Source organism: Caretta caretta, chromosome 3, assembly GCF_965140235.1.
Source record: "Caretta caretta isolate rCarCar2 chromosome 3, rCarCar1.hap1, whole genome shotgun sequence".
Classification (NCBI taxonomy): domain Eukaryota; kingdom Metazoa; phylum Chordata; order Testudines; family Cheloniidae; genus Caretta; species Caretta caretta.
The window spans coordinates 204,849,915-204,992,299 of record NC_134208.1 but is presented as its reverse complement, the minus strand read 5'-3'; the positions used below and the strand labels follow the sequence as shown (position 1 = coordinate 204,992,299).

Genomic DNA, 142,385 nt, shown 5'->3' with positions numbered 1-142,385 from the left:
CTTTTTAATCGCTCCTCATACAGAAGTTGTACCACACCCCTAATAATTTTTGTTGCCCTTCCCTGTACCTTTTCCAATTCTAATATCTTTTTTTGAGATGGGACGACCAGAACTGCACGCAGTATTCAAGATGTTGGCGTACCATGGATTTATATAGAGGCAATATGATATTTTCTGTCTTATTATCTATCCCTTTCTTAATGATTCCCAACATTCTGTTCGCTTTTTTGACTATTCTGTTGTATGAGACTGGACATGAAGGCTACTTAGATTTATTTGGCAATCACTAATTTTTTTATATGTTTGAGAACTGTATACAAACTCAACTAATTTTATTTTATTTTGCGGTAGTATCTAGAGACCTCAACCAGATCCTACCCAATTGTGCTGGGCTCTGTACGAACACGTAGCAAATCACAGGCTGTGCTCCAAATAGCTTACAATCGAAAAGATAACCAATCATCTTGGAATTCCACTTAGAACATTATTTCTTCCCTCCATTTTATTAATATAATATCTATCCTGGGCTCACAGGAAATTTACTTACCTAGCTGTAGAAAAAATTGCGATATCAGTGAAGAGAGTAAGACTAGATGCTCATTATAGAGTGTGTCGGTAATATGACTGAAGAGTCACAGTTTATCGTTGAACTTGGCACATGAGTAACTCATGCTAACACTCACGCTAATGCTTAGACCACCGAGACAGGTTTATTAATTTGTTTTTGCCTCACCTGTACCAATGTTCACCCTTTAACTCAGACAGTAATAGCTCCTGCTATTAGAACTAGTGGTCCTGGGTTCACCCCCCCCCCCCCCAAAAAAGGGATGTTCATGGGAGAAATGGTTGGGGAAGGGTTTCTGATGAAAATTTTGATTAAAAATCATTTTTGTCCAAATTTTCAGTTTTTTTGGCTAAAATTCAAATACCAAAAAAATTAAATCAAAAACCTGAAAAACTTTGCTCTACAACCAAAATATTTCAGGTTGGAAATGTTGCCTCCTGGGAGTTGTAGTTCATGTGTTTCATGCTCTCATTCTTCTGCCTAGGCCTGGTTGGACTACATCTCCCTTGATGCACGATGATCTCCCTTCCTGGAGAGGAAGGCAGCATCAGAGTCCCTAGCCATAGTGCATAATGGGAGATGTAGTCTGCCTGGAGAGACTGGCCCATACAGAGTAGCAGGGACATGAGATAATTGAACTACAAATCCCATCAGGTACCGCAGCAGCATCTCAGAATGGAAATGGTCTGTGTTTGGGGTAAAATATTTTGATTTTGGGGCATTCGTTTTTTTTGACAAAAAAATTTCCAGGCATTTTTTATGAAACATTTAATTTTGTCAAAAGCCCAATTTATTGTCAAAACAGTTTTGATGACAAATGTTTGATCAGGCCTTGTTCTTACACATGGCCTATGTCCTGGAGTTAGGGTCCGAATGATCATTTTGCAATCTTTCCAATAATGTCATTGGGTTTTTGGGGGCGTTTCACCTTCATAACACGGTAGATGCAGCTTCACCCAAGTGCTGGCTTGTAAATGTGACTTCTCCCAAATGAAAATGGGTTGGTTGATTTCCAGGTAGCTCCTGTATCCCAGTGATAAAACCTTGAGCTGTACCATTGCAGTGTTAACTCAGGAGATGCTTGGGGCTGGAATAGCAGGGATTGCTTTTGGTTTTATGGGATGCCTACACAGCAGCTGGGAGGCATGACTCCCAACTCAGCTAGATAGACGTGCTAGCTTGGCTCAAACTGGCATCCTAAATTGGTGTGGATGTGACAGCTCAGGCTTGCTGCCTGAATACCGTCCTGTCCAACCCCCTCGGGATGGCTAGCCTGTGTCACCACGGCACGTGTTAGTGCATCTATGTCTGTCTACATCTCCCATGTTGTGCAGACATACCCTTAGCCTGAGGTGCCCTGGCAGGCCAGTGTGGGGAAAATTTGGCTGTCTCTAGCCACTGCTCTTGGTCCCTCCCTTTCACTGATGATCGTTTGCAAGAAAAGTAAAAGACAATAAATTGGGGACAGGGTGGGGAGAGATCCTGTCTTGGGGGGAGGGGGGGAAAAGCGACTGGATAAATCTCTCCCTATAGGGCGGACCCTAACAGAAGAACAGGTGTTCAGCAGATATAATTCCAAGAGATCAACGCACAATCACTGTGAAGAGTGCAAGCAGCACAGATTTCGGGAAATACTCTGAGCAGGAGCTCTGCTTCCTGCCAGCGGCTGTTGAAATAACATCTGTTGTGTGTTTTTTTGCTTCTGGGCCACTGCAGTCCACCACAGGGGACAGTTTGTTGGCATGAATCAGGCAGGCTAAATAGAAACCTCCCTGACTGAGTGTTTCTTGGTGTTTTGCTGAAGAGCGGCCCAGAGCTCAATGTATTTATTTTCCTAGAAGTGCAGGGCAGTAACAGCAAACCCAGAAAGGAATTTTGTCTGATACTGCTGCCGAGATTCCTTCTGAGCGCTCAGTGAATGCACACACCAGAGCTACTTGCAGCATTAGGAACTGTGGAAAGAACTGAATCCATTAACCACACAGGATGCACAAGTGCTGCGAGGAAAAGTACCCTAGCTCATGGGTCAGACCTCCAGATCCTGCCAGGATCCCAGCATTAGTAGAAGCTTAGGTTCTGGCCCTCCGTTTGAGGAGGTCTTTGAGTCTCAAGTGACAGCCGGTGCCTTTTGGATTAGAACTGTGCATGGATCTATATAACTATATATCTATATATGCATGAATCATGGATCTATATAACTGCTGGGGAGGGCAGAAGACATCTCATTACAGCCAGTGAGGGGGAGGGATAGTTCAGTGGTTTGAGCATTGGCCTGCTAAACCCAGGGTTGTGAGTTCAATCCTTGAGGGGGCCATTTGGGGGGGGGGAGGAATAGCTCAGTGGTTTGAGCATTGGCCTGCTAAACCCAGGGTTGTAAGCTCAATCCTTGAGGGGGCCATTTGGGATCTGGGGCAAAAATTGGGGATTGGTCCTGCTTTGAGCAGGGGGTTGGACTAGATGACCTCCTGAGGTCCCTTCCAACCCTGATATTCTATGATTCTATATTTCTTCCAGTGGTGGACACAAAGCCAAACAGGTGCATTTAACAGTACAGCCCAGAGGAAGGCCAGGAACTATTCCTGGCTCTTTGCGCCACATGTTGCAATCACCCATGGAATACACTTGAGTGTTTCTGCCAGCAAAAGTAACGTGTCTTCAGACAAAGAACCAAAGTCATGAAAGTTAACACAGCCTATGAGTGCAATGGTCAGGAGGACCAGAAATGAGGCATACAAGGATACCACTGGGTCCTTTTTAGATCACAGGCCTCCACCACACACTAACCCCAACAACCAAAATGAGACCAAAGGATTTAGGAGTTAGGCTCTTAAATACCTTTGAGGATCTGGGCCTAAGCGCTTCACTGTCTCTCTTACTACACGTCTGTGCAGCTCTCAGCACAACTGGGCCCTGATCTTCATTGCGTCCTCTAGGTGCTAATGCAAATTGCTGTTTTCCAAATGTGTACAAGTTCCTGGGAACAGACAATATATCCTCACAGCCAATACTCTAAGTGGCATCTCCACCTAATTCACCTGGAAACAGAGCAGCAGAGTTTCTAGTAGCAGGTTAGAATATATTTTTTTAACTCAATCAGTCCTTGATGTTTTTATCTCTGACACTCTGAAGATTTTTTGGGTGGTGTTTGATTAATAAAAGTTAACCAGTTTGTTAAAACATGTTCAAATGGGGGTGTGTGGGGTGGACAACCTCCACACAAGGCCGGGGTAAAGGCCAATTAATCTATAGGCTGCACCTGAAGGAAACCTAGGGAGGGCTAGGGCCTGATTGCAGATGAAGTCTCTAGCTGGGGAGAGGAGCTGGGCAGGACCTGAAAAGAGAGGAAGTTGGCAGGCTAGAGGAGGAAACCTGCAGTTTCACTGCTTGATACAAGGGGAAGAGGGGAAGCTACAAGGACAGTGCAGGAAGCAGTCCAGGGAAGGAGCAGTGAGGACTGGGAGAGTAATAGCTCAGAGCTGCTGGGTTGAGGGTCCCTGGACTGGAGCCTGGTGTAGAGGACGGGCCTGGGTTCCCTACCAGCCACCAGGGAAGCAGCACAGACCAGGCAGTGGGAAAGGAGCACCTGGGAGAGTTTGTCTCAAAGGACTTGTGATACCTCGGAAGAGGGGAAAACTTTAATGTGACTTAGCTGGAGGACTAAGCCATGAAGAGGAAAATGCTGCAGCTCCTGGCGCATGAGAGGCCATGGAGAAAGTGAGTGGAACGATGGGCCGGGTAACCGCGGGAAGGGGTGTCAGATGAGGTGGCAGAGCCTCACCCCGGGGTGAGGGGGTGACTGGGGCAGGATGGGGGAAAGCACCCCAGGAGCAGCGCACAAAGGAGGGTGAGAAGGGGGTCCAGGCAGTGAGCCCAGCCACTGGCCCTGCTCCTCAAATGCCATGCACTTCCGGATCCCTCCCCCTGGCCACTGGCACCTTTCTCTGCCGAAGCTGGGCCGTTCCTGAGTGCTCTCTCAGCAGCAGCTGCTCTTCCCACCCTCCTGGTGGCGGAATGGAAGCCGATTGTCAACGGTTACTCAGGTAACCGGACATTTGGTGTCCGGTCAGTAGTACTGACTGGACACTGTCAGGTCTCTTTTTCGACTGGACTTTCTAGTCAAAAACCAGAAAACCTGGCAACGCAGCTGGGTGGATTCCCTTGCACTGCAGCACCCCGCTGTTTCCAACTGTTTCAATGCAACGCCGGTGTCCGAGCCTTCAGAGCAAAACTGAAAGGCCCCAACTGTTCACCAGGAGACCTAATCAAACTCTGTAGGCTCATTTACAGAGAACAAGGAAGGGAACAAGTACAGTCATCTTGGCTGATTGCTTCTAGGGTACAATGTGCTTGGAGCTTTGGGGATGTGCAATAAGACAGGCCCTGGACCCAAAGAGTTTCCAGTCAGAGGGTCTGGCTATGCTGCAAGTGATCCTGCAGCTATTCTGCTGTAGCAAAGACACATTCTGTACCAACGGAAGGGGTTTTTTAGTCACTGAGGTAAATCTACCTCTCCTAGAGGCAGCAGCTGGGCTGATAGAAGAATTCTTCCATTGACGTAGCTGCATCTACAGTGGTGGGTAGGTCGATCTAATTACATTGCACGGGGTATGAAATTTTTCACAGTCCTGAGTGACCTAGTTAGGTCGAGGTAAGTTTTTTGGTGTAGACCAGGCCTTAGACAACATAAAAACAATTATGGGGAGGAGGACAAAGCTCAGTTCTTCACCTACCTGTACCAGCAAAGTGTCCCCCTCTGGGGGTGGCCCACAGTGACTAGCTGCTGGCTGTGGTGTTCAGTGATGACTCTGGACCAGGTTCTCTAAGGCAGTGGTTCTCAACCAGGGGTACACACAGGGCTGGATTATAACATTGTGAGGCCCTAAGCTATGTCAAGTGTAAGAGATCGCATACCATAAAAAAAAATTATTAATTTCACAGAAAGGACATTGAATATATAAACATGAAAGTTTTATATTTGCATATATACAATGGTGAAGTTGTAAAAAAAAGAATAATAATCTAACTAAAACACGTCTTACAATATGCTTGTTTGCATTATAAAATAGTTTCAAATTAACATATTTTCATCTATGATTTCTTAATTAGTAGATATGAAAACTTTATATCTACAGCAACACAAAAGTAGTTACAGTTACACAGACTGGCTTACTTAATGGAAGCAGTACAACCTGCAATATGTCTGGTTGCACATCACATTAATTTTAACACTGAAATGTAAAACATTTTCTTTCATGATTTTTGGATAGCAAAGTCTTTGATGTCCTCAAATGATAAGCTATGGAGTTTGTCACTTTTGATGCACAGAATGCTTAGGATAGATAGCTGTTCTTGCAGCATTTTCTAGGCAGATATCTCTCATCATGTTTGCTTCTTTATCCTCTGTCTCCCTGTGGTGGAGAGGTGTCCCACCCCCATGCCAGACTGGGCTACAACAGGCCAGAGCGGCTGTGCAAGGCGGCAGCCAATCAGGGATGACCTGTTAGAGAGCCAATCAGGGCCAGTATTACAGCCAGCCAATCAGGGCTAGGCTAGCCCCTATATAAAGGCTGCCCAGGAAGGGAGTAGGCAGTCTCTCCCAAGCTTTCACAGGGTGAAGGTCTATCTCCTGTGTGAGGAGACTAGCATCAGGGACAGTGCTGGGCAGGTGGGGGGAGCAGAAATGAACTCCTGCCCAGTACCTGCCGGGCTGTGGACCCTGAGAAAAAGGGCCTAGCCAGTGGAAGGGGGCCAAAGGGGAAATGGCCCAGGGAGAGAAGGAGGGCAGGCAGGAAGGCTGCCGCCAAAGGGTCCCTGGGTCGGGACCCAGAATAGAGGGTGGGCCTGGGTCCCCCCACTTCCCCCTTGCACTTCCACCTGGCCATTAGGAATGGCCATCACGAACTGCACCAGACCCCTGCCAAAAGGGGTTAGACTTTGGGGTGTGATTTGGCCATTGTGGCTGGGGTGAAGAGAAGGACTGCTGATAACACCAAACCACCCAGAAGGGGGTGAGACCGGAGCAGTGGGCACTGCCGGAGGGCTGTGTCCTGAAGAGGACGCTGCAAGCTGGGAGCAATGTGGGTTGAGACACCAATCTAGGGCAAGAGATGGACGGGACATCACTGGCAGAGGGCGCTCTGCATGAACTGAGCTAATTCTCAGAGTGAACAGCAGGAGGTGCTGTGGTGGTGAGTCCCAACCCTGTCATACTCCCCCAGGACCATTAATTAATCTCAAGTAAACGCCGTGGACACACAGAGTGACGACAAGCTATATGCCTAAAAGAGAGAATGGTCATCTCTAGACAGGCATTGAGAAAGTGAGAAAATCTAGCCTATATTCAATCAAATATAATGAATATTATAGGCTTTAATAGCCAATAAATCATATATGCACATAATTTGAAATAACTTGCTCACCAAGAACTCAGAATATTTTTATATATAGGTATATCTTCCTTCATGTCTCTCAAAACCCTTTCGTCAGCACTTTCTGAGATCTACTGTGAAGGTTCCTGAAACTGATGGAGAGGAGCCAGCACAAATTTATCCTCCTCGAGATCCACTTGACCCAAGTCCATAAGGCCTGCAAACTCAATCATGTGAAGCATGGATAGCGTGTGAAGCAGAAAGCGGCATGCACACTAAAATACACAACTGTAGATACGTACAGATCAAATGAAGAAAGGCCACATGAACATTTAAGAAAAGGAAGAAAAACTGGAACGACGGCACTATACGACTGAGCATGCTGGACTGTAAACAAAATATGGCAGCCTTCTGGCTATTATCAGCCAAGGGGGACGCCACACATGACGTCACTCCTAGGACGAATCCCAGACGAGAATGAGCTTGGCCAGATTGCTTCATGACCCTGCCATCTCCCACCTAACATTTCCCCAATTTTATTGGCTGTGAGATTATTTATTTAAATGTTCTGAAGGCACAGTCAGAATTTTACCAGTAGCAGCTGGCCAGCAAAACGCTGCCTTAAGAGACTGATAGCAGACTTACTGGTACAAATACTAATTTTATAAGAGCAATTTTATAGTGTTCCCCCCCTCCCCCCCGCCCTCAGTCCTGGCCTCCCATCTGTCAATAATGAACAATTTGTGAAGGGTTAGGGTAGGGTAAAGGTATTTGTGTATATTTTTGTCATATCTGCACAAAAATGTCTATATTTAGAGAGGAGAATCTTTTCCCATATTGCCTTTATCAACTGATTTTGATAAAATTTGAAATGGAGTCAGCTTTTTCTTTGTTAGAGGCCCCTCGCATTACGAGGCCCTAAACTGTATTTTAGTTAGTTTATGCCTTAATCCGGCCTGGGTACACATACCCCTGGGGATATGCAGAGGTATGCCAGGTGGTGCATCAACTCCTCTAGATATTTGCCTAGTTTTACAACCGGCTACATAAAAAGCACTAGTGAAGTCAGTACAAACAGAAATTTCATACAGACAATGATTTGTTTATACTGCTGTATATTCTACTGAACTGTAAGTTCAATATTAATATTCCAGTTGATTTATTTTATATGGTATAAATGAGAAAGTCAGCAATTTTTCAGTAATAGTGGCCGTGACACTTTTGTATTTTTATGTCTGGTTTTGTAAGCAAGTAGTTTTTAGGTGAGGTGCAACTTGAGGGTGCGCCAGAGAAATCAGACTCCTGGAAGGGGTATCGTAGTCTGGAAAGGTTAAGAGCCACTGCTCTAAGGTATTTAGGCTCCTGAGTTTAGTGGAAGTTAGGAGTTGAAATAGCTTTGAGGATCTGGGGCTTCTAAGTGCTTGCAACAGCTCTGCTTTATTCTGTGACCCGACTGTGCATAACAACATGAGCTTCTGCACCATCCAGGCTCTCTGTCTGGGAAGCTCAGCCCTTAAAGGCACAGTCCCAATGCGGCATCAGCTACGAGAGCCTGTCGTTTGTACTTTGAAGCCACAGGTCTGCTTGTTTGTGCTTTGAACCTGGCTGATAACTCAACCAGTGAATCATTGTGTGTGTGTGTGTGTGTGTGTGTGTAATAGAGAGGTGTGAGTTTTAATCTGTGTTATCAATATAGTGAGTCTGGCCATTCTATATTATTGCTTCCTGTCCCATATGGAAACTCTCTAATTTAATTCATTTTTTTTTTCTGAGTAAATTTCTTATATTCTCATTCTTATCACTTACCCCTTCCTTACCCCCCCTTTAACTTTCCACTGGCTCATTCCCTGCCTCTCCCTCTCCTTACCCACTGAGCCCTCTTCCCACCACTTGCATTACTTCCCCCATTAACAGTACTACAGGCTGGGCAGCTGACAGCCTGGGACTATGGGCAGCCTCTGAGGCTGTGAGCTAAGCCCCACCTTGCCTTCCCGGGGTTGCTGTTATAGGCTCCCCCCGCTGGAGGGTGCTACAAGGGCCTTCTGCCCTCTGTTGGGGGTCAGAGGTACACTGGGCTGGCCCGCTGAGGAGGCTGGCATTCGGTTCTGCAGTGGATCAGAGAGCTGGGGAATAGCTAGTTGCTCTCAATCCCTGCTGTTCCAGCTACTTCTTCTCCCTCTCTCTGTCTGTCTATGGTATTTCCAAGGCTCCCAATGCTGTGGTTTCTAACTGCCCGCAACATTTTTGTGTGCAAAACCCCATATTTCCACAGGCACCCATGCCCAATGAATTCATACCTCCCTAGCCTATTATTTAGAGATGGCTTCAAGCCACAAAATTTGGATCAAGTTTTTGAGCACCCCGAAAAGTCTGGGCAAGGCCCAGGCTTGAAATCTGTCTTGGTCCCATTAAAAATAAGGGGGACATATTAATATCAGCAGACCCCATTCTGAGGTCATGATGCCATTGTCTTCAGAATCTGCTTTTGTGGTTTATGACGCCATCACAATTCCCTGATGCATAAAATGGCAGCCTGTGTTATGTGTTTGCAAGGACCTTTGTGATTCTGGTGCGTCCCACCCTGTGTATGTGTGCTGCCAGAGAGCCTGACTTAGCAAAACAGGGAGAGGGAGCCCAGGCTAGGGGAGCAGGCCGGCTCAGTGAAACCCCAGTACATCAGGTGGCATCCTGGATGAGGGGGGTCCAACCCATCACAGGTTGATAAAAATATTTCCTTCTAAATGCTGACTGACAGCAGAATACAAGGCAACGCTAGGTCCACAAGAAAATGTGAGAAGAGAAAAAACTAATCTAGTCCAGTGTTTTCTCAACAGCTACCTGGGGGTGTCGCAAAGCAGTGGCCGCTCTCCCAGGGCTACCAGATGTGGTTGGGCCTTGCCCCCCCCCACTCTGGAGACACAAACTCTGGAGGTGCAGGCAGCTGGTGAATTCCCCACTTTCCCAGGGGTAGGGGAGACAGGCTTCGGACACGGGGCTTCGGGCTTCATCCATGTGGTGGTAGGCTCTGGTTCCAGGCTCCGGCCTCAAGCTCACCACCTCCACCATCATCCCTGGGCCCTGCTGCCTCCCTGCCCACCTCCCCATTCGGGGCTTAATTTGTCCCAGGGCTTACTGGGGCTGAGTAAGTCTGCTGTGAAAAGTGATATTAACAAACATACAAATATCACTTTTCACAGCAGAAGACTTACCAGCTAGCAAGTTTTTTTGGGGGGAGGAAATGCAACCAAAAAAGCAAAAGAAACAAGAACAACAAAAAGACAAGAACATGCAAAGTGCCTTATTTGTGTTTCTATTCTGTTTAGGTCCAGTAAAGAACAGAGACAGCTGTAAATTATTTTTGTTACTGAGTCTGAAAAAAAACCCCTACATAAATAAATTTACAATGATTTAGACATGGATATGTGCATGTCTGTTTGTTTGTTTTTCCTAGACTTAATTAAGTATTTTAGGAAAAATGGTCAGCGCAGCTGGCAGCAAGATTCTAGTCATGTCCCATTAGCCGTGGGTGGAGAGGGGCCAGCAGGCCACAAGTACAGGAAACTCTTCGAGATTCTCTTTTACAAACGCAACTCTCTGGACTGGCTCAGAGCAAGGCTTTTCAAGAGCAGCTGTAATCTCCTGCTGACTGTGCATAAGGATCCAAACACCTTTTCCATGTGTTCGAAATGCAAATAAAACAGAGCACCAGGCTGCAGCCAGCAGTGGTCTTTTACTTCTAGCTCTCTTTGGCGCCTCACAAGGGAGCGGAAGATGTTTCCTGAGTCCTACTTTAGATCTTTTTATTATTATTATTTTTAATCGGAAATTGTGAGAGCATGAGGTCAACAGCCCCTTGGAGAGAGGGAATGTCTGGAGTGGAGTGTGGCTCTTGGGTGGAATGTTAATAGTTACACATGTGAAGAGGGTAGATGTTTTACTTTGCCTAAGCAGTTGCTAGGAAGAATCCTAGAACAACTTAGCAGATTCATCATAAAGTTTCATAGAGTTTAAGGACAGAAGAGACTTTGAGATCATCTAGTCTGACCTCCATTGCATCCACTTATTGAGCCCAGTACCTTGGGTTAGACTAAAGCATATCTGTCCTGAGGAGCATAGGTGTCGACTCTGTGGGTGCCCCGGGGCTGGAGCACTCACCAAAAAAAAAAAGTGGGTATTCAGCACCCATCAGCTGCTCGGAGCTGGGCGGGAGGTGCTAGAGGGAGGGGGTAGAGTGGGGGCGGGAAGAGGCGAAGCTAGTGTGGGGCTTTGGGGGAAGGAGCGGAGTGGGGGCAGAGCTTTGGGACAGACGGGGGGTGGAGCACGCATCTGGAAAGAAGAAAGTCATCAGCACCTGTGCTCAGGTGTGTTCCAAAGGCAGAGAACAGGAGGGACCAAGGAACACCAATGCCTAGAGCCCCTGCAATGGCAGGAAATTGATTAGGTGAGCTATACCCATGTGATCCCAACAGGTGATTCCACCTTTCTCTGCAGCATGGAATCTGGGGGAAAAAACCTCCAGGGTCCCTGCCCAGGGCAAAATTCCTTCTCGATCCCAAATCTGGTAATCGGTTTGATCTGAGCAAGACCCACCCGCCAGACATCTAGAAAGATGAGTCTCGGTACCATCTCAGAGCTCCAGTCCTCCCGCTCTGGTCTCCTGTGGCCAATCTCTGATTCTTCAGAGGAAGGTGGTGGTGATGGAACCCCACAACAGAACACATTTGGCCAGTTGCGCATTGGGGGTGGGGGGGAATACTACGCTATCTAATCTCAGGAATAATGAATTTCACCTCAATCCTAGCATGGGAATTCTATTAGTGAATCCTCTGATGACACAGGGCAGTGAGACTATTGAGTGAGGTCTCTGAGCTCGCTAGAACGGCGCAGGGAGTGGAAAGTCTGAGCGTGAGAAGAGGCTGCTGCTGGGGCCTGCTCCCACTGAAGTGAGTGAGCATTTTACCACTGACCTCACTGGGAGCAGGAGCAGGCCTTTAGGAGGTCAGAGAAGTAAATCTCCATTGAACCGAGCCCCGATCTTGCAATGCGCTCTGCAGGGAGAGATGCCAATGGGACACTCTGCAAGCTCAGGGATCCACTCATGGGGAGCTTATTGCAGGAGTGGGGCTGTGCTGAGAGGCTCGAAATGTACGTACCTCTAAGGTCTACCTCCATGCGCAGTGCTGGAGAAGGGTCCTAACACAGGCCACCACACACAGCAGGACGGGGGCCTCCCCTCCCCTTACTACTTGATTCCTCCCCCTGTGACTTTGTTTATTTTGTTTACTTGGCAAGTTTTTTTTTTCAGCAGCTTCCTGTATTTTCTGTTGGTAATAATACTTTAAATTGAAAAAGATCATCTGTAAAACAGATAACTATATGTCTGTGACGTTCCCCTCTGGTGTTGTCTGGACCGGTGGTCTGCTAGATCACTCCAGTCTTTGACTCTGGGAGCCAGCCTTACCCTGCTCTGCTGTGAGAACCCCCACTCCGGTGCTGTTCACGCACAGCCTCTGGCATGTAAGCTGCTCCCAGCTACTTGCAACCGAATGACACTAGCCACTATCTCCGGTCCTAGACACAACCGTAGCAACCGCCGTCTCGCAGTGTCCAGTTATGCCCGCTGGATGCTGCAAGCTTGTGTAAGTTTGTCAATTTAACAAAGAAATTGATATGTACCAGACATGTTATCCCAAGGGGAGACTCTGACACACTTCAAACCAAACACACTGCTTCTGATAGAATAAATAAACAGATTTATTAACTATAAAGATAGATTTTAAGTGATTATAAGTCAAAGCATAACAAGTCAGAGTGGTTACCAAAATAAAGTATAAGCACGCAGTCTAAACTCTCAATGCTATTAGATTGCGCAGCAACTAGATGAAGCAGGTTTCAGAGTAGCAGCCGTGTTAGTCTGTATTCACAAAAAGAAAAGGAGTACTTAGTTTCTAAGGTGCCACAAGTACTCCTTTTCTTTTTAGAAGAAGCAGTTTTTTCTCACCCCACTGGCTGTCATAGTCCTTAATATACAGGTTTGTTCCTTAAACCTGGGCCAATTTCCTGCTTTGGAGTCTTGTCTTCTTCCCAGTGTCCTGGTTGCTTGCAGCATAGGTGGGGAGAGGAGAAGGGCCCAGTATGTGTACACTCTGTTTTATTCCCCCAGTCCATGTGCTTGGGGAGCACAAGTCCAGGCATGTCTGAGGGCATTGCTGAGTCTCTCCAAGCAAGGTTGAACAATTCCCCTGGTGTGGCCTCATGCAGGTGAGTCATTGCATTGTAGCTCCCTTGCCGGACAATGGCTGTTAGTGGGTTGTTTGACACCCCACCCTGGTGTTGGTTACTTTCCTTGCTGTTGCCTCTGGGGAGCTAATATCTGCCTGATTCCCCAACTTATAGCATACTTTGGTGACCACCATACAACACAATTCTCATAACTTCATATGCATTCAAGATACACATATATGGATAGAGAAATGACTTTCAGCAGATCGTAACCTTTCCCCTGACACCTTACAAGGCATGCTTTATATGTAAGTTCACAATTATATGAAAATGAGGAATATGGGGGTTACAGTAGGCTCCCCCAAGGTATAGAATGTCACAATGTCCTCTAATTACCTCAGGCCAGACTGCGATACCCTTACTCTCACTGAGTGGTGGGTTACTCCCCAAGTACTACTCGAGGAGTAAGCTACTGCCGAGCCTGAGAAAGGGAATCAGAAGTTGGGCCCATATGAAAATAAGGATCAGCCAGATCCTCAGCTGGCGTAAATCAGCATCGCTCCATTGACTTCAAGGCTGGTCTACGTTAGCTGGGGATTTGGCTCTATATATTTTAAATGAAAGTAGAGAAGTGTAGGCCTGGAAGTGTGGCTGGAGGGAAAATGGGCCATGACTTTTAAAATGCCCTCTACCCCCACTGATTCTAAATCGTTCCCAGCAAAACCCATGTGTTCCCAGCATGCAACCATTGAACCTCCCCTTTGACGGCATCCCATCCAGATGGTGCCACTTTGGGCAATGCCGTGGAAAATGCCAGTTGTCTGCTGATCTTGAGTCATTCCCAGAAGCCCTGTTGCTACACGTGGCCTTTGTTCACTAGGGGCCAGGTCCGATGCCCATTGAAATCAATGGGAATCTTTCCATTGTCTTCAGTGGGCACTGTGATCAGAACCTAGGTTCATAAATTTTAAGGCCAAAAGGGGCCATTAGATCATCTAGTCTCACCTCCTGCATAACACAGTGCAGAGAATTTCACGCAGTTGCCCCTGTATTGAGCCCGGTAGCTTGTATTTGACTAGAAAAGCATCCAGTCTTGATCTGAGGATGGCAAGAGATGGAGAATCCATCACTTCCCTTGGTGGTATAATCCAATGGCTAATCCCCCTCACTGTTAAAAATATGTGCCTTCTTTCTAATGCAAATTTGTCTGGCTTTAATGTCCAACCGCTGAAGTTAACACTTGCATAAAATGTCCTGGTTTAAAAGTGTATACTAAGAAAGGTGAAGGAGGCTGTTGCAAATGTCATGACTCCTGCAACTAGACAGAAATAGTGTGATGAGAGAGACTCTAAAACCCCCGGGAGATCTTTGTGCTGGAAAAATAAATAAGAGAGCTTTCCTGTGACAATTCAGCCTCCCGCTCACTCCTACACACCGCTTCTCACCCATAGATTCTGCCCATGCCTTTCAAGTTCAAAGATATCCTGTGCTATTTATTCAACTGGCTCCTGACATGACAGGGGTGAAAGACATTTGTGTTCTGTCTGCGAAACCGACATTGATCCAGACATCAGAACTCAGGTCTGAGAAAGAGAGAACCTGCCCACTGGCGCTGAAAGGGGAAGCACTCACAGCTTCGTTGGAGTTACTGTTCGTCACAGCTTCAAGCGGCCATTGGAGAATTCTTTGGTTTTGAGCAACAGCCCAAAGAATGCAGATGGCTAGTTCTTCAGGGCAGGGACTGTCTCTCGTTATAGGTATGTACTGCACCTAGCGCAGCTGGGCTCTGGTCCTGAATCGACACTTCCGGTGCGACGGCAGTACAAAATAAGAGCCGTAGAGGAGTTGTTGTTCTCTCAAAATATGGTTCAGAAATGGTTTCATTTCCTTCCGCTTGAGTCTGAGGGCAGCTCTATGAGCCTGAGTCAACGCCCACTGAAGTCCAGGGAAAGAGTCCCAGTGACTCAAGGGCCTATAGATCAGGCCCTAAGTGTCTGGATCATTCTGCCTCCCCTAAGGAATCCTGCAAGCGAAAAGCAGCAAGGAACCTCTTGCCCAAAGATACCTACCTAAATCTCATTAGTTTCTAGCTTTGGCTGAGACTGTAGAAACTCAGATAGGTCAACAATACTTCAAGGCCTAGGGGACTCATCCAACATCCACAGAAGGCAATGGAAGGACTGATATTGGATTAGGCCGCACCTGAATAGAGAATGGTGTTCAAACTGGGTAATGCTAGCCATTATGTATCACATTAATATTAGCCACCCAATAGGTCATGCATTGGGTGCACTGGGGAAGCGGTGCACTCAAAAGGCTTTACAGTAATGCAATTTACGTGCAGAATCTATTCACACTGGGACAGAGCCTGACACCAGTGTACATCCAAAGCAAGATCACTGAGGTTATTCAGGATTTGCACTAGTGTAAATGAACACAGAATCTATTTCTGTCTCTCCATTTTGGCCTTGGAATGAGGTTTGGTGCCGCAAGGCAGAATGGACGGGAGTGAGCTGGAGGGCCAGAACACAGTCGAAAACAGGGTGGTGAAGGTGTGACCGTTGACTGGGCTAAGGAGCTCAGCTGGTGTAAACTGGCACAGCTCCACTGATTACAGCAAAACTGCACCAGTTTTCACCCGCTGAGGCTCTGTCCCATTGGCTTCTCTGTTGTAAAAAGTGAATTAGTCACTTATTGTGCTGGAAAAGGCTTGTGGATCTGCTGAGGGAGGAAGGAAGCAAGGCACTGATGGTATCAGATAATACCTAGCTCTTCACAGCACTTTTCATCAGTAAAACTCATTAGCCCCATTTAACAGATGGGAAACCTGAGGTGTAAAGAGGTGAAGTCACTTGTCCAAGGTCACCCACCAGGCCAGTGGCAGAGCCAGGTGTAGAACCCAGGTCTTCTGAAGCCACGGCTGTATCCACTAAGCCCATTGCCTCTTAACTCTATATTTTAACTGGGATGCCTCCCTGAGACGCAGTAGCCCAGCCGCAAGCTTCACAAAGCTAGGGCTAACAGTGGGGAGGTGTGCCGCTCTCCTGGTTGAAATGGTTAATCCCTCAATCTCCATCCCAAACCACACCTGCCATTGAGAAACCCTTCAGAATGGAATGACGGACACCGTTGGCTTTTGGCTCCCATCTGATGTGTGGTGGTTTCCGTGTTGAGTAACACGTGTATATTCAGAAGATGACTTGCATGCCTATGACATAGACCTTGGTGAAAGCGTGGGCATTGGCCTAACCTCCGCTGTTGTTTTCCTGTGTAAGACATCATGACTGAGTCCATGGGCAAGTACAGCAAGGGGATGTTCCTGTAGCAGTTTGTAATAGCTCCCAGGGCTGGTTCGCTGCATCACTGTGCGCTAAGGAGCGACAGACCTTTCCCACAGTGGGCAAGAAGTCTCGGAGTGGGTTGGCCTCGAAAGTGTGATTCTTCACTGCCATGCACCATCCCCAGAAGGGAGAATTCTGTAAGTGTTAAGAATTTATTTATCATCTTCAAGGCAAATCCCAAGGGGACACAGCCCAGCCGATGGATCTCCAGCTAGGTCCTTAAGATGGTCTGACTCACTGGTTAATTTTGTCCATCACAGGTGGTCTTACTGCGCCACCTGAGCTTCTGGCAACCGCATGATTGCCAGCTATGTAGGGGCATTCCTTGGTGAACACACTTTCTACCTTGCTGGTATTTTGCCATTTATTTATGTTCCTTCCACCCTCACCTTTACAGACCTGTGCAGCAAGGCTGTTTACAGCATCCCCTGTGCTTTTGGCCCTTTCCCGTTGCCTGAGAGGAGCAGAGGTTTCTCTTCGTGAGAGCTCTGTGTGACATGAGCTCAGCTACTCCCAGTCCTGTCTCCTTCGCTTCCTTCCTGTGCCTTTCTTATTAGTTACTCCTAGGGGAATTCTGCGCCAAAAAAATTAAAAATTCTGCACACCATATGTTAAAATTCTGCACAAAATTTTATTTGTCAAAATAACACTACATAATCACACCAGTTTCAATTATTTTGGTAATTTATTTCAAAATACCTGTTAGCAAGTATGTCTGTGACAATGCAGGCATACACAAAATTTCCCCCAGGAGTAGAGAGTTAAAGAAACCCCTATGACAATCCAGTTCCTGTTTCTTTGCCCCTTCCCCCTTAGAGCCCAGCCAGGGGGCCAGACACCCACAACCCCTCGCCCCCCCCCCAGACCCCACCTGCAGGACCACCCCCAGCCAATACACCTGAACCCCCTCCTCCCCAGAGCCCAACTGCGGGGCTTCCCTAGCCCAGATACCTGTCCCCCTCACCCCTAGAACCCAGTCATAACACCCACCCCATCCTGAGCTTCTAGGACTGGCTCTCCCACAGAGCTAATAATAATAATTAATTAATAAAAATTCAGAAGTAGTTCTGAGAACAATGTCAAGAGTTTGAACTTGATTTCATTTTGAAGGGTTCCAAATGGAACTGTTTTTCAATTTCTTGATTTTTTTGTGATCTTAAAAAAACAAACAAACAAAACCACTACTCTCCCCCCCGCCCAATTTTTATCAAAAAACATTATCAAAACCTTTTGTTTACCAACAACCAAGTTTTGACCAAATCTCTGTTTTGCTGGTAAATAGAAAATTACATTTGGACAATGTTCTGATAAAAATTGTGTGTGGGGGGGAATAAAAAAGGTATGGAATTTTTTACCAAAAACATATAAAATTGTCAGCAATTTTTCATTAAAAATCATTTTTGGAAAATGACTTTTTAAAAATGAAAAATCTGAAGCAGATGCACGACAGACCAGTCACAGGAAGGGCTGGTCGACAGTTACTTGGCTATAACTATGCCAGTCAATTTCCCACTGTAGACAAGCCCCATAGCTTTAACATAGCTGCTGAGCCCACATGCAAAAATCTGGAATGCGTTTTTCTAGGTAAAAAGAAAAGGGGTACTTGTGGCACCTTAGAGACTAACCAATTTATTTGAGCATGAGCTTTCGTGAGCTACAGCTCACTTCATCGGATGCATACCGTGGAAATGCACGATATGCATCCGATGAAGTGAGCTGTAGCTCACAAAAGCTCATGCTCAAATAAATTGGTTAGTCTCTAAGGTGCCACAAGTACTCCTTTTCTTTTTGCGAATACTGACTAACACAGCTGTTACTCTGAAACCTGTCGTTTTTCTAGGTGTCGCCCCTGGCTTCTTGACTACCTTCCTTGGATTTCTAGGATATTTTACTGTAGAATTGCTTATGGGAATAACATAGGGATGGGCTCTCTTGCATTTCTAGGGCCTGATTCAGAGCCCATTGAATCAGTGAGCAACTAGCCATTGATTTAAATGGTCTTTGGATCAAGCCTCCTATGACTGGCTTGGTTTCTTTTATGTAAACTATATATATGTATATTGTGACAAAGTTCCTGTTCTACCTTGTGGGTCTTGCACTTGTTGGCGGATTTGCTCGCCTTGGAACTTCACAGCAGCCCTCAGCTTGGCTGTTTTTCTGAACCCACAGTCCAGGTCAACTCCTCTTGTGTCTGATCAGGAGTTGGGAGGATTTGGGGGGAACCTGGGCCCGCCCTCTACTCCGGGTTCCAGCCCAGGGCCCTGTGGAATGCAGCTGTCTGGAGTGCCTCCTGGAATAGCTGTGCGACACCTACAACTTCCTGGGCTACTTCCCCATGGCCTCCTCCCAACACCTTCTTTATCCTCACCATAGGACCTTCCTCCTGGTGTCGGATAATATGTGTACTCCTCAGTCCTCCAGTAGTCTGCGTTCTCACTCTCAGCTCCTAGTGCCTCTTGCTCCCAGCTCCTCACACACACACCACAAACTGAAGTGAGCTCCTTTTTAAACCCAGGTGCCCTGATTAGCCTGCCTTAATTGATTTTAGCAGCTTCTTGATTGGCTGCAGATGTTCTAATCAGCCTGTCTTAATTGTCTCCAGAAGGTTCCCTTATTGTTCTGGAACCTTCCCTGTTACCTTACCCAGGGAAAAGGGACCTACTTAGCCTGGGGCTAATATATCTGCCTTCTATTACTCTCCTACAGCCATCTGGCCTGACCCTGTCACTATATATATATATGCCAGTTCCATATAAATCATATATGTAATCCTTATACGGGGAAAAGTAAATAATTTGTGGCTTTTTAAAAAAAAGGTGGTGTTTCTTGCCAGTTGTCCCTGATTCACATGTATCCAGACACCAACTGAGATCATTCCTCCAGGCTACCTAAAAGTCCTCTTAGTTTTTGGACAGTTAAAGACAGGCTTGCATTCTCAAGTGGCTGCATTCTGATTTCTAGTTCTGTAGGGTAAATGGCTTTTTCCTCATTCCGCCTGCAATTTGAAACCAGCCCATTTCATCCCAGGGCTGTTGTAGTGCATGGACCTTTTTGCCTTTAGGATAAAGATTGCGGTGTCTTCCTGAACTTCCGGCGCTCTGTGTACGTACGTCTGACCCACAGCAAGACCTTTAGCTGGCACGCTCTGCCTAGGTAGATGCCATGATCAGTGCGTTAGTACTGGGTCACCTTGACAGCTTGATAGGAAGTACAACTAGCTGTGTTTTGAAAACTGAATGTTGTCGTTCGGCCTTTGAGTTGGAAGATGACCACGACATCACCGATTGGTTTAGTTTCTGTGAACATGTGAGGCCGATTTAAGCTTTGAACAATCTCTGTGGCGCACTGAACAAGAGCTGCCGCTATGGGGGGCTTGTTTAACAGCAGATATGCTGCTGCTGAGAGTTTATGCTGCTGGTGCTTCTGCTCTGCCTCAGTTCTCCTCCCCTCACAGACTGTAACTCTAGTAGGGATGAGACTTCGCCAGGAAGAGCGATCATGAGCGAGATCTTCCCAAAACTCTGGGTCGATGTTGAAACGCCCCAAGGATAACTTGAGGGAAACGTTTCTTCTGGTTTCCCTGAGAGCGCTTTCTCTCTTAGGTCACCATAAAAGATCTTCTTCAGCAGTTGCTCATCCAACATTCTGGTGGCATGGCCTGCCCATTTCACCTGTGATTTCATCAACAGAGTATGGAAGCTTCGAATACCCGCCTATAGGAGAACCTCAGTATCTGGAATCTTGCCTTGCCATCTTATCCTCATCAGTTTCCTCAGACAGCCTGTGGAAAGGTGATTTAGCTTCATAGCATGGTGTCTGTACACCGTCCTGGTGTCACATGCATACGTGATGGCTTTGTAGACCTTCAGTTTTTTCTGTTGACTAGTGCCTCCGCGCTCCCACACATTTGCACGTAGCCTGCCAAAGGCCACACTTGCTCTGGCAATTCTGGCATTGGTTTCATCGTCATTGTGAACTGCATGTGACCGTGTACAGCCGAGGCAGGTAAACTTCTCCACAGGCTGGAGGATTTGGCCATCCACTGTCAGAGCAGGCTCTACGTGAGTCTTTCCTGGTGCAGGCTGGTGCATCGCTTCGGTCTTCTAGATGTTGATTGTGAGACCAAAATTGTCACAAGCTGAAGAGAAATGGTCCGTACTCAGCTGCATGTCAGACTCAGGTGTGGCATTCTGGGAACAGTCATCAGCAAACAGAAGATCACAAACAGTCACTTCCTGTACCTTTATCTTTGCCTGTAGTCTCCTCAGATTGAAGTTTGCCATCAGTCCGGTGTCTGATGCCAGTCCCGGTGTCACGGTCACAAAAGGCGTCTGTAAGCATGGCAGAAAACATCATAGTGAAGAGGGTTGGGGCCAATACACAGCCCTGCTCGACTCCATCGGTGACTGGGAATGGTTCAGATGACTCACCCTCGTCCATAACGCGAGCGAGTGGGCCACTGTGGAGTTGCTGACCTATTGCGATGAATTACTGAATGCTGACCGTGCTGTTGGCAGTCTAGTGATGCTGGAGCAGTCAGGAAGGAGACAGTGACACCTTGATACAAGCCTGGAGTCCTGCTCCGGAAATCAAGCCCCAGAGAGATCTCGCCAGGCACCTCATCTGTCCTGATGGTTCTTCTTGGACCACCTGTAATGAAAGGGATAACGCCATTAATTAGATTTGGCATTCTGAGCACCTCTAGCTTGGAATCTGGCCCAGTGATTGGAAATCGTTATCGCCCATAGCAATGCAGTGGCCTGTGTGAAATGAATGAAGGACACTTGTCCGCTTCGAACCGGGCTGAGGCCACCATGGCTGGCAGATGCACCGGAGAAGGCAAAGGGCAGTGAATCTAAACTAACCCATTGGTCCTAGAGATGGGCGCTCCTAGTCAGGGTTGAGGCACATTTGGTGAGGTGGGCTGGTTGCCCTGCACCAGTTCGGTGGCTGTGAATGGGATCTACTAGGGCTTACGTTTTCAAAAGTGAGTAGTGATTTTGGGTGTCTCCCTTTCTGAGTGCACAACCTAAAAGATCTTAAAGGGACCTGTTGGTGAGAAATGCTGAGCACTGACATTCCTGATAATCAGGCCCCTTTAAGGTTCTTCAAACTAGACAACCCAAAATGGAGACACCCCAAATCACTAGTTGCTCTGGGAAATGTAGGCCATCTTTTTTTTTTTTTTTTTAAAAAGAAGAGTTATGGCGGATTTTTTCCCCTATTTGGTTCTTCCAATGATCTTCATTTTAAACAAGTGAAGTAATTGTCAAGAGAGGGGAAAATATGACATTATAATGGGCAGTCCAGGAAGCGGCTATATATCCAGCAGATAAAGGGACATCTCTGATTGAATGTTTGTCTTTGGGAAACATTTTGAGTAGCTGCCCATGCCAGCTCTTCCTTTGCCTGCAAAAGGACAGTGTGACAAAATCCACAAGGTTGTCTTCAGCATCACTGAGTCAGCAATTACTGAAAAGATAATCCCTGAAAGAATGGACATGGAAAACAATGCCTTCATCGGCTAGCTTGGTTGCAGAATGAGGATGCATCACAGGGGCACACAGTTTTCCACCACAGTGCTCAAAGTATAAATGCAGCCCCTATTTTCAACCTGCTCACAAATGTACTAGCTTTTTAAAAAAGGACACTGCCCCCCCCCCCTCCCCTTGTTTAATGCAGAAGAATATGTTTTAGGCTTTCTCTTCATAGGGGAAATCGATCAGCCTGGCTATTCCAGAATAACTATTCCACTCTAGCTATTCTGGAATAACTCCCCTGTGTGGCCTCTCTGTTCTGGAATAGAAGTGATTTTATTCCAGAATAATTACTCTGCTTCCAAAGAGAGGAAGGATGGTGCAGTGTGAGGATCAGTGTATTAAAGATCATAAGGTGTTCAGATAGATACTATGGTGATGGGGCCATATAAGTACTTAAAATAAGATATTACAGAATAGCTATGCTAGTCAATTTGTCCAATGGTCAATGTAGACAAGGCCTTATTCTACAGAGAGGAGATTCAAACCTCTCTTTCCTAAACTATTAGATGCTTGTCTGCTGGATATATTGCAATTTCCTGCTCTTTCATTTCTTCTCGCACGCACGTCTGTCTCTAGCCTTGGGGCAGTCAGTGTATTTATGCTGCTTTATACCAGGTGAGGATCTGGCCCAGTGTACGCTCAAGGGGTTTCGTCTATTTATTTCCTTGGTAATTTTGAAGCAAAAGACAAAAATAACCAAGGGCAATCAGTACTCCGAGCTCGGCTGTCTTGTGTGCAATCTGCCTTTGCAAACAGGATGCAGAAAGGCACTGGCCTAGCAGAGAGATGTTTGCACATTGAGCTTTTCCAAAACAAACACACACAATTACTGTACTTTGTGTGCCGAGGAGAAAGTGAAGCACAAAAAGAATCCAAGTCCAAGGGGGAAAACTTCACGCAGCTCGCTTCCAAGCCGGAGAAAATCTCCTGCATATGCTTCGAATGTTGGGCGCAGATTCAGGCCTGAATCGTTCATTCAGAATGCTAAGGAACCTTAAGGAATTACAACTTGACCAAGAAGTGTTAAAGGAACATCCACCCAGTGATTCTGGAAAATGAGTTAATGGGGGCAGCTTTATTAAAATGGTCATTCACCCGGAAAAAAGAATGAGGTCAGAAGGAATTTAGCCCTGAGAACTTAACCCTTTAGGTGCTACAGACATGTGACTCAGTTACAGCTGCTCTGAAAACGACCGCCTGAGAATACGGCCAGCCCAGAGGCCTCCCTTGCTGACCTATATCTGGCATTAGGGTTCTAAATGAGTAGGGTTGCTAGGTGTCCGGTTTTCATCCGTAATGCCTGGTGGAAAAGGGATCCTGGCGGCTTGATCAGCACTGCTGTCTGGGCTGTTAAGTCCGGTCGGCAGCGCAGCGGGGCTAAGGCAGGCTCCCTGCCTGCCATGGCTCTGCGCAGCTCCCGGAAGCAGTGGCATGTCCCCCCTCCAGCTCCTAGGCATAGGGGCAGCCAGGCTGGGGCTCCAGCGCCTGTGGACGGAGCAGCGTGCAGAGCTGCCTGGCTGCACCTCTACAAAGGAGCTGGAGGCGGGACATGCTGCTGCTTCTAGGAGCCGCCTGAGGTAAGTGCGGCCCAGAGCCTGCACCCCTCACCACCGCCTGCGCCCCAGCCCTGATCCTCCTCCCGCACTCCAAACCTCTCAGCCCTAGCCTGGAGCCCCCTCCTGCATCCCAAATCCCTCAGCCCCAGCCCCACCCCGGAGTCTGCATCCCCAGCCAGAGCCCTCTCCTGCACCCCAAATCCCTCAGCCCCACCCCGGAGCCCTCACCCCCACCCCTACTACAACCCCCTGCCCCAGCCCAGAACCCCCTCCTGCATCCTGCACCAGGGCCGTCCCTAGCTATTCTGGGGCCCTACGCAGCCCCCCCACGGCGGTGTGTGTGGGGCCCCAGGCCTCTGCATGGGAGAGCGGCGGGGCTGGCTTGGAGGGCAGGGGGGACCCACCCCCCAGCACTAACCGGCGGCATGGGTGGGGCCGGGTCGCTGCACTTCCCGCTGCTGGTGAGTGCAGGCCCGGCCCTGCTGCAGAGCTCAGGGGCGTGGGGGCGGGGTGGGGCGGGGGCGGAGCAGGGCAGGGACCCTGGGGAAGAGCCGGAGCAGGGGCTGGAGCAGAACGCAGCTGCTCAGGGCACCAGGAAATTTGGTGCCCCAAATTTCCTGGTGCCCTACACAGCTGCGTACTTTGCGAATGGCCCTGCCCTGAACACCTCCATCCCAGAGCTCTCACCCCCTCCCGTACCCTAATTTCCAATTTCGCAAGCATTCATGGCCTGCCATACAATTTCCATAGCCAGATGTGGACCTCAGGCCAAAAAGTTTGCCCATCTCTGGCTTAGTTGCTCCAAGTTTTGCAGGAAGTGAAAATAAATCTCAGCAAATACTGACAATCTTTTTGCAGTATTCATCCAGCTGTAAAAAGCACCATATAAGTTGTCTTTCTGGAAAATAAATTTTGTACTGTTTGTTTAAGCACCAGTTTAATCATCTGGGCCTAAATTTACAAAAGTGACTGGAGAAGACACATTAGCTAATGAGGATGGTTGGTTAAGCCAGTGACCTAGGACTCGGAAGATCTCGGGTCAGTTCTCAGCTCTGTCCCTGTGTGAGCTTGGATGCAGCTTGGTGCCTCAGTTTCCAATCTATGACATGGGGATGGCAATCCGTCCTTCATGTATTTAGACTGTAAACTCTTTGGCACAGGCACTGTCCCTTACTCTGTTTGCACATTGCATAGCACAGCATGATCCCATTCCTTTTTAGGTGCTAATATAATACAAATAATTAATAATACTTAAGAATAATTAGGATTTTTTTTGCTGCCAGTTTGTGACACCTTAAAGGGAGGTGGCTTTCTTAAGGTGGGTGCTCAGCACTTTCTGAAAATCAGGCCCTGTGAAGGTGACCTGAGTTGGGAACCTAAAATTTGAGGCGTCCAAAAATCACAAGCCACTTTTGAAAATACAGGCCCTGACCTAGAGACAACCAGCTTCCAAAATTTCTCCTTGAGAAACCCACTCCCCTTCTCTTGAGAGCGAGTGAGCAGAGTGATGCTGGGGCTGGAGCAAAGCAGCTGGCGGATGGAGGAGTGGGTGCAGATAGCTCGCTGACATAGAAATGCCCTTTTGGCAAGTTCAGCAAGTCTAGTAAGTGCAATTTGGGAAAGTCGTCTGTTTATTTGGGATCTGGGATCCACACTCTGTTTTACTGAAAGGCTGCAACTTTGATTGTCAGGTTGCAAACAGCCTGACAACATACGATACAGCTCTCTCCATGTGTCTGGATATTTTGACTTCTAGGCTTCCTGAAAGCACGGGTCAGATCTTCTGCCTGGGTATTGTGAGCTATAAAATGTAAGCGTGCTGTAAAAAGCCATATTTAACGGAATAAATCATTAGAAATGACACTTAATATCCAGGACAATTGCTCTCCTGAAATGGCAGCTTTTTATAGCACACTGTCTTTCAGATTTTGCCTGAATAAGGCTTTATTGTTGGGCTTCTAAAGATTCTGGCCAAAATTTTTCAAAAGTGATTTTGGGGCTCCAGTTTTTGGGTGGTGGCTGAATCTGAGACGCTTCAAAAGGGCTGGATTCTCCGAGGGCCAGTGCTAAGCACTTTCTGAAAACCAGACGCTTTTTTAAAGCGTCTCAAGTTGGGCGTCCAAAAAACACGTCCAACATCATGAGTCTCTTTTGAAAATGTACGACCTGGAGCCTGTTAAGTACCACGAGTCCCAGGAAATAGCCATGTTTCTCTGTCCCTTCTTGGTCAACTCTAAGTGACTGCCAGCTGTAGCGAGATGTATTGTACAATCCTTAATTGTCCTTCCCCGGAGCCAGCCTGTTGTATCACGTCCTTTGATTGTCTCAGTCTGGAATGCAGGTGTTGATTAATTAATACAGCTTTATGAATCCTGCCTGAATCATCTGCAAACTAGCTTTAAGACCACGAAGGACTCCCAAAGTCCTTAGTCTATTATTTACAATGAATCTCCTAATTGATATCTATAGATTTGTTAAACAGTTTGCTTTTCCAGTCGGGTTTGGGTCACATTATCCTATTGGTGGCGGTTCTTTATTCCCATATTGGAAGGCTAATACCATCTAGGGAAGACATAAACTCACTGCCATGTGGGAATAGACTAAAGTTTAGTTTCTAGTCTCACATTCTAGCTTCTCAGACAAGCTGGAGAGATTGTCCTGTTATGTTTAGGACAGTTAACTTAACCGTGACATCCAGCCCTTTGCTTCCCCATGGAAAATCCCACATACTGCATAAGAAGATAGATTTTTCAATCACAGTTAAGTAGCTCCTGCAAAATATGTACACGCTTGTGGGCAAAAAGATGATTGCACATAGACCTGTGCAAAAAAGCTGGTTTCCCGTTCAATGGGCAAACCACAAAAATCTGAAAAATACATTGGTTCTCGTTAACCCAAAATGAAAAATTTCCAACATTTTCAGGAAACTGGAAAAGTTTATAAAAAATAGTTTTGAGTCAAACAAAACATTTCATTCAACCTGAAATGAAATGTTTCCTTTCACTTTTGAGGGGTTTTTTTTTTTTTACCTTTTAAAAAAATAATAAAATTGAAGTAAAACTCAAAACAAAAAATCATTTTGAGTCGCAAGGTTGAAAGGAAACATTTTGCCCTTTTCAAACCGTTTTGAGACGAATCTTTGAAATATTTTCCTCGACCTGATGCTGCTTTTTTGTTTGTTTGTTTGTTTCATCCTTAAAAAAAATGTTTTATCCTAAAACTTCCCCAGCTCTTATTGCACAGACATCGCTTCCCTTGGTGCATACGTAAGGGGCATAGGTCCCTGGGTGAAGCTGTATAGCCACTGTGGATACAAAATGAATTACCCAGTGTGTGTGTGTGTAAATGTATGATTTGTGCACACAATTTTTTCTGCACGTACAAGTGCATGTTTAGTGGATAATGTGGGATAGCGCGTGAGGCTCTTGAGGGTGTTATCTCTTTAAGATCCTTTCCTGGACTGGGAGTTAAGGCAGAGACAGGTGTTTGCTGTGCCCAACAGGAACGTTCAGAGCCAGTGCTAAGCAGACATCTGAGATGGTTGGTGTTTGTGTGGCAGTGTCTTTCCATTGAGTGCCTTTACATCCTGCACTGGAGTCTAATTTTGGGCTTATTTATTTTTAAACCAATTTATTTGTATATCAAAGGGCTCCATGGGCAGTCTACAGTTAGGCATACAGGTAGCTATGCAAGCAGGTATATATGGCCCTATCCAGGTAAATATTTCACTCAGGTCCAGAGAGTCAAAGTACATTTGTTACTCACCAATTGGTACAAGTAGCAGGGGGTTTTGGTTTTTGGTTTTACTTGGTTAGAGTGTGGGGTGCAGTTTCCATATGTAGATGGTCCCTGGAAGGCTGGGGTCAAGTTGTGTTAGTGTTTTACTTAAGGGTCTCAGTTGTCTGTTGCTCTCATGAGTAGAGAATAATAAGATTGCTAGGGTCTTTCTGTCCTCCAGGCATCCCTAATACCTAGCTCTTGTAGAGCGTTTTTCATCAGCAGATCTGAAAGAACTTTACAAAGGAGGGCAGCATCCACCCCCATTTTACAGATGGGGAAACTGAGGCACAGAACCGCTGCATGACAAGGTTACTCAGCAAGTCAGTGGCAAAACTGGGAATATAATTCAGTTCTCCTGAGTCTCAGCCCAGCAGTCCATCCTTTAGGCCGCACTACGTCCCCAAAGGTTGCTTGATTCCATTCTTTGATTTATTCCATGTCCTGAATTCTCTGTAACTTAATTACTGAGGGGAATAAGGGTGGGTGAAGAGCTATTTAAGCTAAAGGACAGTGTTGGCACAAGAACAAATAGGTAGAAACAGGCAACGAACAAATTCAGGCTGGAAATGAGAAGAAGGTTTTTACCCATCGGGGTGAGGTTCCAGAACAGCCTCGCAACAGGAGTTGTGGGACAAATGACTTAAATTTGTCCAGCTCTCTCTCAAACAAATTGTGTGTGTGAGTGTATGACAGGATTGCTTGTGATAGTTGGAGGCAGGGCACAACAGCCCTGGGGGTCACTTTTGGTTTATGTCTTATGTTCATGCTGGGCTTCAGCTGGCCACATGTAGGGGTCAGGAAGGGATTTCGCCTGCCCCCCATGTATTCTGGGAGGGTTTTTTTAATCTCCTACTCCGATGCATCAGGGATAGCCGTGCCTGGAGACGGAACATTGACCAGGGAGGGCCAGGCCATAGGTGCTGACTCTGTGGGTGCTCGGGGGCTGGAGCACCCATGGGGGAAAACAGTGGGTGCTCAGCACCCACCAGCCACAGCTATTTGGCAGCACCGCTGATCAGCTGGCTCGGGGAGGGGCTTTGGGGAGGGCGGAGAGCAGCAAGCAGCGGGTGGGTGGGGTCCTTGGGGAGGAGGCAGAGTGGGGGCAGGAAGAGGTGGAGCAAGGGCAGGGCCAAGTGGGAGCGGGGCCTCAGGGTGGAGCACTCTTGGGGGAAAAATAAGTCAGCGCCCCTGGGCCAGGGCTCCAAGGTGGAACCGAGCATTCTCTCTCTCAGGTGATTGGTTGGCTGGTTCTTTTTCACATGCTCCCTATCTAACTGATCAACAAATGTGGGGTCGGGAAGGAATTTCCCCCCAGGTCAGACTGGCTGTGACTTTAGAGGGTTTTCACCTTTTTCTGCAGCCTGGGGTGTAGGTCACTTGCCAGGATTATCTGGGTATATCTCACTTAGTAATTTTCCTGCCATTGCAGGGCCTCGGGCACTGGTGCCCCTTGGTCCCACTTATTCTCTGCCTGTGACCCATGGTAGTCTAGTCTCCTGTGGGCTGTAATACTTTGATTTCATTTCTCTCTCTCTCATTGGACTTTATTTCACAAAGCAATGGCTCAAATGCTCTATGGAGTAAAACGGTGTAGTTCTGTTGACCGTAACAGAGCTATGCTAACTTACACCCAGCTAAGGATCTGACCCATAGTTTTGTGATGCATTTCCTGAAAGCCATTGTTAATATTCTAAATTAGTCCTCTTTGTTCTGAAAGTTTATAAACACCTAATTCTTTTCCAAAGCATACTAATCTATCTAGGTATGTACACAACCCCAACAGTGTATTATTTGAACACCTCACGGTCTTTAATGTATTTACCTTTACAACACGCCCTATGAGCTAGGAAGTGCTCTTTTCCACTTGAGGCACAGAATTCACAGGACTTGAATCTGGCTGTTCTGAGTACTGGGGTAGTCCCTTAACCAAAGATCACCTCTCCTCTTTATTGCCAGCTTGTTGCAATTTTATCATGAGACTTATATGTGCTATTTTACTTCAGGCCCTAGCTCCTGGAGTCATGTGAATATGTGACAATTTCTGCTTTTCATTAAAAAACTTACTTTCTAGCCTCCTGGCTATGGAGGAAATGTGGGAGGCTGTGGCTCAGACACCAGAAGGCAAATACAAATAAGCCAACATTTATTATTTTCAGGATTTTTAAGCCTGTCTTGTGATTCTGGGGGCCTGACTTGTTGGGTGAATGTTTGGGGCTGGCAATAGGGCTGGCTGGAAAACAACATTTCTGGTTTGTGAAAAAAATTGAGATTTCTACATTTGTTACAACTTTCAGGGGGGGGAAATAGCCACTATTCCAGTGTTTAGGACACTCGGTTGGGACGTGGGAGATGCAGGTTCAAGTCACTGCTCTGAGTGAGAGACTTGAACCTGGGTCCTACAAGTGCTTTTACCAGCAGGGTATCGAATCAGTCTCTCTCTTTTTCTCTGGCTTAGGGGATACTTAATGATTTATACACAATAGGAGGGCTTCACTTTATAGCCCAGTGGTTAGGGTACTCACCTGGGATGTATAAGGCCTAGTTTCAAGTTTCTGCTGCAGAGTAGGGGCTTGAACCTATGTCCTCTACTAGTCAGGCGAGTGCTCTGTTTTCTTTGGTTTTGGCCAGACATTTTAGCCTGGACCTGAGAAAACTTCTTTGTTGAAAAATTCCCAGCTGACTCTAGTTGACAGTTCTGCTTCCTATACTATCCTTCATGAGTTTCACAGGTTAATTATTTGCAGTATAAATAGGCTTGGCAGATTTCCATTTTCATTTTTAAAATCATTTTGATGCATAATATTGATTATTTGTAAGCATTTTTTCAATTTTTATCTATTTAAATTTTTGCAGTTGCAGGAAATTGTGCGGGCAGAGAATGGTGGGGGCAGACATTGATTATTTAATGGAAATAGACGCAGATTCAAAAAGTTAAAGCTTTATAACCATCAAAATACAAACTGTCAACATCACATCTCAAAATATATAAAGTAAATTGCTTCAATTCAAACTCTAATAAGTTCTCAAGCAACATTTTCTTTGCCTATCTGTTAATTTCAATTATGATCAATGGAAATATTTTTCTATCCCTTTATGTGTGTGGGGGTGAAATTGACACTGACTGACACTGATTGATAAAAATCTAATCCTTTCAAGCCTATGTATAAAAAAATTAATTCACTTCATGGTTTAATACTGACGTTCTAATGCTCAGGTGGTGTAACCAGTAGAGGCCCCACTGACTTTAACGGAACTGTACCCGTTTACGCTAACATAGAATTTGGCCCTATACGTTCATGCAGCTTTCTGTCGTTGGAATACACACATTTGTGTGCTATTGTGATCATGTTATTGTCAGATCAGAGCTTAAAATGAGGTGCTGTACACACAGGTGGGTGATAACTTACAAAATACGTTGCAGGGCTGTCTACCTGTCACTCTCAAATATTGTTTCTGCAGGTCATTGTGTGGGAAACAATAACAGACAGCAACCTGCGTTTCACTGAGAAATGGTTTTCCTTTTGCATTTGGATTTATTAGCCCTCCCACCAGGCCCTCAGCCCTGCCTGCGCACAACCAGATCTACTAGCTTTGTCAGTCAGCATTGTTTGCCTTTATTAGATTGTTGGCTCTTTGTTTCCAGTGAGTATGCAAGTATAAAAGGCCACTGCCCACGAACTAGTCAGGCTCAGTCACAGCGTGTCATGGAATTTCTTGAGAAATGTCAAGATGACCTTGTTCCTCTCCCCCGCAGCCCTTCCCTTATTCAATCTGCTGTTATTTTTAAAGAATTTGTCATATGCCAAAAAATCATAGAATCATAGAATCATAGACTTTAAGGTCAGAAGGGACCATTATGATCATCTAGTCTGACCTCCTGCACAATGCAGGCCACAGAATCTCACCCACCCACTCCTGTAACAAATCTCTAACCTATGTCTGAGCTATTGAAGTCCTCAAATTGTGGTTATGTAATCTTTGACTATTGGCTACTGTGCTTATCTTGTCTTGCTGCTAGACCTAGTTACTTTCCTCCGCCCACGGAAAATCCATATAATCCACTGTAATCAATTGATTGGCAGTGTCTCTGAGCCCAATAAGCAAGGTGACACTCCACCAGTGCTGTGTGTAATAAACCCACGTGCTTGATTCTACACGGTGTCCATTTTGTTCCATCAACTGTCTTAAACTTAGTTTCTCTTTAAAAGAAAAGGAGCACTTGTGGCACCCCAGAGACCAACCAATCCATTTGAGCATGAGCTTTCGTGAGCTCACGAAAGCTCATGCTCAAATAAACTGGCCAGTCTCCAAGGTGCCACAAGCACTCCCCTTCTTTTTGCGAATACAGACTAACACGGCTGTTCCTCTGAAACCTTAGTTTCTCTCTGTCACTCAGGCAGGAGCATTATACTTGCTCTTTGAGATGGTACATTTATTGACTGAAGTACAAGCAATCTGGAAAAATATGGAAAGAAAATCTGGAGAGATAAAATGTTCCCTTTTGCCAGGGCGATCACACACCAGAAGTCATCTTGGATCGGAATTACCGAGACTTACTTTCAAAACCTTTCAGCTCTTCGTCCCTAAAGCCAGTGTTCTCAGAAGGTGAGTGATTGTGCTGAGATCCCAGGCAGGGCACTTATTAAAGGTGCTGCTTGTGAGCATATTGCATTGCATTTAGCAGTGCAAATAAAACCCATGTTATCTGTCTTAGTTCAGAAGGACATCCAATCTTAGCTATTATGGTGTTTATTAAGGCAGCATCTAGGAGCCAGCCGAGATCAGGGCCCCATTGCTCTAGGTGCTGTACAAATACATACTAAGAGACAGCCCCGGACCGAAGAGTCTACAATCAAACTAGTTTTATTGCTACCCCATCCCACACAAGCAAAGTAATGGTTGGCAGGTGTCATGTTAGTGCCATGAGTTTTTGTGTTTGCTGTTTAAAATCCGTTTAGTCCCTAGGGCTGAGAAGTGAGTGTGGCGAAGTTTGCCTTGGAGTAATTTCACTAGTGCCTGGTTTTCACCTGTGCCTGCTTTATTGTGTTCCTGTTTTCTGCTGCCTCTAAAAAGACTGGGCCAGATCCTCAACTGGTGTAAATTGGCCTGCCTCCATTCTCCTTAATGGAGCTATACCAATATACATCATCAGCTGAGAATCTGGCCCATGGAATATAAAGTGAAGCACAACAGATTAATGGGGAAGTGGGGCTACCAGTTCAAATAAAGTGAGACCACTTTCCTCTCCTCTGTTAAAAAAACAACCCCCCCCCCAGTTCACCCAATAAAAACCTAAATGTTCTGAGGTTCAAAAAACCATTATTTTTCATTTCTGGCCACTTCTGCATTGGCATGTTTTGGCCAGGATCAAAGGCTGAAGTATGAAAATATTGTCAGAAACCCTAGGCTTGTAAGGACTGGTCTGCACCCCAGAGTTGTAAAGCTGTAGCACTGTAACTGGCCTGGAACAGTTAAAGCAGGACCATCCCCCTCCCCAAGGCAGGGTGGCCTAGTGGATAGAGGACTGGGACTCAAGAGATCTGAGTTCTATTCCTGGATCTGGCATGGCTCACCTGGGGCAAGTCACCATCCCTCCCTGTGCCTCAGTTTCCCCAGTGGTAAAATGGGGATAACAACAAATCACTATGTCATATTCTGATAAACAGCAATACATATAAGCCAGGTGTTATTATTATTAAGACCATATCTATAAAGAACTGCTCCGAAGTCAATAGAAAGACTTGTGTTTATTTCAATGGACTTTTGATCAGGCTCTCACTGAGCAGGCCTAGAATGATTTCTTTAGAAGCATGTTGTTTGCTCCTCCAACTTCTCCTCGCTAGGGATAGCCTGCGGCAGGAGAGACTCTCAGATGATAATTGCAATGTGCTGGGTTTGACTAATGGTTATAACTAACTATATCTAAAAACACATTAGACTTCCTGATTCCTCGTGTCTCGCAGTAAGACATTATCTCTGTTTGCAGCTACTGCGTCTGGCTTTCCCACTTTGCTTTCATTGTACAAACAAGAAAATTCTCCTTCAAATCTTTCTCTTCCCTTTCTGGATCTTCTCCCAGAAATTTAGGAGCAGTCTCTCCAGATCTTCACAGCCTGTCCACGGGGAGATCGTCCGCCCCTTGCCCCCAGCCACACACACTGTTCTGATGAAACATTTGACTATTTGCATCTTTAAAATCTGCAGCTCAGTTCCTATGGAATAATAAAAATGAATCAGAATGCCTAACGCTTATCTAGTGACACTCTCTTAACTACCCTGTCTGCCCCTCGTAGGCGTGGCAATCACTAGCGGTAGGTTTGGATAATTTTTGGTGGTGCCCAGAACGGGTCCAAGTCGTGTGTCGTGTTGTCCTCCAAGTCGTGTTGTGTCTCTCTCCCCCTTTCCCCCCCCCAGCCCCGCCTAAGGCTCTGGGAGGGAGTTTGGGTGCAGGCGGGGGTTCGGGCTCTAGGAGGAAGTTTGGGTGCGGGCTGGGGCAGGAGGTTGGGGGGCAGGGGGTCAGCGCTTACCTCGGGTGGCACCAGCTCCCGAAAGCGACCTGCACGCCCAGCAGGAGGGGCCGGGAGGTGCCTGGGCATGGCAGGCGGGACTGGGGGAGATACCCAGCCCCAAACATTGGTGGAGCTGGGCCCCTGGGCCCTGAATATTCATGGAGCATACACCATGGGCCCATACAACTTGCCGCCCCTGGTGGTAATAACAACCAGCAGCAACAGGTGGTGTAAGTTACAAAGAACAATGATTTTGCTGAGGGCAGGGGTGCCGGAATGGTGGGGGGGCCAGAGGGCCATGGCCCCATCACTTTTAAACATGGGGATGGGGTCTTGGGGAATAAGTAGTGTAGGGACAGGGTCTTGGGGAGAAGGGGCAGTGTGAGAACGGGAGCTCAGGGAGAAGGGGTGGTATGGGGCGGGGCCTTGGGGAGGGGGTGGTATGGGGGCGGGCCCATGGTTCAGGCACTGGTGGCCCCCCCACAGTGATTCCTGGCTATTTTCTTTCTCCCAGACCCTGCCGGAGTATAAAGTTTCTTGGGACAGAGTGAGAATCGTGCTTTTTATTCCTGTAGGGGGCACAGCCCATGTCAGTGCCTGAGACAGCTGACAAGGAAATCTTCTTTTTAGTACAGGATGTTCAGAGCTACATCCATATTAGACCCATAGAAATGTAGGGCTGGAAGGGACCTTGAGAGGTCATCTAGTCCACCCCCACCATGCTGAGGCAGGATTTAGTATACCTTAGAGCCCATCCCTGATGGGTGTTTGTCTAACCTGTCCTTAAAAACCTCTAAGAATGGGGATTCCATAACCTATTCTAGACCTTCTCTCTCCATATGGTTAGAAAGTTTCTCCTAATATCTAACCTAAGGGTATGTCTACACTACGGAATAAGGCCGAATTTATAGAAGTCGTTTTTTTAGAAATCGGTTTTATATATTCGAGTGTGTGTGTCCCCACAGAAAATGCTCTAAGTGCATTAAGTGCATTAACTCGGCGGAGCGCTTCCACAGTACCGAGGCTAGAGTCGACTTCTGGAGCGTTGCACTGTGGGTAGCTATCCCACAGTTCCCGCAGTCTCCGCTGCCCACTGGAATTCTGGGTTGAGATCCCAATGCCTGATGGGGCTAAAACATTGTCGCAGGTGGTTCTGGGTACATATCGTCAGGCCCCCGTTCCCTCCCTCCCTCCGTGAAAGCAAGGGCAGACAATCGTTTCGCGCCTTTTTTCCTGAGTTACCTGTGCAGACGCCATACCACGGCAAGCATGGAGCCCGCTCAGGTAACCGTCACCCTATGACTCCTGGGTGCTGGCAGACGCGGTATGGCATTGCTACACAGTAGCAGCAACCCCTTGCCTTCTGGCAGCAGACGGTACAGTACGACTGGTAGCCATCATCGTCATGTCCGAGGTGCTCCTGGCCGCGTCGGCTGGGAGCGCCTGGGCAGACATGGGTGCAGGGACTAAATTTGGAGTGACTTGACCAGGTCATTCTCTTTAGTCCTGCAGTCAGTCCTATTGAACCATCTTATGGTGAGCAGGCAGGTGATACGGATTGCTAGCAGTCCTATTGCATCATCTTCTGCCAGGCAGGCAAGAGATGAGGATGGCTAGCAGTCGTACTGTACCATCTTCTGCCGAGCAGCCATGAGATGTGGATGGCATGCAGTCCTTCTGCACCGTCTGCTGCCAGCCAAAGATGTAAAAGATAGATGGAGTGGATCAAAACAAGAAATAGACCAGATTTGTTCTGTATTCATTTGCTTCCCCCTCTCCCCCGTCTAGGGGACTCATTCTTCTAGGTCACACTGCAGTCACTCACAGAGAAGGTGCAGTGAGATAAATCTAGCCATGTATCAATCAGAGGCCAGGCTAACCTTCCTGTTCCAATAAGAACGATAACTTAGGTGCACCATTTCTTATTGGAACCCTCCGTGAAGTCCTGCCTGAAATACTCCTTGATGTAAAGACACCCCCTTTGTTGATCTTAGCTCCCTGAAGCCAACCCTGTAAGCCGTGTCCTCAGTCGCCCCTCCCTGCATCAGAGCAACGGCAAACAATCGGGCATCTGAGAGTGCTGTCCAGAGCAGTCATAATGGAGCACTCTGATGGGGCTAAAACATTGTCGCGGGTGGTTCTGGGTACGTATCATCAGGCCCCCGTTCCCTCCCTCCCTCCGTGAAAGCAAGGGCAGACAATTCTTTCGCGCCTTTTTTCCTGAGTTACCTGTGCAGACGCCATACCACGGCAAGCATGGAGCCTGCTCAGGTAACCGTCACCCTATGTCTCCTGGGTGCTGGCAGACGCGGTACGGCTTTGCTACACAGAAGCAGCAACCCATTGCCTTCTGGCAGCAGACGGTGCAATACGACTGGTAGCCGTCATCATCATGTCCGAGGTGCTCCTGGCCACGTCGGCTGGGAGCGCCTGGGCAGACATGGGCGCAGGGACTAAATTTGGAGTGACTTGACCAGGTCATTCTCTTTAGTCCTGCAGTCAGTCCTATTGAACCGTCTTATGGTGAGCGGGCAGGCGATACGGACTGCTAGCAGTCGTACTGTACCATCTTCTGCCAGGCAGGCAGGAGATGAGGATTGCTAGTAGTCGTATTGTACCATCTTCTGCCGAGCAGCCATGAGATGTGGATGGCATGCAGTCCTTCTGCACCGTCTGCTGCCAGCCAAAGATGTAAAAGATAGATGGAGTGGGTCAAAACAAGAAATAGACCAGATTTGTTTTGTACTCATTTGCCTCCTCCCCTGTCTAGGGGATTCATTCCTCTAGGTCACACTGCAGTCACTCACAGAGAAGGTGCAGCGAGGTAAATCTAGCCATGTATCAATCAGAGGCCAGGCTAACCTCCTTGTTCCAATAAGAACGATAACTTAGGTGCACCATTTCTTATTGGAACCCTCCGTGAAGTCCTGCCTGAAATACTCCTTGATGTAAAGACACCCCCTTTGTTGATTTTAGTTCCCTGAAGCCAACCCTGTAAGCCGTGTCGTCAGTCGCCCCTCCCTCCGTCAGAGCAACGGCAGACAATCGTTCCGCGCCTTTTTTCTGTGCGGACGCCATACCAAGGCAGGCATGGAGATCGCTCAGCTCACTTTGGCAATTAGGAGCACATTAAACACCACACGCATTATCCAGCAGTATATGTAGCACCGGAACCTGGCAAAGCGATACCGGGTGAGGAGGCGACGTCAGCGCGGTCACGTGAGTGATCAGGACATGGACACAGATTTCTCTGAAAGCACGGGCCCTGCCAATGCATGCATCATGGTGCTAATGGGGCAGGTTCATGCGGTGGAACGCCAATTCTGGGCTCGGGAAACAAGCACAGACTGGTGGGACCGCATAGTGTTGCAGGTCTGGGACGATTCCCAGTGGCTGCGAAACTTTCGCATGCGTAAGGGCACTTTCATGGAACTTTGTGACTTGCTTTCCCCTGCCCTGAGGCGCATGAATACCAAGATGAGAGCAGCCCTCACAGTTGAGAAGCGAGTGGCGATAGCCCTGTGGAAGCTTGCAACGCCAGACAGCTACCGGTCAGTTGGGAATCAATTTGGAGTGGGCAAATCTACTGTGGGGGCTGCTGTGATGCAAGTAGCCCACGCAATCAAAGATCTGCTGATATCAAGGGTAGTGACCCTGGGAAATGTGCAGGTCATAGTGGATGGCTTTGCTGCAATGGGATTCCCTAACTGTGGTGGGGCCATAGACGGAACCCATATCCCTATCTTGGCACCGGAGCACCAAGCCGCCGAGTACATAAACCGCAAGGGGGACTTTTCAATAGTGCTGCAAGCTCTGGTGGATCACAAGGGACGTTTCACCAACATCAACGTGGGATGGCCAGGAAAGGTGCATGATGCTCGCATCTTCAGGAACTCTGGTCTGTTTCAAAAGCTGCAGGAAGGGACTTTATTCCCAGACCAGAAAATAACTGTTGGGGATGTTGAAATGCCTATATGTATCCTTGGGGACCCAGCCTACCCCTTAATGCCGTGGCTCATGAAGCCGTACACAGGCAGCCTGGACAGTAGTCAGGAGCTGTTCAACTACAGGCTGAGCAAGTGCAGAATGGTGGTAGAATGTGCATTTGGACGTTTAAAGGCGCGCTGGCGCAGTTTACTGACTCGCTTAGACCTCAGCGAAACCAATATTCCCACTGTTATTACTGCTTGCTGTGTGCTCCACAATATCTGTGAGAGTAAGGGGGAGACGTTTATGGCGGGGTGGGAGGTTGAGGCAAATCGCCTGGCTGCTGGTTACGTGCAGCCAGACACCAGGGCGGTTAGAAGAGCACAGGAGGGCGCGGTACGCATCAGAGAAGCTTTGAAAACCAGTTTCATGACTGGCCAGGCTACGGTGTGAAAGTTCTGTTTGTTTCTCCTTGATGAAACCCCCCGCCCCTTGGTTCACTCTACTTCCCTGTAAGCTAACCACCCGCCCCTCCTCCCTTCAATCACCGCTTGCAGAGGCAATAAAGTCATTGTTGCTTCACATTCATGCATTCTTTATTCATTCATCACACAAATAGGGGGATGACTACCAAGGTAGCCCAGGAGGGGTGGTGGAGGAGGGAAGGAAAATGCCACACAGCTCTTTAAGCACAGCACTTTAAAAGTTTACAACTTTAAAATTTATTGAATGACAGCCTTCTTTTTTTTGGGCAATCCTCTGTGGTGGAGTGGCTGGTTGGCCGGAGGCCCCCCCACCACGTTCTTGGGCGTCTGGGTGTGGAGGCTATGGAACTTGGGGAGGAGGGCGGTTGGTTACAGAGGGGCTGCAGTGGCAGTCTGTGCTCCAGCTGCCTTTGCTGCAGCTCAACCATACACTGGAGCATACTGGTTTGGTCCTGCAGCAGCCTCAGCATTAAATCCTGCCTCCTCTCATCACGCTGCCGCCACATTTGAGCTTCAGCCCTGTCTTCAGCCCGCCACTTACTCTCTTCAGCCCGCCACCTCTCCTCCCGGTCATTTTGTGCTTTCCTGCACTCTGACATTATTTGCCTCCACGCATTCGTCTGTGCTCTGTCAGTGTGGGAGGACAGCATGAGCTCGGAGAACATTTCATCGCGAGTGCGTTTTTTTTTCTTTCTAAGCTTCACTAGCCTCTGGGAAGGAGAAGATCCTGTGATCATTGAAACACATGCAGCTGGTGGAGAAAAAAAAAGGGACAGCGGTATTTAAAAAGACACATTTTATAAAACAGTGGCTACACTCTTTCAGGGTAAACCTTGCTGTTAACATTACATACATAGCACATGTGCTTTCGTTACAAGGGCGCATTTTGCCTCCCCCCACCACGTGACTACCCCCTCAACCTTCCCCCCTCCCTGTGGCTAACAGCGGGGAACATTTCTGTTTAGCCACAGGCAAACAGCCCAGCAGGAATGGGCTCCTCTGAGTGTCCCCTGAAGAAAAGCACTCTATTTCAACCAGGTGACCATGAATTATATCTCACTCTCCTGAGGATAACGCAGAGAGATAAAGAACGGATGTTGTTTGAATGCCAGCAAACATACACTGCAATGCTTTGTTCTACAATGATTCCCGAGTACGTGTTACTGGCCTGGAGTGGTAAAGTGTCCTACCATGAAGGACGCAATAAGGCTGCCCTCCCCAGAAACCTTTTGCAAAGGCTTTAGGACTACATCTAGGAGAACCGCGAATGCCAGGGCAAAGTAATCCTTTCACATGCTTGCTTTTAAACCATGTATAGTATTTTAAAAGGTACACTCACCAGAGGTCCCTTCTCCACCTGCTGGGTCCAGGAGGCAGCCTTGGGTGGGTTCGGAGGGTACTGCCTCCAGGTCCAGGGTGAGAAAGAGTTCCTGGCTGTCGGGAAAACCGGTTTCTCCGCTTGCTTGCTGTGAGCTATCTACAACCTCATCATCATCATCATCTTCTTCGTCCCCAAAACCTGCTTCCGTATTGCCTCCATCTCCATTGAAGGAGTCAAACAACACGGCTGGGGTAGTGGTGGCTGAACCCCCTAAAATGGCATGCAGCTCATCATAGAAGCGGCATGTTTGGGGCTCTGACCCGGAGCGGCCGTTCGCCTCTCTGGTTTTCTGGTAGGCTTGCCTCAGCTCCTTCAGTTTCACGCGGCACTGCTTCGGGTCCCTGTTATGGCCTCTGTCCTTCATGCCCTGGGAGATTTTGACAAAGGTTTTGGCATTTCGAAAACTGGAACGGAGTTCTGATAGCACGGATTCCTCTCCCCAAACAGCGATCAGATCCCGTACCTCCCATTCAGTCCATGCTGGAGCTCTTTTGCAATTCTGGGACTCCATCATGGTCACCTGTGCTGATGAGCTCTGCATGGTCACCTGCAGCTTGCCACGCTGGCCAAACAGGAAATGAGATTCAAAAGTTCGCGGTTCTTTTCCTGTCTACCTGGCCAGTGCATCTGAGTTGAGAGTGCTGTCCAGAGCGGTCACAATGGAGCACTCTGGGATAGCTCCCGGAGGCCAATACCATCGAATTGTGTCCACAGTACCCCAAATTCGAGCCGGCAACGTCGATTTAAGCGCTAATCCACTTGTCAGGGGTGGAGTAAGGAAATCTATTTTAAGAGCCCTTTAAGTCGAAATAAAGGGCTTCATTGTGTGGACGGGTGCAGGTTTACATCGATTTAACGCTGCTAAATTCGACCTAAAGTCCTAGTGTAGACCAGGGCTAAATCTCCCCTGCTGCAGATAAAGCCCATTTCTTCTGGTCTAACCTTCAGGGACGTGGAGAACACTTGATCTTCAGTATCTCTTTAACAGCCCTTGATATATTTGAAGACTGTAATCAGGTCCCGCCGCCCCAGCCTTCTCTTCCTGCACTAAACATGCCCAATTCTTTCTGCATTTCCTCTCAGGTCAGGTTTTCTAAACCGTTTACCATTGTTGTTGCTCTTCTCTGGACTGTCTCCATTTTGTTCACATCTTTCTTAAAGCGCAGTGCCCAAAACTGGACACAATACTCCAGGTGAGGCCTCACCGGTGCTGAATAGAGCAGGACAATTACCTCCTGTGTCTTTCTTACAACACTCCTGTTCAGACATCCCAGGATGACCTTTGCCTGACTTGTCCTAACATAGCTGACTCCTTTTCAGCTTGCGATCCACTATAACCCCCAATCCTTTTCTGCCATAGACCTGCCCAGCCAGTTATTCCCCATTTTGTAGTTGTGCGTGTGACATTGCATTCCATAGTCTTTATGAAAATATGCTTATGATGTGAATATGACATAACCAAGATGTACTTTATGCAAGATGGCTCATGTGAGATATCATTGGAAAGGTTATGACTTGCTGAATGTGATTATCCAAATTGTATGCCTGTATCATATTTGTATCTGAAGTTAGGAATATTGACTATGTGGATGAGAAGCTGGATATGAGTCAACAGTGTGCCCGTGTTGCCAAGAAGGCTAACAGCATTTTGGGCTGTATAAGTAGGAGCATTGCCAGTAGATCGAGGGACGTGATCATTACCCTCTGTTCGGCATTGGTGAGGTCTCTTCTGGAGTACCGTGTGCAGTTTTGGGCCCCACACTACAAGAAGGATGTGAAGAAATTGGAAAGAGTCCAGTGGAGGGTAACAAAAATTATTAGGGGGCTGGAGCACATGAGGAGATGCTGGAGCACTTATGAGGAGAGGCTGAGGGAACTGGGATTGTTTAGTCTGCAGAAGAGAAGAGTGAGGGTGGATTTGATAGTTGCTTTCAACTACCTGAAAGGGGGTTCCAAAGAGGATGCATCTAGACTGTTCTCAGTGGTAGCAGGTGACAGAACAAGGACTAACGGTTCAAATTGCAATGGGGGAGGTTTAGGTTGGATATAAGGAAAAACTTTTTCACTAGGAGGGTGGTGAAGCATTGGAATGGGTTACCTAGGGAAGTGGTGGAATCTCCTTCCTTAGAGGTTTTTAAGGTCAGGCTTGACAAAGCCCTGGCTGGGATGATTTAACTGGGAATTGGTCCTGCTTCGAGCAGGGGGTTGGACTAGATGACCTCCTGGGGTCCCTTCCAACCCTGATATTCTATGATCTGTATTTCAACTCTGCTACTTTGGATGATGCCCCCCCCGCTAACACTTCAGGTACAACAATTAAAAAGCCGGACAGTGCTGATGGCCCATCAGCAAGAGACAATGGAGTGTAAAAGAGTTTAGTCTTCCTGTGACCGTGTGGGTCAGCCTGTGAAGAATGGCTACAGGGGCCCTACAGAGGCAGGTGACCATGTCACCTGATACTGGAACCCATCTTGAATTCTGTACTTTTCCACAAGAAGCTTGGGGGGAGGGGGAGGGTCAAACTAGGAAACAAAGGACTCCCGCCTTATGCAAATCCTATTTAAGGGTGGGGAGTGAGGTAATCCTGGTTGTCAGTTCTCCCCTGCTACCCCACCCAAGATGACTGCTGGAAACAACTAAGACTGAACGGGGGGAAAAAACTGGACCCAGGCTGGAAGGGCATTTGGCTTATGAAAAAGATTATTAGAACCACATTTTGGGTGAGAATTTACATGTAACCAGTTTCTTTAGTGTATTAAGCTTAGTTTGCATGCTTTGTTTTATTTTCTTAGTAATCTGCCTTGTTCTGTCTGCTACCTCCTTAACTACTTAAAATACACCTATTATAGTTAATACATTTATTTCTGGTTTATAATATAACCCAGTTGATGTGATTTCTACCTGGGGGAGTGAGGAGTTGTGCATACCCTCCTCCACAGTGAGGGAAGAGATGAATTTCATACAATTTTGGGTTTGTTCTCCAAGGGAGGATGGACATCTGGGTGCTGTGGCAAGCCCCGTAAGCTGAGCCTTCCCGGAGCGGATCTCTGTCTCTCTGTGCAGCTGGGTGTAGCCGTGCCTGTGTACCTGGTTGGAAAAGGCTAGGGAGCCTAGCCCAGCAAGACCAGGTAAAAGGGGGCCCAGGCTGGCAGAAAAGTCTGAGTCAGTGGAGTCCCAGCACACCAGGTGACATCCCAGGGCGTCCATCCCATTCCAGCGCATTTGATTTTTTTCCCTTCCCAAGTGTAGTACTTTGCAGTTGTCTGTGCAGAATTTCATCTTGTTGATTTCAGACCAATTCTCCAATTTTTCAGAATTTTGAATTCTGATCCTGTCCTCTGAAGGGCTTGAAACCCCTCCCAGCTGGTGTCAGCTGCAGATTTTATAAGCATCTTCTCCATTCTGTTATCTAAGTCATTAATGAAATACTAGACCCAAAACAGGCCACTGCAGGACCCCACCAGATACAGCCTCCCAGCAAACCATTTGGACAGCAAACACTCGATAAGTATTCTTTGAGAATGGTCTTATGACCAGTTGTGCATCCACCCTACAGTAATTTCATCAAGACCACATTTTTTTGTTTGTGTATGAAAATGTCACTTGGGACTATGTCAAAAGCCTTATTAACGCATTGTGCATTAAACAGCAGCAAGGGCGGTTTAGGTTGGTCATTAGGAAAAACTTCCTAATGGTCAGGGTGGTTAAGCACTGGAATAGATTGCCTAGGAAGGTGGTGGAATCTCCCTCACCGGGGATTTTTAAGAGCAGGTTCGGACAAACACCTGTCAGGGATGGTCTAGATAATACTAGTCCTGCCATGAGTGCAGGGCACTGGACTAGATGACCTCTCGAGATTCCTTCCAGTTCTAGATTCTATGTGCAGATGCATCACATCTACTGCTCCTCCTGCATCCACTAGGCTGGTTTCCGTGGCAAAGAAGAAAATAAGGTTGATTTGCCCTGATTTGTTCTTGACAAATCCACTTTGGCTGTTACGTATCAGATTCTTATCTTCTAGGTTTGAGCAAACTGATGTCTGCTATTAAGCCAAGAGCTCTCTGTCTTCAGCGAGGGAGATACACAGCAGTAAGAGCGTGGCCTCTGTGCGGGGCAGAGGGTTTTCTGAGGAAGGGAAGATGGACTCTGTTCTCAGCCCCACACGTGGGGTCCCAGCCTTGGCTCCCTTATCCCTGTCTGCGTTCCCCCACCCCAAGCCACAGCCCGGCTCCTGGCCCTAACTCCCTTACGGACTGGAGTAAGGGAGGGTGAGGTAAAAGTTGGGGCGGGGGGGAGGGGGACCACTGGCTTTCAGTGCCCACACTGTAAAAAATGTTCCACTGCAGTGGGAGAATGCATATGAAAGGCCAAAAGGGGGAAGAGAACCCGAGTCTCAGGGGGGAACTTTTCTTCCCTCCCCTTTACTCCAAGGTGGCACAGCCTAGCAGACAAAGGAGGCTTTAAGACACCTCTGTGCCTCCCAAATTCTGGGTGCATCTGGTGTCCGTCAGAGCTGCTCTGGACTATAGCAGCTTCCCCAGCCCCAGCTCTGCCAGCCGGGGCTAGCTGGGACAGCAGGCTCAGGATAGTAGACCCACGCCCCTGCCAGGCCTAGAGTTGTGCCAAGGAAATCCAGCGGCTTTCCACCTTCTTTATGCCACGCCAGCAGCAGCACGGTCGCAGAATCAGGGCCAGGGTGCTCCGTGCATACTTCCACTGTATTTATGTGAAGATCACACATCGCTTTGCAAATATCAGTATGAACACAGCCGCCCTCAGAGGTCGGGAGTTGGCTAACCTGCTTTTACAAAACAGGAGGAAGTTAGGGCCCCATCTCTAGAGCGCTCACAGACATCCTGGGCCTTATTTGCTGAGCAGCTGCTGCTCCCATAGAAGCCAGTGGGAACAGCAAATTCTCAGCATTGTTCGGGGGGTGGGGGGGAAGAATCATGCTTCGTGTCATGTAGAGTCAATGGCTGATTTTGAAAGTGTTGGCCTGAGTGAGTGGCCCAAGGTCACACAGGGGAAGCTGGAAATAGAACCCAGATCTCCTGGGTGCCTGGTGCCTTAACCGCAAGACCAGCTTTCCCCTCTCAGGTTCTAATTTGGCAAGGCACTTAAACCCCTGGCTAACCTTCAAGTCTACGGGTAACCCATTGACGTCTGCTGGGCCACTCCTGGGGTTAGCGTTGGAGCACGTGCTTCTCTGTCTTGCTGAACCTGGGTCCGAGAGACCAGCTGGGCTAAGAGGGAGAAGTTCCAGGTTTCTCCATGGGCAGGGGGCTGTTGGGCTAGACCCTCAGTGACTCCAGAGGGGTAGCACAGGGATAACGAAGGACAGAATTTGACCCACTTAATCACCCTGCACAAGAACATACAACAGTTTGTTTGGGGGGCAATAGAGACTCTGTTCATCTAATAAGAAGACATTGAGGCTGGACAGTTCAAGGCAGGAAAGACTTTATTGCAGTCCACAGAACACACCACGAGGGCTATGCAGCCAGCTCCCTAGAGGAAAGCGTAGCACCAGTCTGTCAGACAGGAGGCGCACCGCTGAGCCTGGCTCGGACTGGCTCCATATGCCCCTTTCAGCCACCTTTGGAAAACCGCATGGTCCTTTTTTAAGAGGAGGAATTGGCCCAGAAGGATGTATGCCTAGGAGGAGGAACAGAATGAGTTAGTACAGCTAACGAGTTTCCCCCCATCCTCCCATTTGACTCCATATCCTGGAGTAGCTGGTTAATTTGAAACTCTGGGCCACTTTATGGTCTAAGCTTTGCCAGACAAGTAACTGCTTCTCTTCCTGTGGTGACTTCATTAGGGGTGTTCTGCCAGGATAAGGAACTTGCCCATTTTTAGCCTGGTGCTTAGCTCTCCAGAACGAGAGGGGGGCCAGGTTTACTCCGACACAAGTGTGGGACAGGCTCCTAGCATCATTAAAAGAGGAGCCTATCTGTTGCGTGTAGTGCAACCTTGGGCCTTGTCTGTCCAGCTCCCTCGAAAGGGGCTGTTTTCATGACGCGAGGCTGTTGCTGGTTAACTCCACCCCATAACCACTGGAACAGGGTCTGTCCTAACTTTGTGCTGGGCGTGAATCAGCCAGGAAGTGGTCCCCACTTCAATCCGCTCTTACAATTGCTAACATTTCAAGTTGCAATCAAAATGGGTAAGAGACAAGGACAGGCTCAGGGTTGTGGGGCCTAAACATTGACCTGCCTTGACAGTCACTGTCTGCTAAAGGAGTTAGCTCACAGATTCTGCAGTTGTCCCATTAGTACCGCAGCAGGAAATGGACCAGGCAGTAGGAGGTGTCCATTACCTTCCATCAACAGCACAACTCAAGAGTCACCTGGTTACTACAGTTTAACAAAATAAGGTGGCATCAGCTATCTGTTGCTGTGTGACTTGCTTCCCGTGCATCCCATGGCAACCAAGGCAATGCACGTGCACTAGGAGGAGAGAAGGCCACGCACGCAGTGACCATAGCGGGCTGTTCTGCACGAACTACTTGACTTTGCAGCAATGCTACGGGTGCAGACGGGATCCAGTCGTTACACAAAACTGATCCCCAACACGGGCAGGTGGAGCAGGGTTTGCTTTTCTTGAAATCTACACAGAGATCTTCCCACACCCCTTCTGTTCACTTTCTTTCAACCAGCATGCACAAAAGGTTAACTGGACTAGAAGTGTAAATTTTTTTCCCCCTAGGGGGAGACGGCTAACCGGCATTCAAGGAAGGTAGTAAAAAAGCAGAGGTATTCGTTTCTCCAGTGACGGAATTTTCCAAGCCCTCACTAGAAATGAAATAGCTCGACCTTCTTGAGCTTAGCTGCTGCCAGACTTACCATAACGAACGCATGACATATATATTTTTAATTCCATACTCCCACCCTCCCATGGGAAGTCCTTGTGGCTTTCTTACAAACAAATTCTGCAACGGGGGTGGGGTGGGGGGGAATGCATTTCAAAAAACCAAAGGCATAGTTTGAATATTTCTGGTTGGACTGTAAGGAACTGTCACGATGCATTCACTTTAAGATGGAAGAAATTTGACCTTGCCCCTTTGAATAACATTCAGTCTTGCGCCTTTGAATAATTCAGCATAACTACCCTCCAGAGTTTGGATCAAGCTATGGTAATGAAGTGCCTTTAAGACCATAATAGCAGGAGAAACTATCACAAGAACACAGTCTTCTTAAAATCAAGTCCTCTCACAGTACCTGCTCCATAAATAGAACAGAGCTTGGGAAGGAGTGGGAGGAAAAGATGGTTACCTTGTCAAAACCCTTTGTAGCTAATTTTAGTCCAAGCTCGTCATTAATGCCATCCACTGCTGTAACGTCCTTATCGCCCATCGGCTCAGACACAAACGCTTTGAACTTCTGGGTTCCGGTCGCCATGATCTGTCACAGCAGCGGTGTGAGGGTGGGGAGGAGGCAAAGAACAATTAAAGGCCAATGCTGATATCACACCTATTGGAGTCATCCTGGAAGACCAGCCCTCCCACAGAGCAAGCATTCCCCTAAGCATCCCTCCCTTGTTTTAATCCCAAAGTTATCCCCGTTCCATACAAATCCGACTTCCCCCTACCTCCCTGCTTTGATTGCTGAAGTTTATTAACATCAGAAGTAAATAATCGGGAACCTGAGGTTAGAGAGTTGGATACTAAAGGTGGGTCGTTTCAAGATTCCTGCATGAATAGTTTGCATGTCCCTCATTTGGTTCTTCAGTGGTGCACAAGGAATGCCTCACACAGCTCCCACATAAGGCCCTTGCTCCCTGTTGCCTGAGCAATTTTTGTCTGGTATAAACTTCATTTTCTATCCCATTAAAAAAAAAACAACTAGTTTACACCTAGGGTGATATCTAACCTGTAATCACCTACTGCTGACTATTCTGACTCAGCAGCACGTCTGAAATATCAGGCGGCCACCGGAACATCAAGGCATCCAAAGTCAGGGGCCACTTTGAGACTTTTTGCTTCAATCAAGACGCATCCTTATGTAGCTACATGGGGGAAACGAGCACACGGTTTCCAGCCACGGGGCAGTTGCATTGTTGCCACCAACAGCGTAGACCGGGCGTAGGCAATTATACCGCCTGCTTGTGACAAGCTGCTCAGAGGCTGGTAGCATCAGGGGAGCTGCACCGCTGCTGATAAACCGGTATGGATTTCCCCCATGTGCAGGCGAGCTCAGTGTCTAATGAGCTGCAGGCCCCCACAGAGAAGAGCAGCAGAGTCCTGGCTCGCCCCGAACCACAGGGCGGCACCCGTGGCTCAGCTGGCTAGCTAGTTGCTGCCTGCCAATTCCAGCACAGCACCAGTGTCCCTGCCCGTCGGTCCCCTTCCCCTGCCCGGCTGGGCTGGTGGAGAGAAGCCAGCAGCAGAAAGGGGAGGGTGGCGAGAGCAAGCCAAACAGACTGGGGCCACTTCTCTACCTTCTCACAGACCTTGGGCTTTAGCGGCCTTGATGGAGAAGCGGCAGCAGTGGGTGCTTCCCAGGCCTGCCCCGCAGGACCACGCCCAAAGGTCAGGTTTGTGACGACACCTCCCTCCCCACCATGGCCCGGGCTGGAGACGCCTTGGCGGACTTCAACTGCCGCAGGCTTCTGGAACCCCTTTCCCTATGACATCACTGCCCCTTGCCACGGGAAGAGGCCCGTTGGGTGGCCCGTGTTTTAGCTGCCTGCAGTTTCTCCATTGAGAGTGTCCTGATCGCAGCCGATGGGAGCGTGGCAGGGAAAGTGGCTGCCCGCTCCAGGGCGAGCGCTCATCAGCTAGGAACACTCCTGATGTTATAAATATTGCACGGTGCGGTGCAATAGAAACCTAACTCATAAATACAGCGAATGCAGGTTATACCAAGTCCCTACCCACAGAAGGGGGACATTTTCAAGTAACAAGTAGAGGGTTTTAGCTCATCCCCCTGTTCATTCGTGCATCAGGGCCTGACTTGCAGAGTCACTGAGCACTGACTCCAGTGGGCATGGGGTGGAGAGGATCTGGAGGGACTTGTGGACAGGTGGGGATGATGGGAGGTGGCATCTCCTGCCTCTTAAGGCAGCCTGTGTGGGAAGGGGGACCCCAGAACAATCTGTTCACAGCCCCCAGCAGGAAATCTGCTGCAAAGACAGTATAGTCCCCAGCTGTATTAGCCTTCTACTCACTGAAACCCTTTCCCCACTTCATGGAGGGGTGTGTCTTCATGGCTACGCTACAGTTGCACTGGCAGGGAGTTGGAGGAGAAGAGACATCTCCAGAGCCACAGGATTTGGGGGCTGGACCCCCAATTGGTTCCACGCAGAGCAAGGCAGCCCCCTCCAGACACAGAGTCAGAGGAAGATTTACAAGAGGGAATTCACGGGGTTTCCTCTCCCCGGCCCCACACCAGATTGTGCCATAGGAAGACATGATCTCCCCCACGATTGTCGCCTGGCACAGTTTCAGCACAACAGACATGGTGCATTTTCTAAAGATGGGAGCCACATAGACATTCAAGGTTATAATTAAACCAATAGTCCTATAAACTCTAGATTCACCACCCACCAGCATGAGTAGACACAAGGAGCCAGTTATCTGATACAAAAGTTGTTTATCTATCCCTCCTAATCCTCCATCACAACACCCTATGCCACACTTAATTGCAACTGGTAGCAGGAGTTTCCACTGCCCTTATAAACCTGCCACTTCTTAAACCAAAAAACATAAACCACTTGCAAAACACACCAGGAGCCAGAGAGCAGAAGGAACAGCCAGCAAGCAAGGAAATAGCAAAAAGCCCAGGCTCCTGCTTTTATACGGGGTAGGGGAGGTGGCTGGCTACAGGAGCTCAAAAGGGACAAACTAGGGAAGTTAAGTGCAATAGATTGTACCTCTCAACTCCTTGTGCATTGTGCCTATAGGATTATATAGCCTCCTAGGTAATGTATCTGTCCCTCTCTGACTAAAATAGTGCATTCAAATCCTACAAGAGTTGCTTGTATTAAAATTTCTGCTAAGTTTTAGTAATGATTATTTATTTTATTTGTGTATTTCTATAGCAGCCAAATCATGGTCAGTGCTATGCAATCCTATCAAAAGAGCCCATGCCCCAAAGAGGTCACATTCTAAAACCTTTATTCCATGAATGCCCCTAGAGATTTTTGCCATTGCAAAACACAAGGCTTGTAAGACATGCTCCAATGTTAGAAAAGAAATGCTGAATGGCTAGATTGGACGGGAATGCTGCTTTCTGTGTGACTAATGTGGGGCGCGACGTGGGGATCATGGCCCTTATCCCACAATGAAATCTACATGAGCAAAAACCCTGCATCCCCATGGAGTCTCGCTCATTACAAGTGCAGGCCTCAATGTTCCTCTCTGAGAAGTGCATGATTTTAAGTAAACTAATAAATCAAGTGGAGAGATCTGGAAATGCATCAGCACTAAGCAACGGGGCTTGCCAAAGCTTTCCTAGCTAGCAGCCAGAGACTTGAGGCTATAAAATAACTTATCCTGTTTTAACCTCGTCATTGTACAAAGCTTTATTTATTTACTCACCTTATCCTTGTCCTTCTTCCTTCCCTCCCCAGCTGGGTGGCTTGGTTGGAAACACAGAGTAACAGCCGCCTACAATGCAGCTGTTGATCAGTCAACAGGGGCCGCTTTGAGCATAGAGGTGTAATTGTGTGGTTGATGACTATGCTGTGCTGATGGAATAATCTCTGGTGTATGTTGGAGGTGGGGGGGGGGGAGTTCATTCCCTGGTGTGTCTTCCTGAATGACATCTGGATCAAAGTTATAGGGCGAACTTTTTGCTGCTCGCTTGCTCGTTAATTAAGGGGACTCTAGAAGTTCCCCTATGTAGTGCAGCATTCAAGGGAGCATAGCCACCCTTCCTCCCTGCTGCAGTATCCGACAGTTGGGGGAGCAGTGGGAGTTGCAGCCCCTTCCTGTACGGATCCTTCATCTGCAAGATGGATCCGCTTGTCTGTTCAAAAGGACAACTACAGGCGGCCCATAGGGCTGAGATGGAAAGAAAGCTGGGCTCAGCAGGTCAGTGTCCCTGGAGCCCTATGGGCAGAGCCACCACTGATAGAGGCATAGCAGGATTGCTGGTCACTCACTCACTGAGGACACGATCCTGCCGTGATCCAGTGCCTAGCCCACAGGGGTCCACAGAAGTGCAGGGGTCTGCTTGCACTAATGGGACCTAACCTTTCATTGCCTTCTCACACAGCGTCTGATGCCGCTGGTTCAGGTGCCCTGGTTCTAATGATTGGATCTGACATCCCTGCAAGAGCATTTATTTCTACCCTCCGCGTTTCCTAATTAACAAGGTGCGCCCAGCTCTGACTCCTTTCATTTCACCCTCAGATGCAGCAAACCTTCCTTTTGTGCCATCACTTCAGGCAGCTGTCGCCGGGTCGCTGCGGCATAGCATCGAACGGTTGCTTGGTTATGTACCAGGGTTGGTACGTGTGCCCACTCTTTCAGGGGTCTGGCTGTGAACTTTCAGCACCGCTTTTACCACGGAGAACTATTTCCAATACACTTCCCTTTCTCTCTTCTTCTCGTTTGATTAAGCTTCTGAGCTGCAGGACTTCACAAATCAGGGCCGTTCTCCAGTCGGCTAGGTCTGTTTTCACAGGCACAGTGCTGAATTCTCTTGGCTTGACATTGCTTTCTTGGCTACACGAGGACAGGAACAAACATTGCAGGTTGGCAGCAGAGCCAGCCTTAAACAACCGTGGCCCCTCAGGCCCAGATCCTCACAGGGATTTAGACACCTTGGTTTTAATGGGAGGATCTGGGCCTGACTCCTTGGGGCCAGCACAGAGTCACAATTGATGGGAGCTCACCATCGGTTTACCCCATCAGCAGGAAGACTGATGGGGCACAGATACCCCCTCCACCTCTCTAGCTTGGAGCAACAAAGTTTGTAATGTGCACCCTGATCCAAATGTCCCAGTTAAATCTACTCTAGGAATAACTCTGGGGGTAGCTTAACATGAGTTTCACTGGAGGAATAGAGCCATATAAAGAGAATCTTACCCCTCTCCCTCAAAAGGTTTTATACTTAAGCTGCTTGGGATAGGGACCATCTTTTTGTTCTGTGTTTGTGCAGTGCCTACCACCATGGGGTCTTGGTCCATGACTGGGGCTCCCAGGTGCTACCACAATACAAATGAATAATGATAATAATAATCATTAATAACCACTGCCCAGTATCAGACCAGAGGGCCTTCTACTATAAATTGCTTCAAGGAAGGTACAAGAAATCCTGCAGGGGATAGTAATGGGATAATCTGCCCGCAAAGGAAGTTTCCCCCTGACTCCCACTAGTTAGAGGTTAGTTTAAGCCCTGAAGCATGAGGGTTTATAGTCCTTCCTAAACTCTTGAGGTTTTTTGGTTTTGTATTATTATAACCCTAGATATTCTTTTTAATCATATAATTATAATTAATATAGCTTATCAAGCGCTTTTTATCTACAGATCTCAAAGTGCTTCACGGAAGAGCTCAGTAACAATATCACCATTTTACAGATGGGGAAACTGAGGCACAGGGAGGGGAAGTGACTTGCCTAGCAGGTCACCTAGCAGGCCAGTGTTAGAGCTAGAAACAGAACCCAGCTCTTCTGAGTCCCAGTCTAGTGCTCTATCCACTAGTCAACACTGTCTCTCCAATTCCTTTTCTGCCTCCTACTCTGCTCTTTGCTTCAATGATATCTTACGGCAATGAGTTCCGCATGCTAGCTGTGCACCGTGTGAAAAAGTATTTCCTTCTGGGCACCAGTCCACGTTTGGTGCGACTGCCCACTGGTGGGAAAATCTTATCACGGTTATGGGTGACTTGCCTGATAACAGAGAGTGACAAGAAACACTTGGTAGGATTTATTTGTCCAAACCAATAAAGAAAGTAAAAAATCAAATGAAAATTCAGTTCGTACAAGTTACCATCCTGGGGTGGCTGATGGGATGTATAGGTCACATGTGCCAAGAAAGCAGGGGAAAAGTTCCTGCAGGCCTAGGAGAGGCAGCAGGTGGGCTCAGTTAAACTTGTGGCCAGGGGCATGGGCATTAAGTTAAATCTGGGAATTCCTGAGGTTGAGAGGATGTTATGTGGGGTGAACCACAAAGGGAGAAAAATCAATCTCACCTTGTGACCCTCCAGTAAAAGCATTTCTTAAAGGGACAGCATCCAGTGGTGGGAGTCTTCCCACTGCTTTCACTGCAGTCTCCTCAAGGCAATGGGCTTGATCCTCCCTGCTGGTATAAATCAGCAAGCTCCCTTTACGCTCCACCGAAGTGACCCTGATTTACTCCAGCTGAGGACTTGACAGGTATCCATGAGGCCAGCTTTGGAACAGCCCTGATTGCAAGAGCTCTGTGGCTGTTGCAATCAGTGGCAGCCATGGTTTCAGGGCAGATCATTTGGGGTCTGGCTTCTGTATAAAGAACGTGCAAGCTAATAGGAACTAATGTGCTAAAGATAATTAGCACAATCAAGCAAGAGTGCTGTGCTTTGAGAGCAGGGAAATATAATTGACAAGGGGCAGCCAGAGGCTCAGGATGTGATTGCCTAGAATACCTCAGGAGATAAAGACCCTGAAGAAGAAAGGAAACAGAAATGAGAAGCAACATGGGGCTAGACAAAACCAGGGGAATGTTAATATAACAATGGAAAAATAATCCTACTGTGGGAGCTTTCTGTAGTGGAACTGGGGTATGGACTATCTCTGGCCTGCTAGAGATCAAAAGCCATGTGACAATGAGAAACCTTCTGCCAAGCCTCCGCAAGAAGTGGATTGAGGGGTGGCTCAGTGGAGCGCTCCAGCCCAGCCATGCTGCGAGTGTTGTTTTATAGATGAGGTGTAAATCAGAGGCCTTGACAACTTGTTGCTAATACAGATCCTGGGGCATTTTTGTTATGCAAAATCAGGAGGTGTCCTGGCAGAAAGCTAGGGGAGTGTATGTTCCCTACATACAGCCCTGGGGTCAACTGACCAAGGTACTCTGTACTTTTTACTGTGCACAGTGTTGCTGCTCGGTACTTAAGGGGAAGTTGCTTTGCAGTGTTGAGTGAAGAGATGCTTATGTATAGAGGTCCACTTACATCTGTGATATCAATGGGCTGCACAGGTGTAGCTGGGCTTAGAATGTGCCCCACAGTTTGGAAACCAATTTGTAGAACAATTTCTGTAGATTAAAAGCGCTAGATAAATTCTAGGGTTGCCATGCATCCAGTTTTCACCCAGACAGTCTGGGTTTCGGCTTGTATGTCCAGGTACCATTTAACAAGTTCTGATGTCCAGTTTTTTTTTTATCTGGGGGGGGAAGAGATGGAGAAGGGGGCGGGGCTTGGGAGAAGAGACCGAGAAGGGGGTGGGGCCTCAAGGGAAGATGCAAAGCAGAAGGAAGAGGCGGAGTGGGGTGGGGGGGAGTAGGGCTTTGGGGATCTAGTTACTAGCAATTAAAAAGGTGGCAACTCTAATAAATTCACCCATTATTTTTACTTTGCAAAACTGGGGAAATATTCAGGGCAGAAGGATTTAACTATTTACAAACCACTAACATTAATGGGAGACCTGCAGCTAAATCACTTGACACTGTACTGGATGTGTGTCGTGGTGAGTTTTATTCATATCTGCATTATTGTAGCACCTAGGGGGTACTACGCACCATACAAAATAAGAGACGGTCCAGCTCCCAAGAGCTTACAGTCTGAACCGAAGTACTGTGCCCGTCTCATGGGGGGGAAGTGAGGTACATGCAAATTAAGTGACTTCCCCAAAATCACACAGGAATCTTAAGAAGCAGAAATTGAACCCAGCCCACTTTCATTCCAATCCAAAGCGCTAAATGTAAGACCTGCCTTTCTCTCCTCCTCCTTTCTTTATGATGACAGCCTGTTCACGTGATGCTCTTCGAGTGCCTTTTAGTTGATTGATTTAATCAGTGTGTTTAGACCAGTGCCCTTTTTGTGTGTTGGTGGGGGTTGGGGAGAGCGGCCCCAGTCCTGTAAGGTCTTGGCACCACCCCTGGCTGCAGTATCCGGGGAAAAATATGAAAGCCCTGGAGTCTCTCGCAGGGGCTGAGAATAGAGCGACTATTTTGGGATGCCTTGCAGAAGTAGCATTACCATAATTAGCAGAAAGTGCTCCTGATTAGCATATTTTTTCACTTCTTTCATCACATCTGTTTGCGCAGAACAGTCACTCATTCTCATCTCCACTGTGGCGAGATGTACCAGGCAATCAACGAGACCCTTTGACCTTTGACAGCCCCTCTTCAATAGCAGGGCTTGTTTTCTGTGCACCAGGGGAAAGATGTCTGGCCAGATCCTCAGCTGGTGTAAATCAGCACAACACCACTGCAGAGTTACATCAGCTGAGGATTTAGCCCAAAAATTCAACAACATTTTAAAATGATTTTGCTTCCCTGACATTTTGTCATTGATTCCACTAAAATATTGAATTTTAATCTAACTGGGGCAGGGACGGTCTTTCACGATGTGTCTGAACTGCTGTTCAACCGCACCGGAGTCTCACCTCTAATTGATCCTATAAAACAAATGATAGGAATATAATATATGTGGATGTAGCCTTCAGCTACCTTTTTTCCTCTTCTTCCTTCTGTTATCAAAATTCCTTTTTCTCTCTTTGATCTCAGACAGTAAATGCCTTCGGGAGTGAATCCAGTTACAAGACTGTCTGCTGAGAGTGCTGTCTCAGACTTGACACTAGTAAGATGCGACAGCACTGACTGGAGATGTGTGTCACGGTCCTTAGACCATTCTGGTTCCTGCCTGAGGGTTGAACAGAACATTCAGTCACAAGTGTAGTTTTTCAATCCCGTCAGTCTCTAAGTACTTGATCCAATGCACTGATGTGACTGCTGCTGGAGTACTGTGTCCAGTTCTGGTGCCCACAATTCAAGAGGGTGTTGATAAATTGAAGAGGGTTCAGAGAAGAGCCATGAGAATGATTAAAGGATTAGGCAACCTGCCTTATAGTGATAGACTCCCTGAGCACGATTTAGCTTAACAAAGAGAAGGTTCAGGGGTGACTTGATCACAGCGTGTAAGTATCTACATGGGGAACAGATATTTGATGATGGGCTCTTCAGTCTAGCAGAGAAAGGTCTAACATGATCCAATGGCTGGAAGCTGAGGCTAAACAAATTCAGACTGGAAATAACGCACGAAGTTTTAACAGTCAGGGTAATTAACCATTGGAACAATTTACCAAGGGTCATGGTGGATTCTCCGTCACTGATCATTTTAAAATCAGGATTGGATTGTCTTCTACACGATCTGTTCTAGGAATTATTTTGGGGTAATTCTCTGGCCTGTGCTATACAGGAGGTCAGACTATAATGACGATGATCCCTTCTGGCCTTGGAATCTATGAGTGCCTATTGGAGCACTTACTGGCTTCAGTGGGCTGTGGATCAGGCCCTAATTCAGTAGTTGCTAGTCGTTCCTGTCCTGCAGTTGGGGTGGCACAGGAGCCAGCTATGCCAAGACAGCAGCCATGCCAACTGGGGACTCCCACGCATCAGGGGAATCCTCAGCTGGCTGGATCTGCCTGCCTTCCACTGCCTTTCATGGCAGCACAAAGGGGCTGGAGTCGGGCTCAGGAAATCACAGCAAATCACATTTGTATAAATGTATTTAGTAGGAAGTAGGGCAGTGAAATCCTAGATACTCTCACACCCAAATGTGCCCCCTCTGGCCCTCCACACCTTGAAACCAGCCTCACTAGTGGTGGCTTTATCCCTAGCTGATAAAGATACTTCTGAAGGGACCATGTTCTTTACCAATTGGAAGGCACCAGAGGGAGGGTGTTTCTCAAGGGAAGATGTTCCCAGACCCCTCCAGCAGGGTGCCATGCTTACAAACTCCCTTCTGCAAGTGGCTCACTGCACATTACTGGCTTTGAACACTGGGGCAGAGTCAGAGAGAGAGGATTACGAAGGGATGGGGCAGCATCACATACGGAACTAGTGATGCGGGGTCATGTGACTCTCAGCAGTGCTAGACTGGAACCCACTCCTGGGGCAAAGGTTAGGGGCTACCCTCGGTATGGGAAAAGACTTAGGGATAGCAGGGACTCGTAGTCCTTCCAGAGGTGACCTAGAGAAAAGCAGAGAAGAATCCCACTGGTTTGATGGTCTGTGCCCAGTGCTCCTGATGCTCAGATATTTGGGTGTTCCTCCCACTTTGGCAGCACCTTTGGGAGCTCCTCATCACCTTGGTCGTGTTGCAATCTGTCGCTGCTTCAGGGAATCGTGCCCGTCCATGAATGGAGCTGGGCTGGCAGGAGACTTTGACTTGCTGACTTTGTGATGGCACCGTGTCTTTGGAAGGCAGGACCTAGGAGGGCATCTGACTGATGCCAGGTCTATAGAAGACAGTTAGGCCGACCCAGCTTCATAGCTCAGGGGTGTGTGTGGAAACCCCCCCCCCTTCCCCGAGCGATGTAGTTAAGCCAACCCAACCCCCTCGTGGAGACAGTGCTCGGTCGACAGATGAATTCTACCTTTGCCCTAGTTCTGTCTCTCCTGGGGTGGATTATCTCCAGCGATGGGGGAAGTGAAGACATAGCCTGAGAATCAGGAGATGGACGGAGGTTCTGTCCCCAGCTCTACCACTGACCTGGGGTGTGACACTGGGCCAGCCGCTTCCCTCTCACTATTCGTGTGCCTCATCTCTTTAGATCGTGAGCTGTCTGGGGCAGGGGTTCTCTTCCTCTGTGTCTGGAGGGGTTCTGATCTTAGATGAGCGCTATAGGTGCTTCTCGCATACAAATAGTCCAAATGGGTGTGTGGTCCTTATAGGAATGATATACGGTGTTAGCAATAGTGCATATAATTACTACAGGTAACATCAATCACACTTTTCATTGGTACTCATAAGTGTTATATATTTGCACAAAGGCTCATCAGAATGTGCAGTAATTGTAAATAATAGGGCTATGTCACCCTACTGAGGACTGTCTATGAAATGTAAAAACCATAAGAGTGACCCTAGTTGTTTCTGACTATCACCAGCACCAACACAAAGAATGAAAACTGCATATGCAAAGTTGGATTTATTATTTAAAAGTGTATTTTTCATGGCCAAATTCTGCAGCTTTGCACCACCAGTTTTCAGACAATAATTTCTGGCCAGAACTGAAATAGTTTTGATGGTCTCATCCCACTTTCTAGTTGTCTACATATAAAAACCGCATCAGAATATGATGTGATTGACAGCATCTGTTCGGGACCAGAAGAGAAAAAGTGGTTTAGATCTGGGAGGAGAGTAGGAGTGAATTTCTCATGAAAAGGCAGGCGGAGGAAAGGAAGGGAGAAGAGTTGGACCCTTTCAAAGCTGTAGCCTAGTTGCAAGGTGCGATTTCAACCAGAAAACCTGTACAGCAGTTGGAAATGTCTAAATAAAAGAGCCTAGTAAGCTATTTAATAGGACAAAATGCAAGAGGAAAAAGGACACTTGAAGAAATGGAAATAATGCAAATTTGAAACTGATCAAAGGCAATACTTTTCACACAATGCACAATTAGTCTGGGGAACTCATTGCCCCAAGATATCATGGAGTCCAAGAGTTTAGCAGGATTCAGAAAGGGATAGGACATGGGTAACAAAGAATATCCAGAGTTATCACAGGAAATAGGAAAAAAATAAGGATGATGATTTGGAAGGGATATAAATAGATTTGGAAAGATTAGATTTTTATCTGTAAATGTCGATAAATGGCAGTTTCACAGTACACGCACAAGCCAATGAAACAATATTTTCTAACTTTACCTGTCTGTACATTTTGATTATTATAGAAGGAAAGTGTTGCTTGGGAACTTATTGGAATTTGATTTAAGGACATTTACTTTGTCAACATCACATGCCAAAATAATCGTCTGTGTTTGAACGGTTATAAAGTTTTAACTTTTGGAATCTCAGCGTCTATCGTCATTAAATAATTATTGCCCGACACCCGCCCCCCCCCCGGCCCCATTGTCTAACCCAGCATAAATTTGCGCAACTGTGAAAATTTAAATTGACAAAAACTGGGGGGAAAAGCTTAAAAATAAACATTGATATTATCCATCAAAATGATCAAAGAAAGGAATCAGTCAGATTCTGGCCACGTGTAGATAGAAATGCCCTCCTCCCCAGAAACTGGGATTAGAGAGGATTAGCAGACAATGGAAGGAGAAAGGGTAATGGATGAAATGGGATATTTGGGGTGGGGTGGGGTGGGAAAGTGTGGAACATTGTGGGGGCAAAGGAGGGTACAATGGTGAAAACAATCATTTCGGGGCTTGTCATCATTCATTGTCCCACACTGGGAGACTGAATGTTATGAAGGACCCCTAAGGGCTTCAGCCCAGAAACCAGCATGTAAGCTGGGTCCCCTAGCCTAGTGTTCCTCTTGGGCACTGCCTGGGATTGTTTCCTAATGTTGCTTAGGGGGAAAATGCCTTTTCTAGCCTTACAGTACAGCACGGGGCACACCTAACGCCAAGTCAGTCGCATTACCAGAATTGTCTAGGGGAGTGCTTGTCCGTTGTCTGCCAATTTCATCTAGTAGATGCTTTGCCTTCTGCCTTGAGCTTGGTTCTTTTACATCACTTTCAGTGCTTCTGGGAATCAAAAAACGGCAGTGCTTCCTCGATAAGCCCGTAGACCACCAGTGGGCCCCAACGCCATTGGCACCGTGATTTGTGGGCAGGAAAGGAGGTGGGGCCTTTTATGCCATGCTCCCCACAGCATGGCCAAACTGGAGAATGGCTGTTGCAAAGGAATTTGCTGAGGTATCCCACCGCATCCACGCAGCTGTTGCAGGAGGGGTGCTAACTTTCCGCATGTGCACGGCGGGATGCAAGCCACAGACGCAGCACAGCTGCGGGCAGCACCTGCTGTCCCTCAGGGAGTGGAAGAGCAGTGCTGAGTTGAGACCAGGAGACCTCTCTCATTGCAGGAGGTTTTGTGTCTAGCTGAGCATGTCCGCTGGAGAGCAGAGGGAGAGCGGGGGTGGAGCTGCAGGAGAAGAGCAATCTCCCGGGCCAGGTGGGGGATTCAAAACCTTCAGCAAATTCATTTTTTCCACTTGGTGTCTCCGCTTCCCCTGTCTTGGCCCCCAGTGTGAACAGGCTGCCGTGACAGTGATGCAATTCAGCTACAGTAACCCCATGCCCTTCCCTTACTGCAAAGTACTGCTCTGTTTGTTTTGTACCCATGCTCTTAAAATGCCAGCCCTCTAGGGCAGGGAACCTGTTATTTGTCCGGCACAGTTCTCCTATTGTACAGGGCCTTTGGCCCCAGAAAGATAACTAATCAGTGTCACCGCTAGCCAGCTCCTCCCCACCATGGCTTTGCCACTAGGCCCCATTGGGGATATAAGCGGTCTTTGACACTCCTGATTAAGCACCCACCGAAATCAATGGATGGACATCTTCCCATTGACCTCAATGGACCCTTACTAAGGCTACATTTTGTTCCTCCTAGATATTAAAGTTTATGGGCCAGTTTGTCCACTCTGCTTCTGTCCGAGGAAGGGACTCTAGATATCGTGGATATGCTGGTGGGGTGTGATGCCTGGGGAACTCTGGCTTTTGGGCATCACCCATCTTCATCTCAGCCAACAGAAGCATGTCTGTGGATCTTCTTAAGCTTTTTGATACCAGGGACTGGCTTGCTGCCTTCCCAAAGTGTGTCAGTGAGATCTCAGGGACCGGTCGTTGAGAAACACTACTCTAGAGGAACTGAGATGTACACATGCGTGTGCATGAGGGATGGGGCAGGAGCACCAGCAGCCACTTTCCATGGCAACATGACACCAAACCCATGAAGACGCCCTAAATCAGATAACGCTGCTTCGGTCAGCATTACCATCCACACTGTCCCCCTGAGTTGTGTGAACTTCCCTGGCTCTGAATAAAGGGTGTTGGACTCCAAGGAGCTCTTGGGATACATGCAGATCCCAGGGTATCTGAGAGGGCTCAGCCTTATGGTGGGAGAGAGGAGGGGGAAACTCCCACCACCTGATGGATTCATGCAATGGAAACTCGCTGAGTTTCCTGTCTATTTGTAGTCCCTCCCATCTCCCGCCTGGCAGAGGACAGTCCAGTCTTACAGCAGAGCTGGTTGGGAATTTTTTAACAAAACATTTTTTCCCTGAAAAAATCTGATTCGTCAACACTGAAACTGTTCGTGGCAAAGAGCCCGTTTCCACGCCTTTCCTGACTCAAAAAAGTGTTGGAAAAAGTTTCCAAATTGCCAAGACGTCCTCCTTCGAAATTGTCAAACTGAAAAGTCACGGGGGTTTCTGTTCAAAACAACTTTTTGTTTAGAATGTGCACTGAATTCATGCCAAGAAATTGGTTTAAAAAAGAAAAAAAAGTAAAAAAGAGTCAGATTTGTATTGAAAGGTTTCAAAATGATCGAAACCAGACACGTCACAAGACCGGAACTGAAATTTGGTTTGGTTTGTCGGCTTTGTGAACATTTTTGAGATTTCAACTTTTCGTCCTGTTGTGTGATGGGAAATTTTTTCAAAATCTCAGAATTCTCCTGGGACAGAAAAACAGTTTCCCCACCCACTCCCAGTTTATAGGCTTACACTAATTAGAGATGATGTATATGAAAAGTAAATACATCCCGCCTCTTGGATGCACCACAGAAACCCTCACAACTCGGATTGCATAGTGCTGAAGCTAGATTTATCCATTGTGCTAAATCAGCCCCCGGCCCTAATTCTAAGAAGCTAATGCTGTGCTATCTTTCACCGTATTCCACTTGAAATTAAGTGCAGTAAAGGAGTCTTTCTTCCCAGGGAATGTGACAAGGGGCAGGGCTGCAGCATTTCCCCAGCACTGAGAATGCTAAATGTATTAAATAATGACTTAGGATCTTTTATTTCTTGTTCAGAATTAGGCTTCCAGACTTGTTTGTGCAGGCTCTAATTTAAGCCTTGAAAGGTCCCCTTCCAAACTAGTGCTAAAGCTTTGACGGTAACTCGAACGGGGAAGACTTTGAAAAATAACGAATGGCTTTTTTATGTCCCATTGAAGCGCACACCGAAAAATCCTACACCAGCCTTAGAGTTTTAGGTGGTGCCTGCCAAAGAAGTTTTCACTCTCCTACCCCCCAAAAGAGATCACATAGGACTGAGCTGAGGACCGCATGGAGGGCCAGCGAGGTTATTCCATAGGGCACCTCCAAACTTAATTGGCTCATTTTATATAAGAAGGGGAGGGGATGGCCAGAGGTCTGAATGTCACCACCAGCTTCCTGCCCTACGAGGCAGCCCCAAGCTACATGTGTGCTGGTGTTCTTGCACAGCTGCCTACATTTCAAAAAGTTTTGTGAGGGACAGCTGTCCGAACAAGCCACTAGTGTGATGGTTGGTTCTTAGGCCCAGATCCTCAAAAGGTATCTAGGCACCTCCCCTGCCTTTGGCCCTGATTCAGCAAGGTTCTTAATCATATGCATGACTTTAAACATGTGGGGAGTCCCCCTGGCTTCTGTAGAAAAACTCATGTGCTTAAAGTTACACAAATGCTCAAGTGCATTGCTAAATCAGGCCCATGCGCCCAGATCCCTAAGCCCATGGAGAGTTCCTGGCAGGCTCAAGGGCTTTACAGGGTTAATATTGGAAGGTCTCACTATATTCGAAAACACAATGGCTGGAGGGCTATGGGTTACGCTGTGTTTTGCAAACATTAATTGTGACAACTCCTGGGAGGGAGGGAGTTGGGAAGAGTTATTATCCCCATTTTTATAGATAGGAAAATTAAAGCAGAAAGGCCAATGCCAAATTTTAAAGTGTCCAATAATTTTGGGTGACTGACTCGAGACACCATGGCCTGATCTTTCAGAACAGCTGGGTCTACCCAGAAAGCCCTTAAAATTGATCCTTAGTGAAGCAGTCTCCTTGTGAATAGACACGACTTGTGGGCAGGTCTGATAAGTCTACTTATTAAGCTAATCAGGAATGTTTCACTGTTTGCCTTGCTCTCCCTCCATGTGTTTGTTTTATCCATCTGCTGTCTTGGTATATACAAGACTGTAAACACTTAGAGGCAGGGCCTATCTTTTTATTACATGTGGTGTGCTCAGTGCTAGTACAAAAGTGATCCGCAAACAGGACCTAAAGGCGCTTCTGAAATAATGTTCCAGTATTTGACCAAATTGAACATGCCACAAAGTAAGACCTGCGATCCCAAACCTTCAGTCCTTTCTTAGATCCCAGTTCTGCCACCATTTAAGCATGTGCCTATCTTGCATAAGCACTTGGACGCAGCATGGTCTACTGGACAGAGCACTAGACTAGGACTAAGGAAACCTGGCTTCTATTGCCAGCTCTGGGCAAGTCATGGTTCCACTGTGCCTCAGTTTTCTCATCTGTAAAATGGTGATAATGGTACTGACCTTCTTTGTAAAGCACTTTGATATCTACTGATGAAATATAGTAAATAAGAGCTAGGAATTATTAATTATTATTAGTAATTTAACCCAGGGTTAGGTCCATTTATGTCAATGGGATTATTTGTAGGAGTAAAGAAAAGCATGTATTTCCATATTTGCAGGATCAAGGCCTGAGGTAACAGCCCCCTCCCCTCACTTTGTAGTTAAGGAGAGTTTTGTCCCAGTTAGGATGGCTGAATTTTGGGCTCCTGCAGTCATTCCAGATTATGAATTATATACTCATTTCCTTTCTTTCCAGTGGAATAGCTATTAACAACCCCAGTAGACAAAGCCCTTAAATGCCCTAACAAGTAACTGATTTTGCAATCATCAGTCATAATCGGATAATATTTGTAGTGCCTAGGACACTCCAGCCAGGACTGAGGCCCCTGTTGTGCCAGGTGCTGTACAAATGCATAGTGAGAGACAATCTCTGTCCCAAAGTGCTGACAATCCTTTATTTAATTAATCGTTTTCACTCCTGCCACCCACACGGTTGCCAGAGAAGGTCAGAGCCTGGAGAGGCCGGGTGCAGAGCAGAGGAGACTCCAGGACGCCCTAGTAAAGCGTGTGTAACTAGTATGTGTAAAAGGGAATGCTCTTCCTTGCTCGTATTCTCCAGGTCAAAGCCTGCAGCTGGCAAACTACAACTCCCATCATTCCACTCGCCTTCAGCGGCCCCCATTGGTCTCCCGGCTCATCCACTCGCAAGAGCCCTCCCTCCCCGCTGTCTCCTCTCTCACTGGGCCGCCGCAGGCTTGACTGGCGGGGCTGGCACCAACCGCCGCAGGCCCATGCGGAGCGGCGGGGGCGGGCTGGAGGGAAGCCTTGGGAAAGGCGCCGTGCCAGCGTAGAAGGAAAAAGTGCCACGACTCCACAGAGGCGGCGAGCGGCGGAGGGGCGTTGGGGGGCTCTGGGCATCGGACGGGGCAAGGGCAGCCGGGCGCATCGCCCAGCCAGCGGCGCTGTCTCCTCCAGCCTGGGCGGTGCGTTGGCAGCTGCAGAGCTTGGAAGGGGGGCGTCTCGTTGCCGGGGCGAGAGAGCGAAGTCGGAGGCGCCAGTCAGGTAGGAAACTCGAACCCCCCAAAGCCGGTTCCCCCCTTTCCTCCCCCGCTTGCAGCTGCTGGCAGGGAAGCTGAGCCCGGGATCTCAGCCTGCCAGGGCCAGCCTTCCGAACTCGGGGGCGCTCCGCGTTCCATGGAACCCGGGTCAGCGTTCCATGGAACCCGGGTCAGCGTTCCATGGAACCCGGGTCAGCGTTCCATGGAACCCGGGTCAGCGTTCCATGGGGTGCCCCCAGCGTTCCAAAGAGTTCCTCATCGGCGTTCCAAAGAACGCCGGGCTGGGAACACCCCACAGCCGCGGCTAAGGCGATGCGGGACAGAATCCAACCCTGTGGTGGTGGGGAGGGTCGCGATACCTCTCCCCCACCCTAGATCTAATGGGGGAGCCCCCCCAGTCGGCTAACACTACGCGCCGAGCCGACCCAGCAGCATCCCTCTCCCTCCGGTAGCTAGTGCTCCGCTTCCCCTTGGAGGCGCCGGGTGAAGTTGTGTGGCTCCTCCGGCCACGTTCACAGCTGGAGCAGGAACGGGTTCCATGGCCGGAGCGCGCACAGCTGACGTTGCTTGACTGGAAGACTCCAGGGGATTTAAATGCCTCCTGGAAGCCTTAAGCCAGGGCTGGATAATTGCGTGGAGGGAGCCAGGGGCCGGTTTGGCGTGAGATCCGCGGCGAGGCGGCCCCTGGACTGCGATCCTCTTGGAGGAGGGGGCTGGTAAGGTGGGCACCGGGGCGGCTTCTGGCTGTCAGGCTTTGCAGGGACGTCGCGAGCTGCGGCTTGGTGCCCCAAATCCCTGCGCACGCCTCTCTCTGGCCTGGGGCGCCGCGGGGCAGGCGGCGGGGGGGGGGGGGGGGGAGAGAAGAGGATTAAAACGTGGCGGGGGAGTTTGCAGAACAATTCGAGGCGGAGTTTCCGCCTCCCCCGGGGCCACCCGTGCCCTGTCTGCCGAGCCGCCGCTCACTCCGCTTTCATAAGCGGATCGGTTTGCAGCGAGCTCGCGGGGGGGGGGGCTGGTCCCTTCCGGATGAATGGGACCGCGCTCTGCCAGAGGCGGTGCGGAGCGACGACGTGTTCAGTCGGGGAGGGGGGGCGCTTACCCCTGCCCAGGGCACCGCGGACGGAGCCTGCTCCAGCGGCGGTTTCCTCCTCTGCTGTTCGGATCCCGCGTCCCCAGTCCCTTCGCTTCAGCGCTTGCAAAGCAGGGGGGCCGCTAGCCGTGAGCTCTGCCCGCTCCCTGAAAGTGCTCGGGGAGTCCCCGCTCGCCTGTCCCTCGCCTGCAGCCGCTGGCAACCCCGCTGCAGGCTCCTTCCCCCCGGCTGCTTCCGGATGGATTAGCGGCCGAGCCCTGGCCGCTGCTCTCCCCTGGTGCAATCACAAGGCTGCACCAAATAAAGACCTAAGTGTCCCCTTCGGGGAAACTGAGGAATGTCTGCATTTCCCTGCGCCATTTCCTTAACGGGGGGGGGGGGAGAGCTTGAGGGGGGATACCAGGGTAAGGGTTTCACAACCCAGGGAGAAGGATTCACATCAAAGGCAATATTTGCTTAACAAATGGGCTAGCTACAGATGTGCATTGGGCTTCTGTGTAGCCTCTGTTGTAGCTGGTCTTGTGAAATCTTGGAGGGATGGGAGCGAAAGTTTTCTCTTTATCTGGCATACCCAACAAGGAGTTAGTTACCCCGGACAGGGAGCTGTAGTAGCTTAGAGGCTGTCTCTGAAATAGATTGTCCTCAGAGCTAACCTTCTCTCCCCACTGAAACTTTTAACAACCCCATCTGCTGCAAATATTTGAAACAAATTCCTTTGACCATAGTTGGAGGTGATCTGGTGAAATTCTGTAATCTGATTAAATACAGTTACAAGAGGTCACAACCATGACAGGATTTTTTTTTTAAGGGAGCAAAGGTTTTCAGCTGTGTTAACCCATAAAATGAGCCATTGACTGGTGCAGAATTAAATGATCATAACAATAGAGAGATGGCACTAGAAATATGAAAACCAGTAAGAACAGAGAAATTACTTGCTCTTTCACTCTCTATAGGGCTCTGATTCTGTAACTGACTACGTGACCATGACCAACTGCATGTTGTCAGTTGCATGATTGGGACCTAGAGGACCCAGCACTAGACTGAGACTCAGATCTGTGTTCTGTTCCTGCTCTACTACTGGCCTGCTGGGTGACCTTGGGTAAACGGTGTCACTTTTCTGCCTCAGATGCATCCGATGAAGTGAGCTGTAGCTCACGAAAGCTTCTGCTCAAATAAATTTGTGAGTCTCTAAGGTGCCACAAGTCCTCCTTTTCTTTGTCTGCCTCAGTTTCCCCATTTGTAAAATGGGGATAATGATCCTGACTTCCTTTGTAAAGTGCTTTGAGAAAAGTGCAATAGAAAAGCTAGGTATTATATGCAACCAGTGTATCTGGGGTTGTGTAGAAGAAGAAGAAGAACCAGATATCTACAGGAAGGAACAAAGTTCTAATGATAGCCTTAAGAAGGAGAGAGAGTTGAGGAAAGCACCCATGAGTGAGAGGTCTCGTCGGGCTGGGTATACATAATGTAGAAGCAGAATAATAGTCTTGTACCAAGCAGCTCTGATGTGACTGCCTCTGGAGTATGGCATTCTTGAATAAGGTGGCCAGAACTGATCTCCGATCACATCGGATTAGAACAAAATAAATAAAAGACAGGTGGACGAGACACAAATGTAGCATAAATCTTTCATGACACCTTCTTACTTGAAGTACTCTGTAGTCACCTGAAGCTACAAATGCTCGAAAGGCCTAGCCATGAAGGAGGGAGATGAATAATTTAAGTTAGTACCAGGGTGTATATTGGAAGACTTCAGTAGACTATCGCAAACTTGTTAACAATAGCTACTGGAGGATTCCTCCCAAGGGAAGATGTGAAAGTTCCACTGTTTGGTATCCTTAACACTAGACCAGTGGTTTTCAACCTGTGGATCCCTAGGAATCTGCAGACTATGCCTAAGATTTCCAAAGGGCTCCGCACCTCCATTCGAAATATTTTAGGGACCTGCAAATGAAAAAAGGTTGAAAACCACTGCAGTAGACCAAGCACAGCACTGCCAAATGTGTAGTAGGGGAAGTATCCTGCATTGGCAGAGAGGAGTCTAGAGATCTAATTCTTTTTGTAAACCTCAACTTCCATAGTTATCCTAGGTCTAAACTTACCGAGTAACATGATTTGTATTGATACTAGTTTTACAAAGACCATAGCTCTTTTAAAGAGAATGATCAGGAAAACCTTCTGTCATTGTGACATCTAGAAAATAACACGAGTTCATCTTGCTGAAGCAAACGCAGTGAAGAGAATGAAGGGAACTGTCATCTCTTTTATAAAAATAACCCTTTGGAAACTGAATTCCAGACTGTTTCCTTGCCAAAAATAATTTACTTATGAGAGGGGCTGCTTCTGAGGCCTAACATTGAAATGCTGCCTTTTCTGGGGCGTGGGATAAAATTTCAAGGACTCTAAAAATGTGATTAAAAATAGGCAACGTTTTAAGACCCTAACGGTGGCCTGCTAGACTCCTTTTAGTAAAAGCTGCAAAAATATACCAGGGGAAAATAAAGTGTAAAGCTACCACTGCACAGCTGCAGTTGGCTAGCTTTTGCCGTGGCTCATGAAAAGTGCCTACGCAAGCTTAAGTAACCGATCACCGTAATACGGGGGTGGGGGTCTCTTGCCCGAAAGGTCACTGCACCTCGTTGTCAATACTGAACAATATCAAATACCTCTTTGGAATGTTAATATTTAAAAATGGAGTGGATCCGAGAGAGGTGCATACTTCTCTCCTCCTTAAACCATGGCAGCATCTTCCTTCCAGAACCGCATGCAGTGGGGGTAAGGCTGTCAGAGGTATCATCTGTGCATTAACAAACCACTCCAGCATCCCTTTCTGGCTTATGATGTTGCCAGAATCCCTTGAATGTATCTGCAGGATGAGGATCACACCCCCTTCTGCTCTTCTTGGCAGAAGCCTAGTGATGTTAATGGGGCAATGGGAGTAAAGACTAGTGCGACCGTAACTGCCCTTTTGAATGCTCCAGGCTTGGGTTGTTTAAACCATATTGGTGCCTCCTGTGTTTGGAAGAATGAGACAGTCTCCTAGGATGCCAAAGAAGCAGAACACTCAGCGTAAGGTTTGGATGGTCAGTCAGGATCCACCTCCATGCATTTGTGTGAAATCTGCTTTTCAACCTGTTTTGAGGGGGCTCCGTCAGCCAAAGGCGTCTCTGTTGCCTGCAGTCATGCATGGCTGTGGAGCTGGACAGAGAGTGACTCCAGTTCACTTGGTAGCTCAAGTGTAACTTCTTTTTTCCCCTTGTGTACTTTAACTTCAAAAGCCTTTGGGGTGGGGGGCTGCTCTCGCAACTGATGGTGAGAATAAAACAAAGGGTGGAGGGTGTGATCATTGAGACATGACTTTCTCTGCAATAAATAATCTCCCTCCACCCGTTGTGCAACTTTTTAAATGTGTTTTTTTTCCTAATTGACAAGGTTAGGGGCTTCCATTTTAAAAACTAATGGGGAGCCCCCCTCCATCCACTAGAGTGGGGTTGGAGTTCCGTGGCACTCATAATTTCTACATCAAGTGTAGCTGTTTTCTTGTCCCGGAGTTGTTGACTTTCTTAATAGCCATTGACCTGCTACTGCAAACTAACTCGCACGAAGAGTTTTTATGCACCTATTCTCAACAGGTGTTAATGGAACTATCATAAGTAACAACTACCAGTGTGAGTAAAGTTCTGCAGGATCAGGTCTTAGTTTGTCATTCTACTGGAACTTACTTTTTGATTGTTACGCTTTGGCTTCTGTTCTGCTAAAATCATCCCTGATTGTCATGCTGCTAAACACAAGTAAATCCGCTTGGAAGACTCCTCCTGGGAGACTCCTCCTCCTCCTTGTTTTGTGTCTTTCACTCTCTGGTGTCACTAGGACTGTTTTGTGAATTATGGCGCCGTCTTTTATATTACAAAAGAGCTCCTTCATCTCTGGCATTATTGCACTGGCCCAAGGTTACCATGCTGTGATACCAGATACTGCATCCACTCTCACTCGAACTACAGGAAATAGCTGCAATATCACGGATACTGCTCTGAAGTAGTTGTTGATCACTTAACCTAGAATCTGTGTGATATTTGTGAAAGTCAGTTACTCCTGGAAACCTACATCATTCTGTATTAAAGAGCCATTGAGCCTGAGTTTTTAATGATGACCACGTTGCTGTAGGCATCTTTGGAAAGGCAAAGACAATGCTTCCAAATCATTATGCACATTTCTTTAAAAGAGCTGGTGTTAGGGTAAGCACAGTGTGCTATGAAGTCACCATAGTCAGGTTGCTTAGAGTAAACTTCTGGTGCCTTTACTAATGTCCTAAAACGATTAGTCCTAAAGACTTGATGGTTCACTAGGGATGGCAGGACTCCATGTAATTTAGTGGAGGAGTCCTGCCTCTTTCAGAAACTCTTAAGGGCGTAGTGCACATATTTAACTTCTTTCTATTAAAGCCATCTCCTTTTTCATAACTCAAAATCATACCTGCTAGTCTTATTCTGTTTTAGTGCAAACAAGTGCCTGAACAAGAACTAGTTTTGTGGGTATACTAGACAACACACAAACACAAACACACACACACACAAACCTTCCCAAGAAGAAAATCTATATGTGAAATTCTCTCTCTTGTGTGGCTGTGATCTTGGGCTGAATTTATAAGTATTTTGGGGGGAAAAAGTTTAATATGTAGCTGTAATTTTGTGTGGTGAACATGAAACTAACCTCTTAAAAATCCACCATCAGTCCTGCCCAACTAAACTACCCTGGTGACGTGTGTTCTCCCTCACCTCCACAAGAAGACAAATGCTTTAATATTAATTAAGTAAACATGTCTCTCAAGGAGCACAGAAGTCCCCTTTATGGCTCAAATTGTGATGTGAAATAAAAACTTAAGAGTCTCTCAAACAGCATAAACTTTAAGGTTGCCTGACTAAGCACAAGTCGAGAAATAATGCAGTACCTACAGTTTTAACTCTGCCAGTTGTTTATGCATTGCAGTATAGTCTTAATTATGCAGTCTCGTCCTAACTACTCAAATACACTACGATACCATGCAATTTTGTTTAGCTGCAGATGTAGCATCAACTTTAATGGTCATAATAATGCAGTATATCTGTACTGACTCAGGGCCAGGTCTTGCAAAGTCTTACCCCAAATTATTCTACGCTGTTATGTCTACACTGCAGTAAAAACCCTGCTATGGCAACGAGTCTCGGAGCCCGGGCCACCTGGCTCTGGCTGTGGGGCTGCAAAATGGGTAGTGTAGACGTTTGGGCTCAGGCTGGAGCCTGGGCCCTGAGACTCTCCCGCCTTGTCCGAGCCTGAACGACTACAGTATAACTTTACTGCCCCGTAGCATGAGCCAGAGTCAGCTGACCTGGGCCGGCTGCAGCTGTGTCCCGGGTTATTTAATAGAGTGTAGACATACATTTGAGTTGTATTTACGTCTCTGCTGAAGTCTCTGCAGGACTTGGGCCCTTTGACTTCATATGCTGGAGAGGACAAACCTTAAGGTTGGCTATCGACTAGTGATTATTAAAAATGCCTTATTTCTGTCTGCTCAAGAAACTGGTGTGCCCTCCTTTGAGTATAATTGAGGGAATGAGGCTCTCTGTGTAACTCACTGCTGAATGTAGTTGTCGTATATGTTGTTGTGAAGCGAGGGAGTAGCAGCGCAGCTTCCTAATTAAGGTTGCCTATGATTAGCTGGAAGGAGGGGTAGAATGTCTTAAGCGGTACAGCAAGGGGTTCTCAAACTGCGGTCGCCAAGGCTGGTGTTAGACTTGCTGGGGCCTAGGGCCGAGGCCGAAGCAAAAGACCGAGCCCCATGGCGCCCCAGGGCTTCGGCCCTGGGAAAGGGGCCTAAGGTTACGTGTCTCCTGCCCAGAGCAGAAGCCCTTGGGCTTCAGCTGTGGCCCACAGGGCTGGGGGGGAGGGGTGTTGAGCTTTGGTCCCCCCCCTCCTGGGGCCGTGTAGTAATATTTGTTGTCAGAAGGGGGGGTCATGGTGCAGTGGAGTTTGAGAACTGCTGCTCTACAGACTAATTTATTTGGTAACTCTTGCAGTAAAAGTTTTTTCTTTTCAAACACCTTGGACCTGTCTCTCAAAATAGATGGTTCCCTGCTCCCAAGCCCATCTAGCAAATGTCTGTCTGTGTGCTTCAAAGTCTCCTGGCTGAATCCAAATTAAAATATACGTGGCTTGAGACTAGATGACCCTTGTGGTCCCTTCTAACCCTGTGATCCTATGGGAGACATGGTGGGGCTGGAAACAGTAACGTTTAGCATTGCGGTAACATCAAGATGGAGCTTCCGTGTGTTAGGCGCTGTACAAACGTGGGTCATGTTCTTATGGCCGAAAAGGTTGGGGGGGGCGTGTTTTTAAATAGCAAAATAACTAGTGTGCGTTTATGGTGGGATGTACCAACCCCACACTGGGCCTGGGGGGCTAATGAGAGCCCGGGGGTGCAGTCAGCCTGGCCTTGCGTGGAGCACACGTCAAGCTTGGTCTGAGGAGTTCAAAGCGCTGCCCAGGAAGGAGAGCAGCCCTGTCTCTCTCTCCAGGGAAGAAGCGCGGCCAGGATCAGGGAGCTGAGCTGGGTGAGAGCCTGGCTGGAGGAAGGTACCCAGGCAGCTGGGAAGCAAAGCGGCAGGAAGTGAGCCCGCCCAGGGTTCTGGCTGCTGAGTCAGAGACTGCCCTGGGAGGGGAGGAAACTCGCCAGCAGCAGAACCGGCTGGGTGGCAGACAGAGCTGGGAAACGCTGCTGGGAGCCTGGGAGAGAGAGCAGGGCTGATCTGCTGGAAACCCAGGAAGAGGCTGGAGCAAAGGCCCAAGGCGAGGCAGAAAGTAATCCTGGGAAGGCAGCAACAAATCTGTAGTCCGGCCTCGGCTGCCCATTCAAGGGTCCCTGGACTGTAACCCAGAGAGAGGGAGAGCCTGGCTTCCCTTACAAGCCCTGGCTCACACACTGTGGCAATGAAGACATTGCTGCAGTAAGACGTTCTTGCCCTCAAGAGTTTACAACCAAAATAAACAAGACAAAGCGTGGGAGGGGAAACTGAGGCACGGGGAGGGGAAGTGACTTGCCCAGGGTCACCCAGCAGGTCACTAGCAGAACTGGGGAAGGAGTCCAGAGTCTCAGGACAGTGCCCTATCAACCTGTGTTGGAAGGCAGCGTCATTACTCTTAAACTTGTCACTGACAAATCTAAATCTACCACTGGTGGCTGATAGATGTGGGAAGATGCTTTTAAAAAAAGGACTTTGTGAAACAGATTGGTGACCTACTCTTAAGAACCTCAAGTTCCTAGGCATTATGGGTAAGAGAAGAGACCCTGTTTTCTTCTCAGTCACGAATGTTAGAAATACAGCATTATACTGGTTTTGGAGCATTCATTAGCCAGCAAATGATAGACGCTGATGAAATGGCAGTGTCAATTGTGCGGAAGTTAGATGTGACTTGTAGTGTTTTAATTTCACAACTCTCCCACTAAATAATCTGTACTATGGACCTTGCTGCAACCTAGACTGACATTCCCAGAGGAGAATTCCTCCAGCTGGCACTGTAAGGTCATTGGGTTCCTCCAGCTTCACATGAGATGTTCTGAGAACCAGGCAGAGGAAGCTGGAATATTGGTTTAAAGCTTTCTCCTCTGGGCATCCGTGGCTTTCTGGGAGCTCTGAACACTACTGATTCTGTAGCTCCCCTTCTGCCCCCATATCAGTTAATCCCTCTTTCCAGCCTTGGATCCTCTGCCTTCATATTTTGCACATAGCTTAAAAAAAAAAAAAACCAACCCAACCAAGCATGGGTTTATGGTGGTTCAGGTGTGCTTTCTTAACACACATACTGGAAAAGCAAGGCAAATCATAACTGCTGCACTGCCATTCTAATGCTCTGTCTAACACAGTTGGTTCAACAGTGCTGTGTGCCCTGCGGGGAGACAAAGAACTGAAAATCATGCCACACCGCACATGCAAAGCTGCTTCATTTAATGATAACTTGGAGTAGTAACATTTCAATCAGACCATACACTGGCTTTTGACAAAGATGAGTTGCCACCCAGAGCTCTTCAGTGCAGTCACAGGCTGCGTGTTTGACTAGACGCTACGTAAATGCATTTTTAGGAATGCGCCTTGATAAGAAATTCACCGATGTCAGTTTTACTGATGCCTTAGCACAAGTTGTCACCTCAATGGATGACCTAGTTGCGGTGCTTGGAAAGCTCAGCAGCAAAAGTTGGCCTGAAAATTAATTGTGGTAAAGTCATAACTTGTCCGGTTGTGGAGTTTGAATACGTTGCGGATTCTAGCATCCTAATGGGCAACTGTCACAGAGTCCCTGGGCGATGCTCTGGACCTGCTCCCCATGAAGCCAGTCAGGACTCTGGGGAAGTCTCCTTTCTGTGAGAAGACTGTCTTCAGGACACACAGCTCACCCGGCTTCCACCTTCCTGGGTCTGACCTCGGAGCATTCAGCATCCTCTGCCCCTCCGTGCGCTTCCCCCAGCGAGTCCGCTCAGGCGGGGCTCCTGGGGAAGCCAGAGGGTCCTGCGCCCCAACTTCGCAGTCAGACGTGACTCTCAGCCAGCCAGTAAAACAGAGGTTTATTAGATGACAGGAACATGGTCTAAAACAGAGCTTGCAGGTGCAGAGAACGGGACCCCTCAGCTGGGTCCATTTTGGGGGGCAGTGAGCCAGACAACCACGTCTGCACTTCACTCCATGTCCCAGCCAGCGCCAAACTGAAACTCCCTCCAGCCCCTCCTCCTCTGGGCTTTGTTCCTTTCCTGGGCCAGGAGGTCACCTGATTCCTTTGTTCTCCAACCCTTCAGCTTTCACCTTGCGGGGGGGGGGGAAGGGCCCAGGCCATCAGTTGCCAGGAAACAGGGTGTCGGCCATTCTCTGTGTCCAGACCCCTGCACACACCTGCCCTCTAGGGCTCTGCAATGATCATACACCCTTACCCCACCACCTAGATACTTAAGAACTGCATAGGGGAAACTGAGGCACCCCCACAATGTTCAGAGGAAACATTAAGAACAGTCCCACTTCGTCACAGCGACCACCCAGTCGAGATTGTCAGTGATTTCAGCTACCTCAGCTCGGTTGGGCAGCATCAAGGAATAACTTGAAGCCTATACTTCAGAAGTGTCGGCAGTAATGGGACACCTCCATTAAGAACGTCTCTTGAAAATGATGAGTAGAGAGATGAAGCTGAGGACACTTAATGCTTTGGTGGTCAATATTCTGACCTATGGGACTGAAAAGAAGTTGGACACTGTTCAGATGAAGTGTCTCCAAATGATTGGAAACATCAAATGGTACAAATTGAAGTGAAATGACTAGATCCATTTTCTAACTAAACAGGTCCTGCTCTTTCAGTCATCCAGTGCTTGCCTACCAACTTCCCTGTGAGAATCCTCTTCAGCTTTGACCAACTTAAAACAGGATGGAAAAGAACTTCTCCCTTCCCCCCAAAAGACCTAAAACACAAGGGCTGTACAGTGTCAATAGACAACTGTCCCTCACAGACCTCTGACTTTGTAACGTGCCAGTTTTGGTTCAGGACAGAACATCTTGGAGGTGCATAATGCATTCGATAGCCTCTACAGTAACCAGCCGACAGCATGAGACCTAACCAATCCACTGGATGGGAAAAGACTGCCAAGTTGACTGACTAAATTAAAATTATAGTATTTTTAAAATCATAATGTAAATATCTAGTAACCATATTATCTATGCAACACAGTACTAAACAATAGGGTGGATTCATTTTAAACCAGGAAGGAGGAAACCTTGACTGAAATAAGTGGTTTTAATCTTGTTTTGCCCTTTTATTTTTCTAAAAAGCGTCTCATTCTCATTGGTTTGTTTGACAAATATTTGATCTGTTCACAACCAAATATATCCTTTACATAAATTTGTTGCTATTTTTTATTACATGTGTGATACACTATTTCCATGCACACTTATTTAAGCAGTTTAACACACACACATTTAGATTTTTTTTTTGGTTAGAAATTGGTGAATGGCGCACTTTTCTACTGGATTACTTGGTTTGGGTCAAGCTGTACTTGAATGGGAATTGGAATTCAATTAAAAATGCACCACAACATTTTAAAATTTGTTTTTATTAGTTAAATAAAAACTACCTTTACATGTGCTGGGTACATAAGAAAATGTGTGTATCAAAACATATTTTGCATTTAAAACTGACTTATTAAATACAGGAGATTTTAACTGTGGTTAGTGAATTGATTGGTGGTGTTTTTTTTTTTTTTTGGTGTATGAGCCAGATTTTCTGTGTTGTTTGGGCACCTAAAGATGCAGACAAATGCTTTAGTAGTTGTTTCAGAAGCATATTTAGGTGCCTGAATGCTTTTTGAAAATTCATGTCTTTCAGGGTTTTTAGAATTTTAGTAGATTTCGTTGTGACGTTGCACTCCATAATATTTTATGGAAATATGCTTATGAGTGTGAATATGATGTAACTGGAATATGCTTCATGCAGAAAGTCTCTTGTAAGGTATCATTACAAAGCTTATGATCCACTGAGTGTGTTCATGCCTATTTGTTTGCATGTATTATTTCTATGTCTGGGGTTAGGAGAATAAGATATAAACTTGTATTACTGATGTTAAGTGGAAGCCAATAAGGGTGCTTCAGAATCAGTGACTTGTAAATGGCTCTGTTTACTTGCAAACCTTCCTGAATATGTGCGGGCCAGCCCTGAAAGAATGGAGGCTGGGGTCTCACAGGACATGTGAACATGCCACCTGATACTGGAATCCCTCTTAAACCTGGTGCTTTTCCATTTAGAAGGAGGGGTGGGGACCCAGAGAGACACAAGATTTCCGCCGTGTGCCAAGGCTATAAAAAGGGGTGGAGCAGAACAAAGGGGGTGGCCAGTCATGAGAACACCGCTACTTTCCACCTGAGATGGCTGCTGGAACCAACAAGGACTGTACCAGGGGAAAGGATTGGGCTCAGACTAGGAAGGACTCTAGTCTGTGAAAGACGTTTATTGGAACATCTCTGAGGGTGAGATTTTACCTGTAATCGGTTTCTTAATGTATTAGGCTTAGATTTGCATGTTCTTGCTTTATTTTTCTTGGTGACTTACTTTGTTCTGTCATCACTTGAAACCACTTAAATCCTACTTTTTATTCTTAATAAAATCACTTTTGTTTATTAATGAAACCAGAGTAAGTGATTCATACCTGGAGGAGCAAACAGCTGTGCATATCTTTCCATCAGTGTTATAGAGGGTGGACAATTTATGACTTTACCCTGTATAAGCTTTATGCAGAGTAAAATGGATTTATTTGGGGTTTGGATCCCATTGAGAGCTGGGTCCTGGAGCTAGGTGACCTACTGAGCAGTTTCGGTTAAAGTCTGCAGCTTTGGTAGCGTGGACCTGACCTGGGTCTGTGCTCCAGCAGGCTAGTGTGTCTGGCTCAACAAGGCAGGGTTCTGGAGTCCCAAGCTGGTAGGGAAAACGGGCTCAGAGGTAATTCCAGCACATCGGGTGACAGTCCCAAGGGGGTTTCTGTGGCCGAACCCGTCACACTCATCCTCTTCGAACTGTTCTCCCCGCCACCCCCTTTTATAGACTTGAAGAAACAAGCTTTCCTGCTGCTTAAACTCCCAATCAGTTTCTCAAGTTTAAAGAAAATATTCTCTGCCTATGCTTGCAGAACTGAAACCAAGAGCTTTCCTGCGCAGCAAACTCCAAGTACTGAGCCTTGGGGAAATGTAAATAACAGCATTCGCTCCATTGGAAAGGCTGAAAATAATTACATCCTGCAGGATATGACATTGTGTCATATTTATAAAGCTTGAGTTGATATCAGAAGTTTAAAGGTGTCTTGTCCCTCCATCCCAATTCTTTATAAACTAAAACAGTAGCACGCTTTAGCTCATTAAAACTTGAGGAGTGCTCCTTGGTGCAGCCTTTATAAAATGTATTTAAATGAGTAATAAGCAATAGTAAGTTTAGACCTTAACATAGGTTGTCAATTTCAAATTGAATTTGCGAATAAGCTGTTTTTAAAAAAATATGTAATTTAAAGTAATTTTTTTTTAAAATTCCAATTTAGATAAAATTGGATTTTCATCCACATTGATAAAGAACCATACATCAACAGTAGGCTGGCCATTTGTCCAGTTTGAAGCTGTCTCGTCGTGTTTTTGGACCGGCTTTTCCCTGTCCGGTACTGGATGTCCGGTATCATTATCACAGTGCATGGGGAATGTCACTTTCTGTCCCACTGGCGTGACCTTACATACACTGCGTGGACACAGTCACGCCAGTGGGGGCCGAGCAGCAGGCTCTGAAAAAGGCACTCTCTGTGCGGTGGGACCGCACGTGGACTCTGTGTGTGAAGTTACAGGGGCACGCAGGCAGGAGCGGGCCTATGCCGTTCCCAGACCTACTGGAATGTCCGTTATTCTGGGGAATGTGGCAGTGGCCCCTCTAATCAGCGTAGCCCTGTATACACATTTTGCAACGCTGTATAGTGAATCAAACTGAAAGTAATTCAGGGACTGGAAAATTGTGTCCAGTTCTGTTGTCAGCGCTTCAGAAAGGATCTTGAAAAGAGCTGCTGGAATGACTCGTCGTCTGGAAAACATGACTTTTTAGTGAGACTTCAGAAGCTCAGTTATCTGCAGCAGATCCCAGAGAGTGTTAAGAGGTGACTTGGTTGTGCCTACGAGTACTGGGGGAGGGAGGGGAAAGATTTTTGATAGCAGAGGGCTCTATAACCTACCGCAAAAAGGCGCAGCGAAATCCAGTGGCTCGAAACTGAAGCTAGACATTTCTAACCTGAATTTAAGTTGCAGATTTTTCACGGTGAAGGTAATTAACCGTCGGAACAACTTAGGGTTGTCAGTTTTGGCTGGACATATTTCCTGGAGGTTTCATCACATGACACAATCTTTAAAGCAGTGGTGTCCAAACCTGTCCTGTTGTGACCCCCTCTCCACCTTACCAGTAGTGGAATCTGTCAGCGTGCCCCCCACGCCCCCCGCATTACTGTACAGTTGGTTCAGCAGAGGAGCTCGGGCTGAAGGCAGAGCCGGGGGCAGAACTGGAGATGCGGGAGGAACTGGGACTTAAGGTGGAGCTGGGCTGGGGGCGGGCTGGGCTGTAGCTGGGGGCAGAGCGGGGCTAGGTGACGCTCCCTTCCCAACTCCCCCCTGGGGGCTGGCCTGAGCTCTGCCATGCGCCCTTCCACTCCTTTAAAGATTAATCTTAGAGACTCCAGGCCAATCTTGGAGGGTTGGCAACTCTGCAGTGGTGGATTCTCCGTCGCTTGCAGTCTTTAAATCAAAGCTGGCTATCTTTTTGATCTACGTGCTGTAGGTTAATCGGAAGTATGGGCTGGCTGCAAGAACCACTGGGTGAGGTTAGGTGACCTGTGCTTTGCAGGGAGGTCTGACTAGGTGATCCGAACGGTCCCTTCTGGCTTTAGTTGTGAGTTGCAGTGTGTGTCTTGGCTCTTGCTGTATGCCGAGGGCCTGGCTGAATTGACAGCGAGTGTGGGGTGAGAGTTGTGCTGGCCGTGGGCTCACTGGTGTCATGTGTGACCGTTGCCTTAACATACCATTTATTGTCTTTTAGGGCTTCTATCTCGAGGAAATACACTTGAGCAACCTTGACTCTAAGCTGGCAACGTGTGTGTCTGTGTAATTGCCACTGTGCCCGGGCAACACAATGTAGGGCAGGCTCCACCCCGTGCAGCTGTGAACGGCATGCTCCCCCGCCCCACCCCGCCCCTCCACTAGATCCAGGGTGGAGGGAATCCCCCACAGCCTAGGGGGCATCTGCAGAGGCAAGATTGGCAGCTTTGCGTGAACTGACCCTGGCTTCTGCTTTTGAACGTTTGTAGCCCGATGGATTACAGCGGAGGGAGTCGGCCAGGAGGCAGCCCTGCATGCTGCATAGGCATGGCAGCTCTAACTTGTGTTTTATAACCTCCGTAACTGAAACACGTCCCTGCTGTTGTTTGAATAAACTAGCACAGGGGGGCGGGAGGTGTTGATACGTCCCTTATGAAACAAGCTTGGGGTAGGGAGAAGTGTAATAAAAATCAAGAATACAGGCTGGGGTCTCTGCTTTGCACTGCTAGATTTGGTTAGTTTAGCAGTCAAATGTATGTATTTATCTTCATGCAGTTTCATGCCTGGAGACTGGCTGTACCCACACAGAATAACTGGGACTTGTACTTTTATTTTGTGTCTAACACAGGTCTCCAGCATCAGATTATAATTAAAGGACTGGCTCTAATGTGTATAGTGAGGATTATATGCTGCTGCAGAGAATAATTCTTGTTGTGGGTTATTAATACCCACTTGGCTGTAACAGGGAACATGCGGAGAAGTCTCAACATTGGCTTCTTTTGGAGGTTTTTTTAAGAAATGGCTGGACAAACACCTGTCAGGGATAATCTGGGTATACTTGGTTCTGCCTCAGATCGTGCGTGTATGTTGGAATGGATTAGATGGTGTCCTGGGGACCCTCCAGCCCTACACTTCTATGATACTGTATACCAGTAAGGTAGCATTCCATTGCTAAAAGATAGTGTGAAAAATTTTACCTGATTGCAAATGGTTATTTCCCTTTAGCATCTAAAATGCTGAACGTGTTTCTGGGTTCTCTAGACCTGGCAGGGAAGGAGTACAAGACGACGACTCATGTCCTGGTTTTATCCTACTATGCGCACACTTGGACATTGTGTAATGAATGAGCTTCTTTAAAACCTCTAGATCCATTGGCTGACTTTAGCCTAAGAAATCAACTCATTTAAGCTGTTCTTCACCACATCTTTTCCAGTCTGACCCACACCTAGTTTTGTAGCTTGCTGGGATGTGGATTTTCTTCTGCATTTTGTACAGTGCTTAGAATAATGGGGCCTCTCTCTTTGGTGGCTCTGTAATAAAAACAAGCACACGCGTACCCTCCTCCCCACCTCCACTGCAACAGATCTGGTGCTGGGAAGCTGTATCTTGGCACTAACTCTTGTTTTTGCCTCTTGCAGATAGAGAGAAGTAAGCCAGGATGGATTTGTACGATCCTCAGACGCTGGGTGTTATGGTCTTTGGCGGTTTCATGGTGATTTCAGCTATTGGGATCTTCCTGGTGTCCACCTTCTCCATGAAGGAGACCTCTTATGAGGAAGCCCTGGCTAAGCAACGCAAGGAGCTCGAGAGAACCCAGCAGCACAAAGTGGAGAAGAAAAAGAAAGAGAAACCTGTTGAGAAGAAAGGAAGGGCCAAGAAAAAAGAGGAGAAACCGAATGGGAAAATACCTGAGCAGGAACTGGTTCAGGACGTGACTGACGCTCCCAAGGAAGTAGACCCTGAACCTATTGCGATGTGTGAACCAGTGATCAGTGAGTCTCCTATTCTGGCAGTTTTGGCTCCCGCTCAGGAGAAGGAGAAACCTGCCCCGTCCCCTAAAGACAAGAAGAAGAAGGAAAAGAAGGTGGCCAAGGTTGAGCCAGCTCCCCCACTTGTTACTTCGCCATCAGTCGCTGTCTCAAAATCTTCTCCAGTCTTGGAAGTAGCTGCCAAAGAAGTGCCCATTGTGGCTGTCCCACCGGTCGGCACACTACAAAGTGCTCCCGTAGTTAATTCTGTCGCTGTCAAAAAAGCGGAAGCTCTGGTAACCCAAGAAGAGCCAAAGCACGATGGAGCTGCCAAGAAGAAGGCTGTGGCCAAGAAGAAGAGCGAGCTGAGTAAGTATTTGACTCCTGCAAGTGTCCTTACGGCATGTCACCAGAGCCGCTATGTGGTGGGGACACTGAGCATGGGTATGTTGCGTGAGGCACAGAGGGGGAATGCCCCCTTCCTCCGCTGTGGACTTGCCTCGAAATGGCTGTGTTGCCTCGGGAGGCTGGTTTTGAAGGGCTGGTTACGTGTGTGGCGCTCTTATTAGACTGGGAAAGCCTCAGTGGCTTGGGTTCCTCTCTGTGAAACTCGACCACAGCCTCCATTTCTTGATTCAGTGCCTCTTTTTTTTTTTTTTTTTTAAATACAGCATCTTGTGTTGGTGCTTCTGTGTGCTTGGAGCTGGCTTCTCACTCTGACTTTTTTTTTTTTTCCTGTTTTGTTTGGGCGGGTGAGGTTTTGCAGCCTGCAACGTGCAGGAGGTCAGACTAGATGATCATGATGGTGCCTTCTGGCCTTAAAGTCTTTGAGTCTATTTCCTTGGATCTGAATGCCTGAGTCTGACCGCTTAAGTCATGTAGGTATTTGTAACATGCTCATCACAGGTACCTGAACACCTTGAAAACCTGCACAAATGCAGAACGAGTGGGTTGATGGGGAGACTTGTATTCTCTCTTCTACCTGTCCCAGGAAAGGGGGAGACCCCTGCTTAGACATTGTGCCACCTTGTAAGAAGCAAGCCTGAAGGTAGAGGGCATGTGTGGATTGTTTCTTACTGATCCTTATAAGGGACAGGTGCCTGTTGCATTTTTATCCTGAAGGTGATCAGGCTAGTTGGTTGACAACCTCTGTAATGAAAGCAATCCCACTAAGGCGGACCTGCCCATGCAAAGGCTGAGTACTGCTATACATAGCAAAGAAGGAGCACCTTATCCTTCTGTATCCTGAAAGCAAGCTGGGTTTTGTCTGGGAGGACGAATGTTTTGCATTTGGTTACTGCTCAGAAACTGCTACTGTGCACGGCAGGAACTCCTCCTCTCATTAAATTGTAACTGGAAGGAAGCAAAGCACGAACATGCTTTGGAGAGGCAGGAAGTTAGAACGTCTTTAAATTCTTATTGGCTTACTTCTTTGTCTTCAGATTATTTTGGTGTCCACTGAGCCTACGCTGCGAAGGAATAGGTCAGAGAATTCTGGCTTCTGAGACTCTCTTGACTGCAGTAAATGTTCAGGAAAGGCAGTATTTCTTCTTCATTCCTCAATACTGAAGAGGCTGGTAGCATTGTTTCCTTTTTCTGGTTTGACCAGTAACAAATTGCACAGGCTAAGCAGAATAGAGGATACTGCACGTGCCCAGTGTAACAGTTCTGCTGTTGGAATCTTAACGTTCAGGCTTCCCCACTTCCTCTTAAAACCTGAGAATGACGCTTCATTCTGAAGTGTCTGCTAGTCTTACATGTAAGACTGCTGTAAATCCACTGGGAGGGCGAAAAGCACTTTGTGTTTGAGAGCAGTGTTTTCTGAAAATGTTAACACATATTACAAAGGTGTCTCTCTTCCTTGCACTAGGCACCTTGACACAGGCTAGTTTCACTTTATTCCTGTATAATCCATTCACTTTCCTGGCTTATGGAGGCTTTTTCCTGTCTTGCGGCAACGCGGTAGGGGACAAATTTTTCAGCTGCTCTGCAGAGACGGTTTCCCCAAGGTGGGCTAACGAGCTAACTCCCACAGAAGCCTCTGTTTCTAATGGCTACGTCTGTGCCTTGTGCAAACGGGAACACTGAAGCACTCTCTTTAAATGGAAGCCTGGGATATTGTAGATGGCCGTGGTGACAGCAAGAGTTGTGATTCTTAGTGTCCATGTTGTTCTCCGAGCCCAACAAAGTAGCAGCATGTTGTGTGCTTAAATCTCCTGCATATAAACTACTTGGACGTCTGCGGCTGGGAGGGGCAACCTCGCTCGGCAGAAAGTACGCAGCGGTGAGACAGATGTTGTCACTCAACTATAGCTCAGAACCTTGGCAGATGTCCACTGAGCAAGCTCAAAAGTGACCTTCACCTCCTACCTCCAGTCCTCGAATTCGTCTCCTTCCTGGTCCACTGGGCTGTCTTGCCAAGCATAATTTCTTCAGCTGGCTTTTGCTGCAACCCTATTATGTACAGATGCAGTAAGCCTAGACTACTTTAAAAATGTGTTCCCATTCTCCTCCTCTTCCACTCCCCAAAAATCTTCCTGTGAAACGGATTTTGCCCAAAGCATATTTCCACCCCAAAATGCCAGGTACAGCTGAGGTGGGGAGCAGTTCATCTCCAAAGGCCAATGCTCCTGAAAGCTGTTTCCATGTGAGAAGTGTGTGGTTACTGCAAAGCCAGTGCCTGCTAGGAGGTCCCGTTTTGGAGAACAGAATGGAGCTTGTCTGACCCATAATAAATATGCGACCTGATCCAAAGTCCACTGAAGTTGAGGGGAAGACTCCCACTGACTTGCAAAACTGCTTCCTAAACCTAGCAGCCCTGCAGTTGGTGTGCCATGTAGTGACATCTCGGTATAGAAGGAGCAGCCGTTTCATGGCCGCGCCTCAAAGCTCAGAACAGTGCTCTGGCTACTGTGTTTTTATTTGGCATAAGTAGCTGCACTGAGCTGCCCATATCTGGACTAAGAGGCACTGAGTAACCTTCAATGTGTTCGTTGTGGTTCTACCCCTTTAGGGAAGAGGTAGCAAAAGTGTCATGTGACGGATCAGGACCTCGGCGTTCGGAAGCAGAAAGTGTACCGGCTATTATAATACTATCCCTTTGATCTCTTAGCTGTGGACGAAGACCCAGTGAAACGCTGTCTCCATTAACTCCACGGGAGTCTTGCCACTGACTTGAACTGGGGCCGTGTTTTCACCCCTTGTGTGTAGTGCATTTTTGCCCCTTTCTTCCTTACCCATGAGTTCCAACAGAACCTGAGCATAAGTTAGTATGCATCTAGATCCTTTATCATTAAAACAGAGATGCAACGAAAGGTGCAAACTTAAAATGCAAGGGGTAGGCCTAAAGCTAGCCCTGTCATCCTGGAGGATCAGCAACCTTCCAAGTTTCAAACCAGGATTAGCGTTACTGTGTGCGTTAGTGCCGCTGAATGCCCATGTGGGCGTGAAAAGTTCTTGGCTTCTCAGCGTTAAGTATTTAATGCCTAAACAAAACCACGGTTCATCTGGTATCAAGCTTTTAGTCCACATTCCTCACTTTTGGAGGGCGGTAACGTTTATCTAACTCTGATAGAGGAATGTCTGGCTATTTTGAAACCTCTCTACAGCTCTCCGTAATGTCAGAGCCCCTACTAAAAACAGACAGCTAGCATCAGTTTCTTTGGGTGTGGGGACTACCGGTGACTCTCCATCCTCATTCTCCTCATGCCCCCCCAAAATACAGGATTTTTGGGTGTGCTTGTCCCCTGCCTTAAAACTGAAGATGGAACAAAACCAATATTTTAAGCTCTGGATGCTTGCTAGAAGTAGTAGCAGCTAGTAGGAGGTCCATCTCCTCTCGGTTTGGATCACTTTTCTTCCCCATGCCTTGTTGAAGAAGAATTCTCCACAGTGCCCCAAGACGTGACACAGAAAGCGAAAGAGAGTAGGAAGTGGCCAGAGGCTCGCTGCCTCATTGGCTGTGAAGCAAAGTTGGGAGGATTGAGAACTGTCACTTCTTACACGTCTGTCGGTGTAATGGGAAGACAAAGTATTATGGGCGTTGGATGGCTATTCAGTCCGAGCCAGACGAGTTTCTGATGATTTTTAGTTAAACTCAAAGCTGAGACGGGGAAATGGAAGGAGGATGGCCCAGTGGTGGTGCACTAGCCTAAGACTTGGGTTCAAATCCCTGCTCTGCCATGGGTTTCTTGTGTAACCTTGGGCAAATCACTTAAGCCTGGTCTGCACCTAACACTTAGGTTGCCCTAGCTACATAGCTTAGGGCTGTGAAGAATTTCCTGCCCTGTGTGACGTGCCCACTGGTGCCTTTTCCTTCCTGACCCCTGTGGCCTGCTTGACGCACGGCTCTGCCGAGCACCCACTGGCCTTCACCCAATCGGCTGCTGCTGCATGTCTCCCTGGAGCCTTGCGCTCTCCTGCCCCATCATGCGCCCGTGCTGGCTGGGGCTCTCCTGAGGTGGGTCACCCGCTTATTTCTCCGCTCCTGGTGCGGCTGGGTTCTCCTGAGTGCTGCTCTCTGCCCCGAGGGGTGATCTCTGAAGCAACCCTGCTTCTTGCCAGCACGGCCCTCTTGCCCCAGCTGCGCTGACCTCCGACGGGCGGGCTCACGGGGAAAGAGAGCATGGCCAGGAAGGAGAAGATCAGCTCCTGCCAGTGCTTGGGCAGCTCATGCTTCAGGAGCAAGAGGAGAGGAGCACAGGGAACGGCTGGGCCAGACTGGCCTGGGGAATGCCTGTTCTCTGGCTGCTTCCCATTGTCAACACTTGACCCCTCCTGCTCAAATTCTCCCCTCATTCACTGGTCTCATCTTCTTCCCCCTTCCCCCCCCCCCCAATCCCGATCAGTTTAACCCTGCCCCTGTGGGAGGGTTGCCACCTTTGAAGAACAAAACCAGGGGCATGATCCTGAGTCCCTAAAGCCAGGCAGCTGGTGGTGTGTACTGAGGCCTGCGAGGTGCAGGTCAGCTCACGATGGTCCCTTCTGGCCTTTAAAGTCTGAGATTTCCCAGGACAGTGGCCTCAGAAAAGGGGCGAGCCTGGTGACAGCCCTATCCTGCAGACTGCTCTGTGGCCTGCTTCTCCCCCCACCCCTGCCATTACCTATCTGGGCCCAACCCTACTTTTTCATGGGGGGCGGGGGAAGAAAGCTCCTCCCCCATACACTGATCTGGGCTGGGACTCCCTGGGGTAGGGGGTCTCCTGGACTGGCTGGGGCTGCTTTTGGGGGCCTTGGTGGGTTGCAGAACCTGTTCCCAGATCAACAATCGCTTTCTTGTTCCTCTGGCTCCCAGCCTCGTTGCTGGGCGGAGGGGGAAGGGCGGGGTCCCTGCTTTCTGCTCCCCTGTCTTCTCTTCTCCAGTTCTTGCTGGGCTGCGGGGTCTCCAGAATTTCTTTTTACCCCCCCCCGAAGCTATTGGCATGCAGTCACTAGTTCTGCAGTCCCTCGCCTTTTAAAAGGCTTCTGGGCTGTGACATAATTTTGCTGCGATTTAACACTTGGATCCCGAGCTGTTTGCTGCAATGCTCCTATATAAAGAAACCATCTCAAATTCTTTTCCAGCAAGACTAGTGGTGTTATTCTAATGCTTAGAGAAAACACTGAGTTTGATAAAACTAGATAAACAAAATATCAAGCCAAAAACCCTTTGGTCTGTCTGCTAAAGCTTAAGGTCAGATTCAGCTTTGCTTGCCAGATGTGTTCGATGCTTGTGCTTGCAGAATGGAATGAATGCAGACGAAGTTCAACAAGTACACTCTTTATCTGGATGTGTGTTTGGTGGGGGCACAGTACTGTACCAGCAAACTGAAGCAATAAACAGGGCCTCATGTAGTCCGTGGTGCTTCTTGTGGCATTAACCCTGCTTGAGTCAGCAGTGTGACTTGAACCCAGGACCTAAAACAGAAGGACCAATGCAGTTAATTGGAAGCTGTCTGAGACCCCACTATTTTAATGGGGAACAGCTGCTGTGTGGATGAACAAGAGCCATATTTCCCCTGTTAGTGGTGACATGCACTCCAGCATCTAGTCCTCCCGGTTGTGCTGAACTTGGGAAATGTGAATAGAGTCTAAACCTGTGTGGTGAGGCAAGATATGAACTGCCCCATGTCTTAATGGTTCTGAAATATAAAGTGACAGGCTGAGGTTTGTTTGCACTGGGGAGCTGAGTGGAATAGCTATTCCAGAATAAGAATGTCTGTATGGGGAGGAGTTATATGAAATGGTGCAGGACTTTAGATCTAGATTGCTGCAGAATACAAGAGGCCTTGGCAATAACTGGTTATCTTAATTTGTCTAAACTAGAGTCCAAACCACTTAAAGGTCTATAAACTATGATTTCATCCACACCGTAAACCAGTGGTTCTCAACCTTTCCAGACTACTGTATTCCTTTCAGGAGGCTGATTTGTCTTGCATACCCCACGTTTCACCTAATTTAAAAACTCCTTGCTTACAAAATCAGACATAAAAATACAAAAGTGTCACAGCTCACTATTACTGGAAAAATTTCTGACTGTCTCATTTTTACCATGTAATTATAAAAATAAACAGACTGGAATATAAATACTGTACTTGCATTTCAGAGTGTAGTATATAGAACAGTATAAGCAAGTCATTGTCTGTCTGTATGAAATTTTAGTTTGTTCTGACTTTGGTGCTTTTTCTGTAGCCTGTTGTAAAACTAGGAAACTATCTAGATGAGTTGATGTATCCCCTGGAGGACCGCTGCGTACCCCCCGGTTACACTTACCCCCGGTGGAGAACCACTGCCCTAAACTAACCGTCGATCTCGGTCACAACAGCATTATACAACTTGTTGCAGTTCTACAGAAACTGCCGGCTGGGGAGGTGATGCCATTTCAGAAGATGAATCTTGAGAAATGGCATTTTTTCCACAACTACGTAGTTCTCCTCCACCTATGCTATGTCTGAAGATTCTTGCGCCAATAATTACTGGAGATGATAGCATTTTTGTGAGCTTCCAGCACTCTGGAAATCCAGACTATATCTGCAAATGGCCCACGCGCTGTGGCCTCATCATTCACTGTGTGCAGACTAGCTAAAGATGCTGATTTCCTGAAGGTTTCTAAATGGTTCGGCTGTGTTAGAATCCCAGAGCTGGAGCATGGAACTAAAACTAACCTAGACTGGGTGTGTCTGAAATTCATTCAGCTCTAGTCTCTTAAATGTCACTTTATAAAGTTGTGGTCTGTGAGGTTTTAACTAGGTCTACAGTTCTCTAACTTCATTGCACTGCATCCCTCTTCTGACCACAAAAATGACTCCATGACCTCAGGAGGGGGCACCGAAGCCTGAGCCCGCCCGAGCCCCACCACTCTGGACAAGGCGGGGGGAGCTAAAGCTCAAGCCCTGCCACCCTGGGGTGGGGGGACCAAAGCTGAAGCCCAAAGGCATCAGCCTCAAGAAGGGGGCTGGTAACCTGAGCTGAAGGTTACCCTCAGGCTTTGGCCCCAGCAAATCTAACACCAGCCCTGGCGACCCCATTAAAACAGGGTCCCAACCCACAGTTTGAGAACCCCTGAACTAGGTAAATGTTAGTGTAAATGTGTTAGTAAGAGAGACAACGATGACTTTATTACTCTTTGGGCTAGAAGATAATAGATGCGGTGGCTGACTAGTCTCGTGAACCAGTTTAGCTGGATGTTGAGAACTGCGTGTGCTGTCAGTCTTCCTCGTTACTAATTTTGCAGTACAACTTGAAGTGGATTTTTTTTTTTTTAATTTAAAAAAAAAATCTTTGTTAAACCCATGCAAAAGGCTGCTGCGTGGATCCTGATTTAATTTAAGACAGACTTATTTTGCTTTAGCTTAAGTCCGTTTAGAAACAGTTTCAGCTAGTGTAATGAGAGGCTCTTAAACCAAAACAAGCGTGTCTGCACAGGGACTTGCACCGGTTCAACTAAATCCGTATAAATATGAATGTGAGAACCCCCGGTGTCCAGCTGTGGATAATTCAATGATTTATGTGAGTCTCTCACTTTTCCCTCTCTAGTTCCTACAGATGCTGATGGCCCCCTCTACCTCTCATACAAGACCCTGGTTTCCACCATTAGCAGCATGGTTTTCAGCGAGGGAGAGGCTCAGCAGCTCATTGAGATCCTGACGGATAAAGCAGGCGTTCAGGACACCTGGCATACGGTACTGTAACTCTAGTTACAAAAAGCTCAATCGCTGATTTCCGTATAACGAAGGGAGAACCAACGCTAACCACATGGTGTCGTTCGTCTCTACCTTAATTGTGTGTGCATGTTAAATTCAGATGCATGTAGAACGCCACCAGAAGATGCAGGGGGCCACATCCGCTCCGGTGTAAGGAGTGGAGCTGTGGTGACTTACACACATTGAGGATCTGGCCCCAGCTCTTCAGATATAACGTACTTGTCTTGCCTGAGCGTAAATCAGTTTTGCAGAACTCTCCCTTTCTGTAACATGTCCTTAAAGTCAGAAGAGAGCGTGTTTCTCAGCAGCGGCTATAGTTGGCTGCTCAAAGCACCCATCTGTTCCATAAACGTAATAAGGGAAGCTCTGACTTCCAGGATTCTATAGTGCCAAGGCCTGATTGTTATGCCTTGGGCGTCAGAAGCCTTGTGAGGATTCCTGCATTGGCGCACATATCTCACGGGACTGAGACGACAGGATTTTGTTCCTTGGCATGGTGTGGCACCAAACTGTCCTCGTAGTTAAAACTACTAATCTCTCTAGACCCCGCTTCTCCGGCGAGAGCGAACCCCAACATTGCCTGCAGAGATTAAAGGAAAACTCCATCGGTTTGAGGTCAGCAGGGGGAGAATGCTGAGTGAGGGTAGGCAGTGCAGCTTAGTGGACAGGACACTGGACTGGGATTCAGAAGTCCTGGAGACTGTTCCCAGCTCTACAGGGCAAGTCACTTCCCCTGTCTATGTCCCCATCTTCAAAATGGGGATAATGCTATTGATCTCCTTTGTCAAGTGCCTTGAGATCTACCGGTGCAAAGGGCTACATCAGCGCTAGGTTTTATTAACGCTTGCCTTGGTGCCAGCAATTCTAAAGTCCTTCCGTGGTGCATCCCCTTAAAATCCAGCATGTGCGGAGGGCTGTCTAGGTCTCTTCTTATCTGCTGGTGACTTCAGCAGCGTTCTGCGAGCCAAGGATCTGGCTGTGTAGTTTTGTTGTTGCGTGACTTTTCGGTGTGGCTGTCCAAATGACACGCCTTCTGGAAGGTGGGGACATGCTGTGTAGTCGCACTAGCTTCCAGTCCCATGCCAGGCGCTCAATTTGTTGTCCTCTGCAGTATTAAATGCCCTTCCCCCGTGTGACGAGATTAAGCGAGGGTTGGCTAGAAACCACCTTCTGCATGCTCTCTCCACCCAAGTGTTTGCGTTCTTACTGAGTTTGCTTCCTTGCTGTTGCACTTGGCGGTTTAGGCACAAGTTTCTGCTAATCTTTCCTATCCTGACGGAAGAAGAGATTACGAGGTGGATTGCACAAATAACATGTGGTCTCTTCACAGGCGACTCAGAAGGGGGACCCGGTTACCACTCTGAAACGTCAGTTGGAAGAGAGAGAAAAGCAACTTGCTGCTGAACAAGAGGATTCATCTGCTGCCAGAAACAAACTGAGGGAGCTCACTAAGGTGAGGACTGTGTGGTCTCCTGCATTCCCTGCAGCCTGAACCGCTCACGTTGGCTTCAGCCTGGAAGATGGAGAAAGTGTCTATTTGACATGCTCCCCTGCTGCTAGTGTTTCTCCGTGGGCTCTCAAATCTAGCTGCCTGGCATGTAAAATTCTTCAGAGAGCTCATTTCTGGTGTGACGCTGATTCTATACAAGGCACGTTTACGATCTGAAGTGTGGTAACACCTAGGGATCTCACTGGGCTAAGTGCTGTACAAACAGAGACGAAAAAGACAGTCCCTGTCCAAAAGAGCTCATCATGGAAGTCTGTCACACACTCACAGAGCTGTGGCTATCCAGAAAAACGCCTTCTGCAAAATGCCAACAAACTTTGTTTTCTTTGTTTGGGGGAGAATTCTGCACAGCTCAGTGGATCCGAGGCAGCTTCGTGCATGTTCAGTGTAAAACTACTGAGCACGGCCTTGCTGTCCTTCGCTGGAAGGAGGATGCTTTTTAAATCCAAATGAGTTGAATTCGTGTGGTTACACCGTACTGTTTCTGAACTAGTGTGGAAGCCTCCCTCCAAAATCCAGCCGAGATCTGAAAGTCTAGTGCTGACTTCTAATGCAAATATTTTCTGAGGCTGTGCAGTCAATGGGGACCAGAACAGGTCAAAATCAGTCACCTCTCTTAGGCTCCCAAAATCGCTATGTAATAGCAAGGTGGGTTATTGGCTGTAACTAGGAGAAGGGTGGAAAAAACCAAACTCTTCTATATCCACCCTAATCATGGAGGTTCTTCTCCTCTCCTTGCAAATAGTGAACACGAATATTTCAGTGCAGTGTCTTCACTGGGGCCAGGGATGGGTATCCCTCTGACAACATGCTAGCGCCTCCACCATCTTGCACTCTGGAACCAAACTTCAACTCCTCCTGCTCTAATTAAAGCTGAAAGCCAAGAAGCAAGCCCTTACACCTCCTCTTCAGGCTAAGCCATGGTCTGGACCTGATTTAATAAGTGGTGTGTGTGAGACTCCAGAATCTACATTGAGCAACAATTCTCCCCTCTCTTGTTGTCCTTCATTAGCCAACCACCCTGCAAATATTCTCGAATCCCGTCCTAGCTGGTGTCACAAAATCTGCTTGTGACCCGTGCGAGTTAATGGAGCAGAATAGTGCAATGGGACAGCGAAACAACAAAAGATGAATGGTGCTGCCTTCTGATGTGGCTTTCCCGCTTGGACACGTGTATGTAATAGAAAGGTTATTGATCTGGAGAAACTCTAGGATCTTACGCCTCTCTCTTAGCTGACCTAATGTGGAGCAATAGTGGCTACAGCACTCAAACCAGAATTCAGAAACAAACATAAGGTTTTGTTGGAGTTGAGTAATACAGATCAACGGTGCTGGCTAATGCTGGGTTAGCCTGGAATTGGATGGATGACCTCTGGCTATAACATTGCTGAACACTTAAATGTTTTAGATTGTAAGATGTCTTTTTTTTTAAAGAAAAGTTGCTGAGAATTAAAAGCATCTCCTCTTCTTGAAGGAGCTTGCAGCTGAGAAGGCCAAGATGGTCGCTGTTGAAACCAAGTTGAAAGAGCAGCTGTTGGCACGTGAACAAGAGATTACTGCCGTGCAAGCTCGCATGCAGGCTAGTTACCAGGATCATGTGAATGAAACCCAGCAGTTGCAAGGAAAGGTAGGAGACGCGTTTATGCTTCAAAACACAGGCTCTCCTACTAGACTTAATCTGCAGTCTGGCAGCACTGGGAGCAGAGATTGGTTTGCAGGGCTTAGTTTCCTTGGAGATATAAGGTAAACTTCATTCAAAACCCCGAAGGGACCCCGACTGCACCTGCTTTGGCATGGCTGAAGCTGTGGCCACATTGTACCCAGGTTTAGTGTGAGTGGCATTAACATCTGAATATTTCCCACAGCTGTACTTCTAAGGAAATACCACTGAAGTCCCTGCTTGGGTTTTAGGATTAACAGAGTTTAAGGCCAGAATGGACCAAAGTAACTTTATAAACCCTTCTGAAGCTGGCATCCCATTGCCCCTCCCCTCCCCTCTCCCTCCAAAAATACCTTTCCAAACTAACTAACTTGGGGTAGGGTTAGGGGAGGAGGAGAGGTGAAAGGATCTCACAGGAACTGCCTAAGATTTAGCTCTTGTCACAGATTTTTTCCCCCTACTCAGTGGCTTCTCGGTGTGGGGGGGAATGTCCTTCCCCTTTCTCACATGCTTTATTTTGGGCTCTGCATTTGGTTATAACCAATACAGTAAAAGATGTAATAAAAAGGGAAGACGCTTTAAGAGGGCAAGGTGTTTGGGGGCAGAGGGGCACGTCTGTAGAAAGCCAGGCTTTTGCTACCATGTACAAGTGGGACAAGAAAAACATGGTTTCGGTGTGTGACTTTAAAGAAAGGAAAACTGTTGCTGTAGTCTTGGGCCCAGCATGCCATGGGAGGCGTCCCCGTGTACTGACGTCCTTGCTCTTCCAGATTCGGACTCTTCAAGAGCAGCTTGAGAACGGCCCCAGCACCCAGCTGGCTCGCTTGCAGCAGGAGAACTCGATCCTGCGGGATGCTCTGAACCAAGCCACGAGCCAGACGGAGAGCAAGTAAGAAAATGTGTTTTGGTGAATACACGGATGTGAGCTGCAAGACATGGGTCATGCAGGGTAGCTTTACTACACTGTCTTCCTCCCTTCCAAAAATCCAACCCCCCCACCACCCCAGGGCACATCTAGTGCCCGTGAAAGTAGGGCATGCTCCAAGCTTCCCCATCTTTCTGCTGGTTAGAGCTGGTGGCAAGCTTTCTGTTGAATCATCTGTCTTTTTGAAATCAGGTTTTGTTTTGCATGACTCAGCTTTCTTGAGGAAAGTGTCTGCTCAAGTGGGGGGGGGGGGCGTGGGGAGTGTTAAATCAGTGTTTTCAGCTGGAAAAGCACATGGTCACTGTGCCCCTATTCATGCACAGCCTTCCCTTGATAGGAAGTAAAATTGACACTCCAGGCGATGTAGTCTGATTGTGGAGCATGGCCCGGAGGACAATGTGAGCATGAGGTATCCAAACTACAACTCCCAGGAGGCACCAGGGCAGCATTTTCTTTTTTTTTTTTTTTTAAATTAAACCCCGTCAGTCTTCTGTGGGTGGGAACCCACTTTCCACCCAGCATTATTACCGATGCATTGCAAAATGCTTGCCTTCCCACACCCCATCATGCCAATTCTGGAGCAGACTGCTCATTCTCGCTGAATTAGGGCGCAGTTCAGTTGTGATGTAAATGATCAAACTCCTCCGTCTGACCTAACCAGGGCTTGAATTGAGCCCAACTCCAGAACACTCGGCACTCAAATATCATTTTCTGAAGTAACATTCAAAATTCAGTTTAGCTGCCGTCTGTGAAGACTGACACACTCCTGGCTCATGCATTGTGATGGGGCTCTTTGTCTTTGAGGGTTTCAATTTGGTGATTGAACTTGGCTCATTTTTCTAGCTTTATAGTTTCATAGAGTTCCAGTCCAGAAGGGCCCACTAGATTGGCAAACCATAGGTGTCTTGTTTAGTGCAGGTAAATTGTACTGTTCGGTTTCACTCTTTGCTCTGCAGTGTCTATCTAACCTACCCTAGTTAATTATCTACCCTGATTTAAAATAACATTGCATATGTGATTGATGGAAAATCTTGTACTTCCTAATTGGGTTTAAAAAAACTCCTAATTTTTTAAACTCATACTGAGTTGTCCCACTGAGCTGGAATAGTATGAGTCTATACAGAAATGTAACTGATTTGTCTGTCTGTCTGTCCAGGCAAAATGCAGAGCTAGCCAAGCTGCGGCAGGAATGCAGTAAACTAATGAAAGAGCTGTCTGAAAAATCGGAGACGCTTCATCAGGAGGAACAACAGAAAAAGAACCTGGAGATAAAGGCCGCTGCGTATGAAAAACAAATCAGCCAGCTCCAGGTCAGCACTGTGCCAACAAACCACTGTTTTTTGTTTTTCTTCTAGTCATGTGGCTTTCTTCTCTGAAGTAGCTACCTTTATTGTAGCTGTTGCTTACACAGAGGAAGGGTGGTCTTGTGGTTAGGCATTGGACTGGGACTCTGGAGATCTGCCTGTTTGACCTTGAGCAAGTCATGTAAAGCTCTGTGCCTCAGTTTCCCTTCTGTAAAATGGGGCTAATACATAGGGGAAAGATGGCATTGTCTGTTTCGAACCAAAGCTGTTTCTTGCTGTCTGTGCAGCGTGCGGCACCGCAGGGTCCTAATTAAGTAGTGGAGCAGTGGGTGCTATTCCAGTTACAGCTGGTTGAGAGTTTTTGGATGAAATGTCTGTCAGTCAAAATACTGATTAGCCAAAATGGAAGCTTTGCGGGAAAGGGTGTTGGGTTCAATGAATTTTTTCCACTGAGGTGGCGGGGAGAGATGGTCCAAACGTTGTTCCATTTCGACCTTTTAGAAATGAAATATTTCTGGTTCAAAACAGCGGGTTTGAAATGTTAAGCTAATTGGTTTTAAAAAAAAATTGGCCCAAAGCAAAACAAAATACTTCTATGAAATGATGATTTTGGATTTTCAACTTAGGAAAATTGGTGACTTTTTTTTTTTTTTTTTTTCCTGGTCACAGTTCTGGACAGAAACATATTTTCCCTACAGCAGGCTTGTGCGGGATGGGGAACAATTTCTTGCTCAGCTGTAATTGCTAAACGAGTAGCTAATAACATGGAATATTTAGACTAAGGTTTGGTAAAGGCTTCTTGCTACAGAAGAGTATTGTCTTGGGCCTATTTCTTGCTGAAAAATCAACCTCTTCACATCCCTTTCCCTCACCCCCATGTTAGCCTGTACACTATAGACTTACAAGTTGGGCATATTGCATCACTGACAGAAGCTCAAAGGGTGGTAAGAAGCATGATATATATGGGGGGCGGGAGGGAGAGAATCTCCATTTAAAAACAAATTCCTCAGGACACCAAAAATCCAGTTGATGATAAACCTAGGGTTGATCTGATCAGCCTTAACACCACATAGCCAGGTCTCTTTGTATTCTGATGGAAACTGGTGGTCAGTAAACTGGCCATTGGCTGCCTTCACCCCTGCTGCTTCTTCCCTGTCCCAGAGAGCGTCGGCTGTCACCAGAAAGACGAGCCTAGCCTGACATGAGGTCAAACGAACTAAAAGCACTATCAGTTTAATGGGGGTTTAACACGGAGTGCTGCTGAAGATACCTGACACTGGTCAGAAGTTGCCTGGCACATTAGTGCTGCCCTCATGTAAAACTGCCATACCAGGAATTCTCCTATTCCTGTATCCCACCTCAGACAGGGGCCAGCACCAGATGCCTCAGGGGAAGATGCAAGAAGCCCTGCATAGGCAATTGGGAGATAATCTGCCCCCATGGAAAATTCCCTCCTGACCCCCAGTACTCCAGAGGCTGGCTCACACCCTGGAGCATGAGGGTTTATAACTCTGCGTATTCTCAGCCATATAAATGTCCAACCCAACTGTGCCACGGCCAAGCGTCACTGCAGCGCAGAGCAGGGCAAAGTGACACACGACTCGGGTGCTCTAGGACAATGATTGCCGTCCGCTTGATAACAGGAGCATCATAAAAATAGTTCCACTCTGAAACTTACCGGCAGCGTGCCTCTCGTCTGAGGGGGTTCATGATATGAAGTGCACCAGAGTTCTCACGCAACAGGGACCTTGCACTCTGTCTCTCGCAACCTCTGCTCTGTCAGAGCTTGTTTACCTGCAGACAGGTGAGAAAACTGGTTTTGCATTACTGATGGGGAATGTGGTGTGTTTTTTCCTTTTTTTTTTTCCTGTTCCTACTTTTTTGGTGGCTGGTTTTGTTACCGCATGGGAGGCAACACTACAGCGCTGGGTGTCAATATAGGAGCCGTGGGTTCATGGCGTGCAGCGTATGGACCCAGTAATGCCTCATAGTCAAAAATATCGATTCTCAGGCTGTAGTTCGATTTAAAGGGGAGACTTGCGGTATTGCTTCTTACTCATATGCACAGATGACATGCAAGGAAGTTAGGCCATGAATCCTAAAGAGGTGGCAGCCAGCCACTGTCTCCTGAAATGATGTTGGCGTGCGTTCAGCAACAGCAGGAAATCCCAGCTTCATGGTAGCCAAGACCCATATCACATTACAGCTCTCACAGAAACCTTCATATTGCTCTGCTGTAAACTCCCTTCTCTCTCCTGAGATGTGGTTTGATGTCTTTGATAGCTCCCAGTTCAGAATGATCCCTCACTCTCCCAGATCTTGGGAGACAGGCCAGTCCTCGCTTACAGACCGCCCCCCAACCTGAAGCAAATACTCGCCAGCAACTACACAACAGAACCATTAGCCCAGGAACCTGTCCTTGCAACAAAGCCTGTTGCCAACTGTGTCCACATATCTATTCAGGGGACACCATCATAGGGCCTAATCACATTAGCCATGCCATCAGGGGCTCGTTCACCTGCACCTCTACCAATGTGATATATGCCATCATGTGCCAGCAATGCCCCTCTGCCATGTACATTGGCCAAACCGGACAGTCTTTACGCAAAAGAATAAATGGACACAAATCTGACATCAGGAATCCTAATATTCAAAAACCGGTAGGAGAACACTTCAACTTCTCTGGCCACTCAGTAAAAGATTTAAGGGTGGCAATTTTGCAACAGAAAAGCTTTAAAAGCAGACTCCAACGAGAAACTGCTGAGCTTGAATTAATATGCAAACTCGATACCATTAACTTGGGTTTGAATAGAGACTGGGAGTGGCTGGGTCATTCACATATGGAATCTATATCCCTACGTTAAGTATCCTCCCACCTTCTTGTCAACTGTCTAAATGGGCCGTCTTGATTATCACTACAAAAGTTTTTTTTTTCTCCTGCTGACAATAGCTCATCTTAACGAATCAGCCTCTCAGTTTGTATGGCAACTTCCAATGTGTGTGTGTGTGTATATCTATATCTATCTTCTTACTCTATGTTCCATTCTATGCATCCGATGAAGTGAGCTGTAGCCCACAAAAGGTTACGCTCAGATAAATTTGTTAGTCTCTCTAAGGTGCCACAAGTCCTCCTATTCTTTTTGCAGTTCAGAATAGGCTCCTCCCGATACACATTAGTACATGTACAAAGCATGCACACTTCTTTTGAACTGTGTGCTTACCTGGCTGCAGTAAGAGTGAATGGAACTGGGGAACGGGTCAAGTCTCAGGAGGGACCTCCTTTGATGTGGCCCCAGGGGGTCAGGCATGCAAGCTTGAGGGCCACGTGACTACCAGACAAACGCAGGCCTCTTGACATGTAACACTGGCCTCTCTGCATGATCTACAACTCTGCCTACCTGCTGCATCCATTAATGTTAACAAAATAATGGGCACCTGACTGAAATATTTCTAAGTGAATAATCTCTGTATCGCGCTAGTTTAAGGCGACATGGTATCTTTATAGGGAAAGAGAGCTAGCTGTGAACATGGCTGGTATGTATATATGGGGTGTGTGTGGATCTTCTCTTGGAGACTGAGTCAATCTCAAGTGACTTAGGAACTTTTAAGCATTGCCCAATATCTGAGCTAAGTTTGTGCAGTTGCACAACGTTGTCATCCCTCTGAAAGCTTTCAGAGTTTGAGAAATGTGCTTTTAAAATCTGCCTCCCTGCTGATGGCTGTAGGAACGGGACAGATGGAGGGGAGTGTTGGCCACAGGTTGCCATAACTTTATCCTCACTGGGGGCTCTTGTCGGAAAGGGGGAGGAGAAATAAAGAGAGTTTCTCTTTTAGCGTGATCATCACATTCTCTGCTCCTGTGTCTCCATGAAGGGCCAGCCAATGCGTGCCCTTCTCTTGACACTTCTTGATGTGGAAAGATTGTACTCTGCCCAAACCACACTGAAAATTTCACTGAGCCGAACACACTTCACCATAATAACGTATCAAGTAACTCTGTTCCTAGCTAGCTGGATTCTGTAGCGGCTGGGTGCTTCAGCTACACATCTAGCGTGTGCCATTGGCAAGAAAAATAAGCAGGCCCTCCCTGCCATGGGGAGCAAATGCCCTCCCCGGGAACCCTGCCCCCTGCAGGGGTGAGAATGGGCAGCAAGAACACACTAACTGAGGGGATGGGGTAAAGCATGAGACGTTGGTACCGAAATAGACAGAGCTTACTCTAAGAAGGCTCTCGCCAGCCCCTCGAATTGCTCGCAGCACAGAAGCTAATGGGAATACAGGGCAGAGATTTCAGCACGGACCATGCTCCCTACCCCGCTGGCTAGGTAAGCAGCTGTGTCCTGGGCCAGCTGGAGCTTTGGGGTTGACTTTAAAGGAGGCTCACCACAGTGGTCCTCCACCCCCAGGCAACCTAAGGGCCAGAGAGACGCATTGCTTTGAAATGAGAATTTTTTCTGTTCCTTCCCCTCACTGGAAAAAAAACATTCTCATTCAAACCAAGCAAACATTTCTGATCACTCCATCGAGAATCTTCCCAACAGAAAACGTTCTTCAATAAGAGTTTTTTTTTTGGACCAGCCCTAAATATCAGATGTGCAAACTGTGCACACCTGACTTGCACGTGGAATTACCATGGTCGTGCACGTATGGTGAGATGCGCTTGCATCCCTGGCTGTCTGGCTTGTACCATGTTGGAAATTGTAGGCCCTCTTCAAAAATCTCGCCCTAGGAATATACAGTAACAAGCACGGCCCCAAACTAGGGAATGGTGGGGGGGTTATACACAGAACAACGCTGCCAGCTGAGGGAAGGAGGAGACCACTGAGGGGCTTGTATACCTCCAGTCCAAGTGCTGTGCGTGTGAATGCTTCCTGCGTGGAGAATGCTGGGAGAAGACTGGGTTTCAGACAGGGCGGGACCTGGCAGACCGGGAGTGGGGCTGCTCTCTCCAGCCTGGCTTAGTGTCTAGCGCGCTCTTCTTTTTTTTTTTTTTTTTTTTCCCCTCTCCTTCATGCAGACTTCTCAAAAAGAAACGGAGGCGACACTGCAGAAGAGGCTGGATGAAGTAAGCGAGGAGCTGCGCAAATCCCAGACCAGCTACAAGAACCTGCTGGCGGACACGGAGAAGGCGAAGGACCAGCAGCAGAGCATTGCTGGTGAGAGGATGCTGCAGGGATGCCCAGGAGGGCGCGCATGCTCTGCCCTGGAGCTCAAACTTTGCCCTCTGCCGGCCTTCGCCTCGCTAATGCTAGCATGTTCCTTTCTGAAGCGGAGCAGGGCAGGCCTCTGTGTCTGAGTTTCGGCTGCTGGCCCTTTCCCAGAGGCCCAGCGGGAGCTGGGGAAATCCCAATGGTGATTGTCTGGTGGCCTGCAGGTGCTGCTGGGGAAGTGCTGAGAGCAGGAGTGAGGAGAATTGCCAGTGGGAGCTGGGGTGGGGTGGTCCGGAGCGGGGCAGCTGCGCTAGCCATGATGACGACACCAGAAGGCAGGAGGTTCCCAGTTTTAGCCTCTCTGAGGCTCCGTCCTGCCTGGTGTGGTGCTAAGGGTCTGACTCTCAAAGCTGAAGCACTGGTGAACTCGCTGCTTTATGTGGGGTGCTGCTGCACAGTCCTGCTTCGCGGGGGGGGCACAGCTTCTGGCACGGTAGATCCTCCACTCCCCCTTGCACGAGAGGACGGCAAGCGTGTGCTGCTCCCTGCTGTATCGTGCACAAGGGCTGGCAGGTTAAAGCCGACACTTGGGGTGGGGTATTTTGGCCAGCCATGTTGTCAAAAATCCATCACTCTGTCACTGACGCGAGAGCTACAATAAAACGCGCGCATTTTTCCGGGTGAGCCTGCAAATAACCGTCCATACTGCCTGGTCTCGCTGCGCGTGTTCTTTACCTGTCTGCCCAGGACCTTGCTGTCTGAAACGTGCTCGTGGTCCAAAGCCCTGTCCTCTGTAGGGCTAACTTTAGCTCTGGCCATCTACGTTCTCTCGCCCTCTTTGAATCTGTACACATCTAACTTGCCTCTGTCTCCTCTACCCACCTTCCTCTGGCAGAGTCTGAAGCCAAGCTGCTGTCCTATGAAATGGAGGTGAAAAGTAAATCGGAGGAGCTGAGCACCCTGAAAGTGAAGCTGCTAGAAGCCAGCTCTGAAAATGAGCAGCTCACAGAGAGGATCAAATCCATTGAAGCTCTCCTGGAGGCAGGCCACGCGAAGGAAGTGGAGAAAGACGCAGACTTGCAGGTCAGCGCCACGGTGGTGGTCCCTACATCTGAAGGGGAGAGCAGGCCTGGGATGAAGCGTGACTTACAGCATTGCATGCACCGTAAGCGTGCTGGAGAGGGGGTGGGGAGCTGTCCTGTACTGTGTTTATAATGCATGTATTAAAGGCAACCTCTGTCTAACTTTCAGGCAGCTAATCAAGCAGAAGTGAGCCAGCTGCAGTTAAGGTAAGACTGGTGAATGTACTGATCTCTCCATCCGTGCGCTGAAAGGCTGCACCAAAGGAGTCAGGGCTGGGATTCCCTTCCCCCAACTTTCCCGTGAGCTGTTCATATGCTGACATTACTGGGGTGCTGTCACTGAAGGCAAAGTTAAACGGAGTGCTCTAGCTGACTTCTGGCAGGCGTAGGCCATGTAAATGTTGATTCGCACGCTGGCCTACACCAACGGCTAGTCCATTTTGAAGTGACACCTCTTGCAAATGCACGAACAGCTGAAGACCTAAGGTGCGTTCTAGAGTTGACGGGCTTTGTAGTTCTATACAAGCTTCCCATTTTTGAGAGATGCTGAAGTAGAGGCCAAGTTTGTGTCAATCAAAATGAAGTTTGCCTGCCAATCAGAGCAACTTAGCAATACCCTCTTAAAATTTAAACCAGTGGCAGACTTCCTGAAAATAAATCCATAGGAATGACTTTTCAGACTGGCTTTATGCCCACGACACCCCTGGCCTGACTGCAACGGGAGCTACTAGCATGCCAGTCGCTTACCTGAGTGTCTCCATGCAGCTCCAGGTTCCTTGGCCCAAAGCTTTCAGAATTGACTAGTGATCTGAGTGCTCCTGAAAAGGGTGGGTGCCCGATGCTGCTGAGAAAACCAGGCCCCCTTCAAGGTACCGAGTTGACGGACAGAAACTGTGGCACCCAAGTAACTAGTCGTTTCTGAAGATTTGGGCCCTTCACTCTCAGTAGCCATTTTTGAAAAATCTTGGCCTAGTTTAATTTCAGACAGAGGTGAGCTAAGAGCAGTTTCAAGTCCTGCGTCTCACCCTACAGAGTTCACAGCTTGACAAATTGCACTCTTGTTTTGAATGCTTGTTTTCCTTTCCTGGTGCCCGTTTTGAAGACCCACTAGCCAGTTTCTCCTGTCTAATTAGCTGACGACACAGGGGAATCGGTACAGATAACTGTACTCAGCAAACTGATTCTAACTTGGGCAATTGTATCCTGTCCTCCCCCAAAAAAATCTGTCTGCCATTTGCTTTGGGCAAAGATCTTTGTTTTATTTTTATTTTAAAATAAAGAGACCCCCCAAAACACTGGTGCATATTTGGTGGAATCTCCATCATTGGGGATTTTTAAGAGCAGGTTAGATAAACGCCTGTCAGGAATGATCTAGATCATACTTAGTCCTGCCATGTGTGCAGGGGACTGGACTAGATGACCTCTTGAGGTCCCTTCCAGTCCTATGATTCTGTTACTGCTGGCACAGTCTGGCTGCATGTCACTGAGGTCTGCAGGGACTTCTGGCACTACATAGCTGTTCTGTTAGCATGCTGGGGTGTATGGGGAAATTTGATCATGACTGCTGACAGCACATGACTCGGTGAAGAGCACCGCTCCAAACACGCCCTCTTGTTTCATTGCAGACTTCAAGCGAAGGCTGAGCAGGTCTCCTCGCTTGAAAAGGAAGCTATGGAGCTGAGAGAGATAATCGAGCAGCAGAAAATGAAAAACAACGTGCGTGACTGGACGAGCTGAACTCCTGTTCCATTAGCACAAACCTGAACAAGCCCCTGATTTGCGTTTGACCAACAATTGGGTTTTAAAAGTTGCCCAATAAAGTTTAAAATGTAGGGTTGGGCAAGTCAAAGGCCTAACTTCTCTGTGCCCTGAGAGACGCTCGTCTCTATCCGAGGCACCTAGGCTACTGTTGGGGTGGCGTTCGCATGCTTGTGCCCTTGCTAGGAGAGAAGCTGGCTGACTCCCAAGTAGCAGAGGGCTAAGGGCTTGTCTACGCTTCCGTGCAGGGTTGAGCTAAGAAACGCAACTTCAGCTACGTGAATAGCAAAGCTGAAGTCGACGCACTTAGATCTACTCACCGCGGTGTCTTCACTGCGGTAAGTCGACGGCTGACGCTCTCCCCTCGACTCCGCTTGCGTGCCTCGTTCTGGTGGAGTACCGGAATCGACGGGAGAGCGCTCAGCGGTCGATTTATTGCATCTAGACTAGACGCAATAAATCGACCCACCGCTGGATTGATTGCTGCCCGTTGATCCGGCGGGTAGTGCAGACAAGCCCATAGTCTTCGGTGGGGGAGTCTGACAGAGGAACAAACGAAGCTGCGGTCTGGGCCTGGCATCCCTCCGGCCGGGTGGGGGTGGAGAAGGGACTCCAGCTAGCCAAGCTGCCTCTGTGGGCTTAGTGTACCCTCTCCATCCCGTGAAGCAACACTAGGAACAAGGCTGGAGTTCGCCACGGGAGTGGGTGAACCACTGAAGCAGGCCAAGCTGCATCTTAAGCAGGCCTTTAAGGGATGCTCCTAGCCGCTGGGAATGGGAGTACTGATGAGTTGGCGAACGGGCCTCTTCCTTCCCACCTTGCCAGGAGACTCGATGGGCTGTGACTGCAAATAATGAGGTTCATACCTGATTATCTTAAGGTATTGGACCACTGCAGTGAGAATCCACGTGTATGGGCACATACATGGAGGGCGTATCGCAAGATTTAGGAGTCTAAGCAAAATCTGGCTTCCTAAATGGGATCATCAGAATCCCCCTCCCCCCCCGCAGCTCCGTGCTGTGGATCCATAACTTCCAATAGTGACAAGTAACATCATGCTAAGCAAACCTTGTGGTGGTCTCCGTGGCAGCACGTGGCTTATTCCTGCGTGCGTCTGTCCCAACAGGATCTTCGCGAGAAGAACTGGAAAGCAATGGAAGCTTTGGCCTCGGCTGAGAAAGAGCGTGAAGAAAAGTTGTTTTCTTCCACAAAAGCAAAGGTGAGTCTTGCCTCTATCAGTAACAAAGGGGGGTCTGGTCTTTGGAGCCAGACTCTGCTGCCGGGGAGCAGCTACAGAATGAGGGACCTGTTAGTTTCTAAACTGAATTTCAGCATCTCTCTGTTTGCACAGATTCTGTTTAAACCCTGTGATTACTCTCTGTGCATGTTGACCCCTTAGAGCTCTTCCAGTAAAACTTTGCCACAATCATTTACTCTTGGGGCTTGATCCTGCAACCACCACGCATGGCGGAGGAATAGTGCAGAGAGACTATTGAGTGCTACAGTGAAATTATCTTTTCAACAGCGCTCTCCCATAACTTAACTGCCTGAATTCTTTGAAAACAAACTTTGTACGGAGGTGTTGGTGTTTTTCCTCTCTCAATATTGGTGGTGGTTAATGTTGGCGTGTCCCTGGCAATGGTGTGGGAAGGTAGCAGTGTTGTAACGTTCTGTAAACGTTATGGTGAAAGGAAGATGATGCATATGGCTCGTCAATATTGCTGCGTTTCCGACTCGTATAGAGATGTGGTGCAGCATCACCGCACGGGATGCTGACCTCATCAGATGGGCGTCTCAGAATGGGAACTTGACTCCTCTGTTCTTGCGTAACTAGCCTCGTGGAGATTTGTGCAAGTTTTGTTGTTTTGGGTTCTTTTTCCCTCCCCTCTTCTGCAGTGAAGTATCGACTGCAAAACAAAGGCCAGGCCCTCAGCTTTGTATAAATCAGCATAATGCCATTGACCTCGGTGAAATGAGAACAGCTGGGATCTTAAGGTGCTGACTTAAGTTTAGTTCATGAAAACCTATGTTTTCTCTTTCAGGAGGATTTGGAGCAGCAGCTTAGCGCAATTCAGACGCAAACAAAGCAGACGCTGCTTTCTCTCTTCCCGCAGATCACTGTAGTTCCACAACAGGTCGGCACTAATATTCTCATGCTATTGGAAGGTGAGCAGATAGCTGCACCAGTGAAGGAATGGGATAGACCAACTGATGCTCTGTTTTTATTTGTTTAATCAGGCTTACGGGGTGTGGCTACAGGAGTTTAAGGAGAAGAGTCTGGGAATGCTAGAGCAGCAGACAGCTAAAACAGAATCTCTTGTAAGTGATCTCGTAAGCACTGGACAGCCATGCTCCAAACATCTTGCTTTCTGTGGGCGTTGGTGTAAGGCTTAGCAGCTACAGACCAACCTCAAATCTAGCAGCAGCTCTTGGGGGCACAGTGAGAAGGGGGCCCCCATTAAAACTCCTTTTTCTTTCAGGATTCCGCGCTTAAATTAAAGGAAGCAGAAGAGGCGCAGAGCACTTTACAAGCAGAATGTGAGCAGTACAGAACGATTCTTGCTGAGACGGTAGGTTAAGCCATTCAGGCCGTTTCTCCTCTTCGCTGAAAGTACCACTCCACCTTTCTTGCCACTTACGAAGCCAACTGACTTTGTGACAGCCAAACCATGTCTATAGTCTCTGAAGACACTGCACAGATGGGATGCATGTGACTTGCAGCCGTTGTTTGGAGGTTTTTGCAGAGCTTGGTTAAAAATATTTGCTGTCCGAATCCATCTAGCATTCTTATTTCTTAGTAATTACGATAGAACTGCCCTTGAAATGCTACGGCTCTGCTACAGCATGGTTTGAGAACGTAGAATGCTAGAATATCTGGGTGCCCCTGTTCCCCACGCACCCGTTGTCAGGTGCTTGATACAATGTGAGAAGATGCCTAGCAGTTCCTCCATGGTGGTGGGTCCCTTCCTCCCCTAGTTTTGCAGAGACAGTCCAGTGCTGAATCAGCAGGCGGTGGCTGCTTCCCTAAAGACCCTAGAAGCCAAGCTGACCTATTGATTTCAGTGGGATCTAGACCATGCCCATAACTTCCTGCCTTGACAGTAGTTTGAATGCCCCCCCCCCCCCCCCCCCCCGGAGAGCCTTCCCTTCTCCACCTGCCCAGCCTCACACTTCCGTCCCTTCTCCCTCGGCAGGAAAGAATGCTCAAAGACCTGCAGAAGAGTGTGGAGGAGGAGGAGCACGTGTGGAAAGCAAAGCTAACTGCATCCGAAGAGGAACTGCAAAAGGTGCATCCTAAAGATTCTCGTCTGTGTGTGAGCAGGAATCCCTGGGGTGCTGGCTGCCTATAGTGCTGGGAACCAATGGGCTGGTGACGTGTCTAATGCTGTAAATAACAAGGGGATCATAATGATCCCTTCTGGCCTCAGTCTATGAAATGCAAGGGCTTTTAGAGGTCCCTTGCTAGGGAGGGGCACATCTTTAAAAGGCTCTGGGGTTGAACTTGGTGTAAAAACACGTCGTCTTAAATAAAGATAGCACTTTCTTTGCCCTCTGCAATACGGCATGGGCACGTGCTGGGAGGTGAGAAGGAAAGATGCCCTCTGTATAAGCTTCTGCCTCGCTGAGATCCTGACACGCACATTCTGCCTCTTGAGCTGGTGACGGTATTCCATTACTTACCTTACAACATTCGCATCCAAGCTCAAGAATCAAACTCCGGCACCTCCACTCCATGCGGGGGAGTCTGGAAAGCCTTTTGATGTTCAAAGAGCTGGCTGTGTCAGAGTGCAGAGTGCAAGGCTGTTTTTCTGTGCTACTTTCGGGACTCCCCGCTGTAGAGGAAATTGGCTACCTCTACAAGTCTGGATTGATGCTGGCATTGGAGCATACGCTGGTACGCGTCACAAAAGAGCCCCATTCAAGCCACCCACAGGGTGCGTAATCCTCTCCAGCTGTCTGTCTTGCTACAGACGAGAGATACTCTGGGCAGAATGGTGTATAAAGGCTGAGCAAGAGGCTGTCCTCTTAAAAGGATAACCCTTTAGAGAGTGTGGGAATGAAGGGGTGTGGCTGATCTCTTATTCCTTAGCTGGTGTTCATGAGAACTTGCCTGGGCATACTACATTATAAAGGAATTTAAAATGTCCCTCTAAAAAGATTTTACACTCAAAAGTGTCTAAGCTTAGCATTGTGGAGCTCAGTATTGGTGTCAAATAGATAATGTTAAATTTACTCTGGTTACAAGGGGTGTGTGTAATTCCCACTCCCATGAACACCAGAGTTTTGAGAGAAGCTGGCTTCTTTCCTGTGATGGCGGTGCATGAAATCAAGATTCTGCTGGCCATATTATGTTCTGTCTTGCCCATGCGCGTAACGTGAAGTTGGTGAGGTTGCATGGATGTAGCTGAGCATAATATGGCCAACAGATTTGTCATGGTTGGTGACTAGAGTTGGTCAGGAAATGACGTTTTCCTCCTGAAAAACAAAAACTATGAGTGGTGGCTTTTTTTGTGTTAATTTTCCATTGAGGTTTTCATTGAAAAACCCGAACTTCAAAAATGTTCAGTTTAAAACCAAAAAAAATTTCAGGTGGTGGTGATTTATTTATTTTATTTTATTTTATTTTTGGATTCTTCAGCAAAAATGTCAATGCCCTCAAAAAGCCATTTTTTTCCCATCAAATGCGGCCAATAGAAAACATTCTACTGACTGCAGTGGTGACTCATTAGAAGGGAGGAACCCAGCTTGACTCTCCAATCCTTGGCTTAGTTTGCAGGGATGATTGTATCGTCGTCCCTTTTTGGATGCGGTTAGTAATGCGGCAGCACCTAAAGGTTCCAATCCTGGATCAGGAGGCCAGTTATGCCAGGAGCTGTACAAACGCAACAAATGGTCTCTCCCTCAAAGAGTTTAGAGGCTAACCGCACTGTGCCATTTTTAGTCGCTTGTAGGAGACATTTTAGAGGAGAGTCCATGCTGGGAAATACGGCTTATTAACACTTTCTTTCTTTCCATTTTTTCTGGGGGGGTCAACGCTTGGTGTAGTCCCAAGTCCAAGTGAAATCTCTTGCAGAGGCTGTGGACCAGGTGAGGGCAGAGCTCCAGAACACAGATCAGGTATGGACATTCTCTCCTACTCCAGAAGGAAAGGGTACTAATTTCTGCTGCATCCCCAGAACTTCCCTTTAATGTTGCCAGGAGAGATGCGATTTATCATTTCTTCTAAAGCCCTCTGGGGGCAGGGAGGTTGGGAGAATTGGTCTTGCTGGTCTAGAGAGGCTAGATATGCAATCAAATCACTGGGCTCTCCTTGTTTTAATCAGCTGAAGGAATATACTTCTCTTCTGGAAGCACAGTTGGAAAATCACTTGGAGACTGCCAGTTCAGAACGCCAGAACTACACAAAAGAAGTTGAAGCAGTAAGTGTTGGTCATCTGTTTGGGGAGCTGGGGAGAGACTGAAGCTAATCGGGGCCAGGAATCTCCAGAGCTTTAGTCCAGTGTGCTAGCTGCAAGCTCATCCTTCCCCTCCAGGAGAATAGGTGGTATCTGCCTTGTTAACAGCTGGATCCATTCCTGACTTGAAGTGAACGGAGAGTTGTGCAGAACAGTCGCTCCTTTTGAGGTTTTTAAACACCCCCAGCATCTCTGAATGGCTGATGATGAATTCCCCTGGCATTAGGGTTTAGAAGGAGAAGCTAAATGAAGCCATGGGTGTCAGAAGACACAGAGGGCACTGCCCACTCCTCTCCCTGCAGACCCACCAGGCTATGTCTTTGGGGCTTGTCTTAACATCAAATCTGGTGTTTGAAGATAAGCAGCCGAGTTAGCTTCAGGTGGGACTGAGCTAGAGCTGCTTGCGTACTGAACAGAGTGCGGGGTTGGCTCGGGTGAGAGCGGAACTCCTCAGTCATTCATGGCTTTGCAAAGCCTTGCGTCTGTGTGTAAATATGCTGCCTGCTGTCGGCCTTGCTAAACGAGCCGGCCAGGTGAGGGGTGAGATGCTCCACCTCCTGTGCCCGTAGAAGCCGAAGAACTGCTTAGAACAGAGAAGTCTTCGATTTGCAGACTAACTCCGAAGGGTTTGAAAGGGTAGGAGTGGTTCTGAAATGGGCAGCAGGTTGGCATGGTGACCGCTAGGCCCCGGCCGGACCTGCTACACCCTCACTAGCCAGAGATGTGGATCCTACTTCACTAGCCTGCCTCTGCTCACAGGTGGACAAACAACTTCTTTAAAATGGGCTTTACGAGTCTTCAGGCTTGGCTCTCAAACCTGTTGTTTTTTCAAGGGTGCCTTAGGGAGTCGGGCACCTGAGTCCCGTTGAATTGTAGTGGGAGTTGGGTGCCTAACTCGGGCTTCTTTGGCAAGCCAGCCATAGATCTCTTTCAAGATGCTGGCAAGTAAAGAGGCTGCTCTCTTGACTGATGATTTAGCTGTTCTGGTCCTAGCCCTCGCACCATAAGTGTACAGTGTGCGACAAACCCAGACCGCTCCCTGCCCCAAAGGTGTGTAATGTCAGGTAAACAGATGCAGGCCAAGGTGAGGCGTTGCATGCTGGGTGGCATAATGGTGTGAAAGGCTCACTGGAAGCAGTAGCTTAGGACAGAGAGGCTCTTGCCAGGTTGAATTTGAAACCCTCCCGAACGGGGAGGACAGCAGGAAAGAGGGCACCAAGCAGCTGGGAGAGCAGAGGTGTGAAGTGGGAGGGGAGAGGCCTAGCATATTTGCAAACCAACTAGCGAACAGGAGCAGCAAACAGGCGAGTTTTACAAGGGGGTTCTCTGGGTGCAGGAGAAGCGCCTACGTGAGCCTAGGGGGTGAGTGAGATTTTGTTTGTATGCTTGCTTGAGGGGTGCTTGCTTGACGTTTTTCTTGTGTCGTCTGTTCTAGGGGCTGAGTGCTGGGCCTAGCGGTCTGCTGGGCAAGGCTGAGAGCTTCCTAAACAGGGTCTAGCCTGCCATCCTTTGCTCCCTGATCCCTTGATAAGGGGCCAGGCTAACTTGGGGAGATCAGTTGATAAGTGCAAAGTAATGGACATTGGAAAACATCATCCCATCTCTACAAAATGATGGGCTCTAAATTAGCTGTTACCGCTCAAGAAAGATCTTGGCGTCGTCATGGATAGTTCTCTGAAAATGTCTGCTCAGTGTGCAGCAGCCGTAAAAAATATCAACAGATTGTTAGGAACAATCAGGAAAAGGCTAGATAATAAAACCAGAAAATATTATAATGCCACTATGTAAATCCATGGTACACCCACACCTTAAATACTGTGTGCAGTTCTGGTTTTCCCATCTCAAAAAAGATCTATTAGAATTGGAAAAGGTGCAGAGAAGGGCAATGAAAATGATTCGGGGGATGGAATGGTTTCTATCTGAGGAGAGTGAAAAGTCTGGGACTGCTGAGCTTGGAAAAGAGACAACTTGGGCGGGATACGATAGAGGTCTATACAGTCATGACTGGTGTTGAGAAAATGAGTAAGGAAGTGTTGTTTATCCCATCATGTAACACAAGAATGCAGTCACCAAATGAAATGAATAGGCAGCAGGTTTAAAGCAGACATCACACAGCTGACATTCAACCTGTGGAATTCATTGCCAGGGGATGTTGTGAAGGTCAAAAGTATAACTGGGTGCAAAAAAGAATTCGATAAGTTCATGGAAGATAGGCCTATTAATGGCTATTAGACAAGATGGGCAGGGACGCAACCCCATGCTGTGGATGTTCCTAAACTACTTACTAGCAGAAGCTGGGACTGGGTGACAGGGGATGGATCCCTTGCTAATTGCCATGTTCTGTGCCTTCCCTCTGAAGCATCTGGCACTTGTTGCTGTTGGAAGACCGGATACTGGGTTAAATGGGCCTTTGGTCTGACCCAGTACATCCGTACTTATGTAACTGATCTGCTGCTGCTTCTCCCTGCCACTCCAAACTCCCAAGCTTCTTCCGGACACTAACACAGATGCTGACTTCCCTCTTCTTTTTTCCAGTTGAGACAGCTCTTCTCTGAATCCCAAGAACAGCTGGACGCAGCAAAAGCAGAAGCACAGAAACAGAGCAAGGAGCTTGCGCTGGTAATGGCTAATTGCTAGATAATAGCTAATCTAAGGTTGGGTCGACACTTAGAAGTTGTTGTCTCTGTAGAACTATTTTGGTGAGGGGTGTGATTATTTGTAATGATGTATCAGTACAATCTGTAGTGTGGATGCAGCTCTACTGATACACAGGTACAGGTACCTTTATATCTTTAGAGCTTGTCTACATGGGAATGCTCAAAATTGTTCTGAATTAACTTACAAAGTGGATTGAAGTCCCCTTCGTGTTCAGGAATAGCTATACTGGCGTAAAGCACTCTTGTCCTGGCATAACTCTGCCAACACTGGAGGGGATTGTAGCATTTCAGTTATACCAGTAGCTCCGCAAGTTCCTAGTGTCAATGAGACCGAACGCAGAGGCGTTCTTCGGTGGAGAGCGGCAGCTGTTGTAAGCTGTGGTTAGCTAGAAGAGACGTACGACTCTGTGACACTGATGAATTTCCCAGATCTCCACTGAACTCCGCATGGGGTCTGACTTCAACTGTGTCCAACTCCAAATGCCTGTGGAACCATCTGCTAGGGGGATTTGTATTTTGAAAATGCCGAAGAAGGCGGCAAAGGGTTTCACACCATGAAACTCTTTGCAATTTCTCATTGTTGCTTTCGTGATTAGACCAGATTTTTCAGGGTTCCAGCTATGCTGGATAATTCCCAGGCGGAAGCATGAATTTAAGCTGCTGTAAAATATATATAACCCAGCCAGGACTTACGCGCTACTGGGTCATCTTCAGCGTGTCGAGGAGTTACCCTGCGAACTGACTCTCTGGGCACAGAGAATGATGCTCTCATGGGTCCAGGGTTCAACTTCATGGATCAAACAACAAATTGACTCACTCCCCGTACCTTGCGTACACACACCACTATATTAGAAGAATGTTAGGGTTGCGAAGTCTAGCACGTAAATTGGGAAATGCCAGTGTAATCTTTTCACCAACTTTTAAGACCAGAAGGGACCACGCAATAATCTAGTCTGACCTCCTGCGTAACACGGGCCAAGGTTGCAAAGGTAGCCTTAATTCTGGCATTTCCTATGTTAAGAGTGCTTGATTTTGCCACCTTATTATTATTTTAGTGCAGAGTGTCTGTCTAATACATATGTGCACACATTCCTTGGTTGATTGCCATTGGATTTGGCAGTAGGTCCCCTTATGGGAGAGATCCTGAGGGCATCCGGTGTCCCTTAGATGTCCTTATAGATCATCTGTTGGCTGGAGGAATCTTTCTTTGGGTTCCTTTTGAAACTGGCTTTCCTGTATGTAGGAATTAGCCATAGAAATCTATGAAGGTTGCCCTGTCTGTCTCTGAACCCATTTGATCAATGTGGTGTGACTGCCCTGTAAGAAGGAGAAGTGTTAAAAAGTTAACAGGATTGCTACTCCTAAGGGTTAACAAATCATGAGTTTGTCTTAAAAATGCCAGAATCTTTTATGCTGGATTCTTAATTGCTTTCCGGGGTTGGGAACCTTAAGGCTCACATTTCAAGCTGTTCTTTCCCAACATGAGGGCTAGAAGCTTTATTTATTTTATTTATTTATTTATTTATTAATTAATTAAACAAAAGCTGTGGTTCTCACGTAGTTGTGTAACTCCAGGAACTGGAGCTTTCAGAAAAGGAGTTTGATATTGGGAGACTTGTGATAAAATCCTGAGGGTTGTTTTACACTTTTTAAATGGACGAGAGCCAGGCAGTTCAAAATCTCCCTCCTCAGTGGACCATCTGGTGTCTGGTTATAGCTTCTTTTGAATAATGAAAGCCTCGCGTGCACTGTAAATCTAATCATTTGGATCATTCAGGTAGTTGTCACAGATCTATACCCGCTGCGGAGGAGTAATTAGAGCAGTCAAACAGGGAAGCAATTCCAGGTATTTAGCAACTTCTGTGTTCATCTCTTTTCCCAGAACAGGACTGGTTGTAAATCTTCTAACCTTCCAACCCACGTCTCCGTAAAGGGCAGGGCAACACTGGGAATGGGTTGAGCGACTGCAGGGCACCTTGGCAGGCTGAGTAGAAATCTACGCTGGCTTCTCTTGATAGCAGCCGCTGGCTCTGCAGCTCCCATTGGGAATGTTACTGTTCATAACGGAAGTGGAGATCACTTTAAAAAATAAACGTCCTTAAACAAACGCAGGCAAGGTGCAGTGTCCCTGCTCAGACCCCAGTTTTGGCCTGCGTGGCTTAGAAAAAAGTTGTAGAAAGACCCCACTTAGGATCTTCCCCGCCCACCATCATGGTTGAGTCATTTTTGTGTGATAAGCTGCTCACCAAGGAGTTCTCAGGCAGTTAATAGAGTGTCGTATTAAAGTGGTTCCCTGCCTTTCAGTTGCTATTGCACTGTGAATGTCCCGCTCCCCAGAGAAGTAAATCCTTTACAGAATTCGAATGCAAGCTCTGGTGTCTTCTGGATCCATTGCAAAATCAGCCGTGTTTGGGATTCCTTCCGCAGATGACCTGGTTGGAAAGCAAGACTGAATTTATCAGCCCCACGCCCTCCCTGTAATGTTACCGACTATCCATTTAACAGCTACTGTACTCGGAAAACATGGACTGATGCCCTGGCCCTGATCCTCCAGTTGGCTCCACCTGGATCTGATCCTTTTGTCTCTGAGGAACCCTAGGAGCACATGTAAACAGAGAAGTCTGACTGTGGGGATTCCACTGCAGGATCAGGGTCTGTTCTTGTAACCCTTCCATAGGGTTGAGTTCGTGGCAGGTGAATTTCACTGCTGCGGGTACCTGGCGAACCCCATCCATACCAGTGAGGTTGCAGCTGTTCTTATGTCACTGAGTCTGGTCTGATAAACTTTGAACTGTTACTTTTGGGCGGTTTCAGGAGGATGTGCTGTGTTTGATCTTCATGGATCCCTTCTGCGATTTCCGAAGGAGCGCAGTGGGATTTGGGTGTCTCATCCTCTTAGGCAGCTCTGGGAATCTCTCCCCCGTTGCTCAGCTAACTTCCAGTTGACTTGTTCAGGCAGCAGAACAAACCTGACCACAGCTGCGTTCCTACTTTTGCTGGCCGCCAGGAGCCTTTTCCATTGGCCACCCTCCCTACCTCAAAGCTTCGCCCGCACCTTGACCGCCACTGTGTGTCACTGAGCCAGGCTTGCTGGTCCTTGTTTCAGGTCAGGCAGCAGTTGAGGGAGATGAAGAACCACGTGCATGATGGAGAAGCAGCTGGGTCGCAGGCTGACCCAAGCGAGTGCGAGGCCCTCGAGGTTAGGGCGGTGAGACCACTGCACGCTAAGGCACTGATTAATGACTGCACTTGTCCCATCTCCTGCTCGGCACCTGCATGATAATTGTGTATGGCTTCACTGATGACTGTAGACCGTGTGTGTTGTGCTGTTTCTCTGGGGCTTCTATTGAGATGGTTAATTTTCTTAACTAGATAAGGGAGGGGAACAAGCTTCACGTAACAAATATTCTTACCATGGCCCATTTGTAAAGAGAGGATTTAAAAAACCCACTTTCTTATCATAGTTCTAGTGGGCCCCAGCTGAGACCAGGGCCCCATTGCGCTACGTGCTATACAGAGACCTAGTAAGAGACAGACAGCCCCTGCCCCAGAGAGCTTTGTTGAAGTAGATATCACGCAGGGTGGGAGGAAGGAAGTGGCATTACACATGGGGGAACTGATGAAGTGACTTGCCCAGGGTCATGCAGGATATCTGTGTCAGAGCTGGCAATCCAGCCCAGATTTCCAGAGTCCCAGCCCCATGCCTTAGCAGTGAGACCATCATCTGATCACTTTCTGAGCGGAAATGAGGTCTGGCTTTGAGCAGTGCTCCCTGCTTTTGAGACCTCCTTGTTAGATGACAGTGGGATGACTCCTGGGCTTAGTGGCAGCTTTAGGGGATCCAGGGTCAGAAGATGGGTGGGCAGGGAGTCCTGCAGAGTTGATGCACTGAGTCCTTGAAGTGAGAGAATCCATTACACTGAACTCCATGTACTCTCTCTGGCTGGTTTTACAGGGTGCTGCCTTGTCTACTCAAGGGGAGGGCAGTCACCATGTGAGGCCTTGGAGGGTGGAGAATTCTGGTCTTATAGGGGTTCTTGAGCTAAGGATCAGAATTCAGAGGGGCAAAGACTTTGCATAGGATTGGATTTCTAATCTCACTAACCGGAGTTGGGTTACAGGAATTAACTGAGAGTCTTTCAGCCTAACCTTTCTCTCCTCATTAGAGTACTGACCCCACAAGCTGTGTTCTCTGCTCTTTGGGTCTTAATCCTGTCCATTGCGGAGTTTTCCCCAAGGTGCTGTGTTGCCCAAGTGGTGGGGAGCTGTCAGATGAGATGGGTGGGTCCGTCTACTCTTGGCCTTTGCAAGCGGCTCCAGTTCAAGTTGCTGGGGTTGGAACAAGGGGGGAGTATAGCACCAAATTGGGCAGAGACTGGAAGTGTAAAACTACTGGCTAGAGATTTCCTTTTGCTTAATCTTGGAAGCCTTTGGGGATTAGAGATTGGAAGCAGGGCCTGGCAGCTGCCCTTCAGGGCTTTGGGGAAAGCTCTAGGGTCTGTCTCCGTTTATCTACGTGTAGCAGGCTTCGGCGTCACGTCCGCTCCAATTGATCTTTCCAGTGTGACTGATTCACTTCGGTTTCTCTGCAGTTGAAAACGCAGCTGGAACAAACGGAAGCAAATGTGGATAACGAGCAAGCACTGAGGCAGAAGCTAGTGCTGGAGTTTGAAGAAGTAAGTTCGAACCTGCGTGTGCATGGGACTCTCTCTGGCCTGCTGTCTGTGAAAAGGACTTGGAGGGAAGCGAAGCCCCCCCAGACAGAAGGGCTGTGTTTAAACCGATGGAGGGGGGAAAGTCCTTTTGAAAGGCTGTATGTGATCATCAACATAGCAGAATTTTCATTACGTGGGCTCTTCCAAGCTGTTAATATGGGCGGGATGGCAGAAGGTCAAAATAGATGGTTGCCATCCCTTCTGGCCTTTTGTCTATGCCTATTACTGACAAAGACCTAAAACTGAAAGCAACAAGTTTGGTTCTTTAATCACCTGTTGTAAAATGCTGGTAACAACCCAATGAGTTACTTTAAATAGTGAAGTCTGTCTCTGGGCTGCAGGAAAACGACTCCCACAGTCTGCTTCCGCTGGGTTGAGTTGGCTCTCGTTGGAGTGTGTTTTGTTTTATAAGGCAGCTCTACAAAAAAGTGGAAAACTAGCCTGAATTTAACCAATAGGACCCTGGCCTGTAAATGTGGGGAGGATAGGTTGGCTGCTTTTGTCCCCAGTGCTACTGGGGAAAATGCTACGATGTTCCACGCAGCTGCTCATGGGGTGGTGGAGGAGCAGAACACAGGTCTGCTCTGGGCGCACATGCTAGCTGGTTAATTCTAGCGTGAAATGAATGAAGGCTGTTTGAAATATTGCCTTGGCCTGCCTCTTTCCAAGGAGTAAACCGTCATGGCTGCTGGGAGGGGTGTGGCCACAGAGGGATCTTTAAAACTTCCTGAGCCTGATGTGTGTGTTCTGCTGGCAAACTTGCAGGCACAAGTAATGCCAAGGCCTGCAATGCACCGGCTAGTTTCTGTTTGCAGTCTGCCACGGGTACATGCAGTGCGAGAAGGTAGTGCGTGGTGGTCATGAGGGTTTACCTTTAAATTTTAAGCTGAGATTAGTTTGAGATGATTCCTCAGTGTAGCCACTGAGAGCAGTGTACTCACTGCAGCGTAGCGGAGCTCTGCGCCAACGGCTAAGCATAAATGTCACTATACCCACTGCCATGTGGCGCTGGGATTCTTGGCCAGCTGATCTTCCTCTCTGCTCTTCTGGGCCACGCCCTCTGGACCCCTTTGCGCCCTGTCTGACGACCACCCGTTTGATTCTCAAGTATCGTACTCGGGTAGGACTGACCTCTCCAATTCCTGAAACCGCAGGCGCAGAACGCGGTGTGCAGTTTGCAAGCGGAACTGGAAAAGCTGAGATCTGCTGCAAACGTGGCATCCTCGGAAACAGAGGAGGTTCAGCACCTGAAGGTAATTCCCTGCACACCCCCCCCCCCCCCTTGCAGCGTGGGGTCTGCAAGCCCAGGCGGGCGAAGGGCGCCTTGGGCCAGATTTTGGTTCCAGTCTCTCTCTGCTGCCCCGGTGGGTGAGAATTCTCGAGCCTGCGGGCCTAACCCTGTGAGGGACCGGAGGGGGCAAGGGCATCGCGCTCAATGCCGGCAGCTGCCGGGCCAGCTGTAACCTACGAAGCGGGAAGTCTGGGTCCCCCTAGCAGCCCAGAATGCAGCCCTGCCCTTTGACGCAGCCTGGAAGCAGCACCGTGCGTGCTGTGCAGTAAGGGGGTATGGTTGCCAAGCCAGGGAAGGGAAGCCATACGCAGGGTAAGTACTAGGGGCATGCTCACTGCTATTGCTGTGGTCCCTGACTCGGGCCTGAGGACTGGATCCTGAAGCCACATCTCACGTCGGGCGTTGCACTGTTTGGGGCCTCGCCTTCAGCCCTTCCTCGTGCGATGTCTTGCTGCAGCCGGCAGAGCTCCCCAGGCCCGGGCTGTGGGATCTGGCCCTTGTAAGGTGGAGGGGGAGAGGAAATAAGACTCTAGGGCTGCTTCTCCCTTCAACCCTGGCATCAAGTGTGGCAGGGTGTTTAGGTGAGTCTGAGCCCCATCCTGCTCATTCCCATTGGTCCATGGCACTAGTGGGGAAGGAGAGCAGGCAGGTAAGGAGCAGCTCTGAGACTCTGCCTCTGTTGGCTAGTGACTGGCAACCAGCGTGTCCTCCTAACACCAGTCAGATTCATGTGGGAAGGAATGGGGTCAGCTGACTGTGCTGGACGGGGCCATCCATTGCTTTGGCCCCAGCACAGAAGGTGGCTAGACAATTGGTGGGGAGATGAGATCCTGGCAAATGCCTGTCGTGCAGAAGCAAGTCTTGATTCTATGTTCTTGCACAGAGACTCTCATTAAGGGTGAGCAACCTGTGAAATGTGGGGATGAGCATCAGTTACGTATGCAGGGAGCTTCTCCACTGTCAAACAAAAAAGAGTGCAACCCCATCGCAAAAACCTCTCCAGGGGCTCTGAGAGGTGAGAGCGGCCTGTGAATGCTGCTCCCTTTCTCCAGTGACCAGAAAACGATTGATCTAGTTATCGCAAATAATAGTTTACTTCAATTGTGTGCAGGAAAGACTTGAGAAGGAGAAGAAGTTAACGAAGGACTTGGGACAAGCTGCTACCAAACTCCAAGAGCTATTGAAGATTACCCAGGGACAACTGGCCAAAGAAAGAGAAGCAGTGAAGAAATTGAAAGAGCAGCTTCAAGAAACGGTATTGCACCTGTCTTCAAATGGAACGTAACGGTGTGTAGGTCGAACCAGGAAGCCACAACTGAGACTGGGACCCTGTTACGCCAAGCACTGCACATACGTAGGAAGGGATCGTCTCTTACAGTTGTAATAGATGAATCAAAGGGTGGGGAATGTAGCCTCCGCGATGAAGTGATTTGCCCAAGGATGCAGGGAATCTGATAGTTGGCAACAGAGCCCAGATCTCCCGAGTCCCGGCCCAGTGCTTTAACCATGAGACCATCTTTCAGAGGTCATGCAAGCGTGTGCACGTACATGCATAATATACAAAAATGGGAACTTTACAAGAGGAGCACTCATACGCTGCCCAGGCTGATCTTAGCGGTGGCAGGACATAGAGTAGAGAAGTCCATTTCCCCTTACCAACTTTTTCAACAAGAAGTCAGATTCTGGACAGTATGACTGTTCGCAGTGGTGGTGTAGCCGTGTTGGTTCCAGGATATGAGACACACACACAGTGGGTGAGGCAATCTCTCTTATTGGACCAACTCCTGTTGGTGAAAGAGACGAGCCTTTGAGCTCCGCAGAGCTTTTCTTCAGGTCTGGGAAAAGTACTTGGAGCATCACAGAATTTAAACTTCCAGGCTCATCTTTTGAAGGTGTTGTGCCAGTTCTCTTTGAGGATGAGGACTGAGAGGTCAGACGTGGAGTGATCGCTTTGTAGCAAGAGTTCACCCACACGTGATAGGGTGGGATTTTTTTTGTCTTTTTATCGTTTTCCTGTGAGTTCATCTGAGAACATGAAGATGGTCTGGTTTTACACATGTAGTTGCTGAGGCATTTGATGCACCTTGTAAGATGAGCCTGGGAACTTAAATTCATAACTCTGCTAGACACAAAAAATTATGGATTCAATGGAGACCTTGGTTTTATGTCTCATTAAAGGATCTGTAACCTCCTCTTTCTTTTCCTATGTGTGCAGAGGTATTAATTACTCACTTCACTTTGAACAGTTTCTTGCAACATGTGTTAACTCCTTATGCTTAATCTCTTCCACCTTGTATTTCGCTGTGGCACTGAGTACCTTTCCCAGACTTGAGGAAAAGCTCTGTGGAACTCAAAAACGTGTCTCTTCCACCAACAAAAGTTAATCTAACTGCATGGCCAGAAGGCCAGATCTGGTCTGTAGGGCATTTATGTTAACATCACTGATCAGGGGTTCTTGAGTCAAATGTTGAATCCAGTCTCTGCCATTATGATATTGACATAATTGTTAGATAAACCCTGTCCCTAAGAATCCCTGCTTCCTCAATTACTAAAAACAATGTGTTCTATATACAGTCCTATAACCTGCTCTGCTCTTTCTCTCTTCCAGGGGGAAGACAATGGTTCAAAGGAAGGAACTTCTGTCTGATGAGTCTAAGATCTAGAATTTACTATTCCACTTACCAAAATGCCTTACACGTTCCTAAAATATATGCTCGGTTCTCTGCAGATAAAGACACACAAGCCATTAGTGACCCAAAAACCTCCTAGTTTGAGATTTAAAAGGATACAAGTACACACTGCAGACATACATCTGTAAAGGAATTTTCATACTGTTTTTTCGTAATACTGTGTTCCCTTGGGAAAGCCCTGACTGTGTCAGCCAGCTGCTTCCAAGCCTTTACCTTCTGTAGTAACAGAATCCATGAATGTGCGAAAAGGGAAGACTCTGTTTGTTCGTTCATCAATCAGTGCAATTTTTGTCTTTTGGCGTGAATGAAGCCTGGAAGGTACACGATGCCCCTGTTTGTTGTTACCAGGCGGCTGTTGGCAAGTGTCCTTGTGAATTTCTGGATGGTAATGCAATTAAACCAATGGTGTAGCTAACTAGGGGTTGTGCTAGTCTTATTTTGAGGCGCCTGCAGGAAAATGTTGATGGTATAAAGCGCTGGGATCATAACAGACCTCGAGCCCTCCGTGTCCCAGAGGCCCTATCCCCCAGCCACAGGACGGAACGGAAAGGTGGCGCTCTGCTTTTCTTGCTCTTTCATGAGTGATGTGAGCAGAGAGCGAAGTAGTACAACACTCCTAATTCCACGGTTTGAGCAAGTCCCAGAGAAGGTCCTGGGGCGTCAGGGGAATGTGCCATGTACTAGGAGCACTGAAGACCGCTATGGGCGCTGGCAAGACGGGTTTGACATGGCAGGATGCCAGCTGCATTGGATGAAGCTGTGCCCTGGTCCAGCTTGGGGATCCAGGAACTTTCCCCACTGCATCGTTTTGGCTGCGTCCCATGTGAGCCTCGAACCTGGAGTTGTCCGGGAAGGGAAGAGCTTTATGGAGAACTAGGGCCAAGCTGTGACTTCAGCTTTTCTGAACGCAGTTGAGCCATGAGCCCATCTCTGCTGCCATTGAAGTTGGTGACGAAACTCCTGTTGGCTTCGGTTCGGTAGGAGCTGAGCTGTGTCGGGACTCGGTGCTGTCAGGGGTGAGATTTTTTTCGGATGTCTTACTCGAAGGATCTAATTCCTCCCTGCCCTGCCTGCTGGTGGTCATTTCTACACGTTAGATGAGTGGCCTAACTGGAGGAGGCGAAAACACAGCGGCTGGTCTGATCCTGTGGGGATCAGTTAGGAGGCTTGTGTGTATGTAGCCGAGGTTACAAAGTCCCTCTCTGTTTAATGGCAGTTTTAACTGGTGCTTGGTGCGCGTGCAACCTACGTGGATTTGCTTATGTTAAACCGGCCCCTTTGCGCCCCCTACTGGTTAAGCACTCATTTTGTTCCTGGAACTGTCCTGTGTTTTCAGTGGTCCTGCAGGCGTTCGTGTGCAAAGCATGGGCTGCTTTGCATCAAAGGGAGCCCTGTTGGTTCCAAGCCAGGCTGGAGCCCTGTGGGGTTAGTCAGGGGCAGAGTCTGGGCCTCTTGTCGGCAGAGGCTAAAGAGACCCTTCTCTTTGTTTCCAGCAGGGCTCTAGGGGGCTGGGTGTGGGTGGTGCCCTGGGGAATGGCGCGCCTGACTCATTTGGGGGGCGGGGCCTAGGCCACACCCCCTCCTGAGCATTTTCTATTGGCTAGCTTTGGCAGCTCCCGGCCCAGCCTGCTGGCTTCCGTGAATGCCATTCATAGGCCGCTACCTCTGCCCAGGCGTGGTATAGGGACCCTGGGTGCCTAGAGCAGGGTTGTGAAGTCCACCAGGCGGCAGGGCCCAAAGACACACTGCATTGCTCGGTCTAAGGACTCTAGCTCCAGGAGCTCATCGACAGGGACCGTCCTGGCAGCCCAGGGACGTATTTAAACAGCAGCCGCCTGACCGGTGCTTCTGTGCCAACCAGGATTCTTGGGGATCTCACCGTGCTTTGTTGTGCTGCCTAGTGACGCCGTACCCGGCTGGGACGTCCTTCGCTACCCCCATTGCACCAGAGCGGTGCCCCTCGTTTGACTTTGGAGGTGAGTCCTGATCCCATACGATGCTGAGCTGGAGTAGGGCCTTATGCTCGTTGCACCTTGTTGGGAGCCATGCCTTCGGGAACCGACGAGGGCTGCATTGACCCGTGGGTGACTCAGCCCTGCTTCTGCTCCTGGAGGTGAGCCCGACGAGGAATGCTCTGCTCCGCTTGCTCGCTGACACTTGGAGGAGCTCGGTCTCTGTCCTGATATGCTCCTCTCCCCCTCTGGTTTTTACACTGATCTGCACGTCAGCTGAATGTTGCTGGAGTAGCAGCAGCTTCACTGATTTAAACAGCGACGGGTGAGAGGATTCGCCATCTGCTTGGAGGTGCCACCCCGCCGGCAGCCCAGCTCCAGGAATCCAGCCGTGCGCCAGGCTCGGCAGCCACCAGAGCCTGGGCGTGGTGAAGACTCACTGGTGGTTATTACCTGCTGACTAACCATGGGCATGCAGTCGTGTCCCTGGCTGGCTGCAGGCATGGGGCAAAGTCCCTGCATGGCTGGGACAGCTCCTAGCTTTTCATTCCAAGCCCAGGATCCACCCCTCTTGCCTTCAGGAAAACCACTAGTCCCTAGGTTGTCTCGCTGCCTTGGCAACTGGCCCCGTGCCCAGCCTTCCATTTACTGGCACGTGGCGCTTAAATGTCACCAGTGGCTCCTGGGCTAGTTTTTTTGCCCTGGAGGGGTCTGGCAGCCCGCGCTGGATATGGACTGTGCCGTACCAGCTACTGGCTCAGAACCGGGCTGCAGTTCCCAGAGGGGTGGGGATAGGGCCTCTTAGCCTGTGCGAAGAATAGGGGGTTCCAGGCCAAGTCCTCCCACGATTGCCCATCAGAGGCAGGAGGGTAACATGGCTGCTGGTTAGTTCTAATTTGAAATAACTTTCCATAAAAGGTTAGGGGGCATTTTAAAGGCACAAAAATGGGTGGTTAGGCACCCCGACTCCCATGGACTAGCCGCTGTTGGTGCCTTGGAGAATCTCCCCCGCAACAGGGAGAAGGTAAGGGGATTCCTCAGCTCTGCACCGCTGCCTGAGGCCCGGGTCTTTGAAGTTACTCAGGCTCCTATCATCCACTGCCATCAGTGGAAGTCAGGGGCCTAATCACCTCTCGGGATCTGGGCCTAAGTCTCTCTTGAAAATGAGACATAGGCTCCTGTTGAAAACTTTACTGTAGACCTAGGCCAGAGGTTCTCAAACTGTGGTCTGCGAGCTCCATTCAGGTGGTCCGCGGATAGGCCCCTCTAAGGTGCACGCCTGGACGGTTGCACACGAGAGAATGAAGGGCCACCCACCTAATTAGTGGAGCTGTGCAGGCGTGACTCCACTAATTAGGTGCCTGGACCCTGGAGAAGATGCACATGTGAGGTGAGGTGGCAGCCTTGGAGAGTACAGGGGTAGGTGGGAGGGGGCAGAGGGGTGAGAAGAGGGGGTGGGGGGAATTTGGGACGTGCAGGGCTGCGGTGGCCAGAAAAAGAAGCGACTTTCCCCAGCTCCAGGGCTGTGGCAGCGGCAGGAGAGACACCCCGCCCCCTTGTCCTCCTTCCCAGCCCCAGCTTGGGGGCTGCCCCGGTGCGGGAGAGAGGGCACATCCATCGCATTAGAAAGGTAAAACTACTGATCTTAAAATATGAGTTGTGCTTTTATTTGTAGAACAAAAAAAAAGATGACTTTTTTTTAATAGAGCGCTTTTATCCCAAGCGCTTTACAAGAGTTAGCTAACGGTACAAACAGCATTTGGAAAGATCATGAAGTGGTCCACCGAGACCCTCAGCAATTTTCAAGTGGTCTGTGGGGGGAAAAAAGAGAGCTTGAGAACCACTGACCTAGGCTATAAAGTAACCTGCTCCGCTCCCATTTGTGATGCCCCTTCAGACTCTTCAACTTTGTTTCCAGTCGCGATGCATCTAAATACGCTCGTATCGACAGGCGGGTCTGACCCCAGGAGCTGCTGTTCTGAGCCTTTCCCGCTGGAGCCATGTCCCGCAAGTTGTATGAAACCGAAACCTCCTCCATGGACCAGCCACTAGAGGGGGACAAAGAGTGGCCGGCTGCTGGCGTATGTCCTACGCGGGTACATAGTGGCGTGAAAAGCTCCAGCACCAGAAGAAACGTCTTTAGCTTTGTAGAACAGACTGCTCTACCCTGTCACTTCCAGGAAACCGGCAGCGCCTTGGCCAGTGCTATAGCTAGGGGAACTCACTGCCACAGCGTGTAGTTGAGGCCAAGAACGGAGCAAGATTCAAAGAGGAATTGGACTTTTATATGGGTAGCCAAAATAGCCATAGTTAAAACATCCTCATGCTTCGGGGCCTAAGCCAATCTCTAACGAGCAGAGACCAGGCTGAGATCTAATGTCGGGGGCAGATTATGCCACCGACGCTTGCTGCTGGGTGTCTGGTACCGTCCTCTGAAGTAGCTGGTGCTGGCCCCAGTCATGAGGCTAGATGGAGCTTAGGGCTGAGCCAGCCAGGCTGTTCCTGACTAACCCTTTGGTTTTAATTCCGGGCAGTCCTTTTGTACATTTCTCCTGCTGCAGCCGGGCCTTCTAACTCTTCTGGGTACCAGGCAGACGGGGTCACCGCTGTCACCTACCACCCCAGCCACACCTGCGCTTTCTATTGGGCGTACTCCCTTGCCAAAATCCTGATCGAGGGTGGGGCAGGCTGGGCTTTTCAAAAGAACCCAAGGGAGTTAGGATCCTGAATTCCAACCCCCCCCCCCTTTGAAAATCCCATCCTTAGTATCTGATACAGCAAAGCCACCAGCTAGTAGCTGTAAGTAAGGGGAGGTCGACACTTTGAGCTGGGGGAGGGACATGATTCCCAGCTCCAAGAAGCACATTCATGCTTGCCCTGTTTGAGCTAGTACCCTAAAAATACTGTAGCCAGGGTGGCACGATCGGTGGGAGAGGCTAGCTGCCCCACGGACATGCCTACGGTGGTGGAAGGTGGGGTGGCTAGCCCTTCCGGCTGCAGTGACGCTAGCTTGAAGGCTGCAGCTTTGCTCCAAGCTGAGGTTCCTCGCATGAGCTTGCAAGCGACGGCACCAGCTGCTTTCCCCGCAGGAAACGGGGCATAGGATTGTGCGGGGGAGGGGGTGTCTCCCGACACAATAATGAGGCCACCTTCCCAGCACTGCTTCACTGTTCAAAATCCAGCTTTGCTTTGTAGGGGTGGTTCTTGCCGCCTAATCATCTCTGGTCAATGCTCTTTGTAACGACCCCGGCTCGCAGGCCCCTCCACTCCAGCCACTGTCCTCTCCGCTGCGGAGGACGTGGTGCGTGGAGCAACTGTTCGGGAGGAGGTGGCTGCACACATGAGAAATGTTGCTCTCCGTACTGGGAGGCAGGACAGCAGGGCAGAGCTGGGAGCAGCAGGCTGCAGCTAATCAAGGCTGGTGTCTGTGGTATTAGTTGTAGAATAGGTTAATAAAAGAATACGGCCTTATTTACATGACCCAGCCTTTGCGGCTATTGCTATGCTGCCAGAGCCCCCTAGTGGAGATGCAGTATAAGTTGCTGTGACGCCAGGAGAACTCCTCCCTGAGTGACATTAGCTAAGCGGAGACACAAGGTGGGTGAGGTCATCTCTTTTACTGGTGAGAGAGACCAGCTTTCGAGCCACACACAGCTCTTCTAGAGGGCTGGGAAAGAGTCTCCCCGCTCAATATGAGGTGGAACAGATTTAAGCATAAGGAATTAACATGTTGCAAGAGACCATTCAAGAGAAAGTGGTCAATTAACACCTCTGCTGTCACAGGACAAAGGAGGGTAGTGGGTTATATAGATTGGTATAAAACATAAATCCTGTCTCGCTACTGAATCCATAATTTTTGGTGTCTAGCAGAATTTATGAATTTAAGCACCCAGGCTCATCTCTTGAAGGTCTTGTGCAGGTCCTTTTGAGGACAAGGACTGAGAGATCAGCTATGGAGTGATCACTTTTGTGTAGTGTTTGCTCACGGGTAATCTGGTTTGATCTTTTATCATTTTTCTGAGAGTTCATTTGACAGCGTAGTGACTGACTGGTTTCACATACGCAGTTGTTGCTGGGGCATTTAGTTCACTGGATGAGGTACACCACATGTGACAGGCATGTGTAAGACGCATGGATCTTGAAAGGTGTGTTGTTGGGGGGTGTTGATCATTGCAGCTGTGAGATATGTCTGCAAATTTGGCATCTGTCGTTCTGGCAGGGTGTGGGCTGCTTTGAGTTAGTGGGTCCCGATCTGGAGGGAGCTTGGTGAGGTGTGGCCAGGGGAGGTGTTTGAAGGCCAGAAGGGGATTCCATCCTGAAAGAAATCTTACCCAAATGCCCCCATCAAGTATGGGTTGTAACTGTTTGACACCCTATATGGGTTTTAGTGTGGGGTGGTAGGTAACAAGTAAAGGTGTGAGGTCAGTGTGGGTTTTTCTACACTGAAGCAGGTTCTCTTGGGGAATTAAGGTGGCCTATTCCATTAGGCAATCTGCTTCTCTGGTGGAGTGTCCTTGTTTGGAGAAGGCAGTTTTAAGTGTATTAGGGGGTGTATCCTGGACTTGCCCCAGAATATGCTCTGAGGAGAATCAGAGGGTGTGTCTGCACTGCAATATAAGCCCAGGGTTGGTAGAACTTGAGTTAGCAGACCCTGGTTTTATTAACCTAGGGCTTGAGCATCTACACTCATTTGTAACCTCTCCCCATCCCCAGTTAAGAATTTGAGTCCTGAGGCTCCAGAGTCTACAGTGCATTATGCAGGCCTGTGTCTAACCACCCATATCCCAGACTTCCTCGTGCCCTCCCAGCATGTGGCTGCTCTAGCCCTTTGTGGTGCAGTGTGAGGAAGACTTGTCCCCCCGAAACTTGACTCTCCAGAGGACAAAGAAAGTGGGCTCATGGGATTGTGGTAGATTCCCAAAGCATGAGTCTGGGGGCCTGCCTCTGTACTGCAAAGCAATAGGGCTTGAACCTTAGGTCCCAGCTTGATGCAGGCTTGGACCTTCCACCCCTGTGGGCCTCTGGGTCAGCGCATCTTGTGTGTAGAAAGAAGGGGGGTTAGGTTGAGCGTGAGTTCGACCGCTGGGCTTCCACTGCAGTGTAGACGTGGCCCGAGTGCCTAGCTGTAGATAGCTAACGCCTATCCTGCTGCTGAGAGAGGATATGAAACGGGTATTCCATAGGACGGTTTTCTGCCCAAGCCTCTCTCCCTTTCTTGACACGATACAGCACCTGACTATACTTCGTGATAGGCCATGCCAGGAGCGAGAGAAACTTTGGGGAAAGTCTCATCCAAAGCTGGTCAAAGAAAGTGTATAGAGCAGGATTGTAATGGGGTCAGGCCAGACTTCCCAGGGCGTAACAGTGCTGAGCTACTCCAGCAAGTGAAGAAGCAAAATGAAACCCCACAGTCCAGCACTGTCAGCTGGACTGGAGCAGCAGCGTGGGGGTTCTGGCCCCTGGGGCCTGTACCTGTAATTTCATCCTTTGGACAGCAGATGTCAGCACTCTGAGCCAGGTCCCCACTTGTAGACAGTAGTGTGGGTTGCATCACCCTGGCCCAGGGGTGGGCAAACTTTTTGGCCCGAGGGCCACAGTGGGGTTCCAAAACCATATGGAGGGCCAGGTAGGGAAGACTGCATCCCCAAGCAGTCTGGGCCCTGCCCCCTCCAACTTTCCAGCCCCCTCAGAACCCCCCCCCCCACTTCTTGTCCCCTGACACAATTGGGCAAGCGGGGGGGGGGGGGTGTGGTGTGGTGGGGGTGGAAGGATGGGGAGGGGGAAGAGAGCCACAGGTGCACACCCCTAGGAAGCTGCAAGAGTGGTGTACGGCCCCTGCTGCAGCCCGCACCATGGGGCCAGGGGCACAGGTTTCTCCTCCCTCCCTCCCAGTGCCCTTTCCCACAATGCCCCACACAAAGATCTCCCCCACTGCCCAGCACCCCCACCCCAACAGGCCCCCAGCTCCCCAAAACACACAAACCTCCCCCAGTGCCCTCTACACGCTCACAGCCCAGCACCCCAAACACACCTCCCAGACCACACTCACCAGCCCTGCTGGGTGGTCTTTGGCTCCTAGGATCAGAGTGGGGGGAGGGCTCCAGACTGTCCACATGCTGCGCCTGCCACAAGCGTGAGCTCCGTGGCTCCCATTGGCCAGGAAAAGAGCCAGTGGGAGCACACAGAGAGCCCCCTGAAAGCCAGAGGAACCAGCCAGGTGGGGAGTCCTGGTGGTGCTTACCTGGCGCGGCTCCCAGGGAGCATCCAGCAGGTCCCTCTGGCTCTTAGGGTGGGGTTGGGGTGTGTGTGTGTGTGGCGGGGGTGTGGGGTGTGGGCTTTCTGCCTGCTGCTGGTGCCTGAAAGCCCCACCCCTGCAGCTCTGATTGGGCAGGAGGGAGCTGGTGCAGCACGCAGACACCCCCCTGCACCTCTGTGCCCAGGAAGTGCCGCCACGCCAGCCCCGGGCCTTGGAGCGGTCTGTCCCCGATATCGGGACAAAGGGCGTGCTGACCGATGTGCAGCTGGGACACGGGACAAATGGGTTAATAGCAGGACATCTGGTCACCCTAGACTAAGTCTGCCAGGGCATGTTCCTATGACCGGTATGCCAAGTGCTCCCCATTTCCAGTAGGAGCCCAGTGCTGTGATGGCAGCTCTGCTTATTTTACTATGAAAGGGCAACGAGGGTGATGGGTGTGTGTGTCCACCAGCAGCATGGCCCATAGAGAAAGCATACTGCAGCTCTAGGAGTCAGGAGTGTGTTCCCTCCCACCCACTCTTAGACAGGGGGTAGGTGTCTTAGGCTCCTCCATGTTTTCAGAAGGCTGCAACCCCAGCCAAGAAGCCCACAGGAACTGCAGGCACTCAGCAGGCTCTTGAAGTGACCGAATCCAGACCCTTGGGCTTTTTAAACATCTCTGCTCAGTACTGCCACCTGGAGGACGTGGCCATGATACACCTAGCCTCCTTTGCAAAGAAACCCACTGCAATTCATGCCCCAGAAGCTGAGAACGTTCTACTCGTAGAGAATTATCCCTACCTCCCCTGCCCTCTCTGCTAGCAACACCAACAGATTGGTACAAGACATAGGGCACACTTCTCATTTTGCCTGTGGCTCCTAGGTCAGGCTCCTCTGCAAAGGTCAGGGAGATGTGGCTAGGATTAGCTGAGGCCGACACCTGTGATGAAATCCCTTTCTTTGACACTAAGCTTCCCCCCTGTCTATGCTCGGTCATACAAGCAGAGGCAGAGGACATGTAGGGAAGGTTGAAGACAAGTTTTGTTCAGTAACTCACCCCAGGATTAGGGGAGGTGGTTGGTGCCTGCAGAGAGACCAGCGTAGCATGACCCTCGGACACCTTCTGGCAGTAGCATCAGTGTCTCGTGCCAAGGAATACTGCCAGCACCAAGAATCATTTTACTCCGAATACCCGTATCCTATCCACCAGCTATGAGCCACTCTCATCAGCTGGAAGACTGGGCATTAGCCTCCCCGGTCCAGAGTGTGTGACTACCAGTTGCAGCTCTATGCTCACAAGGACTCTCATGAGGAGAGGACAGAATCTGCCTGCCAGGCTAAGCCATTCCAATGGGTTTCTTTACTCTTCCAGTTAGCAATGAATCCTGTTAAACAGGGAATGAAATCCTGGGTCCATAGTACTGTCCTTGACTTAAGTAGAGCAGGAATTTTCCCTAGAGGTTTTGATCCAGTGCTTGACAAGCTCTTGTGGATTGCAGCTGCACCTTAACAGCTCACTCTCTATTTGTTAAAGCAAAGTCTGAGTAAAGAACTAGGAGTGGCACTTCTTATCTGAAAGCCGACTTCAACCAGACTTTTACTTCAGCCACCTGAGAAAGCAGAAACGTCTAGAAGGTATTACTCACTCCAGTTAGCTGAGGCATGAGTTGGGACAAATGCTAAAAGAGATACTTTTAACATAATCTACTTACTTTTCCTCGACTTAAGGACGCATTGAGCATTGGCCTGCTAAACCCAGGGTTGTGAGTTCAATCCTTGAGGGGGCCATTTAGGGCTCTGGGGCAAAAATTGGGGCTTGGTCCTGCTTCGAGCAGGGGGTTGGACTAGATGACCTCCTGAGGTCCCTTCCAACCCTGATATTCTATGATTTCTGATGCCGCATGGATCTTCATAGATTTCAATCACAAAAGCAGAAGTGTGCTGATATCACATGAGCAGCTGCCCAGATAATCAGAAAATGCAAGTGTGAAGGTTTCAACAGCAATGCAACACAGAGAACATGCAGGGCAGGGAATGTGGTTATGCATTATGTAACAACCAACCACATTTAACTAGAAAAACAGGTCTAGGAAGTAGCAGATGTGCACCGTGACTACCTAAGCGTCACTATCAGAACCTTCACTTTCAGTGTATTTTCCCAGCTAAACCCCATTCACTGCCCCAGGAACTTGGAAAGCAGAGAGAGCTTCAGCTTATTAGGAAACTCTACTGTGGCGTTTCTGGCATTGCTGCACGCTGAAGTTGAGGAGCAGGCAAAGTATCTGCTAGCCAAGAGTGGAGACCATTTTGAGCTGCTGACTAGGTCCTGGTGCAAGCTTTATATCACAATACTGTAAGTTACACAACAGATGCTTCCTATTTCTAGATGGTAAGGAACTGGGGCCAGCTCTGGAAGGTACTGAAAGAAGAAAAAAGAAAAGGAGTACTTGTGGCACCTTAGAGACTAACCAATTTATTTGAGCATGAGCTTTCGTGAGCTACAGCTCACTTCATCAGATGCATACCGTGGAAACTGCAGCAGACTTTATATATACACAGAGAATATGAAACAATACCTCCTCCCACCCCACTGTCCTGCTGGTAATAGCTTATCTAAAGTGATCAACAGGTGGGCCATTTCCAGCACAAATCCAGGTTTTCTCACCCTCCACCCCCCCCCACACAAATTCACTCTCCTGCTGGTGCTAGCCCATCCAAAGTGACAACTCTTTACATAATCAAGTCGGGCTATTTCCTGCATAGATCCAGGTTTTCTCACATCCCCCCCACCCCCATACACACACAAACTCACTCTCCTGCTGGTGCTAGCCCATCTAAACTGACCACTCTCCAAGTTTAAATCCAAGTTAAACCAGAGCATCGGGGGGGGGGGGGGGGGTAGGAAAAAACAAGAGGAAACAGGCTACCTTGCATAATGACTTAGCCACTCCCAGTCTCTATTTAAGCCTAAATTAATAGTATCCAATTTGCAAATGAATTCCAATTCAGCAGTTTCTCGCTGGAGTCTGGATTTGAAGTTTTTTTGTTTTAAGATAGCGACCTTCATGTCTGTGATTGCGTAACCAGAGAGATTGAAGTGTTCTCCGACTGGTTTATTAATGTTATAATTCTTGACATCACAAGAAGGGGTTTTAGTTGGGGGCTGAAGGTGATGTGGAATTCCACCATGATTTCAACAATTTCCATCCCACCACCAACCTCAGCCTGGTCCAGTCCACACAAGAGATCCACTTCCTGGACACTACAGTGCTAATAAACAATGGCCACATAAACACCACCCTATACCGGAAACCTACTGACCGCTATTCCTACCTGCATGCCTCCAGCTTTCACCCTGACCACACCACACGATCCATCGTCTACAGCCAAGCTCTGCGATACAACCGCATTTGCTCCAACCCCTCAGACAGAGACAAACACCTACAAGATCTCTGTCAAGCTTTCTTACAACTACAATACCCACCTGCAGAAGTAAAGAAACAGATTGATAGAGCCAGAAGAGTTCCCAGAAGTTACCTACTACAGGACAGGCCTAACAAAGAAAATAACAGAACGCCACTAGCGGTCACCTTCAGCCCCCAACTAAAACCCCTCCAACGCATTATTAAGGATCTACAACCTATCCTAAAGGATGACCCAACACTCTCACAAGTCTTGGGAGACAGGCCAGTCCTTGCCTACAGACAGCCCCGCAACCTGAAGCAAATACTCACCAACAACCACATACCACACAACAGAACCACTAACCCAGGAACTTATCCTTGCAACAAAGCCCGTTGCCAATTGTGCCCACATATCTATTCAGGGGACACCATCACAGGGCCTAATAACATCAGCCACACTATCAGAGGCTCGTTCACCTGCACATCCACCAATGTGATATATGCCGTCATGTGCCAGCAATGCCCCTCTGCCATGTACATTGGTCAAACTGGACAGTCTCTACATAAAAGAATAAATGGACACAAATCAGATGTCAAGAATTATAACATTAATAAACCAGTCGGAGAACACTTCAGTCTCTCTGGTCACGCAATCACAGACATGAAGGTCGCTATCTTAAAACAAAAAAACTTCAAATCCAGACTCCAGCGAGAAACTGCTGAATTGGAATTCATTTGCAAATTGGATACTATTAATTTAGGCTTAGAGACTGGGAGTGGCTAAGTCATTATGCAAGGTAGCCTGTTTCCTCTTGTTTTTTCCTACCCCCTCCCCCCCCCCCCCGATGCTCTGGTTTAACTTGGATTTAAACTTGGAGAGTGGTCAGTTTAGATGAGCTATTACCAGCAGGAGAGTGAGTTTGTGTGTGTATGGGGGTGGGGGGGGGAGGGATGTGAGAAAACCTGGATCTATGCAGGAAATAGCCCGACTTGATTATGTAAAGAGTTGTCACTTTGGATGGGCTAGCACCAGCAGGAGAGTGAATTTGTGTGGGGGGGGGTGGAGGGTGAGAAAACCTGGATTTGTGCTGGAAATGGCCCACCTGTTGATCACTTTAGATAAGCTATTACCAGCAGGACAGTGGGGTGGGAGGAGGTATTGTTTCATATTCTCTGTGTATATATAAAGTCTGCTGCAGTTTCCACGGTATGCATCTGATGAAGTGAGCTGTAGCTCACGAAAGCTCATGCTCAAATAAATTGGTTAGTCTCTAAGGTGCCACAAGTACTCCTTTTCTTTTTGCGAATACAGACTAACACGGCTGTTCCTCTGAAACCTGAAAGAAGAAATGTATTCATGTTGATATTGCTCCTGCTGTTCACATGCTGTTTAGGACAGAAGCAGCTTTTAGCCTGGTTGCTGGAGGCAGATATGCAGGCCAGCAGCTGCCACTGTCTGTGGTGGAAAAAAAAAAAAATCCCTGTTTCAGCTGAGCACTTGCTTTCTCTTCTGAGCAGGTCCCCTGCCACACAGCATCTAGAAATATGGAACTACAGTGGTGCCAGAAGTTCCAGCTACGCAAGTCCCACAGCAACAATGGTATTAGGCTAAGAGCCCAAGGGAACAACAATCCAGCTCATGTACTGCCGCATGGCTGGTATTCTGCTCCATAAGGATTACTAACAGTACAGGGACACCACCATGCTTACAGTAGCTGTAGATGGCAGCAGGGCTTGTCTAGGTAGAGTAGTATAACTTTGCTCTCCGAGGATCACGGAGCACACTAAAAGTTAATACTGTTGAAACTTTGGTATTCAGGGAGTCCCTTTACTTGTACAGAAATGAAAGTACAAGAAGAGTGATTGATATGGGGTCACAGACCACAACACTCAGGGCTATGCTCCTTCCCCACTCTAATTGTGGTTTGGATGTGTCTGTGCAGTGAATCAGGGAAAAGATAACCTGCTTCAACAGTGCAGCTGCACCAGGCCCAAGCTGGCCCTACGATCATGCAGGAGTACAACTAGAAAGGAGCACTGTGCACTTCATCACTCATACCAAGTGCTTAAACTTGTGGGTCATGCAGGGTTTTGGCTTGTACTGCCCTGGAGTACAGTCCCTGCTGTACACCTCACAAGGTACATTAGTACCAGGCACCAGGAGGAATCTTGCTACTAACCCAGTGGAGGCAGACTCTCTACTGGAGATTGTTAGCACTGCCAACCCAGAACACAGGTTACTACATGAGAAGCTATAGATGTCCTAAACACCTGCACAAGCAACAATGGTGGAGACACAAAACTTGGAAGCCTGATGGCATGGAATGATCTCTGCCCCTACTGAAAGGCAGCTGTAAAGTCATATGCTTTGAAGTTGGACTACAGATTTTCTATGGAAACAGGGTTGAGTAGTCGCTACAAGTCCCTACAGTAGTTTAGCTCAAACCACTGTAATGAAAGTGGTTTAGTTCCAAGCTTGGAGGTTCAGAACATTGCCCAGGTGAGTTAAATATTGCCCCCTAGAGCTCTACCGTTTATCTATGGCACAACTAAAATTAGAGCTTCTGACTGACACTTAAATTGACTCATCAGTATTTGTGTACAAGTTTGATTTAGCACTGTACAGCTTGCACTATGTGAACACAACTGTTCTAAATCAGTTATCAGAGAATGCATAACTACATGCAGAATGAAGGAGCTTTCAGACACTAATAAGAGACCATGAGTTTACAAGAAACGGTTTAGGATTATTTCCCCAGGAAAGTGTGCCTAGTTGTACTTTGATTTTAGCTATAGGCTAGGGTACCAGAGCTTGATGTGTTTAATATTAAAAAAGTTATTGAGCAGCACAGTGATGGTTATGACAGACAGCATTGCTTTTAGCATATGACATTTAATAAAGTTGTATTAATCATGTCCTAAGACAGACACTAGCCAGGAAGGGGAAGAAAAAGAAAAAGAAGCTTTGACATGTCTGATTGCTACAGAGAAAATTTAAGATTGTGATGTTTGCTACAATTTAGATCAACTAGAAAGGGAACCAAACTCCCCCCTTCACTATGCAGTATTGAAGCCAGAGTTCAATAGTAAACTTGATTGTAATCCTCAGGGCTGCTCAGCCAAGAGAAATCCTTAGACTTTATTTATTCAGGATCATTTGTACATAATCAACTACATCTGCAAAGTCTACTTTATTCTACAAGACAGACAGTTTCCCTACCATTAGTGAAACCCTGGTTTAGAATGTTTGCTTTACATAATTGATATATTAAAACATGGAATGCTTGTAGAGTTGTGGCACTGTATAGCATCTACACAGGACATCCTTCAAAAGCTACGATTAGGGAGCCTCCTAGCTTATCAGCAATGTAAGCTCGGTTAAGGTCCTCTGGCCCATTTGCTTGACATTCGTGCTTTATGCCTAGAAGAAAGGCAAAAAATTCAGTGATTCATGAGTTCCCATATGCTAGTAATTCTCATTAGAAACTTGCACCTGTAGCCAAGAGTATTTGATCAGGTAGCCCAACAATTCACAAGAATTCAAGCACATGGCAGTCCAGTCTAGAAGTTCAAGAGCCCAAAGGATTTAGGTGCTCAAGTGCCATTGAATTTCAGTGGGAGTTGAGTACTTAGTGATGTGCAAGCACTGATGATTGAGGCATCTGGATATGTTATGGTATTGGATACTTGAACTGGATGTGTATGTTTTGGTCTTCCCAGTTGCAGATTCTGCTGGAGTGAAGCTGGGAGTTTCAGCATTATAAAAAACCCACTGAAGTGGCATGGGACCTGGGATGTGTGCAGCTGAAGAGTTATGGCTTAGTTAACAGGGAAGCCATGTGCACGGAGAGGGAAAATGCAGTTCTACTGCACGTGCAATTCAGACACTTTTTTGCTATGTTGTGTTTTAATCATGTTTCAAGAAGTTTCACTTGCTAAGTACTCTTCAACTGGTATTTCTAAATAGACGCTAGTCCATTAGCAACAGCTAAGTCCTATGGGTCAGCAGTTCTATGGTGCAAGACAGATTTAATTGGGCCAAGTGAGAAAGTGTTGCCTGTATTACGTACCTTGAAATTTCTTTTTGATGGCATCCTTAGAGCTTGCATAGATCATCTTACTTTTGAGAGGCGCTTGGTCTGGTGCCCTAGTTGGACATACCAAGAGGAAAGTTAAGATGATGATATTCAACATCCAACATATCAGAATCTAAGACCTACAGACTCAGGTGACAAGCAGTGGCCCTACAAGTTTACGAACATTTGACACCCCATCCTAAACGGCATGCAATATCTTGGACCAGATGAGTGTGTCACCACATTTCCATGTCTTACACATTAATGGAGACCCTGTGTACAGGCCAGGCATTGCAGGTAGGTATGTATGTACATTGTGCAAGCAAAGAGACCAAGTCACACATAAGCCACGATTCCAGCTTACCACAGGATGAACATCAACTCCTCTTTTTTTGATTCCTTTGTTTCAAAGCTTGCATCGTACAAGGCATAACGGCAATCCTTTTCAGGGAGCATCTGCACAAACTGCTTGAAAGGATCAGTAACTGTTACGCCAATATCTCCCACGAGGATTTCTTTGCCTTCTTCCACAACAATGCACTTCTGGTCTTCACTGAGACAGAATAAAACTGCCTTCTTCCTTTTCTTGATTTCCCCAGGTGTGGAGCACTTACGAACTTTCATGTCATAGAAGATACGGCATACTTCATCAGCCACTTGTACTCCTGATGCCTATGACAGAAAGAGTTAAGTCAATTTCAGTCCTGGACTATGCACTTTATATAGCTACTGTATAACATCAGCTTAATGCATTAGGCTGATAAGACTAGAAGACAAGCAATATTTCCTAGAGTATTAAAGGCTTGGAGTGGCAGATGCAGAAAGCCTGAAACAGTTAACACCAGAAGTTGATATAGGAAAGACAGGGTCTAAAAAGTCTCCCATTCTGGCTACAGTTAGCTTTTAAAATTATAGTTCCTAATGCACATAAGTTATGTTTTTGAAAAGTGACTGATGGGGAAGGAAGATCCTACTTGCATTGAAGGTCTTTCTACTGAGGAACAGGAACTTGTAGCTCCAGAGGTCTGTTTAACTGACAGTCTTGAAGTGAATGCCTAAGTCTGATTTTCTTGAAACCCCACAAGTAGCTTTTACCTGGCAGTCATTTTGAGACAGCATTCTTTAGCTATTTGACAAGTCTCAACTTGCCACTATTTTGGCTAGCCATTTCCAGCCTACAGGAAAGTAAAGCAGTGCTATCAGATTCTACATATACAGTCACATGTATGTGTGGTTCAGGTTTAGAAGTTTAGAAGTTCTGGAGCAAGACTTGTTTATGAAAAATGCTGGGTTTTAGGCTCAAGATCTGACTAGAGAGAGTGACAAGTCTGTGTTGAAGTTACTCAAAGAAAGTGTCATGCTTTTATTAAAGGGTTAGATCTCTGGAAACTGCTTGATAAGTTTTAGTTCTCTGGTTTGCTGCTGGCTCTTAGGTTACTATTATGTAGTCAAAATTCCCTGTTGGATTATTTTAATTTAACTCTTATATGGCCCATCTATGCCAGCCACATAAGCTAAGAGGGAATAAAAGGAACTGTATAAAAAACAAACAGAATAAAAGCCCGTTGCTCCTTCAGTTATGAAGGATAGCTGGGGTTATCCCTACTGTTATATATATATATATATATATATATATATCTCTGTGCAGATGTGTGGCCCTGACAGCTCCAGGTTTGTGCATCTGGGCATACTTCTCTCAAGAAAGGATGATCCACACTGGCAACTGAGGTATTCCCACATAGGTATAATTTAGGCTAGAGGAGTATAAAATGACTGGATTAGACTGAAGCATGTCTACCAATCTGTTCAAAATGTTACATGCTTCAGTGTAATGAGCCTGCTATATTTGCGTGTTAAACCTTTTCATCCTTGTAATGATTCGAGAGACCTGTTCACACATCTGAGTTCAGCACATGCGAGTGCCCTTAGATTATTACAGTGCCCTTGGTACACTGCAATATTACACCACACTGGTAACACTGACTTAGGTACTCACAATCAGGTGCAGCTAGCATTATAAAGCAGTTGATTAACATTTAGGACTGACATTAGAGAAAGGTTTCTTTGGTAAGCATTTGACAGCCCTGTTTATCTAGGGTATTGCCACTTGTTTTTAGGGGTCTTTCACAGCAAGAGGAGAGAAAAATATTGTTTACAGACATGATAGTTCAATTGTAGCACTATGGAAGTCATTAGGGGACTCCATGTGTAGTGTTTAAAGTCACTGGTACCAGCTTAGACTGATTTCAGTTTGGTTCCCATTTAAGACAGTTACTCTAATGTGACTAACATGGCACCTTCTTACTCATATCTGCTTCAGGTATGTATTTTAAGTCTTCTTTAATGAGGTATTCTTGCAAAGGAAGAAATAGAGCCATGCTGTCTGTGGCTTTGCACTAAGTTGTTTGCACAGTTCTAATCTGTTAGAATGCATCTGTGTAAGCCTACTGACGAAGTAGAGTTGCCTGGTTGTCACCAGGAGCATGATTTGAAGACCCCAGAGGTGAAAGCCTGCAGAACATTTTTTTGCACTGAAGTATGAACAAAAAAAACCAAACAAACTTCTTTCAGATGCCAGGTTGAATCTGCAAGGCTAGCGGTAAGAGAAAGTACATACGATAGGGAAATAGAGCCCTGCTTTTCAGCAAAAAGAACAGCCTTTAAGGATTTAACTTGATCCCCTTGCCCAAAAAAAAACAAAACAAAAAACCAAGAAAATGAGTTGACTCAAGCTACTCAGATACTAAACTGTAGTCTCACTGAATACATTATTAATTCCCTTGTTCAGACATCTGCCATGTTGGTAGATGCCATCTGAAATTTGGCTCATTCCCTGTAGCTAGGATTTCTTTATATGGAATCTGAAGTGCCATTCTGAGATCAGGATTTATAGATAAACCACCTAGAAGTGGGCAACTGAATCTGTTTCAGGATTGGCTACCATGTAAAAATTACAGTAGGCAGCTACACTTCCAGTTAAAGTTGCTACAATATTTAGAACTTGTGGCCTATGAAATTTGAACTAGACAGACCATACTCTTCATTTCCTACATTACATATGGAAATGGCAAAAGCCATATGGCTTTTCTTATGAACCCTCAACCTTGGCACCTGCTCCCACACTGACCTGCTTTCCTAAACCCAGACCTGCTAGTGATTTTACTGCTATCACTTTGGATAAAAAAAGTCAACCTCAGAAAACCAGCAAAAAGCTAGAGTACTGCTGAGAGTCAACAATACCGCCAAGAGCGGAAGATTGTTTATTGCTTAGAGCCAGTAATTCATCTTGAGGCAGGAAACTTCTTGTTTCCTTACAAAGAAATCTAATACTTTGGCAAGTTATTTAAGATTCAAAAAGGGTTAAGAGGGTTCAATTTGGGAACTCAAGTTGAACAACAAGTGATGTTGAATGGCTCTCTCCTAGCGGATGTAAGCTTTGCACCAACCAAAGGGGCTGGGTAAGTGTTCTTTAAAGAAGACAGCCAGTTTTAGTTGCAGTATGAAGCTACAGTTCTGTCTAGGAAAGCACATGCAGATTACTGCAATGGGGCTTACCACTTCCTTGGCCCCAATTAGACCTCTGCACATCTTTTTAGTTACTTAAAACATCTTGTAACTAAGTGAGTTTTCCCAGTCTCCAGGACAATGGATTCTTTGGAGGAGAAATATTCCACCTCCTCATACAAAGTTACAAGTACTTAACCAATGGCCCAAGATTTGGAACACTGATCTTCCATAGCTGCTCACTACTAGTGAGCAGGTCAGAGGAGTGCATATTGCACACATCACTATTTATGCTGTCTTGACTTGGCAAACGAAATGGAGCGATACTACTGTTAACACTGCAGGACTAGCGAAAAAAACTCCATTCTATTCCATCTTGGGCATGAAAATTGTTAGCCAAGTTCTAGACTTATGGCTGCTTATTTAAAATGCTACGCTGCTGGTACTTTTGTGGGTGGCAAGGTGAGGCCACCACTGGAATATATTCTGATTTAGCATACAACTAAGACAAATTTTGACTCAGGTGATTCCCAGAACAAAGAAAAGAGGCCTGAGTCCAGTCTGATCTGTTTCTACAGGTGCCCAATGCAAGGGCTCTCAAGCCTGTTAAAGCATTTGAAACCCCCTCCCCACCTTACTAGCAACCCTACTAGAAGGGAGGAAAAGACAGACAAACCATCTTCCATTACAAGGGTGGAAGAACTAGGAGAGAGGGGCCAGGTGGTAAAAAATGCAAGAAGTAGGAGACACAGGAAGAGTCCAGAGTTCTTTAAAAAGGATAAAATTCTATATTGGTTAGGAATAGATTCCCAATACTAATTTCCATGCAACAGGGATGTTATATAATGGAAAGTGTGAAGGGAAACATGTCTCATGGGCTGCTATTAAATAGTGCAATAGTTCCCAAGCTGCAGGTTGGGAGTGAGGTGTCATGAGACAAGGGGAAAAAAAATTGCAAGAAATCAGAGTAAACAACTCACAGCAGCAAGGCAGCGCCAGCTGCTACTGGATCAACAAAGCACTCACAGCAGCAGCTGGACAGCTAGGCAGCATCGACTGCTACCAGAGCAATAGGAGCACTCTCCCAACAGCATGCCTTCTATGGCCAGGAGCAGGTCACACAAGTGGAGGTGGAGGATGCAGGAGCAACATGCTGAAACAGGAGGGAAGGGAGGAGAATACCTCCTTTCCAGCAGACAGGCTAGTGGACCAAATAAAGTGATCTGATAAGCTGCATGTGCCTCTCAAGCCACCAGCTGCCCATCCCCTTTTTGGTCTGATGCTCTTGAGCCCCCCCAGAGACGGGCCCAGCACAAGTGCGCTACATACACACTGGTTAATCCAGGCTTGGCTGCCCATGCAGAGTTTTCAAAGTAGACTGTTCATTTGTGCAAAGCCAACCTGAATACAGAGTTCCAGGCGTGGGCCCAAAGGGAGCTGTGGCATGAAAGTTTGCGAGTCCTTGCAACACCAGCCTGTACACCTGTCTAGACTACTGCACGCACATGGGGTCTGCTAATGTACAAGACATTCAGTAGATGCCAAGTAAGAATGCATGACAGTGATGCAGCCAATGTCTCATCTTTTTTCCATGTGTAGCACTTTTCCCACACCTTACAAACTGATGCTCTGATGTCTTGTGCTAGAGGAATGCCTTACCTAAACACCACTATGTACTAAAAGCAAGAAACCCTTTCCTTCTAAAAAGCCTCCCTCCTGTCCTCCACGCCCCATCTTGATGGATGCAGGTAAAGGCTGTACACAACAGCCATGTCAGCTTTCCACATTTTGCTTTCTTTAATTATGTTCAAAAGAAGTGCCCTAAAACCTTGCACAAAATCTAAACCAGAGTTATTCCTTTAGTCCAGTTTTGACAGAGAGGCCCTGCAAGTTGCCACCAAAACCTATGCATTTCTGTAATATTAGAATTTGGAAAGAAAGTTTGCATTTGGAAAGCAAGTTCAAGATAGGATGCACATACCAGACATCTAGCAGACTGGATTTACAGCACATAATTCTGCATTCCATTGTGTCCAAAGTTGCATTGAAGCTAGTGCTTCCCAACAAAACCCTGGGCTATGAACCTTAGGGTTTTCCTTCAGTAAAGGATTTTTATGCCGCCCCTGCCCCCCCCCCCCCACAAAAAAAAAAAGACTTTAAGCTTCTTGGAGTTTTGCACAAAGTAAATTTTGGAGGGGGGGAGAGGAGGTGTGCGGGCACATGGAGGAGGAGGATGAAGAGACCAGCATGGATAATATGCAGGTTCTCTTCCTCCGAGCCCAGCAGTCTAGAACCAAAAGCCATAATACCAGTGTTAAGTTTACATATGGTAAACTAGTTCAACTGGTTACATTATTCTTGAGACCGGGGTCTTAAAGCAAAATCTTACATCATTCAGGAGCTACATTAACTGTATGCATGTGTTCTAAGCAATCCATATCCACCTAATTAAGTGAAAACATTTGCTTCTTGGGAAAAAAGATTCAGTTCTTATGCAAGTTCAGTTGGATGCAGAGCCTGAAAGCTACATTCCTCAAGCATGCCTAGCCAAATATAGAAGGAATGAGTAGCGACTCTAGAACTCTGCACTTCAGTCTAATAAAAGGATTGCTAGACAGAACGCAGTTAATTCCCTACTTCCAATTGAACTCAATGTCCTCTCCCTCCACACAAAACTGGGGACCCATTACACTGAAAACAACTTCATTTTTGTTGTGTGACACTTACATCAGATCCAGGAATCACTGATTTGTCACAGTACCTCTGAGAGCTGGTCAAATTTTCCTTAGTCAGTAACCATGTGGCGGAAGTGAACATTCCTTTTGTTAAGAACTGGGCAGTGAAGCTAGGTTTACTTGTTTCCCGTATGCTGCTGTGCAACACCCTAGGATGTCCTTTGCACAGAAAGCTGGAAGGCGGGAGCAATGGACAAACAAGCTGATGGAGGCTGTGATCAGCTGATTTGGGGAAGACTACCTTGTATCAAGCCAGGCCCTTGAAAGGTTAGAACATGATTAAATAGTGACAAAAGTCTGCACAAAATATGTTAAGTAGTTGGTTATAAATTGTAGTATAGGCAGGATCTCAGACAGCAATAACTCAGACAACTGTTCCTACACAGTGCAGGAAGGTCCCCTTTTGCAGAAATTTAGACTAAGATCTGATTTGTTTTGCATATCACATTTGAGATAACTGACATTTACTGCTAGGTTTCAGAGTAGCAGCTGTGTCAGTCTGTATTCGCAAAAAGAAAAGGAGTACTAGTGGCACCTTAGAGGCTAACCAATTTATTTGAGCATAAGCTTTTGTGAGCTACAGCTCACTTCATCGGATCTTATTTACTGCTAGTGTGTCAGAGACCATTTACAAGTCAAAGCAATAAAAAAGTTTTTCCGCATATCACATCCTAGCCTGGCTGGCATGATTTGCCTATCAAATAAGTCATTTTGTATTAACCTAGTTTCTTTCCAAACCAGAGTCAAGACTCCATCCAGCCTTTTGTCTACCAATAAGAGACCTTACTAGCTAGACAAAGGCAGAGGACGATTAAGAAATAGCTGCAACAGAAACCCTTCCCTCTGAATTCCTGGAGTTCCTTCCATCACTCCTAGCTGAAGGAATACGTTTCCATTAGTTGGATCATGAGGCCATTCCCTGAAGGTGGTCACAGATTGTATGGCATATCTCCACTACTCACTGGTGTGAAGTAATCCCAGCCCATGCCAGAGAAAAATGGGAATTGTGCCACCCAAAAATGGGTGTAGAGAAGAACGCTGTTGGAGAGTTGGTACAAGTGCCGGTACTGCTCTCTGGAAGAGGATGCAGGTAGAAGAATGATTTAGGGCTTTTAGAAGTTAGGCTTCACCTTAGTGTAGTCTGCAGGCCTCTGACTGCTCATGAGGAGGAAGTTCTGTCTGAACTGTCCCTGGTAGCTAAAAAGATTGCCTTGGTAGCAGATTTATAGATCCCCAGGGATTTTGGTGTGACCCTGGAAACTTTTAAGGTATGTAACAACTCATATGAAGGGAGTAAGAGATATGGTCCTTTAAAGGTCTCCCCCTTTCAGTTATTTGAATTTCTCTGAAACCCTGAGGATTGTAACCAGGATGCCCTTTCATGGTGATAGCTGGAGAGAGACAAGACTGCTGCATCAGAGACATCCAAGGCTACTTGGAGCAAAGTTCTGGCTACTAGTTGCCT

The 142,385-nt window shown here is 47.8% G+C and overlaps 3 protein-coding genes across 10 annotated transcripts in view; 1 reads left to right on the top strand and 2 right to left on the bottom strand.

Moving 5' to 3' along the window:
- Positions 1-45,117: 45,117 nt before the first annotated feature.
- Positions 45,118-65,586, bottom strand: BANF2 (BANF family member 2). Of its 3 annotated transcripts, XM_075127261.1 has the most exons (4): positions 65,285-65,586; positions 50,215-51,345; positions 46,949-47,077; positions 45,118-45,329 (listed from the first exon to the last, which is right to left on the bottom strand). In XM_075127261.1, exons 3-4 carry the CDS (start codon positions 47,072-47,074, stop codon positions 45,183-45,185), a joined length of 273 nt encoding a protein of 90 aa, XP_074983362.1. In that variant the 5' UTR covers positions 47,075-47,077; positions 50,215-51,345; positions 65,285-65,586; the 3' UTR covers positions 45,118-45,182. The 3 variants fall into 3 exon arrangements, with proteins under 3 accessions (XP_074983362.1, XP_048698446.1, XP_048698447.1); XM_048842489.2 differs by lacking the exon at positions 50,215-51,345; XM_048842490.2 differs by lacking the exons at positions 50,215-51,345; positions 65,285-65,586 and adding an exon at positions 49,402-50,194.
- On the top strand, positions 63,966-119,426 carry RRBP1 (ribosome binding protein 1). Of its 6 annotated transcripts, none has more exons than XM_048842484.2 (24): positions 63,966-64,189; positions 80,307-81,005; positions 88,650-88,795; positions 90,147-90,269; positions 91,798-91,950; positions 92,754-92,872; positions 94,065-94,218; positions 99,230-99,368; positions 100,258-100,445; positions 100,614-100,651; positions 102,070-102,160; positions 103,329-103,421; positions 104,245-104,337; positions 104,441-104,521; positions 104,683-104,772; positions 105,397-105,489; positions 107,249-107,320; positions 107,527-107,622; positions 110,194-110,277; positions 113,422-113,544; positions 114,908-114,991; positions 116,185-116,283; positions 117,433-117,608; positions 118,930-119,426. In XM_048842484.2, exons 2-23 carry the CDS (start codon positions 80,327-80,329, stop codon positions 117,604-117,606), a joined length of 3,012 nt encoding a protein of 1,003 aa, XP_048698441.2. In that variant the 5' UTR covers positions 63,966-64,189; positions 80,307-80,326; the 3' UTR covers positions 117,607-117,608; positions 118,930-119,426. The 6 variants fall into 6 exon arrangements, with proteins under 6 accessions (XP_048698441.2, XP_048698442.2, XP_048698440.2 ...); XM_048842485.2 differs by having other exon boundaries at positions 63,968-64,189; positions 113,422-113,523; positions 117,433-117,576; XM_048842483.2 differs by having other exon boundaries at positions 63,968-64,189; positions 117,433-117,576.
- Positions 119,427-133,697: 14,271 nt separating this feature from the next.
- The window catches only part of DSTN (destrin, actin depolymerizing factor), an 11,375-nt gene continuing 2,687 nt past the window's right edge, over positions 133,698-142,385 (bottom strand). The window contains exons 2-4 of the mRNA XM_048842492.2: positions 135,046-135,353; positions 134,676-134,752; positions 133,698-134,026 (exon numbers count right to left, since the gene is read on the bottom strand). Of these exons, the coding sequence (XP_048698449.1) occupies positions 133,917-134,026; positions 134,676-134,752; positions 135,046-135,353 (495 nt within the window). The 3' untranslated portion in view covers positions 133,698-133,916. The remainder of the gene's footprint in view (positions 134,027-134,675; positions 134,753-135,045; positions 135,354-142,385) is intronic.

Bases quoted from the DNA above. Each gene is read 5' to 3' on its own strand.
- RRBP1 (XM_048842483.2), top strand. From the start codon at position 80,327: ATGGATTTGTACGATCCTCAGACGCTGGGTGTTATGGTCTTTGGCGGT. The intron at 104,773-105,396 runs GTAGGTTAAGCC...CTCCCTCGGCAG, and splicing joins GAACGATTCTTGCTGAGACG to GAAAGAATGCTCAAAGACCT. The intron at 107,623-110,193 runs GTAAGTGTTGGT...TCTTTTTTCCAG, and splicing joins ACACAAAAGAAGTTGAAGCA to TTGAGACAGCTCTTCTCTGA.
- BANF2 (XM_075127261.1), bottom strand. From the start codon at position 47,074: ATGGCGACCGGAACCCAGAAGTTCAAAGCGTTTGTGTCTGAGCCGATG. The intron at 45,330-46,948 runs GTAACCATCTTT...TCCTCCTCCTAG, and splicing joins CTACAAAGGGTTTTGACAAG to GCATACATCCTTCTGGGCCA.